The sequence below is a fragment of the Sceloporus undulatus genome, chromosome 2 (genome assembly GCF_019175285.1).
Source record: "Sceloporus undulatus isolate JIND9_A2432 ecotype Alabama chromosome 2, SceUnd_v1.1, whole genome shotgun sequence".
Classification (NCBI taxonomy): domain Eukaryota; kingdom Metazoa; phylum Chordata; class Lepidosauria; order Squamata; family Phrynosomatidae; genus Sceloporus; species Sceloporus undulatus.
In genome coordinates, this window is record NC_056523.1 from 159,763,003 (window position 1) to 159,907,181 (window position 144,179).

Sequence of the window (144,179 nt, forward strand, 5' to 3'; positions counted from 1 at the left end):
TCTTCATGCATCATCCCTACCTTTGGAGGGGTGTCTAGTCCAGCATATCTGGAAAAAGATCACCAAGTTAGGGGGAGCCTATTCTTATTCTATTTTGCTTATTTTCCTTCTGAAAGTGAGATTCTTGTTGGCTTGTGAAGGAGGAGGAAATAAAGTTTATTTGCTTCTTCTACCTCACCTTTCCACTAAAAATCATTTTCAGAGTGGCTTCTTCTGATGACTTTTAGGGGACACTCTGCATCATATACCAATAATTTTCTATTGGAGAGTCCAATCCATGGTCCCTCAAGGCCTGATATGTGCCTTCAGTTATATTCCCCCCATTTAATATTCCTTTATGTAAGCCTGTTTCTTTCAGTCTTCAGATCACATTCAAGTTTTCCCTTAGTTCTTTGCATAAACAAAAATCAGCATTCAGGATGTTATCACAGAATGTTTTTCAGTGTGACAAAAGCTAGAAGAATGTGATCAGTTAACTACCACAACAAAGTTACTGTAGGTGAGTTTGAGATCTTTTGTCACACCACTCTGTGATTCGGCAGATAGCAAGCTCCATCACTGGAATTAACATGTTTACATCATCCATACAGGATTCATGGATTATATACATCTGGTGTCCCATCTCCCCCAGACATTGTACATACATTTTGCTAAAAAGAAAATCAGTGCCTTCACAAAAATGGGATTAGATCAATTCAAGAAGCATAGACTAACTAAGAGTTACTAGCCTTAGTCTTGAGAGCCATTATAGTGTAGTAATTTGAGCGCTGGACTATGACTCTGGAGAATAGAGTTCAAATTCTCACTTGGTTATGGAAATACACTAGGTAACCTTGGACAAGTCACACTCTTCAGCCTCAGAGGAAGGCAATGGCAAACCCTCTCTGAACAAAACTTGCAAAGAAAACCCCATGATAGGTTCACCTTAGGGTTGTCATAAATTGGAAATGACTTGGATGTTCACAGCAACAACAAAGAAGTCATAGTATTTAAATAGAACATCCAAGTTCAGAGAGCAGTGTATCCCTGAATATTATTTGCTTGCTGAGGGAACAAACTATTTGTTTAAATCAGTTACAAGAATATACTGCCTTTTTTCAATTAGATGCAGGATAGTTGTATTATCCATGGATTCAACCATCCATGGTTTCAACTGCCCACAGTTTAAAAACATTATATATATTCCAACCTTAATTTTACCATTTTATATAAGAGACTACACCGTTGTATTTAATGGGACGAGCAGCCACAGATGTTGGTATCCATTGGAAGTCCTGGAACCAAATCCCAGCGGATACCAAGGGCTCTCCTCCTCTACATTTTGTCCCTGTAAAAGCTGTGAGGTAGATTTGCAGTGTGAGAGAGTGACTATTTCAAGGTTGTCCAGTTAATCTCCTGCTCAGTGGGGCATGAACTTGTCTAACACTCTGATCTGTGCATCCCAATGACTCCTGAATAACTCAATTGGCCTATTGCCTTAGTGTCCTGATTGTGGGCTCCTTGGAAGCAACTGGATGATCATTCCTGAAAACAAGGTGCTAATGCCTCCTTGGTCTGATTCTGCTGGGCTCTTCTCATAGTCTTAGAATAGAATTGCAATTGCATGTTTTGCTATGCTATGATTAACACACAGGTTTAAACAGAGGCACACAAACTTTATATGTAGTGTACAATGTCAGAAGCCCATGTGAGATTCACTCTACTTGTCCTTGGATTAGGACTGGGTTCAAATCCACACTGAGCCACAATGATAATTCTCTAAGCCTCTATCTGCCTGAGTTACCTCAAAGGGCTGTTGTATGAGGGGAGCCACACTGGAGAAGGCTGCTCTGGAGGAGGAAAGACTATAGGCCAGATGGGAATATGCCATGAACCATATCCAGTCCAAATGTGGGAACTGTTCTCCACTCCTAAAGATTGAATGTACACCCTCCATTGTATTCCTCTGGAAGCAAACTATCATTTTAATTGTAAAGATTTTTCTGATATTTCTCTGTCAGCCATTATGGTAGTGATGCTATCATCCCCTGCCACTCTGGCTATCAACCCTCCACACTTTTCTACTTTGATGCTTATTTTTCATTTCTAGAATTCTAAGAACAAAACATTAGTAGCCTGACACATTACCATCCTTCCTTCCCTCCACTCTCAAATGTCCCTATGTCACAGCAGAAAGAGCCTTTGATTCGAGGCGGGGGGGGGGGGGGGAACAAGGTGTTTCCCATCTTCTGAGAAAGATGGCTCAATTAAGATTTTGGGGTTGTACAGCCACCCCTTTCTGCTCCCAGGGGAAGCTGCAGCAGCCAAACCACACAGCGTCCCTCTGCACCTAAAAGAACCTGGAAAAAGCGGGTTCTTTTAGGAGCACATGCCTGATGACATGAGTGTGCCATTGGCGCACTGTGGCGCATCAGTGACACAAGTGCAGCACAGTGACATACAGATGCTGTGCAGCACTTTTGTACTGGGCCTTAGTCTGGGCTTTTGGCAGAGTTTGTGAGTGGAAGGACTGAGACTAGATTTAGTAAAGTAAGGTAATTAGATAGTATGAAAGTTTCACAGCCAAAAAGTTTACATTTAAAGGTAAATTCAAACACACACACACACACATATACACAAACACACACTTAAGCAGTGTCTAAACCCTGGCTAACTACAGAAAAATCTGAAGGAGAGGAGCAGTTCTTCAGAGCCTGCATTCACCATCTTGAGAGAGGAGGAAGAAGGGACGGGGATTGGGGAGAGGTAGGAGAAGTGTTTTATGTGCTTGCAAACACACCTGGAAGGTTTTATAATCACGTGGTGTGGTTACATAGCTACATCACCACCATGGGTGACTGAATCAGTGGGGAGACTTCTAGAGAATGCATGCATAGGGTTAAAAGCATACAGAAACCCTTACTGTCTAAAGCCCCATTGCTCTAATAGCAAATGGGCAAAAGGGGTTAAGGAGAATGCTTGGTTGGGAAGCATTTTCCAACAAAAACACCTTGATCAGCTGGGGTGTATTGTGCTGGAAAACTCTGGAGCCTAGGTTTTGAGTGAACAGTTTGCCCAGCTCTGTAATCTGTGCCAATCACAGGATAAGTACCTGCTAATCAGGGATGAGGATTCAGGGCCATGCTGCACCATCAGCTCTTAGGGGGATAGGATGGCAGCAAAGAGGCAACCCTTTTTAAAATTTAAAATTCATCTGCCTGTTGAATATTTAACACCTAGCCATCCACCCTCCCACTGCCATCATTCATCTTCACTCCATTCCCATGAAGGAAACCTGCCTTGCATCTTCCTCTACCTTTGTCTAACCTGCTGGCCTCTGCTTAGCTCCATATCTGGAATAGAAAGCTATAATTCTTCTCTCCTGCCCCCACCTTCACCTCCCCTCCCCCCCCATTTCAGTCACTTAACATAAAATAAAATAAGCCCCCTTACTTGCCCACAAGAAAAGCAAAAACCCAGAAGTCCTGGCTCCCAGCTGGCCTTCTTTAACCGCTCTTCTCTTTCTCCATGACCCCACTGTCTTTTTGCATTCCCATCACTTCCCTAAGAGTGCTGTGATGCTGATGACTCCTGCCAGCTAAGCGGGATCAGGACTTTTAGAAGGATGCCTCCAACTAGATTTTGTTTTGGTTCCCAGCTCTCTTGCTCAAAGCATAATGTGCAGAGTGGAGGGCATCCAAAGGGAGAGGTTTTTCTCACCTGTCAATGTCATTGTTAGGCTGCCAACTGCAATTGTTTGATTCTGAGAAAGGATACACAAAAGCAGCAACAGGTTTAGGGCTGTCTGGGCAGCTCTGGTAGCACTTTCTACTTTGCCCCCATTTTATCCAAGACCAGGAATTCATGGAGCTCATGAGACACGAAGATCCAAATTGTAGGTTAAGATCAGAAGCATTTACATTCCTGTCTTTAAAAAAAGAAAATAAAAGAGAGTTGTAGCTTGTTCCAAGAAATGCTATATCCTCGACTGTTCCTATCCAAGGATAGGCAGCCATCACATCAGAGCCCAGAGTAGAGTGAGAGAAGAGAAAAGCAGCAAGATTATTCTGACACCTCTGCTGAGAAACACTCCTCAGCTTTCCACACTCCTTAGCTTTCATTGTACCAGGAGGCATTCATTCAGTCTGTCTGAACTGCTTCCATCTCAGCTGTCCAGCTCAAAGAAAGAACTGTAAGTTTTAAGAACTGATGGCTGAGTATGTATTTTTCCTCCCTTTCCCCTCTGCATCTTTCTTTTGAAATGTTATGCCTGAGGGCAGGGACTCTCTTATTACTTATCTTGTTCAGTTGCTCTGGGAGTTACTTTGTTTGGGTTTTAAAAGCTGAGTAAAAATAGGACTGACCACCCCCTGAGGTGGGGTGAATACCTCAACACACAAAGACCAGGATAGATGGTGAATCGCATCCCTGATTCTGCAACCTGCCCCATGAGGCATTAGGGAATTGCTTTGGAGACTTGCGCTGCCTGCTTTCCTAGAGTAGCTAGTATGACCCCTCAGAGTAGTTGCCTGGATGATGACTCTATCTGAGGTGTCCCTTCATAACCAGAGATCAGGTGGGTAGTTTTACCAGAGAACCTGCCCTGGCCATACCTTAGTTTGAAGGAACATTTAAAAATAAGACAGAGGATTTATTCTCTGGAGAATCAGCCAGGCCCCAATACTCTGGCTTTCCTTAGTCCTTGCTCGCAGTGAGGCATTTAGTTAGGGAGGGAGGGAGGGAGACCTTAGGTAGGGCCTTCTTTAGAAAACCTGTCAGTTCCAATCATTTAATCAAATTCCTAAGAAGGATTCTGGAGAAAGGTAGACACTCTTGAGAGAAGTCTGAGGGCTACTTTCTTAGACTAAAGTTTTGGGGGCAGCAATGAGAAGCAAAGAGAGAAAAGCAATGGCACTGATGGGATGCGGAGAAGACATGGGGACTGATGCTGTGCATTGCTGCTGGATAAAAATTCTTTAAGCAAAGTAATAACTGCAAACAAGAAGTGCAGCCCATTTAGGGCACAACCTGAGGCAGGATGCACTCTGTGTGTGTGTGTGTGCGCGTGTGTGTGTAAGTAAGTAAGTAAATAAAAAAATAAATAGTAAGTAAGTGTATGAATGAATATATAGGTTTCCTCTCCCTTATTCCAAATACTTTGGGACCAAAGGTGTTTTGGGTTTTGGATATTTTATTTATTTATTTAAAAATACCTGTATTTATGCATACGTCCATAATGAGAGACCTTGGAGAAGGGACCCAAGTCTAAACACAAAATTCATTTTTATTTCACATACACCTTACACACATAGCCTGAAGGTTATTTTATAAAATATTGTAAATAACTTTGTGTATGGAACACAAAGTTACATTGAACAATCAGAAAGCAAAGTACATTGAACCAATAGAAAGCAAAGGTATCACTGTCTTAGCCACTCATGAAAAAGTTTTGGTTTTTGGAGGATTTTGGATTTTGGAATTCTGGATAAGAGAGACTCAACCAGTACTGAGAAACATAGCCATGGTGCCATGAAATAGGAGCAGCAATTACCATCAATGCCAAATCAGAACCTGCACCTTTGTGAGGAAGGAAGACCAATTGTTGTTCGCATATGCTAGCCTTTGACAAACTGAAAGTCAGGTTGCAGTTTGATGCTTTCAAAGTAAATTCCCATCCTCTGGAGAAGGGGAAGCAACATTTTCCCTCCCCATAATCAGCCTTGGGGTGTCAGTGTTGGTTACTGGTGGGGTTTTTTTTAAAAAAATACTAATACTAATAATAATAATGAAATATTAAAATCTCCCAATCCACCTCTAGGCTGAAGCAAAATTATCTCAATTTGCATGGGGTTGGGAGACAGGCGGTTGAGTCAACAGCCCACAAGGAGATTGGGCTGATTAATTATGAATTAGGACAAATTGGCGGCCTGCTACTCACTAATCTATGTAAATAAGGACGATAATACCATGAGTGCCTGTGCAAACAGGAGCTTGCTACGGAGAGATCCCTGCAGTGATGGGTCAGGGGAGACTTTGTGGCGCTATTAATTTTTATGGGGTGTCAGCATGAAATTTACATGGGCAATGAGGTACCAGTCTCCCATGGGCTGCTCTGCTTAAACTAATGCTGGATGCATCCTTTGGTGAATTCTTCTCCCCAAAAGTGGGTAGGTGATGAATGTTTTGCAGGGGGCAAAGGAGAGTGACTGGGAAATTGAATAATAGACAGAGTGTCCCTCCTGTTTGCCTGTCCGTCTACGTAGTCATCTCAAAATATAAAACCAACAATGCTTGTCTTTTATTATTAATGCAAGCATCTAGCATTCTGGGATACTTCTCTCTCTCTCTCTCTCTCTCTCTCTCTCTGTGTGTGTGTGTGTGTAATGTTTACACCCAGTGCTTAAATTATGGAATGAAAAGAAGGGGAATCTTGAATTAACGCCCCCCCATCCTAAAAATTCTAGGAAAATAATGGGCGAAAAACACAACAAAAAACAACTTTCTAAGAACATTACCCAAGGAGGCTATGAAGAAAGGTGAGCTCCACTCCTGTAATTTTAGAACCATGTGTGATGAATCAGATGTTGCATTATAACAGTGCTTCTCATCCCAGGGACCTGCAACTTTTTTCTCCTAATGTGCCAGGGACTGGTACCATACTTGTGCCCATTGGCTACAACTGGTTTTTGGTTGGTTGTTTCTTTTTGAAAAATCACCCTGGACTGGAAGCCAAGAGCCTATGGAGCAGCATTGCTCCATGGACAACTAGCCTGAGTAGCACAGCTTTACAGAATAGATATATCTCTAGAAGAGGACGTACATTATGTTTTAAAGAAAATACAATACAAAAAAAAAAAAAAAAAAAAAGAAAGAAAGAAAGAAAGAAAGAAATAAATAAATAAGGGGAACCAAAATAACAAATGCAAATAACAAAGATGCATACTGTGAAATAAATTTCTGAAATACTTCTTTTGTTTAATATTTTCAAAGGGGAATCCTCTCATGCTTACACAATACTTTTCTACAATAGACTGGTCCATCAGTCTATTTTGAAAACTCTTTGACATCAAATTCCAGTATACATTTCAATTCAGAGTTGGGTTTTGAAAAGTCAGAACAGGAAAGAGCCTATCAAGGTCCTTCTGCATTCTGCATTATTCAGTTTGGGCTAAAAAACCAAAACCAAAACCCCTAATCACCAGTGCCCAAAACTGACACCTCAAATGAGTTTATTGTAAATGTCTGATATCTGAGTATCTCACAGCCAGTTCACAAGTTAGGAAAGTTCATAGATTGGGGGAAGAGAACCAGTGGGTCCCCAGATGTTGTTGGACTCCCATTAGCTCCAGAAAGCATGGCCACTGATCATGGAAGCTGCTCTCAAACAGTAAGTGGACAGCTTCCTTTCTCCATCCCTAAACTAGATAGAAGGTACTTCTATATAGGAACTGACATAAAAACCCCATGTAGCTCATGGCAAGCCTATTACCTAGGGATTCCATAATGCTTTGAAGCGTTTCTATTGTCTTCCCATTCCAACTCCAGCAACATCATTTCTGTGTTGCATCTGTGGACATGGTGAGGCTAGAAATCTCAGTTTATTTCTGATTCTGATGCAGATGCTGCCACCTGGTGTTTGAGAGTCTTTGTTAGGATAAGAGCGTCCCCTGGCTTTAATTTGGAAGAAAATAAAACAGATTAACAGCCGTTAAATAGTCTAAACTAAAAACACAGATCCTATCTGATCTGAGCAGGGTCACAACTGGTTAGTTCATGGATGGGAGACCACTCAGGTGCTGCAGGCTGTGACAAAACCACCTCTGAATGTTCCTTGCCTAAGAAAATCCTATGAAATGTATGGGGTCACCATGTTGACAGACAACTTGAATGCACATGCACACACACAAGACTGCACTGCTCTGTACTTGTATTACTATTTTAAGAGTGAGATTGATTTCTTATTGAGGTGTCATTACATACTATGTATTATCTTCATCTGGAGAGATACTATTTTTGGTGTAACCTTTTATAATTCTAACTGTACTTTTTACAGGACTAAAGTTACTAATAAATTTTAATCATCATCATCATCATCATCATCATGGGTTTTTAAACAGGCAGGATGGTCATTTGTCAGGAGTACTTTGATTGTATATTCCTGCATGGCAGGGAGTTGGATTTGTTGGCCCTTGAGGTCTCTTCCAACTCTTTGATTCTTTGAGTCTTTAATAACAACACTGACAGTGGTGGTGGTGGTAATGATAATGGCAGATCATTGCAAACCTCTGGTGTGGTAAATGAGGACCTGAGAGGGAGACAACAGTCAGATGAGTGTTTCATAAAGTAACCAACAGTTTGTAAGCCAGGGCTTAGAAAAGTCATTTCAAAGAATCCTCCAACCGCTATCGCCATGAAGGCTAGGGGATTCTGGGAACTGTAATCCAAAAACAACCTTTTCAAACTCTGGTTTAAATTGAGTTTGCCAGTGCTTTGTTCCAGAACCTGCAGTTCAGCCCTTAAACATGTGGTGCACCCATAAGAACAGCCCAGTTCGATCACCCCTAAGATCCATCAAACTCACTGCTGAAGTGGCAGATTCCAATGGAACAGGAGTAGTATTTGTTAGAAAAAGCTGAGGAAAGCCTTTTGAAACTGCAAGTTCAAGGTACTCCAGGAGTCTTGTGGTGACAATTCCCAGCAGAGCTAGTTCTAAGATGTAGGGTTGCTTCAACTGGAGAAAAAAATGCTAGTAAGTTATACAGATCATAAACCTCCATGATCAGATATATGGTAGTCTTAGGACCAACTGACCTATGTTCAACTGCTGTTCACATGGAACCTTTCTCCATGCTCTAGATTTGGGTGTCTCAACCCGACTCCCTTTTGATTGGCCTTTGGAATGGCGCTCACTTATAATAGCATACACAACGCTTGGAAAAATTACTATTTTGGACTGTATTTTCCATGGTGGCCAGGGAATTCTAGGAATTATAGTCCAGTAAGTAACTTGACCAGATTCTTGAGTATACCTCTGAGATTGCAATCCTGTGTAAACTTACTTGAGAGTAAGTTCCAGTCAAATAGGTAGTTTGTTCCTACAAACTAAAATATAACTGCTGGATTCTAGCATAAAATATCAAGCTATATCAGAGAGGGGAATCACACAGACCTCCAGATGTTGGACTGCAACTCCCAACATTCCTTGCCTATGGCTAGACTTTAGATTCTAGAGGATTGTATGATTTCCATATCGTAGATGATTATCACCCGTGTCTCCTTTTCTGAATTTTTGGAGGCTTCTGAATCAGCCACTGGTTATTGAATTACACATGCTGAAAGAGACGGATTGTCAGGTTATTTCAGGGGAGGAACTAGATCAAAATGGATGCCTAACAGAAGAATAGCTTTATTATCAAGATCAGACTGAACACAGGCCCACCTATAGTCCAAATGGGAGCATAACAGTGCAACTCCTCATCACACCCAAGGAAACAGTGCTTATGTTCTGACAGCTGCTGTATCACCAGACTCAGAAGAAAAGTACTGTATTACTGTTCCATTTTCTCCATGTAGCTTCCTCCTAAGGACTTAAGGAAGCCTTTGAGTAGTCCAGTCTTCCTCAACTTGGTGCTTTCCATATGGGTTGAACTGACTTTCTCACTGTTCCTGGTCATCATAATCAATAAGCTGGTTGGGATCTGTTAGGAATTGCAGTCCAAAACATCTGAAAGGGCACCAGGTGGGGGAAAGCTGGTGTAGGCTTTGAAAATATTGTCCTCTGCTCAATGGACTGGATGAAGGTAAACAAACTGAAACTTGCTCCAGACAAGAGGTGCTTCTGGTCAGTCATAAGGCAGATCAGGGAATAAGGACTTTGCCTGTATTGGGTGAGATTATACTCCCCCTGAAATCTCAGGTCTGTAGTCTGGGTGTTACTCTTGGACTCAACTCTGAGCCTGATGTCCAGGTTTCAGCAGTGGCCAGGAGTACACTTGCACAGCTAAAACTAGTGTGCCAGTTGTACCTGTTCCTTGGGATGTCAGATCTGGCTATGGTGACACATGCCTTGATTATATCCTGTTTGGACTACTGTAAAATACTGTACATGGGGCTGCCTTTGGAAACTGTTCAGAAATTTTGGTGGGTCCAATATGCTGTGGCCAGAATGCTGATTGGGACCAGTTATACTATCCCCATACAATCCTTCCCACACACTCAGGTCATCTGGGAGGAACTTACTACAGCCAAAGAAAACCAAGCTGGTGGCAACTTCCCAGAGGACCTTTTCAGCTCCGAAAATGTGGAACGACCTACCAGAGATCATCTGCCAAATTACATCTTTAGAGGCCTTTAAAAAGGCGATAAAGATGGATCTCTTCTGGCAAGCCTTCCCAGACTAACCTCCAAAATGAGAACCTAAACTGCTCACCTACCCACTGTCTCTTCCTATGGCCACTCCTGTAAATATTTTTCCGTGCTCCTAATTTTAGCTGCATTCTCTATGCAACTGGGTGTAATGTGTGATACTGCTACTGTTATTATATAGTTTTTAAATGTTATATTGGACTGTTGTTACCCGCCTAGATCCCCGAAAGGGAAAGACGGGGTATAAATAAATAAATAAATAAATAAATATTATTAGGAGCAGGTGTTAGACATGATAGGCCTTGTTTATCCTATGAAGAATGGGTCAAGGAAAGTTCTCCCATGCAGTGACATGGTACAGGAGGTGGAGGAATGGCATTCCAGTGTTAAGAGATAAGATGTTAGTCCATCCTGGCACCTGGAGATTGGATAAACAGCTTGCTTAGTTGTCATGGGAACCTTCCCCCCTTTCCTTGGGCCCTACCTATATAGGGTAGATGATACTGTGTGTGTGTCTAGAAGCTTGTAGAAGAAGACAACACACAAAGGATCTTTGCCCTTCAGACAAGCTTGTAGACCCTGCATGAACAAGGTGTGTGTGTACTTCATCATGATATGCAGCTGGGCAAAGATGCTGTGTGTCTGGCTTCTTTCCTTTTGATATGTTAACTTGTTTGAAGCTACGATGTGCCTGTTTGGCTTATCTTTCTTTTATTTTATTTGCATTTAATTGTGTGTATGTTAACTTGCTTGTGCTTGAGACTGGAGTGTGATTTATGTACCTATATTTTCCTCTTTCCTATCTCATCTACTTAAAGAAAATAACCTTTCTCGAGACCAGGACTGAGTGGTCATTTCACCAGCCTTATACACCTGAACCCACACAGCAAACTCAAGCCAGAGTTGGGCTGTGAGTGTTACACCATATTAAAACCACATCCCTGACTACTGGTTTGTTTCTGGACACAATTCGAAGGGCTAGTCATCACCTATAAAGCCCTATATGGCTTAAGTCCAGATGATCTGAAAGACTATATCTCCCCATATGAACCTGCCATAACCCCAAGATCTTCAGAGGAGTACTATCTCTTGGTTCTACCACTATCATAGGCTTACTTGGTGAGGACATGAGAGAGTCTTCTCAGTGGCTGCTCTCACCCTCTGGAACTCCCTTCCATGGGAAGCCAGGCTAGCCTCCTCCCTGCTTTCCTTCCCCTGGCAGGCAAAGACATTGTTGCTCAAGCAGGCTTTTACTATCTAATCTCTCTCAGGGTAGCTTCTTATTATTGGGGTGTGTGCTGTGTTTATTTTTATTTTTTAACTTTTTTATTTTTTAAAACATAATGTTATATTATTTTAAATGAAATTATGTTAATTGTTTTAAAATTTATATGGGTATGTTTTTAACCAATTTTATCAGGGAGCAGCCTTGGATCCCACTCCAGAAGAAAGGCAGCATATAAAATAAATAAGTGAATAAATAAAATTATTTCTGCCCTGGAGTAATGAAGTACTTACTTTTTTAAAAATTGCAATTCATCACGAGGCAGCAGCTTTAAAATTAAGGTAAGTGTTGAGTGTAGAGTGGTAGAAGCACCAATGACAATATCAGTCTGATCGATGCAAACATAATCTGAAAGGCACAAGAAAACTCTGACACCGAACTATTACTGTTTGTTTCTCCTCCATACAGTTTATTTATTTCAAGGATTTAGCTCCTGTCTTTTTCCTGCGATGGGATTCAGAGTGCTTCTACACAACCACTACATTTCTAGCACTGTCAGGAACATGGGATGTGTGCCATGTTGCCCTTTCCCCTCTCCTCCCCCCTCCTCCTGACTCATGTCCTGTGCCCAATCCCATTGCACTCCCCCCACTCTCCCTAGAGGGAGGTAAAGTCCAAGCAAGCTATCCCCAGGAGATCAAAGGTTTTCTGAGTTGCCATTAACAGCCCGGATGAGATTGCTGACACTTCTGTGCTGGGAGTGATCTTAAAAGGTATGTGACTATGGTTCTGGAAAGGCTGTTTATTGGCACATGGGAAGCAAATTTGCACCAAGCTGGACCCCTGGCCCATTTGTACTACTCTTGCTTGTAGTCACAGTGCAGGTTAAAGGCCTTCCAAACATCACCAGTCCTGTTTCTGTCTCTGAACTGTGCTGAATGCTTGCACTTGGTGCTGTTCAGATTCCTCCTGTTAGTCCACTAAATAGTAAGCTGAGTTGACCTTGGTTCAGCATATGAGAGGTTTGGAGAGTTCGGGGAATGTATAGCACTGTCGCTAAGAAATACCTTATCTTGAAGGTAAGCCCTAGCAAGGCATTGAGGCAAACCTCCCCCAACACAACCGGTGGTTGCCAGGAAAATCAAATTGGTATTGTGGGCACCTGCTAGTTCAGAGCTGGATAACTTAGGAGGGGTAGGAGCAAAATGTGTGTCCCTAGCTTTTGTTGGTATCCACCCTGGTCCTGAAAGCAGCAAAAACACTGCAAAAATACAAGAAACCAAAACCGGAAGTGACTGGATTGGCACTTCCAGTGTTGATCTTGGGAGGAGGTCAGACTCTTCCTCCCTCTACAACTGTCAGAATGCAAAACCATGGCTCATTCCCCCCCATCTAATTATATATAAGCTCATTTTCTTAGGTTGCTTTGGTTGGGTGGGGTATATGTGGTAGGCCACAAAGAAAGCCTTGGAGGTTGCATGCAGCACTTTGTCCAGCCCTGTGCTTAGTACTATACAAGTATTGTAAGCATTTGAAAGCCAGGAAAGTGTTGGAAGTGGCTTGCACCAAGGAGTATGTTTCTACAGAGGGAAAAGGTGTCCTCCTCTTGTTTCAGTGGCCTCTTTCTTGCTTGGATCAATATTTTCAGGATGACTTCATATCCTCCTCTTCTTCTCAGGCATTTAGCTAGTCATAGCATCCTAACCATATCTCTCTGCCTTCAGGTGTTTTTCCTATAATAAAACATATTTCCTTTTATTTAAGATGGTCTTCAACACCTATTTCCTTACATAACCAGCAGAAAGGAAGTGAGAAAGAATTACTGGCAGGATTGGTACAAAGCCAGTCCCCCTGGAAGGTGGGTGTGGCATGTTGGCATCATCCATCGCCCAACCTGACCTAATGGCCTGGCACCTTCATAGGCCCAGTTTATGCTTTGCAAGTGTTGCTACCTTTCCCTGTTTCTTCTTTCGCAGGGTTCTTGGCAGTCAGCAAAATGTGCTGCAGCAAAAGACACCATCTGCAGTGAGAGAGTGCCTGGTGGGTGATGGCCAAGCGACTTCTGGTGGCTGTTGCCCTGTGGGCTCTGGGAGGCCCTGCTGGATTCCATCATCTTTACCTGGGCCGTGATAACCATGCACTCTTGTGGATGCTGACTTTGGGGGGGCTTTGGCATTGGGTGGCTCTGGGAGCTGTGGCTGCTGCCTGGTTGGGTCACACAGGCCAACTGTCCCATGGAACAGCACTGTGATGATCCCCCACATTTCAGCCCTGTGCGCTTCCTTGGCCAAGCCGTAGTGGGGATCTACTTTGGGTTAGTGGCCCTTGTTGGCCTCTCAACTCTACCTGGCTTTTACTTTCTGGCTCTGCCTCTGGCTGTGGGCCTTGGAGTTCACCTGGTATCTACAGTGGGTGACCAAGCCTCTGATCTTCAGGCTACACTATTGGCTGCTTTCATAACTGCACCCATCTTCTATGGCCGTCCTGTGGCTATCTTGCCCATCACTCTTACCACAAGTGTGACAGCCCAGCGGCACAGACACTACAAAGCCAGCAGAGATACCCGTGAGAAGCTTAGTGCTCGGTTGTACCGATTGGGCCTGGCCTACTTGGCTTTCACGACACCCTTGGCCTATTGTGCCTTCTACAACACAGCAGTTACTGCCACCTACATAGCCAACGGTGTTGGAGCTATGCTGGATTGGCTCAGTGTGTTTCCATCACTGAGTGGCACTCTGGAGTCAGTGCTTCTCCTACCATATCATGCATGGAAGTTGATGGGTTTCAGTGGTGGCTCCTTCCAGGATTGGGAGAAAGTTTTTGCATTCGTACAGTCTTTCCAGAGCGAGAGGCAGCAGATGGCTTATAAGGTACGCAACACTACCATACTACTCGGCTTAGTATTCTTTGTGTGAAGCCTACTTTATAGCAAACCCTCCAACTTCGCAGGAATGGTCCTTGTTAATCCTCTGTCGTCCCAAATTTTTCAGCTCTTTAAAAGTCTCCCAGTTTCTCTCTCCTTTTCCCACTTTCTCTCTTTGTCCCCAGCTTACATCCCTTGCTTCAGATTGGGTTCCAAGTGCAAAAGTAGTTTGCATCAAGTAACTCAGCAGCAGGGATAGGATATCAAGGGGTGGAATGCTAATGCCACCATCAGAAGTTGTTCACCCTGGTTCAAAAGGCTTTCCAGAAAAGTTGTATTTTGAGGAAGGATTTAAGGATTTAACAGAGGCCTCACAATAAGGTTGATTTGATTTAAAGGAAATGAAATTTAAATTAAATTGATTAAAAACATGATTTAAACTGCTTCTCTGAAGGACTCAATTTTAGTGATTAAATCATAGTTTATGCCACTAGTGAGGTAGATTATGTTTAATCATCATTTTCAGTATAACTGCATTATCGTTTGACACAACCTTATTATTCAGAGAGGTAGGCTGACATTAAGCAATTATTCTGAATTGTATCCAAGTTAATTTTCAATTCATAAAAATGGGATCCCTTGCATTTATATCTAGACTTCTTATTCATTTCAAGTCCATTTCTTCAAATTCTCTGCTCATTGTTCTTATGTCTATGTGTTGCAAGAGCGGAGTGGTTGACCTCATGTACACAATTGGCTAAATAGGACTGAGCAGTTTATCTCCCATTTCCATAAAATGTTGTTACATATTTATAGATTATAATTAGAGGCTTTATAATTAGAATCTCTTTTGAGATTGACCTACAGTCTTTTAAAATAGACATCGTAAGAAAATTATGGAATTGAATTTTAAAACTGGTTCTTATTTTTATTTACACTTTTTATTTCTATCAACCTGGTTGCATGGAGGTGTTCTAACAGGCAGTTTGAAGTATAACAGACACCAGTAAAGAACGTGATGAGCAGGACAAGACAGCTGCAAAAAATGAGAGATGTTGAGGGTGTTTTATCCTCACAACAAACCTAGGATGGGACGAATTCTTGAGTAAAACATGGGATTCCCTTTCTCATGCCTTCTTCATGAGGCAGAGGGAGGAACTCTCAGAAGGCACCTGAAAACTGGAAAGCAGGAAGAAGATGCTTAATTCAGGGGAGAACAACTTGTGATATTCAGATGTGTTGCACCACAATTCTGTCACTCCTAGCCAGCATAGCCAGATGAGAGGCATGATGGGAGATGCAGCCCGATGACATCTAAAAGACCACAAGTTGTCCACTCCATCAAAATTCATTCCTGCCTGCCAGTTCTCCCACACCAATGTTAATCACCCCAGCCATTTGAAATCATCTTCCTCTAGCCCGCCTCCAAAACTGGAAAATATTTTTTTCTAGAAATCCAGGCTTGCAATCATTGATAGGGAAGAATCTGGGATGTACCAAAACTCTTGCTAAAGCTCCTTTTACACAGTTAGTCTCAAAGGTGGTTACATGATCCCTTTGCACAGTGCTCTTCTAACTAACTCAAGTTAGTTAGTTCATACCAAATTCGAAGATATAGTAGCTGTGGAGGGCTAGGAATAGGCAGGAGCTGGCCTTGTGCAGATTGTTGGCCTTTATATAGCCAAACAACAGATGAGCAATAGTGCTAGTCAAATATCACAAAATGTTAACTGGCAACACTGGCGGGTTACAAACGCCCATAAAGTACGCGCTCCGTGCGTACTAGGGTTAGGAAGGGCCGTATTAGGGTTAGGAAGGGTCTTACCTTCCTGACGGCCCTTCCTCCCAGTACGTGCGGAGCGCGGACTTCTTTGCGGCGTCCATCCACATGGGCGCCGCCATTTTGACGTATTGGACGCTGTGCGTCCAGACGTGTCGTGGCGGAAGTGACATCGCGAGGGCGCACTCCACCCCTCGCGGCGCCACTTCCGCGTTCCGAAAAGGAGCGGCATTTCGCCACTCCTTTTTTGCTGCGCGGGGAAGCCTCGCGGTCTGGCCGCTGGGGCTTCCCTACGCAGCGAATGGCGGCGGCGGGAAAACAGCCCCTTGAGGGCCGTTTGTAACCCGCCACTGTTTTGTAAAACATATATATTATACCTGATTGCCTAAGACAGGTCACATAATACACAGAAACCTGTTGTTGTGTACCTTCAAGTCATTTCTGACTTATGGCTACCCTAAGGCGACCGTTTTTCTTGGCAAAATTTGTTCAGAGAGGGCTTGCTTTTGCCTTCCTCTGAGGCTGTGTTTGTGTGATTTGCCCAAGGTCAGCCAGTGGATTTCTATGGCTGAACGGGAATTTGAATCCTGGTCTCTGGAATTATAGTCCTGTGCTCAAACTACTACATCACACTGGCTCTTACTCATACAACAATAGCTCAGTATAAAGGCAGAGTGTAAAGATATTTCCTGAATTATAAACATACATCATTTAATATTGAAGTTAGGGTTATCCATGCCAGCATTTTCCCTATTTCTATGTATGTGAAAGCTGGACAGTGAAGAAAGCCGATAGGACAAAAATCAACTCATTTGAAATGTGATGCTGGAGAAGAGTTCTGTGAATACTGGACTTCTAAAAAGACCAATAAATGGGTCCAAGAGCAAATCAAGCCTAGAAGCCAAGATGAGTAAACTGAGGCTGTCATACTTTGACCATGTCATGAGAAGACATGACTCACTAATAAAGGCAATCATGCTTAGTGAGGTAGAAGGCAACAGGAAAAGAGGAAGACTGCTTTCCAGGTGGATAGACTCAAAGAGGCCAAGGCCCTTATTCTGCACGACCTGAGTAGGGCTGTTGATGACAGGGTGACTTGGATGTCTCACATAAGGTTGCCATAAGTTGAAGTTGATTTGACAGCAGTTACCAACAACATAAATGCTATCAAGTACAAATAAAAGGAAGACTCAGCACAATAGCAAACACTGTACTGTATCATATAAATAATTGGGGGGGGGGGAGAGAACATAACCAATACATCTATACTGTGGACTGTATGCCTTTACACTGTCTAGTCAATGTCCAGTCATGTACACTACAGTATCTTGTTATATATGTATTTTATATCATTGTGCATTCTGATCAGCATTTGCCTGCATGCAAAATGCCTTTATGCTTGCATAATCCCCTCATGCCAAATGATCTCATAAATCAGATGGAAGAGAGATCTGCTGGTTTGATTACTTTGGCAGCTGGGATCAGCCAGCCAAAGAGCCAAAAAAGGGACCGGGGAAGGAGCAGCACAAGGAAGGTTGGATCTAGTAATGCTAGATCCAAACATTTCCTAGGCAGGGACACAGCCACTATTTCAGCACAAATTTAGGCCTACATCAAGGTAGTCCTCACTAATTTCCAACATCCTTAGGTTAAGTGGGGTTTGGATTCAATACATCTTCAGTTGGTCTCAGCACAGCCATCCCTGTCAGCTATCTAGGTAAGGCCTTAGTTTAAAAGTCCTTCCCTTTCCACAGAGAACACTGTAAACTGTTGTTGTGATAAGTGGGGTGGGGGGCACTAAGATCTTTAACAGTGAATTCTTAGCACTTTCACCAAATTACAATTGCAAGGATTCTTTGAGTGAAACCTTGTTCGTTAAAGGCTGCATCCGCAGTGCAGAAATAATCCAATTTGACCCCACTTTAACTATAATAGCTCAATGTTATGGAATTCTGGAAAGCCTAGTCTTTTGAGACATTTCACCTTCTCTATCTGAGAGCTCTAGCGCCACAACAAATTACAGTTCCCAGAATTCCATAGCACTGAGCCATGACAGTTAAAATTGTGCCAAACTGGATTATTTCTGTAGTGTGGATGCAGCCTAATATAAGACTGTAGCATAATGTGCCCCAAAACTAATACTTTATTAACTGTACAAGCCAATGGCAACAAGGCAACATTAAAAAAAGCAAAAACAATATAGAATCAAGATGTTTTTTTTAAAAAATATCTAGCATGTGACTGTAAGACCTAAAATCTAACTAGAGAAATAAACATAATACATGAGGGGGGGAAAAGAATGAATAACCTAATTAAAAATATATTTTGTTTTAGCAGCTTCTAAAAAGAAAGGTTCCCACAGTTGCCACCCACCTGGTGATTTTGTTGCCTTGGAATCACTGAGTAAGTCATTTTAAATATAATAGATGCCAAGGATCAGGTAATTTAAAGTTAGAACTAACTATTCAGAACAAAGAGTAACCAAAAAGTTCAAAGCACAAATAAGAAAAGAGAAGTAAACTATCTGAATAATTGTCTGTCATACTAGCTTTGCCAGTACCCATCTACTTCCTGTTTAGGATCTTAATAGTACAAAGGTACTCCAAAGTAGTAAGTGTGTAGGATCAAAGCATTAGTTATTGCCTGAAACCCTTAACCAGAGAATGTCGTCTTAAAGGCCAGAACATGAAAACTAAAAAGAAAGCAAAAACTACATGGAAAAAACTGTCCATTTATTATTTTAAAGTTGAAACCAAAGCCTTTAGGACCTGAGAAGGCTGACAAGAAAGGGTCTTTGATGCTTTTGGAACTGGGAGGATTAAAAGGAGGAGACCTGGGCTGTGCAGAATGCAAGAGAAAAGAGAGAAGTGAGTGAATAAACATTTGCCTTCCCCAAAATTCTATGGAACTGCAGATGCCCAGCGTAACTAAACACTGTACCTCATTTACAATAAGGATTAGGAATGTGTTAGCCTCTAGTCTAGATGTTGGTGGACTGCAACTCTCATCATCCTCTTCTGTTGTCTGTGTTGTCTGGGGCTTATGGGAGTTAGTTTTACCTGTTCCCCACTCCTTGTCTACAGAAAACATTCAGGGGTAGCTGTGTTGGCCATTTAACAAATCCAAACAAAAACCCATCAGTGATACTTTTATTGGCCAATCAAAATGCACAATATACTTGTTGCAAGTTTTTGAAGCTCCTTGGGCTTCTTCAGCAGGCAAGATGTTACCAGACAGGAGAGAGAGAGAGAGAAAAAACAATTGGAGATGTTAGTCAGATGCCTGCATGTTGTTTCAGTCCTTAGTAAACATGGTATGATGGGGGGGGGGATATCTTTTGCAAGCAGGCACCTCCTCCTTCTGGCCCTGTGGCAATAGGGAGTTTTTCAAAGTCCAGAAAATTTAAAGTCTATTTGCATTTCAACAGGGACCCCTCTTTTGTAATCCAATATGTCTCCATTCCAATGAGGTCACAGGCCTCTTTTTAGGTTAAGAACAATTGATTCCTCAAGAAGTCTCCATGTTTTTGCATCAGTAATGTTTTGATGATGAGATACTCAGAACTTGGAAACGTTTGGTTTCAGACTACCACTCTCAGAATCTCCAGAAAAAATCAAAACAAAATAAAACCCTTTCCAAGGCCTAGGTACATAGGACTCTCAGCTTAAACAACTCATCTAGACAGTTGTGCGTACTGCATACCCCTCACCCCTGCCTGCCTGACTGCGGCATCATTGGGTCCACTGCCATGTCTACAAGATCTTTGAGAACATCCTTTCCATCTCATATCTCTGACAGGGTGTGTTTCTGCCACATCCCCTCCTTCTTCTTTCTTTTAGGTCTTAGGCATTCATGATGATGCTACACCTGAAGAAATCAACAAGAGCTACCGGGAGCTGGTGAAGCTTTGGCATCCAGATCACAATCGACACCGGGTTGTAGAGGCGGAGAGACGTTTTATTGAAGTGCAGGCTGCCTATGAGCTCCTCATGGAGATAAGGAAACGTAAAACTAAATGACTGGAACTCTATTGTCCTAATATATTTAGGGACCAAAGCATAACTTTTGAAGCTGTCATATTTTGAGTGCAAGTACTGTACTGGCTGGAGGATTTAGGGAACTGTAGACCAATAAAGTAAATGTCCATGTCTGGTAGATGGAGGATACACATGCTATAACAGACCATTCCATTTGTCCATATGCTAAATGGCCAATAGAATCTCCCACTGTTTTTCAGGCTTTCTGGTTCTCTGCTTATCAAGGACGCAGTAATTTAAAGAGAACAAGGCCTTCTGGTTCACTTTCTCTGCAAGTCTTATAACACATGAGTCTTCTCTTTGTCTTTCTCTTCAGGTTGACACAGGAAAATAATGAGCATTGTCAATCTTTGTTTTTTCTGTACAAGGTAGGGACTACCTTTATTAAATAAGCAAATTGTTAAAACTGGGCCGGTGGGTATTATCTACGTGTATTTTTATTTCAGAAACCTGTACGGTGGGTTCTTGGTATTTGCTGGGGTTTGGATCTAGGACTCTCCCATGGATACCAAAATCCATGGATACTCAAGTCACATTAAATACAATGGCATAGTAAAATGATGCCCCTTATATAAAATGACAAAATCAAGATTTCCTGTTTGAAAGGTACCTTTTTTTCCCAAATATTACAAGCCGTGGATGTTTGAATCCATGGATTAAAAAAATTTGTGGATATGAAGGGCTGACTGTAAAAGAGGAACTAGACAATTGTCACTATTGATTTATTAAGATAACTATTTCAGCTGTATTTGTAAGCCACCTTGAGCAATTTTATACTGAAAAAGCCAAATGCAAATTTCTTAAATAAATAAGCAGTTATTCTTGGAGTTGTGGTTTAATATGCAGTTTGATGAGAAAACATGACTCATTGGGAAAGCCAATAATGCTGGCAAGGGTTGAAGGCAATAGGAAAAGTGGAAGACTGTACAGTATTACAGATAAATTGGCTCAATAAAAAACGCTACAGCCCTGAGTCTGCAAGACCTGAAGCCACATTGTTAATAACAGGACTTCTTGAAGGTCTCTCATTCATAGGGTTGTCATAAGTTGGAGCTGACTTGATAGCGTAACATAACAATGTCAATGCAGTGTGTTGCTGTGCAAACTTAATGCAAAGTAAGTCTCACTGAATCTAGTGGCAAAGGGATCTTGTAGCACCTTTGAGACTAACTGTGTGAGAGAAGGCCCTTTATAATCAGATTATATGAATAGCCACAGAAATGTAAAAATTGTGGGTATGGTGATCAGGTGACTAGTTCAGTTTTAACTATGGTCATTGAGGGACAAAGAGGAAAGGTGCTGCCTCCTTCTAAATAACTGTGAATAGGATTGCAGTTTGAATATTCTTACTAAAACCACTCGTTCTATACGTTATCTTTGGATATGTCTCTTTGTGTGTGTTTTAAGCCTTTTAACAATGGCAATAAAATATACCCCAGAATGTGTCTCATAGATCACCATAATTAAATCTATTATTTCTAGTTTCCTTCTTTCCCATAAACATATTGAATTTCCCCCAACATAAGGAAACTACACATTTCTACGCTATGTTTTATAGCATCGTCTTAGCAGATGTCTGTCTCCAGCTAAAGAAGGGAACCTTTCCTTCCGGCTGGCTGGCTTCTCTGAAAAACCTGAATTATTATTTGTCCCAGACATTAGTGGGCCCTCAGCATGTGTCTGTGAGGGTCCCAATCCTGGTGCAAACCTTCCAGTCTGGCTCTGCCTGCTCATGCTATCAAGTGTTGTCTCACATGGCAGCTTCCCATGTGCACCATGGAGCTAAGCCAACAGTTGTCCCATATCGATAAAACCATGGCAAAACAACCATGAGGAAAAGAGGGAGATTTTGTGTAATTGGTACAGTATCTCTTTTTGCTTCGATGATGCATAGGACTGCTAGGGGAGACATGGATGATTGGTACAGCTAGCAAGACTAGCAAGGGATTCCATTGAACCCCTATCAAATGTCCCTCTGACCCCAATTCTGATTCTTGGAGTGCATTGGGGTGTTGCCACTCTGCAGAATTAAAGCAGCTTGACACCACTTTAACTGCCATGACTATGTTCTACAGAATCCTGAGATTTTTAGTTTGGTGAGGCACCAGAGTTAATAGACCAGGCTGAAGGTACCTCATCAAGCTACAAATCCCAGGATCCTGTAGGATAGTCTTGACGGTTAAAGTGGTGTCAAACTGCTTTAATTCTGCAGTGAGGCTACACCCTTGGTAATATTTTTTTTGGGGGGGGGGGGGGGAATACAGAGATGCATTTTCTGGGGAGACACACAGCTGGATTTTTGTATTTGCATGTAAAATATATGCAAAGCCATCTGGGCCCACCAGACGTCGCTATCAAGCTGCAGAAACAGAGAAGAAAAGGAATGAATGGGTCTTCTGTTTTCAACAAAATCTCCTGGGTAAAGAAAGATGATCCCAAGCAGAAGCTTGCAGACAGAAAAACCATGTCGAGGAATACAGTATATATTTCAGAAAAGCAGCAGCCGAGTAAGTCCTGGGGGCAAAAATGAACATAAGATCTTGGTGTGTTGGACTCAGATCCAGGCCATATTGCACCCAATACAGGAAAAAAATAATCTCATGCAAACCTTCTGAGTTAAGACTGGGATTAAACAAAGGTCACTCACAGAACCTGTTTAGATTGTCACAGTTTATATTTGGAAATGACAATATACTCCTAGGAAGATAAAGTCTTGGTTATGCCGCGAGTCAGTGTAGTAATGTTTGAGTGTTAGACTATGACTCTGGAGACCAGGGTTCGATTCCCTGCTCAGTTGTGAAACTCACTGGGCAAGTCACACTCTCTCAGCCTCGCTGGAAGGCAATGGCAAATCTCTTTTGAGCAAATCCTGCCAAGAAAACCCCATTACAGGGTTGCCATAAGTCAGAAACTACTTGAAGGCACACGACTACCACCACCATCACCACCACCACAAGATGCCATGAAAGCTTTTGCCTAATTATTTAATAATAAGTCTGGAAAGGGATCCTGTAGCACCTTTGAGACTAACTTGAAAGGGAGCTTTCCTAACTTGAGCCTACATGCATGCATCTGAAGAAGTACGCAAAGGTCCCAAACACACTACAGAAACAATCCACTTTGAGACTGCTTTAACTGCCCTGACTCAATGCTAGTGAATCCTGGGAACTGTAGTTTCTTGTGGCACCAGAGCTATCTCTGACAGAGAAGGCTAAACGTCTCGCAAAACTACAGTTTCCAGAATTCCCTAGCATTAAGCCAGGGCAGTTAAAGCAGTGTCAAACTGAATTATTTCTGCAGTGTGTTTTGGACCCATGTCTACAAAAACTCACGCTCCCAGCTTCTCTCTTTCAGTTAGTCACAAAGGTGCTACAGACTAATTTTCCAGAGTAACATGGCTAATAATCAGGGCATTTGAGTCTGGGAAACTAGGACATGAGGAGGAGGAGGAGGGACACCTTTTTTAAAGAAGAGGTATGAAGCTCTGCCTATTTGTCCAGTGCTGAGAAGCCTCTAGCAGCTGGAGAAAAGATTTGAACATGCCACTCTGGAGGCCAGGGTTCAAATCCCTGCTTGGCCATGTAAGCCCACTGGGTGACCTTGGGCAAGTCACACTCTCTCAGCTTCAGAGAAAGACAAGCACAAACCTCCTCTGAACAAAGCTGGCCAAGGAAACCAACCATCGGTTCGCCAGAGGGTCTCCATAAGTCAGAAATGAAGGCACACAACAACAGCCCTGTACCTCAGTGGTCCCCAAACTGTGCCCTTGAAGAGACTTTGGACTTCAGCTCCCAGAAGCCTCAGCCATGCTGGCCAATAGTCTGGGAAGTCCAAAGTCCCTTAAAGAGCACTGCTATGCCTAAAGGTTTTTCCATAAACAAGGCTAGCAACCCTGTGGCTGTTGTTCTTGTCGCCACTGTACTCTTCCACGTCATTGTTGACTTGTGGCAACCCTAAGGGTAAGCTTATCATGGGGGGCTTTCTTGGCAAGTTTCTTCAGAGGGCTGTTGCTATTTCCCTCCTCTGAGGCTGAGAGAGTGTGGCTCGCCTAAGGTCATCCCATGGGTTTTTATGCCTCACAGAGTCATAGTCCAACTCTCAAACCGCTACGCCAGGCTGGCTCTCACAACAGCCCTATGGAGAAGAGAACCCTAAAGCTCGGCTGGGGTCTTCGATCCTGCTCTCGGCTGTTTCCGGAAACACTTCGTGTATCTTCCCTTCTCATTCACCAGAAAGCTGAGGCGGGGGGGGGAGAGAGAGAAAGAATTTGCGAGCGACTGTTCCTCGGCGCCTCATTATTGGCCTCCCGCAGTCTCTGGCCCCTCTCCGCGCCTCCTGATTGGGTCGACCCTCCCCTCACAACGTCGGCGATTGGTCCTCCGTGGGCGAAAATTTTGTTTCGTTTCATCTGATTGGCCACTTGTAACGACGAGGCGGATTGGGTTAGCCGCCGCAAACAGCGACAGCTGGTGGCTAAAGAAGAGAAGAGAAGAGAAAAAGAGAGGAGGAGGCGGGAACTCGTTGCTCCCTCGCTCCTATTGGCTAAACCAGAGGCCGTTCCTATTGGCTGGAGCAGGAAGGGCTGCCTCCTCACGATTGGCTGCGGCGCTCGTGCACCCTTCGGTGCCTTTTCTTCTTCTCTTTCTCGCTCTCGCGCTCGCGCCTTAGTGGGCGGGGCTCTCTTCTCCGGAGCTTATTGCGGCGGCGGCGGCGGCGGCTTGAGGTAAAAAGGGGCGATAGCGGTTGTGGGGAGCCTAAGGGGCGGTTGGTAGCGGAGAGGAAGCCTTTCGGGGGCAGAAACCGGGAGGAGGAGGAGGAGGGAGGGTTGTTGTGAGGGAGGAGGGAGCGGGGAGCGGGGAGCGGGTGGAGAACGGCCCTCTTTTCCCTCTGTGTCTCATCTCGTCTGAACTCGGTTACACGTGAACCAAAGGGGGCTTCAGCCTCTGCCTCGAGAGGGGTGTCTGGGGTCCATTTTCTACTCTCTCTCTCTCACACACAACGCTTTTGGCCGTGGAAGGAGTGCACTGCCCCCTCCTCCTCCTCCGGGATCCAAGGCCCTACAGCTGAACGTGAAGGAAACAAAAATTAATGGCCGCAGAGGATCCGCGCAGTTCTACTGATGAAGACATGGAAACAGAATCACAGAACAGTTGGAAGAGCCCCCAAGGGCCCCTTCTGCCATGCAGGGACTCTCAGTCAAAGCACCCCCTCCGACAAAACCCCATCCAGACTCTGCTTAAGGACCTCCAGGAAAGGAGAGTCGGACAGCCCTGACTGTCAGGAAGTTCCTCCTAATCCTGAGCTGGGATCTCTTTTCCTGGAGCTACCCTCCATTATTCATTCCTGTTCTCTGGAGCAGCAGAAAACAAGCTTGCTCCATCCTCATTGTGACACCCCTTCAAATACCTAAACAGGGCCATCGTGTCACCTGTTAACCGTCTCAAGAAGGTTGAAAGGCTTTTCATATTTAGTAGTTGAGGATATCTCCATATTTGGGCTCCGTCAGGATGGCGACTGTAGGCAAGAAGTCTGAAGAGGACAAAGACAGCTTGGAGGACGGTGTGTGTGTGTGTGTTGTGTGTGTTGCTGAAGCCTCTTGCCTACATGCCCACCCGCCTAGTGACCTCCAAACCAAAGCTTTCAGCTTTTTGCTGTGTCTTGCATTTTTCTTGAATACTCTCCATTTTGTGGTGGCTTGTCCTCCTTTGTGGTTATGACATGTGGTCACCCTGGTTGTGGCTCCTTTGGCTCCATCCTTGGCTGCTATTGAAGCTGCATTATTATTATTATTATTATTATTATTAATGGTATTTATACCCCGCCCTTCAGCCCTAAAGGCTATCAGAGCGGCTTACAATTATTATTTTTAATTAGACTGTATCCTGCATTGGAAATGGCCTTCTCTCAGAGAGGAATGGATGCAATTTTCCCCTTTGAAATCTACCAGCAGCGCATAGAGTGCAGAAGTGGAGTACATCACTTATTGACTATCTTAACTGCTGCCAAGTGGACTTACAGAAACCCTATGGCTGAGATACCTCCAAGTTGCCCTGTCCTCAGCTACCAGGGTCAGGTCTTGCATGCAGACTCAAGGCCATGGCCTCCCAGACTGAATCTGTCCATCCACTGTTTGGTTTTCCTCTTTGTCTATTCCCCTCCATTTTACCAAGCATTGTCATCTCTTCTTTCATGGTATGCCCAATGTACGACAGCCTCAGTCTAGTCTTCTTGGTTTCTAGGGAGAGTTTAGGCTTCATTTGCTCTGGGACCCATTTATTTGTCTTTTAGGAGTCCACAGTATTTACAGAACTCTTCTCCAGCACCACATTTCAAATGAGTTGCTTTTCTTCCTGTCAGCTTTCTTTACTGTCCAACTTTCACAGCCATACATAAAGATGTGGAATACTATGGTGGACCATTCTAACTGTAGTATTCAGCAATCTTTTTTATTTTTCAGCATCTTGCCTAATTCCTTTATAGCTACCATTCCTAGTATTTTTCTGATTTCCAGCCTATAGGTCCAAAACACACTGCAGAAATACTCCAGTTTAAGGCTGCTTTAACTGCTCTGGCTCAGTGCTAGGGAATCCTGTGAATTGTAATTTTGTGAGACATTTAGCCTTCTCTGTCAGAGAGCTCTGGTGCCACAAGAAACTACAGTTCCTAGGATTTCCTAGCACTGGGCAAAGGCAGTTAAAGTGGACTCAAAATGGATTACTTCTGCAGTGTGTTTTGGACCTGTAGTCTCCTCTTTGATTAATGACTGAGCCTAAATATGCAAAATCTTGAACCATTTTTATGTCTTCATCAGCTACTTTAAATTATGTAGATCATCTATTGTCATTATTTTTGTTTTCTCAATGTTCAGCTGTAAACCTGCCTTGCGGGGCCTGACTTCTTTCAATAATCTTTTGATTTCTTTGCTATTTTCTGCTAGTACTGTGGTCTTCTCTGCGTATCTTAGATTGTTCATGTTCCTTTCTCCAATTTTCATGCCTCCTTCTTCTAAGTCTAATCTTGCTTTACGTGTGATATTTTCAGCATAAAAATTAAACAGATAGGGTGGTACAGTGCAGCCTTGCATGACTTCCTTGCCAGATAGAAACCATTCTGTTTCTTCCTATGCTGTCCTAACAGTGGCCAATTAACTTGAGTACATGCTATGCAGCAGGACAATCAATTGTTGTGGGACACCCATTTCTTTAAGAGTGATGCATAATTTTTAGTGATGTGTACAGTCATATGTTTTGCAGTAATCTATAAAGCACAGGACGATTTTCTTTTCCTTAGTATGTTCTATTATCCAGCATATATTTGCTATATCTTCTCTAATGCCTCTTTCTTTCCTGAACCTCCAGCTTAGACATCTGGCATTTCCCACTCCATGTACGATGAGAGTCTTTGCTGTAGAGTTTTGATCATCACTTTGCTTGCATAGGAGATTAATGCAGTGGTCCTGTGATTATACTAATTCCTGTTACCCCCTTTCTTGGTTTTTGAACAAGGAAAGAAAGCAGAAAATGGAGCTGTAGTGGAGCTGGAGAGTACCTTTCTCTGTACCTTACCATATAATTTCTTAGTGCTTGAGTTCTCTTTCCACGGGAGATGGTCATAGAAGCTGCACCAGTGTACTGGAATAAACTTCCAGAAGAGCTTCGTACGACCCCCACATTGGACGCCTTCAAAAAGGCTTTAAAGACCTACCTCTTCCGATTAGCATTTCCTTCGGGCTCCTCATAGAGACTGTCTCCCCTGATACGAACGATTAACCACAATTGATAGATTCCTTCCCTGTTTTATTGTTTGCATGTTTTATCGATGTTCGATTGGTTTTTATTGATATATACATTGAGATGCTGCTTTTATGATGTAAAAGTTTTAAATGATTCTGTGAACTGCTTTGATCGCTTCGGAAGAGCGGTATATAAATAAAGCATATTATTATTATATTATCTTTTGTGTAGCTGGAAATATCAGATTGACAAAAGACAGGCTTTTACAACTGTCTCCTGCTGGAAGAGAACTGAAGTGCTATGATGTCATGCAGTAAGGCATAGAAAGCCACTACTCTCTGGTTCCATTTCTGTTTCTTTCTTTCTCATGTGATAAGGCTCTTGGAGATTGGACTATATTCATAGTGTTCCCAGTCTGTGGGCCATTGTTTTGTTTTCCAGAGTAGAGTAGAGTAGATTCTGTATTTGTAGCTTGGAGAAGCTCTATTTGTATGTCATCTGTTCTCCCAAGCTCCCATGAGTGCAGCTTCCACTTCACTTTCTAAAGTTGGAGCTTTGTCTCTTTTCTTTTCTTTTACATTAATTTATTTCATTTATCTTCATATAGTTCTTCCTCAAATGAAGCAGTCATCCTTTCATTTCTTTTATAGAGTTCTTCTGTGTATTGTTTCCATTGTGTTTTTTTTTAATTTCTGTTTGATCATGCAATGCATTCCTTTAATGTTTGTAAAACATCCCCACTCTTGGTTCAAATTTTCCTTTGATTGCTCAGAATTTATTGAAAAGTCTTTTGTTCTTTCTTTTTTGTTGTCAGCTTTTGTTTCATTGCGTGGATTATAGTAGTTCTTATTTCTATGCACAAGTTGTTGAACATTTGTATTCAGGTTTCTGGTTCTGTTTTGTCCCCTTTTACTTTTGCTTCTCGTCTATCCTTGACTGCTTGAAGAGTTTCATCTGTCATACAGGCCTGTTACAGACAGCCAAAATAAAGCTGCTTCGATTCACAGTGGAGGTATGGTGTTTCAATGATGCATGTGTCCTAAGAGTCCAGAAGTTGCACCAAAGCCATGTTCCACTCCTAGGACTGGAGTGTGGCTTTGGTGTGGCTTCTGGACTCTTAGGACGCATGCATCATTGAAACACCATACCTCCACTGTGACTCGAAGCAGCTTTATTTTGGCTGTCTATAACAGGCCACTGTGAGGCTTATCTTTCTTTTTGACTACAGGTAGTATCTTTATGCTTTCCTCCCTGACAGTGTTCCTGGCTTCAATCCAGAGTTCTTCTGGCTCCTGGTCAGTTAAGCTTAATAGTGCATCTCTGTTTTTCACTTTAAATTCTTCAGTGATATTCTTCAGGTTGTATTTCGGTATGATGGTTCATTTAATATTCTTCTTTAGCTTTACTCTACCTTTGCTATTAGTTGTTCATGGTCTCTGCCACAATCTGCTCCCTTCCTTGTTTTTGCGATGAGTATAGAGTTTCTCCATCCGCTTTCATTTATTTATCCTGTTGAATTTCTATGTTGACCTAATGACCTAATGCTGGTCATTAGGTGATCTCCATGTATGCAGTTGCTCCTTGCGCTGCATGAAGAGTGTGTTTGTGGTGAACAAACTGTTGACCTCATGAAATTCATTCATTTCTTGATCCCAGGCCAAATCCAACACTGTTTCCTAGTTTAACAAGAAGTCCTGTTTTGTTGTGTGACCCAATTTCCTCCTGGACTCCAGCACAAAAGCTGTCATTTTCTACTTCATTTGCCTCTGTGATTGGACCATAAACTTATAAACACATTAGTCTGCTTAGAATTGCAAAAACTCAATTATTATGCTACACCTTTAAAGTGCTGCATAAATAATACTCAAATCTGGGATTCTAACTTTCAAATATAGTTGACCATCTCAATATATTAGAAACTAAAGAATTTTGATATGAATTCACTGAGTTTTAATACATATGCTTGTATTTCTAAAGCATGTATATTTTGTGACAAACATCCTGGACCTCATGGGTATTTGCTATCTGTAGTAAACCTAGTATCTTATGTGTGTTTGAAAATAATTGTAAGTTTTAAATAATGCACCTTGTAGAGAACTTTGTATATGTGATCAACAAGATTAAAATAGCTTGGTAAGGGACTCTTATACTCAAAAGCCAATTAGCCAGATGCTGCTACATAGTTTAGATGTTGTTAAAGCTTAGAAGAGAAGAAACTCTTCCTTTGTTTGAAATCAAGAATGAAAAAACAATTCTTACAGATAATAGACTTGTTGTCTAGACTACAGGGTGTAGATAGTGATGGCAGGAATATTGCTTGTAGATTTAGTAGGAAATCTAGACAATTGTTGGTACTTGTGTGCCTTTTAACTAACAGTAGAAACACATCCAAATATAAATTTGCCTTAGACACTTTTATAAAACTGTTTCAGATCTATTGGTAAAATAATTAATTATTGAGGACCTAAAACCAATGACTGACAAATCTTACTTCATGTTGAGGATACTGACTTTTCACTTAATCATAACAAAGGTGTTTTTCCCAAAGAAAGACAAGTCACTAAATGCTTCAAATGAGGCCCTTTTTGAACTAATATGGTTGGTAGGGTAGCAGCATATTGAGATAATCAGGTAAGTTTTATTTATTGTAAGGTAAGGCACTAAATCCCATGAGATCTTGGAAGCAAAGTTGGGCCTGCCCTGGTTGGTACTTGAATGGGAGACTGCCAATGAATACCAGGTACTGTAGGCTATATTTTGGAGAAAGGAACTGGTAAAACCACCTGAGTATACCTTGCCTAAAGAAATCCTGTGAAATCCATGGGGTCACCATAAGTCAACAAGTGACTTAAGGGCACATATACACGTACCCACAAGGTAAGAATAAACATAGTTTAAGGTTGGAGCTATTTTTGCTAATCAGATTTTGTCGAGAAGGGAGTAGCCCCCAAAATCTGTCTTTTCTTAATTGGCATTGAAATCATCTGGCTGGTTGGTGGGCTTATCTTCATAGGAGTGTGAAGGAGTGTGGACTTCATAGGAGTGTGAAGAAACAACATGCAGTTGTCCATTTCTGTTTGGTTCCCTGCATTTGGTACAGTTATATCCTGCTCTTTAATCAATTGGTTATATGACAGTGGTATAGTTGATACAGTTGTATCCTGCTCTTTCACCAATTGGTTATATGACAGTAACATGTATATAATATCCTGCAGATATATATGACACCATACTTTGGAAAAGCATAATAAAGCTTTCCCTCTTAAACATGCTGCTTTGTTTTTGTGGAAATAATTTGAAATGTTACTTAAAGATTACTAAAAGATAATATAATCCTATATATTCAAGAAGCCCAAAACACTGCTCATTCATAAACATGGTAAATTGTTTCATCTTTAAACTTTAAGTACGTATTGTAACTGTAGACTGAGTTGATGTGAGGACCAACAAGACAGACTGATATACTGTAGCAAGGAAAGGATATTAAGGAAGGTAGCTAAACATGTTTACTGTTGTCCTTTATTAAATCAATGGAACTTCAAAGACTATTTTATATGCTGCCCTTCTCTCAAATTGGACCCAAGGCGGCTCACAAGAAATCCAAATAATATTTATATTTTGCACAACAGACTAAATATTTTGTGGGTTTAGGCCAACCATAGTAATATGTTTTGCATGTTAAGCTCTGCAAAGTTCAAGTTATATGTTTTAAATGTAGCAACCTAGTGTATTCTACATCTCATGTCTTACCTGTCATTGTTAATTAGTGATTCAGGTTAGTTAGACAGGTAAAAGAGAACAACTGCAAAGTGGAACATAGTAGCCATTTTATAGTCATTTAGATGGTTTTTCTCAATTGTAAGTTCCAGTTTATAAATTGTGAGCTAGAATTTTGGAAGATAAAAAATTCTTCCAAAAGTTGAGCATGCCACTCCATCAGTACTATGTTTTCTATTGCATTATATTATCAAATACTTGAGAAGCTCACAATTTTAAGATAAGCTTCACATTACAGTAGTTGTGTGATGACAAACTTTTGGTCTCCAGCTGATTTGAAATCAAACATCCTCAGTCTGTTACTGTTGACTGTGCTGGGTAGGGCTGCTGAAAGTTTCAGGTGAACACAGCTGAAGTGCAAAAGATTCCCTAGTTTAATATATCCTATCCATTGAAAATATTTTTATGTTCTTAGAAACATCTTATGTTTCATCTGTGAATTAGTTATAAATATTCTCTATGTTAAAGCCTTTATACAGCGCGCCCGTGCCATATGCGGACTCAAGGTCACGTGGACAGCAAGTCCCAGAAGAATAAATGGTTCATGCACCATGCTGTGCTGCACATGGGGGCATGCCCCCATTAAAACAAACAGGGCTTGAGCTTATGCGTTTTTTGCCATACAAAAATGGATCTGCTGCATATAGGAGGGCCACTGTACTTCAAACGTTATTTTTACAGAATGCACTAACACTGATTTTGAAATTGCAAGCTGTCATCATGCAGGGCAAAGTCTGTTTGTTACTTTATTAAGTATCTAGATAGCTTTTTCTTGACCCTGTGTTTTGCATTTCTCTTTAAGCAACATGAATTGCCTTCAGATGTTAAAAAAACAAGCTTTTAAGGAATGCTCTTGCACAGAGATTGCAGTATCTGCCATACTAGTACATTAAATTTCTCTCTTATATGTATTTGCAGGTTCTGAGAAACAATAAACACGAATGACTACTTCCTGACCAAAGATAGATGCTAATTGGAAAGATCTACTGTGATTTGCAGTTGGATTAGTAGGACTTTTTGACAATTGTTGCCTTTGGAGCTGGCAAGTTGCTGTCTCCAAGCAGATATCTACCATTTCCTGCCTTGATGCAAAACAGTACTTGAATTGCATCTGCCATTCTCTGGTATTTGTGGAAACGGATTCTTTGCTGTGTAACATACTAAATACAGACAAACTATTATGTCTAAGAAGCAAAACCATAAAGGTAAGATTTAACATGCATAGTGATCAGATAGCAAGAACTGAGTTATTGGTCAACACCAAATATGGAGCTTCGTTTGAGGGATTTTCATTAGTGGTTAAAAAGATTGGGTTAAGGATTGTCAAACTGTCTCCTTAAGTGTGTGTGTGCGTGTGTGCGTGTGTGCGCGTATAAAGAGAGCTCTTATTCAAGTCTCCTTAAATATAATATTACATTTCTAATATCATGCCACATAATGTTAGGATCTGGGGGTGGGGAGAACTGTCATGGTGGTGGTGTTAGGAATGAAAGGAAACAAGGATCATGACAAACATGAATATTGTTTCATGGCTATCAATACTAACTATTGATAGTAACTTCCAAAGGTAGTAGCTTGGCATTTAGCTACCTGGCCGACTTGAGAGATGCACATAATTGTTTGCCAGTCAGAGGAAAGCTGGTGTATGCCCACCTCTCTTGGAAGTTCTAAATTGCTCTGAGCCACTGCTTCTTCACCTTTGGTATCCCAACAAAGGTTTTGAGTCCTTGTGTACAGGATCTTGGACAATGAGAGCATTTCTATTAAAGGTGTATTAAAGGGCCTTCTTGGGGCAGAATTCAGTGTTACATTAAGTGTGTCGCTGTTGTTGAAAGTGTTAGGTGCCTATAAATCTTCCCTCTGAGACATGTAAACTTTACCTGCTTCTTGATTTGCTGTGTTCTTCATTTTCTTATCCTTCAATAGCAGTGGCCAGTAAAGAATAGAGAAATGAACAACATGATGATTTGAGGACACAAGCAATTTTTACTACATATCTTGCAATAGGAGGTGCTAACATGGAGCTGCCATTTCCACTGGCTGCTTGATCTTTAATGTAAAGCGTACTGTATTTTTGTCTTTACTGTTCATGGCTGTTGTGCCTTTTTAGGTTTTAAAAAAATCACAAATCATTTATAAAAAGCATTCTGTATACTACATCTTAAGCTAAATGTTTTTGTTTAGTTAGTTATATGTGCTGTTAGTACTAGCATCCTTTAATAATTTTAGATTCTGAAACAATTTAAAGTAGGGGATGCCCCTTTCAGGGATGGTGGAGGGTTTTACACTCACCCCTTAAAATTTTTATCTTATAAATAGGTAGACAGACAGACAGGTAGATAAAAATGGTCTTGGCATTTTTGCCATACTTTTAGTCTCAATTTAGGTCAGCTAGTTCCTAGTTAGAGAAGCTCTTGGATAAAATTGCCCTAAATGATGTAGAGAGGCATTTTATCACTAAATAAATAATTGTGGGTGCTGTTGGGCCCTGGGGGCCACATGTGGTCCATAGCTTGATTTAAAGAGTGACTGAGACACTGATGGCACAAACATCTATCTCAACCAAAATTAAAAAAAACTAAAACAGAATACAAGAGTTCAAAGACATAGCCATGTTAGTCTGGAAAATCACCATGCAAAGAAATCTTGTAGTATCTTTGAGACTAACTGAAATAAAGAAGCTGCTAGCATGAGCTTTCATAGACTAGAGTGTACTTCCTCAGTTGCTCCATTCCATGCATCTGAGGAAGCAGATACAAGTCTACAAAAATGCATGCTACTGGCTTCTTTTTTCAGTTAGTCTCAAGAATACAAGAGGTAACTGATAACTAATTAGATTTAATATGAAGAAGCAGTGGGGAAGAGAAGGTTAAGAGGTGACATGATGGCCATGTTTAAATATTTGAAAGGATATCATAAGGAAGAAGGAGCAAGCTTGTTTTCTGCTGCTCCAGAGAGTAGGACAATGGATTCAAACTAGAGGTTCCATCTAAACATTTGGACGAACATCCTGATGGTAAGTGCTGTTCAACCATGAAGTATACTGTCTCAGAATGTGGTGGAGTTTCCTCCTTTGAAAGTTTTTAAACAGAGCTGGATGGCCATCTGTTGTGAGTGCTTTAATTGTGTCTTCCTGCATGGGAGTGGCTGGGACTAGATGACCCTTGTGGTCTCTTGCAACTGTGCTTCTGTGCTTCTATGATATGTAACAGAAAGGTAAAGGTCTGACTGATCAGGAAAAGAGTAAGTGTTTTGTCCCAAGAGCAATGCTATGGACTTTGGGTGTAGTAAGGCCTCTGGCTCTCGGGAACACAGCCAGAACAAAAGACTTGTCCACAAATTTCTTAAGTTTCAAAAGCTTTACTGATTATAAACACAAACATGAAACTGATCTCTTTTTTCTTACTAGTCCTTCCTAAATACCTTGCTCTCTCTTCTTGGTGGATTCTATCTTTCTTCTTCTGAAGACTATCTTTCTTCTTCTGTGGACTTATCTTTTTGTCAAAGGAAAATACTCTCTCCAGGTCTGACTTGGCTGAAATCTTACTACACACTGAAACTAACTAGAGGGAGACAGTAAGAGACCCTGGGATTTCCCACAATTCTTGTCTTTCTTAAAGCTATAGATCTGTATTTCCCCTCTTAAACTAATACATAGAAAACCTAATATAACCTTAACTAAATATATGTCTCAAGAGCATCAAAGATGCTCTGGAGGCATGACAGTAAGCATACAAGTGCACAAGGCTCAGTTTTCCCCACATAAACTAAATGCAAAGTTTGGCATAATGGTTATGGCTTGTTAAGAAACCAGCACGTTAGAGATTTCATTTTGGATTTAATTCTACACAAAACACAGGTGATTTCCTGCTGATAAGAGGAGCCAAACAGGACCAGCCAAGCAATCTTTCCCACTCAGCTCTGAAGAATGGTGCCTTGTCATTATGTCTGAACTAGACATAATGTCTGAAAATGAACAGGAGGATTAAAAAATGGTTAACCAGGGTCCAAACTGATCTCTGTTTGGAAAGTTGCTGCTCTTGCCATGTCTGTCAGCAGAACAAGGATGAAAAAATCCTCCTGAGAGTATTCGGTGAACTTAGGTACACTGCCAAGAAGATTCTGTCCCAAATAATTGTTATGAACCTGCTAGTATATGAACTAGTCTAAGAAAGACCTTTAAGTATAAACAGGTTAGTATGAGATAAAGCATCCTGGTCCAGATCATTTAAGCAGGTTTATGGGTTAAAACCAACATCATCAAGGAGCAAAGTTGTATATTCCTGCTTTGTACATCAGGTTTTGACAGTTAGATGGGATAAGTGGAAAATATGAAGTAACTTGGACAGAGCTAATTCTTAATCTGAGACAGTTATTGCAGACTTGCCTATCAAGATAATTTTTTGTCCTTTTCTTGACAGTTTCTGCAGGGGCAGAGTGTTTCCTGTGTAATGTTTCCTCATTGTAAAACATGGGTCATTGTAGAATTTACAACTTTAAAATGTACACCAGAGCTTTTTGTGCAGTCAGTTCTATGTTCTGTCACCTGGAATTGAAGCTAACTTTTCTTTTTCTTTTTGGTCCACAACAGAGGTGGAAATTGTGCAACCCTCTAAATGTTTTTGGACTGCAGTTCTCAATATCTCTAACCATTAGCTATGATGGCTAGCAATGCAGAGAATTGCAGTTCTGTAACATTATCTACAGGCTTATTCTGGTTCATGAGCTTTGTTGTCTAACAGGTCTTCCTTAAAGTCTTTGGATTATTATGAGTAATGTGCTGATAGAGGAATTCTTCATTTATAACAAGCCTAGGATATGATGCAATTAAAACTTCAATTATGTTGTCCCATAAACATAAATATATGTACCAGTACAGTTTCTGCTACTGTCACCACACCAAAATGGATGCATTTGTCCTCAGTATGAGAAATACTGTTAGAGCTGAGATTACTGAATTGGCTGGGCAGCCCTTATTTCCAGCTGCTAAATTGTTAAATTCTATTCATCCTGCAGGGGATCTGGCAGATGGGGGGACAGTTTGTGGTTCTCTGTCCCAGAGCAGGCACTTGGTTCCAGGCTACCTTGTTTTTACAGTGTACTAAAATACAGTACTTAGCTCTGGAAGTTGTAATGTCTGGAAACTGGATGGATGGATCAAGCATTTATTCTTCAGTGGAATGAATTTTTAAGCTATTAGCTTACTGGAACTATTCTGTATTTTCTAATTGCATTTGTTTGTACCTAAACAAATGACTTATTTTAAAGTTTTGTATATAGGAAACATTTACGTTAGAAAGTTACTAAGTGATAAGTACATAATAAAATACAAACACACCTCCTCTCATATGAGCCTGCCAGAAATTTGAGATCTTCAGAGGAGGCCCTCATACATTTCCCAGTACCTCAGGGAGTTAGGCTGCTGGGTACATGTAACAGGGCTTTCTTTGTAGCAGCATCTCGACCATGGAACTCCCTGTCCAAGGAAGTTAGTCTGGCCCCATTTCTTTTAAGCTTCCAGTGAGCAGCCAAAATAGGGCTGTTCCATGTTTGAAATTGCTTTTTTAACTGTTTCAAAACTGGATTCTAGGGTTGTTTTTAGACAGCTTTTAAAGAGTGTTTGAATGTTTTTAAAATATGTAGTTATTGTTTTTATTTGTTATGTCACTTTGGGAGCCCTTGAAGGCTGGGAAGTGATACAGAAACATAATAAATAAACAGTATGACAATAGAGATAAAAGCAAAATACAGACACCTTATTTAACAAAACCTCTGACAGTGAAGTACGTTTTTACAGTGACTACCCAGCCTCTCTTTTGCCTTATCATTCTTTAACTGTAGGTTTCTTGCAGTATCAGCACTGGAAATATGGTGAATGAAGAGAAGCAAAACAGACTTTTGGTGTTGGGTTGCAGCAGTATGCTTGCAGTAAACAATGCAATAAAGCTTGTTCTGAGAAAGAATGCGATTTTAGCCTATCCTGTAGCTGTGTATGCCTGCTTCCAACAGGCAGTGAAATTGTAGCTACCTCCAGAATCTCACATGTGAACAGCAAAACATAGAGAAAAGGGGAGAATAGATAAACCTGCATCACCAGCATGCTAAAATGGTGCAGATCTGTAAGTTTGGCTACTAAAATTACTAGTATAAGAAAAGTGAAGCCTGGTGAAAAAGAGCCATCCTTGCATGTGTTTTGGAGGAAGCCTTCAAGTGGTCTCTAATTGTATCTCTTTACTTCTGCAAGGTGTACCTGACCTAGTTATTTCATTTTACTTGTCCAGATTTGTTGCAATGTTTAACTGTTCTTCTTTCTGGGATTAAGGAACCTATCCCAATTCTTTCCATGTTATTTCTGCTCCTGGTACCAAATAGTCTGTTAAAGAGGGAATGTCCAGCAATACATATACCTTGTTATCTGAAGCATACCTGTATTTCTTGGGGAAATTATTGAAACTAGTACGTACTTTTTCTGTAGATGCTTGAAATTCAAAAGTTTGGTACCTTTTCCCTTTGGACTGGGAGGGAGCTCAAGCAAGTGGACACTTTATTTTGAACCACCATGGACTAGGTCTTTGTTTTCTCTTGATGAGTACAGGTGTTATGCTATCTTTTAATGAACTTGGGCCAGTAAAATATACTGTATATACTCATGTATAAGTTTAGAAATTTTAGTCAAATAATTGACCAAAACAACTTGGGTCGACTTATCCATGGGTAAGTACTATACTTTAACTCTTATATATATATTAAAAAGAATCATCCCCTTTCCCTGAATATAGTAATAAAAGGCGAGAGCTTAGTCCATCCTGGAAGCACAAAAAAAAAGCATGGATCCCTTCCCTCACACCTATCCAGCCTTTAGGATGAGCACAAACAATTATGCTGCCAGAATTTTCTACGTTGTTTGGCATCATACTTTACATCCTTTGTCACATGCCCCTAAGTTTTACCCTCAACTTATCCACAGGTCATATCAAAATCCATAATTTTGGCCCCAAAACCTGCCCTCGATTTATACATGAGGTTGACTTATAGTCAAGTATATACAGTAGACAAGCAGTTCAGTTTCCCCTGCAAAGTTGCAATATGCTGGTGATAAGCCATTTCAGTTACCAGTCTTGATGGAATGTTTTGTACCAGTTGCAACTTCAACCTTAAGAACAGTTCCACAGAAAGAGCATTTCAACATTACCAATGTGTGGGCAGCAGTGGGCAGGCAATCCTCATCCAGAAACAGCTGAAGCTGGTAAAAATATGTGTCTCCAGTGTGAACACTGGATCAAAGAGTAAGTTTTTTTCAAAGGGAATGCAACCTCTTACTGAGAAGCAACTGATCCATTTCCTAGACACATGAACCCATCATCCACAGAGCTCTGCTCTTGCCAGAATTCTGACTCAGTTTATTGCCCTTTCATCTGGTCTAATAAATATCTAGATAAAAGTCAAACATTTATGCAGCTTCACGTCACTCAGACATTACAAAGAAATAGAGGTGGGTCTAATCAAAAGTACTCATGACATTTCGCTCCCAGTCACCACAATACCCCTCTCAGTGACTTTAAATAGTTGGTGCATTTTGCTAACCTGACTGTCACTGTGTGCTCTTACTTATGCTTTGGCCACTTTGGAGCTTGATTTCCAACACCTGCTCTCTAGCTGTTGTACAGTATGATTCACTATTCATAGCTGCTTGAAATATCACAGTGTCTGCAATGCTCTAGAGGGCACCTAGAAGCAAGTGTGTCAACAGGCCTTTTCATCTTTCAATTCTAGAGCAAAAACAGGGCCTCGGTAGAATAACCAGCTGTATCCATAAGAAATTCACTGGCACATTCAGGAATCCTTCAGGTCTTATTTGTCTCTAACTTGTGGAAAGTCAGGGCTTAACTTTTCTAATTATTAGCAATTGACAATATGTATGTATAAAGAAGTAATATGGGTAGACCATGGTACTGGATTTCCTCATACTTTTAGCTATTTCTTTTGTGATCACCTCCCTAAAGGAGAATGGTCATTTCCTGAGTGACACTCATTCTGGCTGAAGGTCTAGAAAAAGTTTTTTAGGATTCTTGTATAAGTGTTTTAATGGGGCCAGCCTGATATAATGGATTGAGTGTGGATTAGGACCCCAGGAGACATGGATTTGAGCCCAGTTTAGCCATGGAAACCCACTTGATGACTTGTGCAAGTCACATGCTCTCAGCCTCAGAGAAGGTCGTGGCAGACCTCTGAATAAATCGTGATAAGGGTCCTGTTGGTCAGAGTCAACTTGAAGGCAGCATAACATCAACAACAGTGAAATGTTTGTAGACATCATCTCTGTTTAAGGCTGATCCAGTCCAACATTGTTAGGTCCTCAGATAGCCCTTCTTCAGATTTCTGACTGGCACTGATACCTGTAGCCAGAACTGGATTCATATTCCCTGCCTCTCCTAAATTCTGATAAGAGAATAGGTCATTTTGGATATCGCAGTAACATATAAACTCTGGGAAGCTTAGTTCCATGGTTGCAAGCAGTGTGCATACCTTTGCTTCCTGTTTTGTTTATTGTGTCATCTGAATGCAAGTGTTTTTTCTTCTCTGCTTTGTTTCTCTGAGAACAATCACTAGTTTATTTTTCTGGTACATTGAAAGAGAAACAAGCCACAATAAATGGATGACACAGTGAACAAACTTTTAGCTACTATTACAGCAGGCAGAAGTAAGTGAAAATCATGGACCTGTATGCTGCTCTTAATTTATAAACCAGGGTTTCCAGACTTACGTTTCATGACTTCAGCAAGTATATTTAATCCTGCTTCTACTTTTTTCCTAGGGAAGAGGAAAAAGTACTGTTTGAAACAAAATACTGTATGTAGTTTTGTGGCTACAGGGACCATTCCAGCTTAGTTCATGCGAAGAAGGAAATGTTGAGGAGTGCTTCAAATGTTACACATTTGATACACAGCCATTACTTCTGTGTAGGAAGTAGCAAACACCCTATGTATGACGATTTCTTTTTATTTCTTGATATTCATCCATGTTGGGAAGCTATAATCAGCCTGGGCTTAATAGTGGGATTTACTCTTCTACACTTACACCGAATAAAAACCAGTTTTCATTGGAAAATATCATTAACTTAGTCTTGTTCAAGATGTACAAGTCACATCATTTCTAAGTACAAACCAGCAAAAAGAGCTGACTTCCTGGCAGCTTGGGGTGTGGTGTATGCATGATGCACGCCCCCTAGATGGCAGGAACATGCTGTGAAGCTGTCCCAAGCAACAACATGGCATCAGTGTTTCGGCGCCATAACATTTAGATGCTGCACGCCACCGAAACCTGTAAAAACCACAGCAGCAGAAGCGTCTCTACCCCAGCACAAAAGGAGCAGCTTTCTGCCATTACTTTTTGTGCTGGGAAAATGCCAGGTTGGGGGTGTGGTGTGCGGTTGCTGCAACCCCAACCCAGCACTCAAAGGGGTGGCATTAAGCTGCCCCTTTACCGCTATCTGATTTCAGCCTGACTGAAAGAAAGAAGCATGAGCTTTTGTAGACTTGAGAGTACTTCCTCAGATGCATGCATGTTTTTAGTGTTTTAGGAACAGAATTTATCACTACAGTCTCTTTCTAAAGGTTTTAGGTGTCTTGAGTTTAATCTATGCTCCTGCTATCTAAAATTTGTATATTCATACAACTCTCAAAAAAAAGGTTTGTTTTTCTTGAGAGGAACTGGGGGGGGAAATTTAATTAAAATACCATCTACCCAACTCTTCAAGCTCCAGTAAATACTCTTTGAATTGCATTGTTGTTCTGTCCAAAAGAAAGTTACCTGTGGGATCTTTTACCATATTTTACCAAATTGTGAGGATGATCAATTTATGATATTTGTAGGATTGTCAGTCTTGGGCCTGTTACAGACTGCCAAAATAAAGCTGCTTCGGGTCTCTTTGGAGGTATGCTATTTAAATGATGCATGGGTCCTAAGAGTCGGGAGGTCGCGCCAAAGCCACACTCCATTGCTAAGCACTGGAGTGCAGCATAGTTAACAACCAGCTTTTCAAATATAATGAACAGGAATTTTGGCTCTTTGTTTTCTTCTTCCTGTAATAGACCATGCAATACATGTTAGAATACTTTTGTATATCTTTAAAAATAGAATGCAAGTGGGTTGCATGATACTTCCATTAATTCCAGTAGGGCTGCAGTTATTGATTTAGATGCCTGGAAGGCAGAATAAGCATGCTGTTAAATCTTTTGGTGCATGTTTAATATTGCTTTGTTGAACATTAAATGCAGCGTGATGCAATTTCTCATATCTGAGCATTAGTTGAATGTGCGTATGCCTTTATCTCACAAACTGAGTATTTTTTATGTAATTTTAATTTTTTTATTTATTTTGAATGGAACATTTAAAATTATGTGTGGCCTTTAATGCAGACTGCAGTTCTAATCAAGAAGCAAGTTTTGTCAAACTTTATGAAATAATAACATTCAAAATCTGCAAAAAGGTGATATCTTTATGGGACCAGCTAAAAATGCACAGAATACACCATACAAACTTTCAAAGCTCCATTGGCTTTTTCATTAGGCAAAGTTGTTAAAAACTATACAGGAGAAGAAAGAACAATGACAGTATTAAACTCACAGGCTTACATATTGTTAAGATGTTGTTTTTGTTGTTGTCAGTTAAAATGGTCAGGAGGGATATCCACTGGGTCACCATGAGCCGGAGTCGACTTGAAGGCAGTTAGCAACAACAAATACGTAAAACACACCAAATGCAGTCTCAATTTTTTTAAAAAACAAAAACATTTCCCCTTTGTTGGAGGTAGACACTTCAAAGAGTTAAGTCTCAATCCCTTGACTACTACTTTAGGATTCCCCTGTTGCTGTTAAAATGTGCTATCCTCAGGTCCAGGAAACATACCTCTGGATATGTTGCTTGGTGGTAGTAAGTCATTAAACCAAATTTATTCCCTTATGCTATCAACAATCATTTTTGAAAAAGATGTTGAATTCATCACAGATCTTGCACTTTATGATTCAGTAATGATCATTAGACAACTGAATTTTCTGGAGTAGTATTGTATACAGCTATCTCTTAATCTAGCAACCACTTATTAAGGAATACTAATTGACAACAGTTTAGAAGTTAAATTCAAAACTGCTAAATCTTTGATTGGCTAATCTTTTAATATGGGCTCAAAGATAATAAATAGTTCAAGCAATCTCATTGCATTAGGTCTATTGTAATATATTAAATAATGTTTTGGACATTGATTGGAGAGAGCTTGGCTCAAATCCTGGCTGAGCTTGTTTGATGGCCCAGGGCAAAAGTGCATAAGGAGGACTTCGCTAAATCAGACCAAAAGCCTATCTCCTGCATTCTGTCTCCACAATGCCCAGCCAGTTGCTTATTGGTAGTCCACAAGTATAATATGAGAGAATTGACATTATTTGTATTCCCCATCAACTGGTGTCTTGAGTGTTCTGGAAGAGATATATAGGCATATCCTCCATGAATTTATCTTATCTTTTAAATAATGGGCATTGACTCATCATTTTATAACTGATTCTGTAGTTTAAGAGTACACTGGGAAAAGAAGTTCTTTTTTTGGTCTCTTTTGAATTTCTGAGCTTTCAGCTTCAGTGGATGATTCCAGAGGTCATAAAAGAGGGAGAAGAACTTTATTCTTACCGCTTCCACACTATGTATATTTTGTAAGTTTCTTTCATTTCTCTCCTTCCTTTCCTTTTTTCCCAAGATAGAGATGTGCAAATGTTACGTTTTCTTCAAAGGCAAGTTGATTTTGTCCCCTGGAGAAAATTGGTTATCTTTTCCTACACCTTTTCTAGTACTACAGTATACTTGTTCAGATGTGGTAACTGAAACTGTATATGGTATTCCAGATCTAGTTGCATCATGATGTAAGAGCAATATGATACTAGCAGCTTCGGGGTTTTTTCCTTATTATTCTAGTTATTCTTAGCTTAGAATTTGCCTGTTTCACAGCAGGCATACACAGAATTAGCATTTTCATTAGTCACTACCAGGTCAGATCCCATCAGTGTATGTGTAAAATTAGGATTCCCCCAACATAACAGTTGCCTACAATCTTATTTGTCATTTTAGTTCCCATTTTCCCAATTTGAAAGAATCCCTTTGAAGCTCTTTCCAATTTATTTTGTTCTAATACCCCAAAATTTGGTGTTGTGAGAAAAAATACCCTAAGAAAAGGTGAAGTGGTTATCTGATGTGAAAGTTGTAAGGATTAAAAAAAACTTAACGCCTACCAGCTGCCCTGTGTGCACTGGCGAAAGAACAATATGTAAATGAAGTCATAAAATCCACAGGATTCTGCCACATTAGAAGGCCTTGCAGCTGTGTCAAAAATACATGTGATTTCTATTCAGCTTGATTTGTCCTTTGTTAACTAGTTAAGAGTTCATAGTCCTTTTGAAGTCTGGCTCTGCATGGCTGTAGCAAAGAGGCAGCATTTTCTTACCCTAACTAATGATAGAATTATCACAATAGTGTATTTCTTCCATTTGAAACAGTAGGACACATTTAATGCATGCAACCCAGCAATCTATGAATGATAGTTTTCACATTTACAGATGGTAGCTAATTGCATTTCTAGCTGTTGGAATTATTACATATTTAAACTAAACAGGTGTGAATGAAAAAACATCTGGAACTTAGGTTTAAGAAGAATTAACTTAGACACTGTCTGTACAGATAATCCTCAAGAGAGTACAGATAATCTCTGTGGGTCTGAATGTAGCTCATCTGTTTAAGAGTTTAATCTGACATGTGGCTTTTTGAGAAGTTTTATATGAAACTAATAGACAACTGTATTGTTGTGCTTCTACCATGCAAATTCAAAGCACTTCTCTTACTGGCCACGTGGGAGACTGTCTAATGTAGGAGTTGGATGCATTCATGTTGGGCTCTGTTGTCCAGCAGTGTTGATCTTGGAAACAATTATATTAGGAATTGCCTTGTAGTAATTGCAGATGCCTGCCCAGTATAAGCAGATTTCATAGTTGTTGTGCTACCAGCATTGGCGACCTTTTAACCTCATAAGGAGAGACTCTGAATTCCATGATGTGTCCAGTTTATAATGGCTTACAAATGATGTACAGATAATTCTACAGTAACAAGCCCTCTCTTCAGCCACCATCTTGAAGGAGAGAAAGGCAGGCTAGCTCCACCAGGCCTGCCTGGAAGAAGACAATCCCTCCCTTCAGCCACCATCTTGAGGTGGAGAGAGGCAGGCGAGCTCCAAGAAGCCAAGTCCTCCCTCCAGTCCATCTGCCTTGGTCCAGGCCTCGGAGGTTGAGAAGAACTGCTGGACCTCATCCTCTTCCCCACCACCACTCCCTTCTCCTTTTGTGTCGTGTCTTTTTGGATTGTAAGCCTGAGGGCAGGGAACCGTCTAATTTAAAAAGATTGTATGTACAGCGCTGTGTAAATTTACAGTGCTAAATAAATAAATAAATAAATATAATAGCCTCATTTGCCTGGATGTTAGACTTATAAATACTGGAAACTAAATATTTATGATTGCTTGCTGTTGAAAAATCCTGTTGTGTGATAAGGACATATCACGGCATACTAAATGTTGCCTCTTCAGTTTTTCATAATTTTAGTTATATTCTTCACCATATGTTGAAGTAGTTTCTTTAAAATGAAAGGTCCACTTCAAAATCACATGCTCCCTCTTCCTGTCAAGGTAGGGCATATTCTTTCAGACTGTATTTTTCTGAGAGAATTGGCATCCTGAACTAGCAGTAACAAATCTGCATATGCTAAATCCCTTAAAGAACTGCTGGTTTAGTTCCCCTTGATTTTGATGAAATGTTTTCCTTTCAAGAAAAGGAGTCTGTAGTAAAAATGAAGAACTTCAGAAATCACAATGACAAGTAAATGTAATGGTAACTTCATCACTAAAAATAATGGGAAAGTTTAAGATACCTATCAAACAACTTTTTTACATAAGATCCCTGTGCTTGTCACTGGACTTTTCTTAGTGGTAGTGGTCAAATAGACATAAAACACCCATTCCCCTAAAATGGATTGTGGGAGGGAGTGTATGTGAGGGAAGAGAGACTAAGAGGCTGAAAAGACAGCCTGTTTGAGCCCACTTGGGGCTGGGTTGGAGACGTGGCGTTTAGATGTACCACGCCCCCAAGCAGGATAGGAGCTGGACTGGCAATACATGTCAGCTGGCTTCTCTCCCGCTTGGGGGCGTGGTGCTTAGACACCATTTTCCCCAGAGCCGGCTTCTGCCAAGGAAAAACAACTCTTTGGGGGAAGGGGTGGCTTTTTTCCACCCGAAAAAGGAGCGGATCTTATCTGCTCCTTTTTTGGTTGGAATCTGGCAGGATTGCGGCCAGGTATCTATTTGCCCTGGCCCCGATCCTGCCTAAAAGGCTGTCTGTATCCCCCCCCCCTTTGATTCGATTTATAGGCATGAAATTTCATCAGATACATTTTCTGATCTCTGGGCTGCATCTGCACTGCAGAAATATTCCAGTTTGACACCACTTTAACTGTTCAGTGCTAGGGAATCTTGGGAATTGTAGTTGGTTGTGGCACCAGAACTCTCTGACACAGAGAGGCAATTTAAAATGGTTGAGCCAATGCAAACGGTCCTTTCAAATGCCACCTTATCTAAAAATACAGATCCCAAAACATCTGCCCTGGTGGCGCAGTGGTTAAATGCCTGTACTGCAGCCACTCACTCAAGACCACAAGGTTGCGAGTTCAAGACCAGCAAAAGGGCCCAAGCTCGACCCAGGCTTGCATCCTTCTGAGGTCGCTAAAATGAGTACCCAGACTGTTGAGGGCTAATTAGCTTACTTGCAAATTAGCTTACTTGCTGTTCACCGCTATGATCTTTGGAATAGCGGTATATAAATAAAACACATTATTATTATTATTATTATTATTATTATTATTATATTGTATTGTGGTTTGTTGCTCTTAGTGCACTATAATATGTGTGTGTGTGTGTGGCATTGTTGTATTATTATGTTTTGAGTATTTTGAAATGGCCCTCGGGCTATTCAATAAACTTGTTTATGTCTCTGACACAAAAGGCTAAATGTCTCATAAAACTACACATTCCAGAATTCCATAACACTGAGCCATGGCAATTAAAATGGTGTCAGACTGCAATATTTCTGCAGTGTGGATGCAGTCCTGGTTATCAAAGTCTCTGCTTCTGCTTTGTTATGTTCGCCATCATCAGTTATCATGGACTTCTAAAAATGAAGGTGTACTTGGATTAAAATAAGCTTCACTACCCTTTCACATGTCAGTATATTTCTTGATTTGGGGGGGCGAAACAGATGACCCCGATGGGGTGGCTTGGAGCCACCCCATTTAAGCTGGATTGGGGCTGTGGCAAACAGACGTGTGGCCCCAGTCCTTCCAGCTCCTGCCCCAAATAGGAGAGGAAAAAATCCACATCTTTGCCTCTGGAGCCAGCTTTTTGCCAGAACTGGGGCCTGTGTCATCTAAATGCCACGACTCCAAGCCAGCTTGAAGCCAGCTGAAATTGCCAGTTTGTTTCGATCTTTAGTGTGAGTGTTTCCAGACATAGCCCAGATTCTTTCAGTGCCCACTAAAAGAAGAAATGCATCTTGCTCTTGCATTGGAGAGTTCAGTTTGTAACTGAGGACTTGCTTGTCCTCATTCAGTGCACAGACATTAGAATAATATGGTACTGAATGTAGTTTTTAGATATGATTTGGAGAATAGTATACGAACACCTTGTCTTAAAGATTTTATTCATCATGCTAAAATAAAACATTCAATAATCGGTTTTTTTTCTTTTTTCAATTTTTCAGAAAAATAAACCAAAAAAGGCTTCAGGGGGAAAAAATGGAAAAACTTCAATTTCCCCCCGAATTTTTCCGTTTTTTAACCAAGCCTTCCCATCTCTAGCCAAAAGATATGCCAACCCTTTTTATTTGTTTCTGCCACTCACATCTTTCTTTTCCTCTGCACCTGGTAGACTGCTGTGGAAGGGATAGATTGCTCTTGAAGAGATCTGAACAGACACTGGCAGAGGGTTTTTGTAATTATGGCAAGTATGTGACTGAAGCCTTATGTAGACCAGTTCTAACTCTGATTTTAGAGCAAAATCAACCTTAGAGCTCCTGATGGAAGAACATTTAGGCCTGTTACAGACTGCCAAAATAAAGCTGCTTCGGGTCTCTTTGGATGTATGCTGTTTAAATGATACGTGCATCCTAAGAATCCGGAAGCCGCACCAAAGCTGCACTTCAGTGCTTAGGAATGGAGTGTGGCTTTGGCGTAACCTCCGGACTCTTAGGACCCATGCATCATTTAAATAGCATACCTCCAAAGAGACCCGAAGCAGCTTTAATTTGGCAGTCTGTAACAGGCCTAAAGTATTTCTGTCTGTTAGCCCAGGTACACTTTGTGACTATCAGAGCCTTCTATCAAGTCCAACTAGTATGGCAGCTACAATTATTACTGAATAGGGATAGCCTGTTCACAATGGCTCATTTATAAACTCAGAGCTAGATTTCTGTAATCCAGGTTTTGTGGTGTTTTGCTTGAGGTTGATCCAGAAACTGCAGCTACTAAAGAGAATGAACAATTAGTTAGCTGAGCTTGCATCAAGCATATTACACCTGTTGCTCAAAGTACTATTCTGGCAGCCAGTATATTGTGTTCATGGTGACACTGTTGAATATGAGGCCTGAAACCAGTAGTTTTCGCACATTGGTTCCTCATATGTTGGACTATTAAGTCCCAGTCAGAATAGCCAGTGGTCAAGAATTCTAGGAGTTGAAGCCCCAAACATCTGGAGGGCCAAAGCTTGGGAACCACTGCCCTAAACAACTTGGGATGAAGTTACCTATGGAAGTGTTTGTCACATGTCAACAAGCCTATTTATTGTACAAATTGGGTTTTCCTGGTGGTCCTATCTACACATATACATCTGATGGGAACTGGAGGAGGTGGATATGGGGAAATATTTTTTCGCTGTGGAAACCCACACACAAACGTTTGGAATTCTCTCCTCACTGCAGTACAGCAGTCACCTACCATGAAGGTGTTGATTGCCTATTTTAAAACATTTGCTGATTTTAATAACTAGCAGAAATTATTTGTTTATTGTTTTTGTATTTTAATTTGATTGTTTTAATTCTGCACCCTGCCTTGTTAATCCTTCTTCACTAAATGCATTTGCTAAATTATTATAAAATGTATTTTACAAATAATTACACTTCTATTTCATATTTATTTATGTATTTGTTGCATAAACATAACAGTGATTGAAAGCATTTGGGAAAGAGTTACCTCTATGAATTTGTTCTCATTTTTCTTTTGGTTGTCTCTGTTAACCCATATTTTTTTAATGTGCTTTAGATTGCATGGGTGGTCTTTTTGAAAGTACATTTAAGTAAGAAATGTTGCTTGTTATAAATCAAAATATACCGTTGTCAGAACTGAAAGCTGTGCAACTGGAGAATTTTTAAATTATTTAATCTTTTGCAATAGGGAACTTGCTTTTTAAAAACAGAGCAGCTTTAGAACTATATTAACGTAATTCACCACAGCTGAAATTTCAAAGAACTGTTATGAAATGTCTGAAAGTATGAAACGAAACTTTTGCTTGAGAATTCATATGCCTTGTCTTACTATTGCTGTGCCTCCAAGCTCATGACAGAATGTGTGTAACTAGTTCCAGTGGGAAGACATTAGTCATAAATTCATTGGCTTCATATTAGAACTATTTAGCAATTCCATGGAAAACTGCTGCTAGCTGCCTTGAGTAGTAATCATTAAAATAAATGTTTTTAAGGTTTGTGTTGTTGTGTGGTGAATGGTGTGTTGTTGCTGCTACTCCTGCTGTTGTGTGCCTTCAAATCATGGGGTTTTCTTGGTAAGATTTGTTGAGGGGTGAGTTTCCTTTGCCTTCCTCTGAGGCTGAGAAATCTCCAATGTCACCCAGTGAGTTTCCATGGATGAATGAGGATTTGAACCCTGGTCTCCAGAGTCATGGTCGAGTACTCAGACCACTTTCCCACACTGGTGCACATGCATTAGTTCTGCTAAAAGGCCCTCCCTCCATCTTAATGTCTACCATCTTGGCTCTGGAGGGAGAAAATGAGAGGCAGGCACAGCTGTACCATGCCTACCCCCAGAGGAAGTTGAAAGGCCCTCCTTTCATCTTAATTGCTACCATCCTGGGCTTGGAGGGAGAGGAGAGGCAGAGAGAGCTCCACCATGCCTAGCCTCAGAGGAAGTTGAAAGGGCCCTCCCTACCTTAACTGCTACCACCCTGGGCTTGGAGGGAAAGAAAAACTGGCAGTATCTGCTGGACTTGATCTCCTTCCCCACTGCCATTCTCTTCTCCTTTTGTGTCATGTCTTTTTAGATTGTAAATCTGAGGGCAGGGAACTGTCAAATTAAAAATCTGTAAACCGCTGTTAGAGACTTTGTGGCTGAAGAGCAGGGTATAAATACTCTAAAGCAAATTAAAAAAATACCTATAGCCTGAATTGTGAAAGAAGATGGGAGGGAGATGTCAAAATCTTAAACATTAAAATGCACAATCTTGCTGTGCCTCTGGATAGGAAAGTGTGTGATGCCATCACCACTGATAACTCAAGTGAATTTGTTGAATGAGTGGCTTGACACATTGCAGACTGAATATTACACAGTGTCTGCAACTTACATGGGAAAAGTTGGACCATTAAAACCACAGTCACACAGTGTCAGACAACCAAATAGTCTTGGCTTTCTGTGGCACATAGGCAGAGTGAAGGCACTTCTCTTGTGCAGTGTGGCATATATATTATGAGCTGATATGGTGACTGGATTAGTTTCCTAGCATTTGGAGTGCTTGTTTAATGGGTGTGTATGTGCCTTCAAGTCACCTGTTGATTTATGGTGACCCCATGAATTTCATAGGGTTTTCATAAGCAAATAATACTCAGAGGTGGCTTTAACAGTTTCTTCCCTTGAAAGATTAAGATTATTTAGAAATATGTTGTTTCCTATGTGGTTTAGACAAGCCCACAAATGGCAACCATATCCATGTGGGAAGCAGTCTTTCAGCTTCAGAGTGTCTCCAAGTTTCAGTATCTTGAAATGAAACACCGACACCTGAATTCTCTTTGGTAGGTAGCAGCCATCAATGGTGGCTAGCTGTATACCCAGTTAGAATTTTGTGGATTTTCCACAATAGATTTCATATGAAGTTAGACCAAGATGGGGAACTAGGGACCCATGCAAACAAACAAGGACTGTGAGACTACCCTGGCTGCTGTTTTTAATAGGAGGCTTTTCTCAGTCCCAATTCTTGCTCTGTATGAGCGCTTGTGTAAATGGGGCATATCTGTGACTTTCTTCCTGCTGTATAAGCTGTCCCTTTAGAGACTTCTTGCCACGGAGTTTCTTAGAGATGTGTGACCATCCCACATTCTGAAGTAAGATCAGAAATATTTCTTTCGTTTATGAACAGATCTACTGAGAAGACTGAAGGTAAAGTGCAATGGAAGGAAGGTTGAACATAGTTTAACATGAATCAGAAAAATGTTAAAAGAAAAGTCCATAACATCTGGTCTTCCTTTCTTTCAAGAGTTTGTCAGATAATTCTGTTAATAATTCTAACTACATAAGCAAGAAAATGAGAATAAGCATGCTATAGTGGTTTGAGCATTGGACTATCATTCTGGATATCAGGTTTTGATTCCCCACTTGGCTGTGGAAACCCACTGGGTGAACTTGAGCAAGTCTTATCCCCCCAAAAAACATGATAGGTTCACCTTAGGGCCATCATAAGTTGGAAATGACTTGAAGTCACACAATAACAAAAAAGATGGCTTGAAAATGCTGTATGGAAGGATGCTCTGAGGACATGAGGGCAGACTAGATAGTCAAGTGGAACTCTGTAATTTTGCTGATTGGGTGCTAGAATGTGGAATCTATAGATTTTTTTAAAAAATGAAAAATCCATAGTAACATAGAGCAAGCTACTGAAAAGAGGTGCAGATCTGTCCACATTTAACCTGAATTTTTAAAAAATCAGTTTACTTCAGTGAGATGAACTCTGTGACTCACTCTGTACAGATTTAGGGTGCCAAATACACATTTTTAAAAAGATAATCTAGTTTAATGCTGGTATGTTTTTGGCCCTGTTCATGTCTTGGATTACTGCTGCTCTAATCACATTACCATTGGACCTGCTATCTGGGGGTTCTGAAAATTGAAGTCCAAACAAAGGGAGGACCAAAATACCTCTTATCTAAACTAGATTTTTAAAAATTTATGGTAGGCACTCTAATTCTATAGAAATTCAAATGTGTTCATGTACTCGCTCACAGACACACACAGAGAGAGTTAAATACCAGGTCTTGAGGAAAGCATCACTTTCTGTTGCCACTTTGAAGGGAAAACAGAGAGAGAAACAGCTATTTGAGGGGATGGGGATTGTACCGTATATGCCCGTGCCTTCAGTTTGCCTGCTGAATTATGGCGATCCTATGAATTTAAATGGTTTTATTAGGCAAAGAAGCCTCAGAGTGGTTTTGTGAGTTCCTTCCTCTGAAATGTAGCCTACAGCACCTGGTATTTATTGACAGTCTCCCATCCAAGTACTAATCAGGGCTGATTCTGCTTAGCTTCCAAGATTAGACAGGATCTGATACCTTTAGGACATTTAGATCAGTAGGGAATTAGGGAGGGACCTTTTTTCCTGTTCACATGAGAAAATTTGGGGAGCTTTTGGTATAATTTTTGATGGAAAATATCCCTAAATTCTATTTTTTTAAAAAATTGGTAGCCTATTGCTGTGGGTTGGGAAGACTGGCTTTGGGATTGAAAAAGTGGGGTTCAGGGCAATGCCAGTTTAGAAATCTGTGTAGGAACTGAAAAAATATTCCAAGTTTTAATCCCAGTATTGTAGGCTATTCTTACTCAAACACTTTAAAACTGCTTGGGTTTTGAAAAAATATCTTAAGCAACCTCAATACAATAAAATATACCAATTAACATAGGAAACATGCAGTCACATGATTAATAGATACTGATTGCTGTTGATACCAAACTACTAGTTGTAATTCTGCTGTTTCTTGGACAGTTCCTCTGTAGTTCTTTGTCACTTTCTCTGTTTTTGGATTAAAAACTGTAGTCAGTCTTTTGCCCTTGTTTCTGCTAAATTGATGGATTACAGTATCTTTTCTCCAGAGAAGAGAGAGGGGGGTGGGGAGAACAGTTTTAGATAGCATTTCAATGTTGAATTAAGCACTGGCTGGCTGAAGTTTAAAGATGTTTGGAATTCCTTCTAGTCACTTTTCAGGAACCATTCTTCAGAAACATTTCTCTCTAGCCATTTTAAATCTGTATAAGGATTTATCTCTTTTATATTTAAATTGTTAGATGTCACTTGCTATTGTTTTTCTTTTAAAGTATAAACTGAATGATAATAGCTACTCTTAAAGAAACCATAAGGTACATAGGATGAACACTTAGAGGTGCTTTAAAATAATTTCTTAACCTCCTGTGTAAAATGAAGAAAATTGTAGTTACCTGGCTCTGTGTTAGCATATTTTAGAAGCTAAGGATCACTTCGTGCTTGATATGATCAATGTTTTTCCCATTTTCATTTTTTGTGTATTTGCAGTGGACACCATGATGTTAAATGGTAAGAACTTGTATCTATAAACACACAGGACTCGGCAACATGCCTGAGATTTGGAGGTGTAGTTGGCTTTGGCTCTCCAGTATATTTATATATAGAAGTGAGTCTCATTGCACGCCACAGTGATAGCAGCGTAGATAATTTGGGAAAATTAAGAACAACACTGGTGTACCCTCTAAGAAAACACAGCTGGTTGCACAACTATATTTTATGCTAGTTTAATGCTCTGCAGGGTTCCTCCACTTTAGGCAGCAGATGGGAATTGCTAGTTTGAATTTTTCATTGAAACAGAATAGATCTCCCATGTGTAGAACACCAGAATGTTGGAGAGAAATGTTCAGCTTGGTTTCTTCCTGAGATGCTGCTTTTCTGCAAGGAAATTATGTTATCTGAAGGATGTCATATTGAAGATGGTTGTAGCTTGTTGTATGCTGCTACAGAGACCAGGACATGAAGCAGTGGATTCAAACTACAGGAAAAGAGATTCCACATAAAAATTAGGAAGAACTTCCTGACAGTAAGAATAGTTCAGCAGTGGAATATGCTGCCTCAGTGTGGTGGAATCTCCTTCTTGGGTTTGTTTGTTTTTTTAAAACAGAGGCTGGATGGTCATCTGTCAGGACAGCTTTGATTGTATTTTCCTGCATGGCAGGGGGTTGGACTGGATGTCCCTTGTGGTCTCTTCCAACTCTGTGTTTCTAATGCGAGTAGCAGGTAAACTGCTGAACTAGGGGGAAACTGCCACAACCTTTTGATGTCCAAGTGGGCAGGGAGAGGAAATAATAGAGATGACAGGTAACAGTCAATACTTCTGTCTTGACATTCTGGGGGCAGCAAGGCCAAGAAGCTCAAAACTTAAGCAATAAACTTTCAGAGTGTTGCTATACAAAGGGACAAAAAAGTATAGAGAAGCAACTGAGGAACTACACAAGAACTAGCCATGTATATCAATAATTCTGAGCATTCCTAAAATGTCTTTGAAAATGCCAGCTGAAAATTTTGTATTTAAAGATTACTGAGCCATCATAAATTTAAATTCCTCTCATTGTAGTAATTGGCAACACAGATCCGTCAATCTAAGAGAATCTACTACAGTGAAAAAGTAATTTCTGGAAAGACATGAAACATGATATTCATCAAAAAATGTTTGCATCAGATAGACAGCACTACAAAATTTGTTGTTATTAGCTGTCCTTGAGTCGACTTTGACTCATGGCAACCCTGTGAATGATACATCTCCAGGTCTCCCTGTCCTCCACTGCTCTGCTCTTTTCCTGCAGTCATGCCTGTGTCCTCCCTAATTGAGTTTAAATATCTGGTGTGCAGTCTGTCTCTCCTTCTTCTGCCCTCAGTCTTTCCCAATATTATTGTCTTTTCCAATGAGTCATGCCTTCTCATGATGTGGCTAAAGTACGACAGCCTCAATGTAATCATCTTGGCCTCCAGGGATATTTCCAGCCTGATTAGGACCCATTTATTTGTTTTTCTGGCTGTCCTCAGTATCCTCAGCACTCATCTCTAACACCACACTACAGAACCAGTACACTTTAAAATATTCATTGGGACTTATCCTTGTCAGGAGCTAAATTTCCAGCATAAATTAGTGACACATGGATCCACCTCTTTGATCAGTATTGGAATACCTTTATCCCACTGTCGCTTTTGATACTCTGTTTTTAACTGTTAAGTGCTTATTTTATCGCTGTGTTTTGCATCTGTACTTTTATACTAGGTTGTAATCCCGCTTTGGTCCACCTGGGAGAGGCAAGAAAATACAAATAAAAAAATATATATTTTTTTAATGAACTTGCTCTTGTGGGAACTATTTTGTTTTCAATAGGTCTCATTTTGCTCTCACCCAGATCTATACCATAAATCATTAAGATCAACAGCTTAAGCCTGCGGGCAGGGAACCATCTATTATTCCCTCTGTTGTAAACCACTCAGATTCCCAGTGATTGGGTGGTATATAAATAAATCCTATTATTATTATTATTATTATTATTATTTACAGAACTTGAATCTTATATCTCAATCTTTATATCTAAAGTTGCTCGTTTTCCCCATTTTTGGTGAAAACAATCAAGAAATAATTTCCAGTCTTCCAAATATTTATCAGTCATTTCACATTCAAGACTTCTTGAAGCTTATCCAGTTCCATTAGATCCAGTAGTTTAAATGACCAGTCTTCAAAGGGTCAGGATGTCTTCTTTCTTCCAAAACTTTGCTTAGGTTATCCTCGCAGCTGATAGCATATAAAACATAATTTTGCCATATTTTTATCCCTATTTACATCCCACATATTTAGCAAAAATAATTCTGGCTTAAATTCAGTATTAACTTTTACAATTTTCTTTATTTCGTGGTGTATCTGTTTCCAAAATTGGACCGCTTTTTCACATGTCCACCACATGTGAAAAAGAGTACCCTCACATTTGGTGCATTTCCAACAACTGCTATTATAATTTTTAAACATTTCACATAATTTTTGTGGCATAAGATGCCATTTAAAAACATTTTGTAGTAGCTTTCCCTTATGTTCTTGTATAACTCAGCCTTTTTTTCCATGTCAGTTCCCACTGTTATAATTCTAAATTATTGCCAAAATTTTGAGACCATTTAATCATGTTCTCTTTTATAAGTTCTTCCTCTAGAGAGATTTCTAATAAACAATTGTATAATCTGGATAACGGACGCTCTTTATTGCATAACAGTTCCATCTCCAATTTGGTTCCACTGTTTTTGTCCGTGGTGTGTCTTTTAACTGTCTATACAGAAACCAACTGCAGTTGATATCTTGTTCTCTTAATTCTTCCAGAGTTTTCAAATTTAAGACATCTCCCCAAAAAATAAAGTATATCTTTATAACTTAACCACTCACCAGCAACTTTCTGACTGATACTAAAAAGAACCTCATGTGGTGAGGTCCATAACGGAATTTTAAAGCAGATTCCTTTTTCTGTATTTATGCCAGATTCTTATTAACGACTTGCATATGTAATGATTTTTAAAATCTTGATTAGCTTTTTCTTTGTTTTAAAATAAATAAACATGTCAGCCAAATCTCTGTTCCCCAACAACAGTTTTCAAATTGTCATTGTGACCTTTATTTACAACAGGGTTGAAGGCCACTTTCAGTGCCATAGCTTTTTCCTTTTTTCCTGCCTCACTTTGAATTGAGCTAGGAATAGACTCATTCTTTACACAAGAAGGTTTCAGTGTCCCTCTCCCACACATTTTCATGCTGTTCAGGACCCAGCATACAGTGGACCCTTGCCTTACACGGGGGATCTGTTCTGGACCCCCCGCGTCAGAGGAATTTCGCCTATGCTCAAGCCCCATTCACTTGAATGGGGCTCATGAGTGCGTGGTGCAGCAGCGCATCATTCATTTGAATAGGACACGCCGCCCCTTGTGCCCTGTGTTCTCCCACGCGGCTTGAGCGCATACGCTCAAAGCTGCGTATAACACGGGCACACTGTATGTGCTTTCAAGTTATCTGTTTCATAGAGTTTCTTAGGCAAGGAATTCTCGGAGGTGGTTTTGCTAGTCCCTTTCTCTGAAATATACCCTACAGCACCTGGTATTCCTTGGCAGTAGTAACCAGAACTGTTTGACAGTGAAACACACTCCCTCTTTCCTTGGAGGGCCTTAAACAGTGGTTGGATGGCCATCGGTCAGGGATGCTTTGATTGTGAGTTCCTGTATGGCAGGGGGATGGACTGGATGGCCTTTGTAGTCTCTTCCAACTCTATGATTCTATAGGTCTGCTTAGCTTCCAAGATCAGATGGGATATGATTCCTTTAGGCCAGGCCTACACAACATATGGCCTGGGTGCTGCATGCGGCCTGCCAAAGCATTTTGGATGGCCCATGGGGATGTGGAATGACTTCAAGACTCTTTCAATGCTCAGCCCTTTCCTGAGGAGAGGTTCATGTGTGGGAGGAGGAGATCAGGCAAATGCTTCCCCTGCTAGGCTCCTCCACTGCTTAGCTTTTTCTCGTGAAGAAGGCCAGGTGGTGGTGGAGCAGGACAGGCAAATGCTTGCCCTGCAATGCTCTGCTGCCACCCCCCTTTCTCCTGAGGAGAAAGCCAGGTGGTGGTGGAGGAAAAGGGCTCCTACAATACTCGCCCTACAAGGCTGCTCCTCCGCCCAGCTTTCTCCTGAAAAGGCCAGACAGTAGACAAGAAAGAAGGCAAATGCTCACCCCTCAAGTTTACTCCCTCTCTTGGGCTTCTCCCGAGGAGAAGTCTGGGTGGAAGAGGAGGACAGGCAAAGCTCTTCTGCAACTTGGCTTTCTCCTGAGGAGAGGGCTGGGCAGAGGAGGAAGAAAATTGAATTATTATTAATCAATTCCAATTAATATTATTAATCAATATTAATTAATTAGTATTTAGTTAAAACCTATCTGCAGCTCGAAGACATTTAGCCTATTTTAATTTTGGCCCCTACCTACTGCAAAGTTGTGCAGGCCTGCTTTAGGCTATTTAGGTTTGTAAGCAACCCAATGTCATATTGATATCTAATTTGACCCTTGGGATCTGTGCTTAGGTAATGACATGGAATGGTCAGTATAAACTATGAGTTCAATGCACTTATTTTCTTGCACAACCTTTCAATACTATTGATATGACAGTTGAGTGGGACATGACCTGTGACCAGGATCCAAGGTATTCTTGTAAGACCACTGATTGCAATATACATTCTAAAGGTGATTCTTTTTGTCATGTTTCTGGGTTTTGTTTTTTTTATTCTGAAACAGCCATTCTCTTGCTCTTTGAAATTGGAAGGCAATAGTTACTGTTGAACTAAATGTCTTGTTGAGACTATTGTTCCACAAAATAATTTAAAGTTGCTACAAGTTCCCTTTGCATACTGATCCAGACTAACATAGCTATTTCTTTGGAAAATGTTTTATGATTGGATTGAATATCAGTACGAGATAATAGTAAATTGGTTTGGGAAGCTGCATCTGAACTCTTTACTGTGTGAGATCATTGCTTTAGATGCCTCCTTAAATCTGTTTGTGCCGTAATATGTGTATACTGGCATATAACCCTTTTAGTAGAACTGTTAATATGCAATTATGCTGTGCAGTATGGACATTAAAATAAAATAAGCAATATTTTCCCAAGAAAGACAGCTGTGATGACTGGTATGTTTCTGTTATATCAACTATATAAATACTTAGTTTTGTGAAGTCAAAGGCTTTCATGGCCAGCATCCATAGTTTTTTGTGGGTTTTTTGGGCTATGTGGCCATGTTCTAGAGGAGTTTCTTCCTGACATTTCGCCAGAATCTCTGGCTGGCATCTTCAGAAATTCTTGTTTGCACACTGCATTTGGTGGTCCCTATGTAGACTTGTCCGCAGCTGCATGGTATGCAGTAAACTCCTCTTCACAGATGGTAGACCGGGCAAAACGCATCTGCGAACCCCACTTCTTGGAAGATGAACTGAAGCACCTAGACCGAGCTCTACAGGCTAATGGTTATTCCAGCTCAGACATCGGAAAGGCTGCCAGGCCCAGAAAAACCCAGAGGAAGGAAGACAAACAACCACCCAAAGGGAAGGTATTTTTACCATACATCAAAGGAGTCACTGAAAGAATAGGGAAACTGGTGAGGAAACACAACCTTCAAATGGTTTACAAACCGACTAAGAAAATCCAGCAAATGCTTTGCTCAGCCAAGGACCAGAAAGACCCTCTCACAGCCGCAGGAGTTTACTGCATACCATGCAGCTGCGGACAAGTCTACATAGGGACCACCAAATGCAGTGTGCAAACAGGAATCAAGGAACACGAGAGACACTGCAGACTGGGTCAGCCAGAAAAATCAGCAGTAGCAAAACATGTTACAAACCATCCTGGGCATAAAATGAAAACATTGAAATTCTGGACCATGCCAACAACTACCATGTCAGGATGTGCAGGGAAGCCATTGAAATCCACAAACACCTGGACAATTTCAACAGGAAAGAGGAAACCCTTAAAGTAAACAAGGTTTGGCTACCAGTCCTGAAAAATAGCAACTCAACAAATGCAAATAAGAAATCTCCCAGGGTCAGGGGTTTCCCAGCAGACAATGAGCACTAATCAAGCAGACACTAATCCTTTTGCATACCCTCCCACCCTGAGGCCTGCCATTAGCAACAGAACAATACACATGCAAATCACTCCTTCCTTCCCAGGTCACACAGTATATATATACCCACTCCTTTCCAGGCAAGCATTCTCTGAAGATGCCAGCCACAGATGCTGGCAAAACATCAGGTAGAAACTCCTTTAGAACATGGCCACATAGCCCAAAAAAACCCACAAAAAAATACATAGTTTTGTTTTGTCTGAGGCATAGTGGAGCAGTTTGTTTTGTGGTTGCAACTTGTATGTATTTTTATCCCCATGTGAAGGGAAGAAAGGTGTGTGAAGCAATTAAGGTTGTTAATACAGTCTCTGCAATCAGTTACATCAAATCAAAGGAAGAACTGCAATGTTCTCTGTGTGCTCTCTCTCTTAAGGTACAAATGAGGTTCTTAACTTGTTATTTAAGACCATACTGATCATATTATGAATGCATGCTTGATACTGAGGCTTTGGAACAGTGCTTTCTCCTGTAAAAACAAAGATTGTCATATAATTATTTCCTCTTTTCTAACTGCTTTTTCTAGACAAAGGAAGGGGGAAATTCTAGATTATTCTTGGGAAGCACAAAGTTTCATGTCAGCATTAGGTAATAAATAACGGGCCCTACATGGTTTGAACACATAAATGCAAGGATCAGTATAACATCTATTACATTAAAGGAAGACACATTAATCAATTTGTGAATTAATCTTGAGAGACAGAGACAGATGTAGCATTTTTATTATCTGGATTGAGGCAAGATACAGAAATTGTGCAAATTATATTGAACAGGAAAGGAGAAAAAATATTGGTTAGGCTTCCAGAGATGTACTTTGGAACAAGATCTAATCTTGGTGTTTTATGTTGTGTACCTGTTCTGCAGATATAAGAAAATATGTCAGAACAGATGATAGTTGAATTCCAGAGCTGCTTTTCAAAACTGTTGGGTCCCGGATTTATGATGGAATCCTCATAACTTTAATTAAAAGCATGGCAGGGACACTGGGCATGTTTCACATCTTCCCAATACAAAAAACAACACAAACAAAAAAACCCCCCATATTTGTGGCTTTCTCTTTGTAGGCTACAATTCAGACATTATGCTGCATGAATGAGTTACTTTAGCAACAAATTTTTCATGTAATGTTAAAACAACAGAAAAACATTAGGAAATGATGAGCACCTTTAGCAGTGGTTTATTTTCTCTCTTTCAATAATAATAATAATAATATCCCAAACTTCCCAAATCCACCCTTCCACAATAAAATACAATTAAATATTAAACTATTGTTAAAACATAGCAGAGGCAGCTCCGAACAGTAATGGATTCTTGATGGAAGTAATAGAAAATTACTAGGATATTAACCTGAGAAATTAATCTGGGAAGGTCTGTCGAAAGAGATACACCTTTTAAAAGTGATAGACATTGGAAAGAGAGACAATTTCTTAAAGGATTTTTTTTTAAAAAAAATTAAGTTCAGCATTCTCAGACCTGCTAATATAAAAATGTATTAGGTAGTACAACAGAGCAATCAATGTGGTTTAAAAATCATGTTAAACAGCAGATCTATTATGTGTTTTAATGTAGGAAATTCAAATCAAATGGATAAATAAAAAGGTGTTAATTTACTTAGCACTGAGAGTGCACTACATCTCAACACAAGGCAAGCTTCCTTGGGGAAAGCATTCCAAAGCCAGAATTGTTTCGTCCCGGGAGCCTTTCTTTGGGAGGGGGCAGAAAAAGGCTTCTGGGATATATTTTACTAGTTGGGCAGGATAATATAGAAATAGGTGGCCCTTTGGGTCTCAAGGCATTGAGGGTTTTAAAGATTCACAGTATCACTTTTAATTGCGGTGGCAGGTGCCGGCATCAATATTATCAAACGAGCAAAGCCTTTCGGTCTACCCAGACCTATGTAGTAGCTGGGTCATAGATTTTGAATTTACTGAAGTTTCTGAACAATCTTCAGGGATAACTCCATGTACCTCATATCGCAGGAGTCCTGGTGAGATGTTACAAAATATAGATTATTCTAGTGAAAGATAGTCATGTTTCCTTGGTGTTGTGATCTTTCGGTGTTCTCATTCTCTCTGTGTGTATTATGTGGTTATTATGAGTAGGCTAACAAAGCAGAATGTCAGCAATCTGCTAGAGGACTTGCAAAACTGACTAGGTCAAAGTAGAAAGAGATTGGGGATGTCCCTTGATAAAGCAGTGCCAGACACTTTTGACCTCCTCAGTCTGGGCTTCCTGTTCATTCAGCTTGGTGTGACTTTCAGATGTATCTGGCCACAAGTAGGTGTTTGCTTCTATGTTGCTGCTATATCCTGAGCTCAGCCCAGTTGCTGTACTGATCTGGGTTAAGTTCAGGGAACATTGGTAGCATCTGTGTTGCACCAGATCTTTAATACTGATAGTTATTTGTTGCTAATAATTTTGTCCAACTTTGTCATGTTTGCTCTGAAAATAGAGGTAGGCACTCACAGCTACATTTGTAAGTGTGCACATAGAACAGTGATAAATATTAGTCTTGGGGAGATTTTGGTATATCTGAGCTCTGGATTTCAGAAATGTTCCATTGTGAGTACTTTCAAGGCAAGCTTCAATTTGGAGTTTGCTGTATTGTTAGGGCTATATGTTTTCAGGTTCTGCCTGAAGGCAGTGTGTACAAATGCAGATCAAACTACTGGACTGTCTCCCTCTTTCCTGGGCTGTGCCCACATACAGTTGTCTTTGGGGATGAGTTCTGCCAGTGTAATTGTCAACCTCCTTTTTATGATTTTTTTTTCACAGCTCACTAAATCTCTAGAATTAGTCTGTGACCTTAATTTTTATCTTGTTGGTGCTTCCCATTCTGAACAATTCATCCTCTCTCTCTTTCTCTCTCTCCTTCAGATTCATCAGGATTTATTTTTGATGTACAGTCCAATACTGTGATGGCCCAAGGAGGTACATTTGAGAACATGAAGGAGAAGGCAAGTAATTCAACCAGTTTAAAATGATACATTGCCACTTGAAAGTTACAAGGCACTTACAAGTGCTATAAGCAGGAACATACTTTCTGTCTGTCTCCCCTCAGGCGTTTTCGCCACCTCCCACCCTGGCAAATGACTCGGACCATACTTGAAACATTAACAGACTTTTGTTTTTAAACACCTTTTAAAAATTGTTTGGAGGCAGAGTTTGCTGGTTAAAATCTGTACATTTGGCAGTATCTTGAGACATAATACAGTCTTTACAGCTGCAGCTCAAGCCAGAAGAACCCAGGTGGCTTGTCTGCTGTTGTGGCCTCATGTTGCTTCCAGCTATAGTATCAGTAGACATGTTTGCTGCTTTGGGATGGGCTTTAGAAAACATTGCCAGAGAAAACATTAGTGGACTGTTCCAAGAGCAAAAACGAAACTGACATTAGCTAAGAGAACAGAAACTTAATTTGTTTCCTGCCTTTGGAAGTAAGAGAAAATATTTGACTTGGAAATAAGTGGTTAATATGTGACCTGTATGTCTCATTTTTCTAGATCAGTGCTGTAAGAGCAATAGTTCCCAACCGAAGCAACAATGAAATTATCCTGGTGCTGCAGCACTTTGATAACTGTGTAGATCGAACAGTGCAGGCTTTCATGGAAGGTGAGTTCTTTAGTAACAAAGTACTGGTTGAAATACTAGTTGACAACATTTAAAACCCAACATTTGTGACCTAAAAGGTAATGTGAAGCAGGCAGAATTTCTCACACATGCATTACTTCTATTCTCAGTTCAAAGATAGAGCCATGTTAGTCTGGAAAATCAGTATGCAAAGGGATCTTGTAGCACCTTTGAGTCTCAAACGTGCTACAGGATCCCTTTGCATTCTATTCTCGATGTAACCTCTGAAGGTATGAATTGTTTACTTTTTAATGTTGCTTGGGGTGTCTTATACAACTTAGATTTGTCAAAGATTGTGAAATAGCTTTTTGGGAGAGGGGGTTAGTGTGCAGTATAGCCTTGAAAAAAAAATCTAAGGACTGAGGATTGTGGGTTTTTTTTTTGTTTGGTTTTTTTACTAAGAGCTTTCACTCTCTGATCATTTGATTTTATCCATGAGGGGTACATATGTGACATGTTTTATGATAGAAATAACAGAAAATTCACAACCATCCATTTACCATGATCAAAGCAGGAAACATACTTCAGATAGATACATCATGGCATCCAAACATGTATAATGGTTGCAAATCAAGTGTCAGTGCATTTTTTGCACATGAGTATTTTCATTTTTGCACGTGATTATTTTCCCTACAAAGGTTATGTTTGTATCAGAAATGTGTGAAATGGCTTAAAGTTGACTCTTTCTACTTTTTTATGGATAAACCCCACAATCCTACCAGTAAGCAAAATCAGCCTGCTTAGGCAAACTATGTAGTAGCCCAGAAATAATGATTTAGCTGCTCAAAATCTGGTAGACCTTTGTTCCAATGTAATTCCTCTAGAAATATCCATTTCCCTTAATTTTTCATCATCATCATCATCATCATCATCATCATCATCATCATCATTTACATTTCTTCTTCGTGGTCTCTGCGAATCATACAAATGGGTTTTACTGTGCCTGCGCAGTGCTGCTCAGAACCTACTTGAATCACTGGGCAAAGTTTACTTTGCAACATATAGAAACTTCTTGGCGGTAACTCCGCCCACCCGTTATAAGGCCCCTGCCTTCCCGCTCTTTTCCTTTTTTCCGCCGTGCTAGCTGCTTGAAGGAACTTCGCTCGCTTTACTAGCTCTTTGGAATCACTACTCCTCTTGACCTCGGACCGTTTTTGACCACTCTTTGTCTCCCGCCCCTGGTAACTTCGGACTTTTGGACTGTTGACCTCGCTTTGGATTTTCCTCTGGCTATTGACGACTTCGGAAAAATGCCTGCACCCTTCAAGAAGTGCGACGTTTGGGGAGGCAAGGTGCCCGTCCAGGACCCGCATTCCTCCTGCCTGCTGTGCCTCGGTAAAGACCACGATGCCAAGGCTTGCCCGCTCTGCAAGTCCCTCTCAGCGCAAGCCCGGAAAAACCGTGAGTCCCGGCTCACCTCTGCTATCGCCCTGGGCAAGGTACAGGAGGGAGGTCCCCGCTCGTCATCTGTCCTGCCTTCCGCGCCGCCCGCTTCATCCTCCAGGGCCAGCTTGTCCAGTGTGACATCTGTCAGGGCCAGTGTGTCCAGCGTGGTGTCTGTCCTGGCTGGGACAGTGGCTCCCACCACCTCCGATGTGGCCCGTGGCTCGAAACCGCCCAGCGCCACCGACAAACCCTCCAAGCGCCCCCATAAGTCATCGGGGACTGAGGGTCTCGAGCTGAAACCAAAATCTGGAAGGAAACTGGAGGGCTCGCACGCCAGGGAACGGACGGAGACGGAGGTCCGGCTCGCTTTGCCTTCGTCCTCCAAGGCGTCCAAGGCATCTCGACACACCTCCAAGCCAAGGGAGCCGGCTTCGCCTTCGGGAGCGACGGGTGCCCAGCCCCTTGACAGGGCTCAGTCTCCAAAGCTCTCCTCGTCGGGAGCCGTCGCCGTCCTCCTGGACCTCCCGGAGCACCCCTTCTTCCCGCCGGAGGAGACCCCGAGATCAGGAAAGAAGAGGCACCACAAGGAGGCTGAACGGGATCCCGCGCCCAAGAAGTCCAAACGGCCAAAGGAACACGCCGGGACGGACTTGCCCTCCAAGGCTAAAGACAAGAAGCGCTCCCCTTCGAAGAAGGCTCGCGCTCCTACAGTCCTCTCCATCCCGGAACCCACTCCTGAGGTACAGCCGGTCCCGGTACCGGACACACCGGCACAACCCACCATGAACTTCGTCCACGAGGTGGAAGACGCCACCCCCTGCTCCCCTCGTGGGGTACGGCCTCCGCTTTTTCCTCACTCCAAGGATGAGGACGACAGCGACGAGGTCCGTAGACAGGAAGCCCCGGACCTGTTCTTTGACTCCGAGACGGGCCGTTATTTTATGTCCGTCCCGAGGGATGTGGCCTTCAAAGAGTTCACCAGGCTCAACCCTCGCCCTGCTGACCCGCGGGAGGGCACGTCTACCCGGTCGATCCCGAGTGTCTCGGTTGTGGAAAAGCCTCCATCCTCACCCCGCCGGCGCTCTCAAACCTCGACAGTCCCAATCCCAGTCCGCCCGAGATCCCAGGTCAGGGTCCCAGACATACCCCTGACTTCGGACACGGACTCCGAGGACGAGCCCCTGCCTCCATCTGACGTCCCCTCAGACGACGACGACCTCTTGGTGTCTGCTTCCCCTCAGAGGATGCACCACCCAGAGCCTTCGTCCCCATCCGACGACGTGCGTTCTTTCAGCGAGCACGTCGTCAAGATGGCCAGGGCTCTTGATATCAAGCTCTCCTTCCCGGAGGACGATGCCCGCGACCCGGTGGAACGTCGAGTGCACGGACGGGTGCCCACACCACCTTGCATCCCCCTGCTTCCGTCCTTGGAGACCATAGTCCGGAGGTCCTGGGACTCCCCGGCCTCCCTGTCCGGCTCGTCCCGCAAGGTCGAGTCCCTCTACAGGGTCGCCCCGGCAAGCTGCGTCTGGTTGTCAGACCACCCCAAGCCGAATTCGGCGATTGTAGAAGGAGCCCAGCACAGCTTTGTCCCGAAGCAGGTGACCTCCCCAGTCGACCGGGAGGCTAAGAAGGTTGATGGCCTGGCCAAGAAGGCCTACTCGGCAGTGGCCCTTGAGGTGAAGGCCATCAATTACAACGCCTGCATGGGGGCCTACATACAGACTCTCATGGAGCGGATCTCTCCCCTCATACCGGACATCCCAGATGAGATCCAGAGACAGCTGGTCGAGGTCAGGGACGAGGCCCACTCCATCGGGAGTTGGCTCATCACCGCCTCCAGGAATATGGCTGACTGTGCGGGAAGGGCCATGTCGGCATCGATGGCACTCCGGCGACACGCCTGGTTGAGGGCCTCGGACCTCAACCCCAGCGTCAAGGCGGCCATCGAGGACATGCCGCTCGATGGGACCGGGCTTTTCCATGCCGAAACCGACGACCGCCTGAACAGGAAGTTCAGGATGAAGGCGGCGGCGAAGAAGCATGGGATGTCCTCCAGATCCGTCTCGCCGTTCCGGAAGCGACAGCGCCCGTGGCAGCCACAAGGTCAGTCGCAGGGGACCTTCCCTCAAGATCGGCAGTCTCAGCAACAGGGCTCCCAGAGGCGCCGTTACCCCTCGCAGTCTTCCTCCTCCTCTGGCTGTCGTAATTTCCCGCCTCGGTACCGCTAGTCCCATCGGCAGGACACCGACCAGGGGAAGAAGAGAGCCTGAAGGGACGCAGTGCGCTTCGTCTCCCCTTCGTCCCTCTTCTTTTTGGACATTCTGAGGCCCTTTGTTAACACCTGGGCCTCGATAACATCGGACTCGTGGGTCCTCAACATCATCCGTAGGGGATATGCCCTCGAGTTCCAAGAGCTCCCTCCAACCGGAGTCTTCATGTCCACTCTCCCCTCGGACACCCTTCTCGACGAAGTGCGCACCTTGCTTAAAAAGGGGGCAATCTCCCCTTTGCCACCCGACCAATGCTCTAGGGTCTTTTTCTCCAGGTACTTCACGGTACCGAAGGCCGACGGGGGCATCAGGCCCATCCTGGACTTAAGACAATTGAATTTGTTCCTTGAGTACCATCGCTTTCGAATGGTAACCCTGGCTTCCATTCTACCTCTGCTCCATCAGGGCCTGTGGTTCGCAACCGTCGACCTGAAGGACGCCTACTTCCACATCGGGATCCGGGAGCCCCACCGAAGATTCCTCGCCTTCGCCGTCGGCTCCACCTCGTACCACTACAACGTGCTCCCTTTCGGCTTGGCCACGGCACCGAGGGTCTTCACAAAGTGCATGGCACCGGTGGTGGCATACCTTCATCAGAAGGGCTTCATGGTCTTCCCGTACCTGGACGACTGGCTGTTTGCCGCTGAATCCCAGCAAGAACTGCAGGAGGCAGTCTCATTCGCCTTGCACCTCTTGGACTCCCTCGGTCTGGTCATCATCCGGGAAAAGTCCCACTTCACACCGACCAGGCAGGTCAAGTTCATCGGGGCCATCCTCGACTCCGAAAGATGCTCTGCCTTTCTCCCTCCAGACCGTTTCCAGGCCTTGACGGCGTCGCTCAGGCCTTGCATCTCCCACAGAAAGGTGAGGGCCAGAGATGTTCAAGTCGCCCTGGGCCACATGGCATCGACGACGTTTGTCACGCCTTGGTCAAAACTTCGTCTTCGACGGCTGCAGTCTTGGTTCCTCTCGGTCTTTTCCCCGATGGAGGACCCCCCGTCCAAGTGGCTCACGGTACCGAGACCTGTAGCTGCTTCCCTGAGATGGTGGTTGGACTGCCGCAACGTGTGCACCGGGATGCCTTTCCATCAGCCTCAGTCCCAACTGACTCTGACAACGGATGCTTCCCTGGAGGGATGGGGCGCCCATCTACTCGACCTGGTCGTCAAGGACAGGTGGTCTGCCTAGGACAAGCTCCTCCACATCAACGCTCTGGAGATGCTGGCAGTGGAAAAGGCACTGAGGGCGTTCGAATCCGCTGTTGCAGACAAGGTGGTCCTCCTGAGGACGGACAACACCACAGTGATGTACTACATCAACAAACAAGCAGGCACCAGATCCAAGACGCTGCTCGACCTTACTCTCCGCATTTGGGACTGGTGCATCCAGAGACGTGTCCTCCTCCAGGCGATTCATCTTCCCGAAGAGGACAACGAGTTGGCAGATCGCCTCAGCAGATCTCCGTCGGTGTGCCACGAATGGAGGCTCCATCCCGAGACGGTCAGCGACCTCTTCGACCGGTGGGGAACTCCCCGGATCGACCTCTTCGCGACCAGATGGAACAGCCACTGTCCCCAGTTCTGCTCCAGGAAGCGAATGGACGGATCCCTCGGAGACGCATTCGCCTTCCTCTGTACGGGAGAGCTCCTCTACGCCTTCCCTCCGTTCCCTCTCATCATCAGGGTGGTGTCCAAGGTGACAACGGACCGGTCGCATGCGATCCTGATCACCCCGTGGTGGCCAAGACAACTTTGGTTCGCATCCCTTCTCCACCTCTCCAGGAGATGCTTCCTCCGCCTCGATCCCCGCCTGGACCTGCTGTCGATCCAGGACGGACGGATTCTCCACCCGGACATCGACAACCTGCCGCTGGTAGCCTGGAGGATACAGCCTTGACCGCCCTGCCGGAGGCAGTGAGGACGGTGATCCTGGCTGCAAGGAAACCTTCCACCCAGCGGTCCTACGCCCTGAAATGGAGGAGGTTTAGCCTCTTCCTTGATCGAAAGGGCTTGTCTCCTGCTCAGGTGTCCACTCCAGTGGTGCTGGAGTTTTTGATGGCGCTTTTGGATGAGGGGTTGTGCCTTGCATCCATCAAGTGCTATTTGTCTGCCATTTGTGCCAAGTACCAATTCGGGGGGAGGGCTTCCTTTTTCAGGGATCCCTTGGTGAAGGGGTTCCTTAAGGGATGTGCCAACTTGTATCCTCTTGTGTTGGTACCAGCGCCGGCTTGGAGGCGGTACTGTCCGCACTCCAATCCAAGCCCTTTGAACCGATGGCCACAGCGGACTTGAGACTGTTGACTTGGAAAACCGCTTTTCTTGTGGCCATCACCTCTGCCCGGCGTGCGGGCGAACTCTATGCCTTACGGAGGGACCAGCCCTTCCTGAGGTTTCACAAGGACAAGGTGGTCCTCCGGACAGACATTATTTTCTTGCCAAAGGTTGTGTCTGCTTTCCACATGTGCCAGGACATTGTGTTGCCTACTCTCGCATCCAACCCGACTTCGGATGCGGAGCGAAGCCTACACTCTCTTGATTTCAGGAGAGCTCTGGCTTTTTATTTGGACAGAACTGCTGCCTCCAGTCGCTCTGAAAGACTTTTCCAATGCTACTCGGAGCCTGTGTCTGCGCAGAGGTTTTCCAAATGGGTGGCCGGTACCATCCACCTCTGCTATGAACTGTTGGGCAAACCTCTCCCTGGCAGGGTTCGGTCCCATTCTACAAGGGCAATGTCAGCATCCTCTGCATTCCTGTCGGGAATTCCCTTGGAGGATGTCTGCAAGGCTGCTGTGTGGTCCCAACCGCTGACTTTTATTAAGCATTATAGGTTGGATACCAGAGCCATCCGAGACGCAGCTTTCGGGAGGGCTGTGTTGGTTTCAGGGTTGCATTGATTGCACTACTGATGGTTTGTGGTTTCAGCATTTATGTACATAATGCCACTGGTTTACATTCTGTTGAATGTTGATTTGCACAGTTTCAATGGGACTGGTCTTGCATGACCCTTGGTTCCCTTCTCAGGTTTAGCAATGTTATTGCTATGTTTGGTCTGTGCATGAACAAAAAACCTGACTCCTTTATGGTTCAAGGTGTTTATTGTTGCAATAAATATACCTTTGGTTTACCATGGCACTGATCCTGAGCAGTCGGGCCCGACCCCGACCATCCTGTCTACTGAGACACATCTGATCCAACTGGGAGACACTTCCCAGATTGTCTGGATCTATACTGACACCGAGATACTAACCTTCCTACTTTGACACCACACACGTCTGTCTATGGAGGGGCCAATAGTCTAAGGGCTTGAACCCCTCCTCCCCGATGGGATTGAGCCAATCTCAGAACCAAGGTGGATGAGTTCGCTCGGATGGATGTCAAACTTTCTGTACAGGAAGGCCTCCTTCACCATTATCCCGACTTGGTCTTTGATTACAATACCGGCAGGTACCTGCTACCAGTGGATGCCAACAACCTCTGTCAGAACCTCTGAATGCAAATGGTTTATCTCCCACCCTGACTCGTATCGTGACAAAGGCTCAGGTTATCAGGGCTTCCACTCTGACCCTTCCTCCAGTGCCCCCCCCCCAAAAAAATCTGGAAAATGGCCAAATGGCTGATAAGACCAGCTCAGTTCCCAAACAAACGACCGACTGGCAGAGCCAGTGCAAAGCAACCAAGTCTTTGAGTCTAAGTGCAGAATCACAAGAGGTATTACAAAAAGTGTTGTCAAGAAGTCCGAAGTCCAGGGTATTAGGTAGGCAGGTTGATAAGGCAGTCCAAAGGTCAAGGGTTCCAGAAAGTCAAGATGGGTCAGCATTCCAAGAAGCAAGGTTTCAGTCCAAAGAGCAACAGGAGACAGAGTACTTTTCCCAAGAAAGCCAGATAATCACTGGCAACTAGACAAACATCCTACATGCTGCATGGGTTCAGGTGTATTTGATTACCCACACATTTCTGACATAGCCTCCGCGACCTACAAAGGCATTCCCTTTCAGCTCTCACTGACTGAAGGTAGGCACACTCCCTTGACTCTCTTCTATGTCCACAGCCTCTGCCACAGGGAGACTTTGCTGAGCCTCCTGAGATGTCACAGGCTCTACTGGAGCAGGCACAACAGAGCTAGGGCTGGACTCAGGCTCCACAGCTGCAGAGTCAAGTCCCAGAGACTCAGGCTCATCCTCTGAGTCCTCCTCGAGGCTGGGCATGACACACACACACACACACACACACCCGCCGAGAGTCTCTGTATGACAGACCCTTACTGGCAACCCCAGAGCACTCTCCAGCTCTGGATGCTCTTAGAGGGCATCACACTTTCCAACACCAGAGTTGGATTTGGAGAAGTCCCCTACTCCACAACACCTGGCCAAGCTGAATCCCACATCTCCTACAGACTGCGTCAGGTCCTGTTCGGATTGCATCATTCGGATGGCTAATGTGCTTGAACTCGAGGTCTCCCATACCAATGATGACGCAGTGGACGCCATTGAACATAGGATCCATGGCTTGGTACCGGCGCCACTTTCATTTGGGTATCTTTCTTCATTGGAGAAGATTGCCAGAAGGTCTTGGACCACCCCAGCCACCATCTCTTCTACTTCGATTTGTATTGCATTGCCCCATCAGGTCCCAATTGGCTTTTTGAGCACCCAAAGCCAAATTCTGCCATCATGGAAGGGTCGCAGCAAGCCTTCACACCGAGAACATCTTCATCTCTGGTGGACAAAGAGAGCAAGAAAATAGATGGCCTTGCTAAGAAATTCTACGCATCAGCAGTGTTGGACCTCAAGGTTGTCAACTACACAGCCTGTATGGGAACATACATCCAGCATCTCATGGAGCATGTGGAGCCCTTGATTGTCAAGATGCCAGATGACAAGAAGACGCTGGCTTCGGCTATCCATTCCAAGGCCCATTCCATTGGGACCCAACAAATTATATCAGCACGCCACTCGACAGATTGTGTGTCGAGGATCCTTTTGGGCTCAGTGGCTATCTGTAGATAGGTTCTGAGATGGGGAAGCGCACTTCTCTTTGTGGATAGGCTGAGGCCCTACCTTAACACCTGGACCTCGATCACATACAACTTGTGGGTCTTGGACATTGTCTGTAGGGGTTATTCCCTCAAGTTCAAAGAGCTCCCTGCCACTGGAGCTGTCCTCCCTACCACCCTCTCAGGCTCTACTTGACAAAGTGAGCATTTTATTGCAGAAGGGTGTTATTGAGCTGGTAGATCCCGCTCGAGCCTGTTACTGTTTCTTTTCCCGATACTTTACTGTCCCTAAGAGGGATTCTGGCCTTAGGCCCATTTTGGACTTGCAGCATTTGAACACCTTTATTGTATACCACCGGTTTCGTATGGTAACCCTTGCCTCTATTCTGCCATTCTTGCAGAAGGGACATTGGTTCACAACCCTCTATTTCCACAAGGGATCCAAAGAGATCACAGGAGGTTCCTCGCCTTCGTCATCGGGACTGAGTTCTTCCAGTACAGAGTCCTTCCATTCAGGCTGTCCATGGCACTGAGGGTCTTCACCAAGGGCATGGCTCCAGTTGTGGCCTACCTCCACCAACGTGGGATCACGGTCTTCCCATACTTGGACGACTGGCTCTTCACTGCCCCTTCCCAAGAAAAACTCAGCCAAGACTTACAGTTTGCTTTGTCTCTCATAGAGTCTCTCGATCTCACAATCAACAGAGAGAAGTCCAACCTGACCCCATCCAAACAAATCAGGTTCATCGGTTCAGTTCTTGATTCCAAGCTGTCTGTGGCCTTTCTACCTCCAGACAGATTTCAAGCTCTCATTACCTTTGGTCATTACCTTTAAAGCCCTCCATGGCTTGGGCCCAACCTACTTAAGGGATCGCCTCCTTCCATATAATCCGCCCCGCACCCTCAGATCCTCTGGGAGGAATTTGTTGCAGTCCACAAAGACCAGAAGACTTTTTCTGCGATCACTCCCACTTTATGGAATGGCCTGCCGGACGAGATCCATCAAATTACCAACCTAGAGAGCTTCAAGAAAGCTGTCAAGACGGATCTCTTCCAGCAAGCCTTCCCAGAATAGAACCCGGCCATGTAACGCTCCCCCCACAGACATATATAAGCAAAGATTTTGCCCACCGTTATTTTATTATTGTATTATTGTTTTTAGATTTTATCGTTTGTAATTTTAATGGATAGAATTGTTTAATCCTTTTTTAATGGGGGGAATTGTATATATTGTATTTTTTAAAGGTTGTACGCTGCTTTGATTGTGGTAACAAAAAGCGGGATATAAATTAAAGTTTTATTATAAGCTCTCCCCCATGCGGTCCACAACTGCCTCTCCTACAGAAGAATCGAGGCATGGACTGTCCAGATAGCTGTGAGTCACATGGTCTCAACAACCTATGTCACCCCGTGGGTGAGACTTCATCTCAGACCCTTTCAGCCCTAGTATCTCTCTGTCTTCGACCCTGTGTACGACTCTTCATCCAAATGGCTCACAATTCCAAGACCCATGGCCAAGGTATTACTCTGGAGGCTCAACCCAGCAACAACTGTGTCGGGATGCCCTTTACACCTTCACAGCTGCAGAAGCATCCCTCGAAGGATGGGCTGCTCACACTTTTTCAAGGACTGTCAAGGACAAGTGGTCCATTTCAGAAGGACAATGCCACATCAATGCCCTTGAGATTCTGGCAGTAGAGAAAGCTCTGTGGGCATTCCAATCACTTCTCTCGGACAAAGTAGTACTCCTTCTGATGAACAACAACACTGTCAGGAACAAAGTCCCGAACGTTGCTTGAGATCATGCTTCGAATCTGGGACTGGTGCATCCAGAACAGGATCCTCCTTTAGTCCATCTACCTCCCTGGGGAGGAGAACGAACTGAAGGACAACAACACTGTCATGTATTACCTCAACAAACAAGGAGGAACAAAGTCCTGAATGTTGCTCGTGATCACGCTTCGAATCTGGGACTGGTGCATCCAGAACAAGATTCTCCTTTAGTCCATCCACCTACCTGAAGAGGAGGACGAACTGGCAGACTGGCTCAGCAGGTCTTCCAACCAATGCCACGAGTGGCGCCTCCATCCCAAGACGGCCACCTACCTCTTTCATGTTTGGGGCGAGCTGATGATTGACCTGTTTGCCTCTCCCCAAAACACTCCTTGTACAAGTTTTGTTCTTGAACCTGAACACCAGGTTCTCAAGGAGATGCCTTCCAGTTTGAGTGGTCAGAAGGGATGGTTTACGCCGTTCCCACTTATCACAAAGGTCATGGCAAAGATGACATCGGACCAGTCCAATGCCCTACTCATCATGCCGTAGTGGCCAAGGCAACCATGGTTCGCTCCCCTTCTGCATCTATCCCGAAGGGAATATCTCAGGCTCGAGTTCTGTCCTGACCTCCTGTCCATACACAAATGTCGTATTCTGAACCCAGACATCGAGACCCTTCCCCTGGTGCCTTTGAGAATCCGTCCCTAGAGACTCTGCCTGACTCGGTATGGATGGTCATCCTGGCTGCTCAGAAGCCCTCAACCCAGAGGTCCTACCAGTTCAAGTGGAACAAGTTCTTGGACTTTCTCTAGAACAGGGACCTCTCTCCATCCTGTGCTTCAGTCCTGATAGTCTTAGAGTTCTTGATGACTCTGGCTGACTTGGGACTGTGCCTCACATCCATTAAATGCTACCTATCTGCCATTTGTTCACCTTACCAGTTCAAAGGCAGACCTTCCCTTTTCAAGGATTCTTTGATGAAGAGATTCCTTAGAGTTCAACAATCTTCACCCTCCTTCATCGGTACTGACACCGGCATGGAGCCTCAATCTCGTGCTTTCCTGTTTGTCAGCCAAGCCCTTTGAACCCATGGCCCCTATGGACTTGGAGATTGCTGACCTGCAAAACAATTTTCCTTGTGGCTATCACCTCTGCTCACCATGCGAGCGAGCTTTGTGCCTTGCGGATGGTCCAGCCTTACCTTCAGTTTCACAAGGTCAAAGTGGTCCTCCTTACCAACATTACCTTCCTTCCGAAGGTGGTGTCGGCTTTCCATGTCAACTAGGACATTGTGTTGCTAACTTTGGCCCCAAACCAAACCACCAGTATCGAGCGCCAGCTCCACACCCTGGATGTTCAGAGGGCGCTGGCTTTTTACCTAGACAGTACTTCGGGTTTGAGGCACTCTGAGAGACTTTTTGTGTGCTACTCGGAGGCCAAGAAGGGACTACCTGTGATTGCTCAGAGATTTTCGAAATGGGTGGCTCGTACCATCCATCTGTGTTATGTTAGAACTCCCTACTCAGATTCAGAACCACTCAGCTAGGGTCTTAGCGACCTCCTCCGCCTTTCTGACAGGGGTGCCTTTGGAGGATGCCTACAAAGCTGCTGTCTGGTCCCAGCCATTGACTTTCATCAAACATTACAGGCTGGATACCAGGGCCAGATAGAATGCAGCTTTTGAGAGGGCAGTGTTACTGTCAGGTTTTGCAGTTAAATGCATTTGCTGCATTACATGTTCTGTATGCTGCTGAAACTAAGCAAGTTTACACTGACATTTGCTTTGTTGTTATTATATATCTTTAAAACCTAGAAATGACATTTTCAAATGCATTGCGTGTTATATATGCTTTGACACTAAAGAAATGTCTTTGACAGTTGCACTTTAAGTTCAAGAATTTATTGTTGTTAAATACAACTTGTTTGAACTTTACATGTGTCATGACACTTCCTCCTCCACTGACTGAAGCTTGTCAGTCTAACCCATTTGTGTGATTCACAGAGACCACAAAGAAGGAGGACAGGTTGCTTACCTGTAACTGTATTTCCTCGAGTGGTCATCTGCGAATTCATACAAATCCCACCCATCCTCCCCTCAGTCGTGTCCTGCTCAGTGCTAATTCTCTTTGTCGCTGCTATGCGGCAAACTTTATGAAACTCAGGAAAGAGCGAGAACGCTAGGGGTTTTATAAGGGTGGGCGGAGCTACCATCAAAAAGCTGCAAACTAAGTTTTGCCCAGTGATTCCAGAAGTTTCCAAGCTTTACAGCACAGGCACAGATATAACCCATTTGTGTAAATTCGCAAATGACCACTCAAAGAAATACTATAACAGGTAAGCAACCTGTCCATTTCTGCAGTGTGCTTTGGACCTTGGTTTTCCTAGCTTCTGCTCTTCCTTGTGACATCTATTATCTTCTCTTTTTTTGTTCAAGTTTCCTAAATAATTATGGCCTGTTACAGACAGGCCAAAATAAAGCTGCTTCGAGTCACTTTGGAGGTATGGTATTTCAATGATGCATGCGTCCTAACAGTCCAAAAGCTGCACCAAAGCCACACTCCAGTTCTAAGGACTGGAGTGCAGCTTTGGTGCGGCTTTTCGACTCTTAGGACGCATGCATCATTGAAATACCATACCTCCAAAGTGACTCAAAGCAGCTTTATTTTGGCCTGTCTGTAACAAGCCTATGAACCATTTTTATTTCTGCTTATAATGTATTTATTTTTTTACAGGCAGTGCCAGTGCAGTATTGAAAGAATGGACAGTAACAGGCAAGAAAAAGGTAGGTTGTTGTTTGGATGTGAACTAGCTTTGGAAGGGTACACTTATGTGCTTAGATGACATTGATTTAGGATGCTGCTTATCTTATGGTTTCCAGATGGTACATTGTCAGCTGACATGCAGGTGTAGACATCTATAAATGTAATATAAGTTTGCTTCCCCCTTGTAAATGTATTATTCCCTTCCCCAACCATTTTAGCCCCCTGTGTACACCCTCCATGTATTTCTTGATCTGGTCTTTTCAAAACCTATTTCTACTACAGTGGTCCCTTGCCTTACGCGGGAGATCCGTTCCGGACCCTGCCACATAAGGCAAGTTCCACCTATGCTCAAGCCCCATTGAAAATAATGGGGCTCGTGCACACAGCATGCGCACCATACAGGAAATGGTGCAGGGCTTTCAGCATAAGCTGAAAGCCATGTAAAAGTCGGGCACATGGTACAAAGTGTTAGGCCTACATGCAGCTATACCAGCTGAATTGATCCAGAGACTTTGCCCTCCCTGGACACTGACATTAGCTTTCTTATTTTCTTCACCTCTGCTTTTGCCCTCTCCTTGCCCATTTTTGCCCAGTCTCCATTCTAATGGCAAGCTTAGGGCCTCATGGCCCATTCCTTAGAAGCAATTTCACCCTTTGTTGCCAGATGCCCTATGTACAGTATAGTTAGCCATGACTTGAACATAGGTCTTGAGTCTGAATTTACAAATGTTTCACTGCTTACTTTGAGACAGTTTTGTCAGTTGCCTGGAAGTAGGTTACTTTATATTTGTGCAAATCACTGGATTTTATTAAACTAACAATCTACAAAAATAGGCTGCTTGTTTCATATCAGTATATAAACTGCATTGTTCTTTACCCTTGCAGTTCCCTACCATATATACCTTTCCCCGAGTTTTCTTTCTCTCCTCTCATCCATATGGATCACTATCTGCTTTGGCTCCCCTTTCCTAGTCTTTCTCCCTGCCACTCTCTCTTTAGCATTCTCCTTTTGCAAAGCCCCCTTCCTGGGCTTCATATACTGTTCCTTATCTAAGTTTTTATACTGGTGAGTTCCTCTCTACATCCGAATAACTCTGTAATCTATCTTGGTCTATATGTGTCATGTTGACAGTTTAGCCAATGATTCCCAGAAGTTTTATCACCATTGCTACTGGAAAGTCCCCAGTTGTATTATAGTATAGATCAGGGGTAGGCAACCTGCAGCCCGCGGGCCGGATGCGGCCCGGCAAGGCCTTGGGACCGGCCCCCGTCTGGTCTTGCCGCCGATTGCCGCCGGAGCCTTTGGCCTATCAGGAGGAGGCGGGCAAGGGGGGCAATTGTCTATAGAAGCCTCCGAAACATGCATTTATATTAACATTTTTTTTTAAATCAGCAAATTTTTTTGCGTGTCCTCCACTTTTTATATAAAAAGTGTCCTCCATTTCAAAATTTTGTCCTACATTTGTCCCGGTTTATTTATTTAATTAATTTTTACAAAAATTATTTAATTATTTAATTTTTGGCTTCGGCCCCCCAGTTGTCTGAGGGACAGCAACCCGGCCCCCAGCTCAAAAAGCTTGCCTACCCCTGGTATAGATAATCTTGTCTCTAAAGCACACAACATAATGGGTACATCTTCTCAGTGAACTGAGAAGCCATTCATATAAATTAATAGAAAATTTCTTATTCTTCTTTGTGATCTCTGTGAATCACACAATTGGGTATTTCTATGCCTGCATAAAGCATATTGGGAACCTTCTGGAATTGCTAGGCAATTTTTGGTGGTAGCTCTACTTGTCTCTTATTACACTGTAGGCATTACCTCAGTTCCTTTTTGTCCACTCTGTTAGCAGCATCCAGGAACCCTCGCTCTGAATTTTTTTATTTTATTTCAAATCATTTGGATTTCTTGACTGGACTGTTTAACTACTTATTTTTCTGTTTTATCCCTTTGATTGAAAGTCGATCCTGGTTGACAATGATTTGGCAATGGTGACCACTTCCACCTCATTTAAGAAGTATTGTTAGTGTGGGGCAAAACTCTCTGGCTGGAACAGCTTCTCCCATTGCCTTCTTTGCTTGGGAAAAGGACCCAACGTGGTGTCAGGGATGATGGGAGTTGTAGCTCTTCACCTCTGGCTTTAACTCACCACCTTGTTATGCAGCGGAGCTGACCAGCTTTAGTCAGTGGTTAATGCTTTTCTTCCAAAGCAGCAGAGTTTCAGAGAATAGGCTGAAGACCCTGACAAACTCTCCAAGCCTTCTCACTCTTCTTCCTCAGAAGTCTTCAAACTTCTCCAGTATCCTGCTGGCTCTTGTATCTTCACTCAAGACACCAGACAACTCAGTAGTCTTATATAAAAGATCTACTTTATTCTACTATATACAAATACTATATGCCCTACAAATCACAATCTCTACAATCTCTCCAAAACACTACAACTATCCACAACTATCCAAACTACTCCAATCTACTCCACAAAATACATTGGCAATCATAGCAATTATTATAGCCATTGTTAAACACCACCCACTTAGTCAGTTTCCACCCAGTGGGCACATACATTCATTTTGATTGGTTCACATAGTTCAACCCATACTTGACAATTTCATCATCTCACCTTGTACACTTAATGAATCTCAGGTGTTTCCAATTGTACACTCTATAATTCTGTCCTTGGCATGCAAGCCTTCTAAATTACATTAACTTTTACCTGTGTGGCTTCTTAATTGATTTTGCTTAGTCATAGTGACTTTCACATACAGTGCTCCCTCGGGTTACGAAATTAATTCGTTCCGCGGCTAATTTCGTAACCCGAAAAACCTTCGTAACCCGAATTGCCATAGGCGCTAATGGGAAAAAAAGCCGCGGCTCTGCCGCGGCTCCATTTAAAACAGCGCCGGCGTTTTTTCGTAACCCGAAAAAACGTTCGTAACCCGAAACAATAAATCCCTATGGGATTTATTCGTATCCCGAAAAATTCGTAAGCTGGGTAATTCGTATCCCGAGGTACCACTGTACATGTTTTATTTCTTCTACTGTATGTCCCATGTTGCATTTTCTTTAACACGTGGATACTTGTGTCCATTGTAAAACTTTTATGCTGCAAGTACATAAAACCAGGAGTCTAGACTAGTAGGTTCAGTGTAATCAGCATCTTCTTCTTCTGCCATACTGAGGAAAATGTCTCCATCACATAAGACTGATTGTCCACAAATCTACCTCTATTGAATCATCATTGGATTCATCATGACTTGTTTGAACAAGCCAAATTTTGTGATCGTAGAGGCATCACAATCCAAACCTACTCCTTGATCTTCTTCTTGCCCACCTGACAAGTAGGGATGGAAACTCAGTGGGATGGTGAAAAAGTTTTTTTTGGCCTCCCTATTGCAAACTGTGCAGCCTCTATAGGGACCTATCAGCAGAATCTATGGGAGAGGATGTTGCCATTGCTGGACAAGTTACCTGACAAGGAGAGATTTATTCAGTGTGTTACAAAGTGCAGCACATTAGTTAGTGGGTCAGCAAATAAACTGCCTGCCATGTGGCTGACTGTGCATTGAAGGTCTTGGCCAGGTCTGTGGCTTTGTGAAGATATGCTTGGTTGCATTCCTCAGGCATCTCCACACAGGCTAGATCTGTACTTGAGGACACACCTTTCGTTGATTCCAACCTCTTCAATAAAGAGACAGATGAGAAACTTGAATTCACACAAACTATAAGGACAACAGTGAAGAAGTAAGGCATGCCTATGAATGACAGAGGCACTCCTAGATCATGTTACAGATGGCAAAGACCTGCATACAGTCAGAGACATTTCTTTACTCCTCCCTTTTCAAGGAGGCAAAGGCCTGTAACAGACTGCCAAAATAAAGCTGCTTTGAGTCTCTTTGGAGGTATGCTATTTAAATGATGCATGGGTCCTAAGAATCCGGAAGTTGCACCAAAGCTGCACTCCGGTGCTTAGGAATGGAGTGTGGCTTTGGCGCAACCTCTGGACTCTTAGGATCCATGCATCATTTAAATAGCATACCTCCAAAGAGACTCGAAGCAGCTTTATTTTGGCAGTCTGTAACAGGCCAAAGATATCCTTCCCAGTCTTCATCATCATCTGGAAAAAGACAGCCTTTCTCATCAGAATTGCTTTCCTTAAGGAAAGAAGCATCTTTGATTCCTCCATACTGAATTTCCTTGACTCCCCTGCACCCTTTGGTGACAGACTGACATGATTTGTCAAGACTTGGGCCGTGATTACCACTGATTTGTGGGTTCTCAATATCATCTATAGGAGATAGGCCATCAAATTTGAGGAAGATCCTCCTACTGGAACTTAACATATCACACTCCTTCCAAGGCCCTACTCAGAGAAGTACAGTCGCGCCTCGCCATACGCTGCCTTTTTATAGGTGGCTTTGAGCATAGGCGCTCAAAGCCGCCGGCATGCGCAGGGCGGAAGGGGCGGCGCGTCCCATTCAATTGAATGGGTGCGCGCGCCCGCGCCGCCGCGCACGAGCCCCATTGTTTCCAAGCATAGGCAGAATTTGCCTTACGCGAAGGGATCCGGAACAGATCCCCTGTGTAAGGCGAGGACCCACTGTATGTTTTCTCTTAGCCAGGGGTGCCATCAAGCTTATTCCAGTGTGACTTATTCAGCACAATTTTTTTCTCCTGATACTTTATTGTGTTGAAAAAGGATGGAGGACTTTGACTGATATTGGACCTTCATTGTTTGAATCTGTGCATTGATCACAGATGTTTTTGTATGGTAACACTGACACTCATCCTTCCCCTGTTGCAAAGGAGTGATTGGTTCACTACTCTGGACCTCAAAGACATCTATTTTCATATTGGAATTCAACCTTCCCACAGGCAATTGGTGTGGGATGACAGCTGTTTCAGTTTTGCATCCTTCCCTTTGGTCTGTTGACGACACCCAGATTCTTCACATACATGGCAGTAGGAGCTACTTCCCTTTGCCAACAAGGAATTGCTTTCCTTATGTGGACAACTGGCTATTAGCAGCAAATTCCAGGAAAGACTTGATTCGACATGTCAACGAAATTCTGTCCTTTCTGAACTCTTTGGGTCTGATTGTCAAGAGAGAAAAATCCAACTTACCTCACAGGAAGTATGGTTCATTGTTGCCATGCTGGGTTTGAAATGAAGGATTGCATACCTTCCTCAAGACAGATTTCTGGTACAAGCTGTTATCATGCAAATATTCCAGAAGGACTACCATCAAGTCTCTCCAGGTTCTTTTACAACATATGGCTTCGACCGCCACTATTACCGTATTACCATTTCCATCATGGTTCCTTTTGACATTCGATCTACTCACGGATCTCCCTTTTAAAAGGCTCACTATTCCCCGCTCCATCTGAAGAACCCTGGACCGGTTGCTCAATCCCATGAATGTCTGTGTGGAGATGCCATTCCTCTCAATGCAATCTCAGTTGTCACTGACGACAAACATTTCCATGAAAGGGTGGAGTGCCCATTCCTAAGGTCTCACCATCAAGAGAAAGTAGACTGCCACAGAGGTGAATTTTCACATCAATGCTCTGAAGATGTTGACAGTAGAGAAGGTGCTCAGAGCCTTCGAATCCCTTCTTCAAAACAGAACGGTTTTACTGGTCACGGACAACACAACTGTAATGTTTTATTTGAACAAACAAGGTGGCACAAAGTCTCAGCTTCTACTTGACAATTCGAATCTGGAGATGGTGCATCCTCAGAGGCATTTTCTTCAGGCAGTTCACCTGCATGAGAAAGAGAACACCTTGTGGGTGAACTCAGCTGCTTGTCAGATTCATGCCATAAATGGATGCTCCATCCCGATGTCTTTCAAATGCTGTTTCAGCAGTGGGGCTTTCCAACAATTGATCTTTTCACGTCAAATAAACAGGCAATGCCCACAGTTCTGCTCCAGGAGTCAGAACCACAGCTTTGAAGCAATGCTTCTTTTTCAAATGGACAGCGAAGATGCCTTTCCACCCTTCCCTCTAATTACCCAAGTGGTGGCAAAGTTACAGATTGATGGGAAGAGTGCCATCCTGATCACCCAGTGATGGCCATGACAACTGTGGTTTGCCACTCTCCTACATCTAGCCCATAAAGAGTATCTTCACTTGCCTCTCTATCCAGATTCCCTCACTCTTCACGAAGGACGAGTTCAACATTCAGATTTGGAGACCGTACATCTGGTTGCATGGAGGATTCGATCTTGAGGTATTTGCCTGAATCTTTGTGTGAGGTCATTCTAGCTGCCCATAAGCCTTTGATGCAGAAGTTTTATCAATTTGAGTGGAGTAAGTTTCAGAAGTCTTTGATTGAAAACAGTTATCTCCATCTAAAATTGAGCTAGCACACGTCCTAGATTTCCTTATGTCATTGGCAGATGCAGATTTATCCTTATCTTCCTTAAAGTATTACCTTGCCACCATTTGCCCACACTTCCAGTTTGAGAATCATTCATCATTTTTAAGCATCCTTTGATTAAGTAGTTTCTTAATCTTCAGTAATCTTCATCTTCATGCATCGGTACCTACACTGGCATGGAGCCTCAAACTAGTCCTCTTATAATTATCCAGAAAACCTTTCAAACCCTTAGTAAGAACAGCCTTACAACTGCTTACCATGAAAACTGCATTTTTGGTTGCTGTCACGTCTACCAAACAGGCTGGTGAACTGTGTGCTGTTCATGTGGACCAGCCTTATCTTTGTTTCCATAAGGATAAAGTTGTTTTTCTGCTGGACATCACCTTTTTTGTCTAAGATGGTTGTATCTTTTCACATGAACCAGGGCATTATTACCTACCTTTGTACCAAACCCAACTCCCTGTATGAAATGCACTGTGCATTTTCTTGATGTTTGGAGAACATTGGTGTTCTATGTGGACAGAGCTTCGAATTCACATCAAACTAACAAACTATTTGTATGTTGCTCGAATTCACAGTTAGGACAACCCATTACTTCTCAGAGGTTCTCAAAATGGGTGGTTTCTACAATACATCTTGCGTATGGAAAGATTCCCCTCTGCTTGAATTTGAGCACATTCTACCAGGGCAATAGTAGCTTCATCTGTTTTTCTTAGTGGAGTACCCTTGGAAAAGATTTGCAAAGCTGCTTTCTGGTCCCAACCTTTGATGTTTATCATTCAGTATAGGTTGGAAATCAGGTCTTATGATGATGCAGCTTTTGAGAGGGGAGTGTTGATGTCAGATGTTCATTAAGTGTATACCTGCCAATTTTATAGGTTTGTTCTTGTTAATAAAAATTGTTATGGTTCATCAATACGATTTTCCCTCCACCTGTCACAGTTAGCTTGTTAGTCCCAATTATGTGATACATAGAGACAACAAAGAAGGAGGACAGGTTGCTTACCTGTAATAATAATAAGAAAAATTTATTTATATCCCGTCTCTCTGTGGAACACAACTGGGGCGGCTTACAGTTAAAATAATACAGTTCCATATCCCGATATTCCACCTCCTTAAAATAGCAATTAAACAGTACAGTTAAAATATTCCTTAAAACATACCTCCGGCGGGCTTACCCCTCTCTACCTGATTAAGATGCTACTCTTATCTGCGATGATGATTCTCTGTAAATAACCACTGATGTATTTATTGAATTGATTGCTGGATTTTATGACTGTATTGTATGTTTTGATCAGGTTGTAACCCCGCCTCGATCCGTAGGGGCAATATAAATAAAAAAAATTATTATATTATTATTTTTATAAAAGAAAACAATCAATCAACAATGGCTATAGCATGGTTCTGGAGAGTAGTAGGTTCAGATGTTCAGATTCTTTAGTGGCCAGTTATCTATGCAGGGAAGGCCTGCTGGAAAAGATCTGTCTTGACAGCTTTTTAAAAGATGTTTAAGGTGGTAATATGACGGATATTCTCTGGCAGGCCGTTCCATAATCTGAGAGCGGTTGCCGAAAAGGTCCTCTGGGCAGTTGTAGACAGTCTGGTTTTTATAGGTTGTAACAAATTCCTCCCAGAGGACCTGAGTGCACAGGGTAGATTGTACGGCAGGAGGCAGTCCTGAAAATAGGTTGGACCCAAGCCATTTAGGGCTTTAAAGGCCATAATCAACACCTTGTACTGCCCGGAAACTAATAGGAAGCCAGTGGAGTGATTTTAGAACAGGTGTTATATGTTCACTCCTGGCTGTGCCAGAGACCAACCTCGCTGCCATGTTCTGTACTTATTGAAGCTTCTGAACTAAGCACAAGGGTAGCCCCATATAGAGTGCATTACAGAAATAGAGTCGTGAGGTTACCAGCGCATGTTCCACAGTTTCTAGGTCCCCTAACTTCTAGTAAAGGACACCACTGCCATATCAGCCGAAGCTGATAAAAGGTGCTCCTGACTGTTGCATTCACCTGATTCGTCATGCGAAGCAACGGATCTAAGGAGTATCCCCAGACTGCGAACACAGTCCTTTGAGGAGAGTGTTGCTGGAATATAGAGTCACAAGGAAAATGTACAATGTGGGTTTTAATAGTAACCAGGCATTAAAGGGTTACTGTGAGCCATAATGATTAGGCATTTAAACAGGAAGTGCCATCAAAAAGATAGTCAACAAGTGTTGTAAAGTACTGTAGGATGCTGCCAGTCTGAAAAGTCACTCAGGAGGGTGGCTGGATCCTTTGTGGCACCAGAGGGAGCCTTCGCTAGAGTAGTGATGAGCATTTTAAGTGGGTTGTTACTAGTGTGGATGGTGAATGGTGTCCAGGGACGTAGCCAGGATTTTAAGAAGGGGGGGGGGTCCAGACTAAGTGCCGCCATTATAATGGGGCTTGGGTGCGGCAGCACAGCAGCACACACCATTCATTTTTTTCTAATGGAAGGGGGGTCCGGACCCCAAGGACCCCCCCTTGGCTACGTCCCCGTGGTGTCGATGTATATATTGTTGTACACAGTGGAACTTCTTGTAAAAATAAAAGCCTCATCTGAGAGAAGTTTACAGTGTCTCTTTGCTCATTAAGACAGGGAGAGGTGTTTCTCCAGCTCACAAGCTGCTGATTACAGTCACGAAGGTGGAAAATCTGGTGCCAAACGTTGACGTGTTGCCTCACATGCTCCGCAATATCAAAAGTGTTTTAACAAGTGTGACCCCATCTAGGACGAGTGGTTGTATCACAATGCCTGGGTTAGGGGCCCTCACTGGAAGTACCTCTGTGTTGTCTGGATTCAGTTTTAATCTGTTTTTCCTCATCCAGTCCATTACTGCTTTAAGACATTCATTGAGAGGCGAGACGCTACCTGAAGTTATAGCTGTAGACCAAAACATGGAGAAATATATTTGGGGGTGTTTCATCAGCATACTGGTAACACCCCGCCCCATGTCTCCGGATGATCTCTCTCAGTGGCTTCATATATATATTAAATAGCATTGGAGACAGGATGGCACCCTGAGGGATGCTACAATTATGCTCCTTTTTTTGATGAGCAACTGTCGCCAAGCATCACCCTTTGGAATCTGCCTGAGAGGAAGGAACAGAACCATTGCAATGCAATGCCTCCAATTCCTAACCCTCTCAGGCATTCCATGAGGATGTCATGATTTCTGTAACGCGTTCTACATGGGGCAACCCTTGTACCAAACCCGGAAGCTTCAATTAGTGCAGAATATGGCAGCTAGGTTAGTCACTGGATGCTCCAGGACTAGCCACATAACACCTATTCTGCAAGATCTTCATTGGCTGCCCATTCGCTTCCGAGCCCAATACAAGGTGTTGGTTATTACCTATAAAGCCCTAAATGGCTTGGGCCCGGGGTACTTGGAGGACCGCCTCTCCCCATATAATCCGCCCCGCGCTCTCAGATCGGCCGGGAAGCAGTTGTTGAGAGTTCCTGATATGAAGTACACCGTGACTGCACAGAGGGCATTTTCCAGCTCAGCCCCGCAGCTTTGGAACTCTCTTCCCGGCGAGCTCCGCTCGGTTACCTCCCTTGACCTGTTCAAGAAAAAGCTGAAGACCTACCTCTTCCAACAGGCTTTCCCCCTAGGTGTTGTGATATCTGCTCTCTCCCCGTTACACTAGCACTTTTAAGCTAGTTATTGTTGTGGTTTTTAATGTTTGTAATTTTTATCTTGTTTTTAAAAAATTGATGTATTTGTTATGAGATTTTATAATGTAGATACTGTTGTAAATTGTACATTGTTTAATAATAATAATAATAATAATAATAATAATAATAATAATAATATTGTTTAGTACCCTTGTTGTAACCTGCTCTGATCTCCTTGGAAGAGCGGGCTATAAATAAATAAACAGTAAATAAACAGTATTGTGTCGAAAGCCGCTGAGAGGTCCAGTAGCACCAACAAGGTCACACTACCCCCTGTTGATGCTCCAGCAAAGGTCATCAGCCAAGGCAACCATGGCAGTCTCAACTCCATAGCTTGTCTTAAAGCCAGTTTGAAATGGATCCAGATAATCGGTGTCCTCCAAGACAGCTTGGAGCTGACGAGCAACAGCCCTTTTGATCACTTTGTTTTAAAATGGTAGATAGGAGACTGGCCTATAGTTGGATATGTCTAGGGGGTCCAGGAAATTTTTTTTTCAGAAGCGGCCTAACCGTCACTTCGTTCAGACAAGATGGAACACTATCTTCCCTAAGGGATGCATTGATGACGTCTCTCAAAAAACATCTGTAATTGTAGTTCTTCAGGTTGTCGTCTGTGAATTCACACAAGCCCACCCATCCTCTCCACATGTTGTATCCTGCACCTGTTACCTATAGATGCTGCAAAGCAGCATCCTTTGGAACTGAGGTAAATGAGCAGGAATGGCTAGGGTCTAATAAGAGATGGGTGGAGCTACCACCACAAATCTGCCTAGTGATTCCAGAATGTTCTGAATATACTTCACGTAGGTGCAGGAATACCCACTTGTGAATTCACAGATGACTATTTGAATAACTACAGTTACAGGTTAGTAACGTGTCCTTATTGATAGGAGAAATGTAATAGAAATACCAAGAATTCACTTGGAATAGGCAGGAGATCCTGTAGTAACTTCCATACCTTCTTATGTAGACAAGAATGGGATTCTAGCCAATGGTATGTGTACTCCAGATGTTTGAAAAAAATCTTATCTGCATTAATGTTACTTAATTTCTGTGCAAAGAATAACTGGCATTTGTGTCCTGTATCAAATAAAGTATGATACAAATAAAGTATGATTAATCCTGCTGCTTCTAATCATGATGAAAGGTTTAAGAAAACAGGGGAAGTAGAAAAGCCTTACCTTCTAACCACTAGAAAGCTTATTGAATCAAGCCTCTGGCTTTCAAGATTTTATAAGGCATTTGCCACACATTGTCAAGCATATCTTTGCTGGTATAGGGGCTAGACTCAGGTAACTTTGATTTCCAGAGAGCTTGGTCCCATGGTGAGTAACACTTTGGCCTGAAGGCTATTGGTATTTCTGGCTAGAGTAGACCTATCTAAATAGTGTTTGAATTGAGGCCAGTCTGTGTTTCTTTTCTTTTTTTCCTTTCTACAGAGTCATGGAATATACCCTTATCTTAGGAGAAGCCAGTCCTTCACATTAACTGATAGTGGAGAGTACAGTGCGCCCACGTTATACGTGGGCATGCTATATGTGGAAAGCTGCGAGGGAGTATGCGGGGTGCAAGGGACAGCGCATCTCATTCAGATGAATGGGGCACATCCCGTCACATGCATGAGTCCGATTCACTAGAATGGGGCTTCAGCAAGCACGGTATTTGGCATATGCGGGGGGGGGGGGTCCAGAACGGATCCCCCGCGTAAGCCAAGGGCGCACTGTAATATGATTATTGCTCCCCAGCAACACAGACTTTCCCTGTGAATTGTTTCTGTGCAGAACATACTTCATGTTTATTAATCCCAGTCTTCTGGTTCTAATTGTTAAATAAATCCCACTTTTAAGGGATCATTGCCAAGAACCTGACTAATAAAGAATTCAATTCTCTCATGTTAAAGCACTTAGAATGATCTTGTTTTACTTCAGGAATGCAGCTTTGCTTTTTTTCCCCTTCCCTTTTTCTTTTTCCTTGGTGTGGTTGGGTATATTAATCCCCAGAACAAAAAAAAGAAAACCAAGCCAAAGCCTTCTGCAGAATCAAGTGCCAGCCTTCGTGACCCTAGCAAGCCAACATCTGCTGAAGAGGAACAGTCTGCAGCTTCATTGGAGAAGGGTGGAATCAATGGTTACCATGTCAATGGCTCGGCCAATGACACAGAGTCTGTGGACTCACTCAGCGAAGGCTTGGATACACTTTCCATAGATGCCAGAGAGTTGGAAGAAAGTGAACCTGTTATGCCTGAGGTGCCTGATGTAGCAGGTAAGTTCTCTGTCAGTTTGTTTCAAAGAAGCGGAAAAGCTGTGTAAGTGTACAAAGAAAACAGGAGGGCCTTGTACTCTCCCTTCTGCTGATATGCCTCCCAGCACAATGATTAGTTTTTTAAGTTAAGATTTGCTTTGTGCTGTTTTGGCGGCTTTGACAGAAAGGAGGTCAAGTAGTTCTTTTCAGATAACTATGAAACCATTACAGGTTCCCAAAAAGAGGGCTAGGAAATGGGAATAGGGACCAACTGAAGATGCAGATGCCTAGGTTTTGTACTACGCTAGAAAGTGCATAGATTAGATTTGCAATAACTGTTCAGGGATGGATACTAAGTTCTATCTAGGTGGGTATTCACAGTAAGCTTTACTGTTTCATGTTCTTTTATAGAGGAAAAGCTGTGTTAAAACTTTAGTAAAAATTTTTAAGTAACCTCATCTACATAGTTTCAGTCTGTTATGCTCTGTCATTTTGACTTACAATTTTTGAATTAGAAACTCTTCTTTCTCTCCTCAGCAACACTTGAGTTTAAAAATGCAATAACAGACTTCAGTCCAAAGTCTGCCACTATGCGGTCTTCACAGAATACCCAGTCTCCTAGAGTCCAGCCTGAATTGCGGAGCCCTGGCAAGCCACTCTCCAGGCCTGTGTCAAGCAGCCAGTCGTCTGCTCCTTCATCTCTGACAATACTAGATGAAGTCCCTGTGTCCTCTGGAAACAAAAAGCTAGGTAAACCTGGAGTGATCTGTGGCTGCTACACAATTCTGATGGTTATTTCCTAATTTCAGGGAGCAGATCCTGAATGGTTACAAAATGAGAGTAATGCCAAATTACACTTGTCAGGCTAGTAATTTTCAGTGTGTATCTCTTATTTTCTGTTGAGTCATTGTGGTATAGTGGATTTTACTGTGTTTGAATCTGTTTAGACATATCTTACTGGGAAACTGCACCAAGTCAGTCTCTGGATGCCACAGATGAACAGTCCACTTACAGCAGGTTATTCTCTGCATACCAGCATATGCAACAGGACATCTAAAGCTTTAAATTTTAAATGTCTATTTTTTTTGGTTGAGATGCAGAGGGTTAGAAAGGGTGTACAGCTGGAGATGTATTCTGTTTCTCTTTTTCATGACCAGCGAATGAGGCAGTGCAGTATAACAGTAATTGATCCATTTTGACATATACCACTGATATTCCTATCCTCTGTTTACCACTTTACATCCTTGCATTACAAGGATTTTGATCTTCCTGAAAAGGACTCGAAGATGGCTGTCAATCCCTTCTCTCCCCCAACCCCCGCCAAGGGCTGGTAAATTCCTGTGCTGCCTTTAATATCAAGCTCAAACAGTTTTATGCTGGTCCAGAAAGACCTGACCTCCAGGGAAGACTGCATGTCAAAGTGCTTGGCAGCCACCTAAATCTGGTGGTTTATCATTTGGCTCTTCTGATAAACAAATCAAATTGCTGGGTAAATGTCTCTCTCCTATTCTAGTTGAGTTCCAGCTTGGTTTCTATTAGGGCTGCAGAGAATTCTTGTAAGATACAGAAAGTATTGAGTAAACTGAAGATTAATTTGTAGAACACATTAGGCAGACAGTCAGCTGAAATTGAATTTAATTGGATTGCTTAGTGGTGGGAATTTTATGGGCTGTTCACTTGAAATTTCACATCTCTGTTGAGCAAGCTGTGGGTGACACCCTGGCTTTCCTCCTGCTGATACAGAATTGAAATGAGAATTGAAATACTTTAATGAATTAATATTCTTATCAAGAAGGTGCTCATGGATTTAGAGTGTATATTCCCCCACATATTTCATTATACATCTTACCACAAAGTTTTTAAAGTGTTTGTACTCTTTTGCTTTCTCAGTGTGAGCTTGTCCTTGAACCAGAGAAAGAGACCCAGTGGCTAATGAGAAGAGACAATGCTTGCAGTTTCTTTCTTAGTCTCTATACTCATCTCTGCCTGTCAGGAAGAAAGACCTCCAAGACCCTGTTTCTAAACATGATCATTATCTGTAACTTTGAGGAGACTGGAATATCCGGCTCCTGGTGGCAGTGGTTCACCTTCTTGCTATAACAAGGGCTGTAACAAGCATCTGGCATTTCCACTTTGCAAGGGGTGCACACTTCAACAATTCTCAGTGATGGAAATAAGCATGGAGACATGCTCTGTTGGTGATGAAAGGCAGAGAGTCTAACCTTGCAACTGGCAACTAAGCCTCACAACTTTTTTTTTCTAAAAGAACTTGCTCTTGTACTGATTTGAGTTTACTAGAAAGATACATTGTCAGAATTAACTTCGACAAATATTTGTTTGGAAAGAGATAGCAGGTTTTATTTTATCTACACGCAAATAGTCTTCAGTTTTGGTGATTTGTATGAACCCTAGAAAGACTAGGGTTATATTTTGCTTTTACATCTATGTTTTTGTTTCAGGTTCCAATATTGAAAAATCAGTGAAAGACCTTCAGCGCTGCACTGTTTCTCTGGCTCGATATCGTGTTGTTGTTAAAGAAGAAATGGATGCCTCTATTAAGAAAATGAAGCAGGCCTTTGCAGAGCTTCAGAGCTGGTAGGCTAGCATCCAAGGAGAGTGAAGTGTTCAAATAAGAGTAACTTTAAGGTGTTTGGGTAAAAGTATAGAATTTTAGCTTACTGATTTTTCTCATTTTTTTTCCATACAATGTGAGTGGTTACCCCAGGCCTTGTGGAATCATATGGTCAGACACTTCTTTTTATTAATTAACGTCCCCTGGAAATGCTCAAAAGGACCTTATTGGCAATAAATGAATGAAAGTGTCAGATGATTAGTTTGTCACATGGTAGCTGGGATCCTCCTGTGAAGAACATAGCTGCAGGATGCAAATCCTAGCTATTTGACTCTGCAAGATTCATATGAATGGTTTTGTCTTAATCACAGTGGTTGTCATGCATCATAATAATAATAATAAATAAAAGCTTTATTTATATACCGCCCTTCGAAACATCAGGGCGGTGAACAACAATAAATATAACAATACAATACAGCGTAATAAAAACAATACAATTAGAACAATAAAAACACTTATACCAGATCACCAACTGCTAACAGAGGGGGGGGGAGGGCATTCAGGGAGAAAAATCAGGGGTAGGCCTGCTTGAAAAAGAACGTTTTCAACCCCTTCTTAAATTGGGCCAGGGAGGTTGCTGAGTGGAGCTCAATGGGCAGCGAGTTCCAGAGGGTAGGGGCCGAAGTGGAAAAGGCCCTCCTGGTGGTGTTGACTAATCTAGCCTCCGGAACTCTTAATAGGTGCTGCCCGGTGGATCTGAGTGTGTGGGGCGGATTGTACAGAGAGAGGCGGTCCTTTAAGTACCCTGGGCCCAAGCCATTTAGGGTTTTATAGGTTATAACCAACACCTTGTATTGCGCCCGGAAGCGAATAGGCAGCCAATGTAAGTCTTTTAAGACCGGTGTTATGTGGCTGGTCCTAGATGTATTAGTGACCAGTCTTGCCGCCATATTCTGCACCAATTGCAGCTTCCGCTTATGGTACAAGGGTTGCCCCATGTAGAGCGCATTGCAGAAATCCAACCGAGAGGTTACCAGAGCGTGTACTACTGTTTCAAGGTCCCTCCAGTCCAGGTAGGGGCGCAGCTGGCGTATCAGCCGAAGCTGATAACAGGTGCTCCTGACTGTCGCATCCACCTGAGACGTAAGGTGGAGCGACGAGTCAAGGAGCACCCCCAGACTGCGTACTGAGTCCTTCACAGGAAGCGTGATCCTGTTCAGGACAGGTGGAACCACCTCCGTCCCTGGGCCAGGAGAAACTATCACGAGCACTTCCGTTTTCTCTGGATTCAGACTGAGTCTGTTTTCCCTCATCCAGCCCATTACCGACTCCAGACAGGCCACGAGAGGAGAGATGCCATCCCTGGTCACTGCATCAGTCGGAGACATAGAGAAAATTATTTGGGTGTCATCAGCGTACTGATAACCCCGCACCCCATGTCTCCGGATGATCTCTCCCAGCGGTTTCATGTAAATGTTAAAAAGCATGGGAGACAGAAGGCTCCTTGAGGGACCCCAGATGTTAAGGGCCTCCTGTCGGAGCACACGTCTCCCAGCTGCACCATCTGGAACCTCCCAGAGAGGTAGGACCGGAACCACTGGAGCGCAGTGCCCCCGATTCCCACCTCTGCCAGGCGCTCCAGAAGGATACCATGGTCTATGGTATCGAAAGCCGCTGAGATGTCTAAGAGCACCAACAGGGACACGCTTCCCCTGTCGATGCCCAGACGGAGGTCATCGACCAAGGCGACCATGGCGGTCTCAACCCCATAGCCCGCCCGCCCGAAAGCCGGTTTGAAATGGGTCTAGATAATCTGTTTCATCCAGGATCGATTGAAGCTGGATCGCAACCGCCCTCTCGATCACCTTACCCAAAAATGGCAATATCGATACTGGCTGGTAATTGCTATGCATCAGGGGGTCAAGGGAGGGCTTTTTTAATAAAGGTCTTACAGTGGCCAATTTTAGGTTCGATGGAAATTGCCCATCCCTGAGAGATGTATTGATGATCCGGTGCAACATTGAACTTACAACCAGTCCCCCCTGAGCCGCTAGCCATGAGGGACAGGGATCGAGAGAGCAGGTCGTCTTCCTAACACTTCCAAGGATCCTGTCCACATCCTCAGTACTTACAGACTCAAAGTGATCCAGTTTAACCAAGTCCACGGAGGCTCTGGGCACCTCTACTCTGGTTTCTGCTCTACTACTGGCATCTAGACCTTCGCTTATCTGAGAGATTTTATCCACGAAGAAGTTGTTAAATTGGTCACAGCAGGCCTTAGAAGGTTCAAGGATCTGGTTCGGGGCAGGAGGGAGCTGAGTTAGCTCCCTCACAACCCTGAACAACTCTGCCGGACGCGACTCCGCGGGCGCGACACGAGCACCATAGAACGAATTCTTAGCTGCATGTATCGCCTCTCCATAGTCCTTCAAAAGATGGTCTAGGAGAGTCTGGTCGGATAAGCGCTGGTGTTTCCGCCAGCGGTGCTCTAGCCATCTCAGAACCTGCTTCCTTGCCCGGAGATCTTCCGTATACCACGGCTTACTTTTGGAAGCAGGTCTGAGAGGGCGCTTGGGAGCGATACTGTGTATAGCCCTGGAGAGATTAGTATCCCAGATGTTAGTCAGGGCATCAACAGAGTCGCCGTCGGTTCCAACCGTATACCCCTCTAGGGCTTCTTGGAACCTTTTGGGTTCCATCAGCCGTCGAGGGTGGACCATTTTAATAGTTCCGCCACCCCCAGGGAGCCACTATACTAGGCATGCCTTGAATGCCCACAGCCGCAAGGAAAATCCCCTCTTTGGGTGAAGGCTGTTGCTCAGTGGGAAGCACACATGCTATTCTGGCAGAAGATCCCTGACTATAGCAGACTGAGATTCAACAGCAATAATCCTCACCACGGCCAGGAATTTGTGTGTATATTTTAACTGTCCAGATGGGTAACATCATATTGGCCCCTCTACCGTCACAAAGATACAAGATAAGCAGTGGACAAGGATGCATGTTTGTAGTAGCCTGTTGCTTAACCATGAGTTTAAAATTTCAGATACTTTGAGTAGTCATGGTTCAGTGAACTACTCTGAAGTTAATCAGAAATCAGATAAAATAATTTTTAAAAAGCATAGAATTTTCTTAGTCGTTAGCCAAACAACACTTTTCATTTTCAAAATTTGAGCTTATTGGGGTGCCTGGAGGTGTAGTTTTAATGCAGCCCTCTCCAAATCTTACTTATTTGATAGTACTGCTTATTAAACAGTGGCTCATTGCTGTGCTGTTGCCAAACAAATGTCTGATAATATAGCCAAAATTATGTTCACCTTACTTAAATCCTTGGTTCTGCTGTATTACCTTGAATTACTTCTATTAACATAACTGTGAGATGGCTAATGGAAACAAGGTTTGATTCAGGTCTGCTTGCATATTGGCTGTATCTCCAAGAACACATGCAAGGGCAATTTGAGATGCTGATTTTTAAGGCTACTCCTTGTTAACTGGATTTTGCTTATAGTACAGTAGCTCAGTATTAATTATTTGCATAACTTCTTTCCATCATTGCATCCGTGCAGCTATAAATCCTGCAAAATGAAAGGTCTAGTTTTGCTAGCTTAGAAATATTTCTTCCTGTATCAGTTGGTGCTTTGATCTTTGACTGATACTTGCGTCATGTTCAGAAAAGGTTAAAGACCTAAGTGTGGTTGAACAGCCTTGCCCAGATAAGTCTGCCTATGTCCCAGTTGTTATGAGAAGGGGTGAGGGCAGAAACCAGGAAGCATAGTTCCGTGACACAGGGATATGCAGTGCCTGTTTGGAAGTCAGCCAGTGGAACCTCCTTCAATAAATGCCAGGTGAAGAAGGTTCCTGCAGTGAGCCTTTGTACACAGGATTGATAAAACACTGAGCCTGTGGTCATGTTGACTCAATATTAAAGCCACCATGACTTGCTCTCAGAAAAGTGGGGCAGTTGCTGCTTTGTAAATAGCTTTTAGTCAGCTGTTGAAAGAAGAATAGACTTCTGACTTTTGATTCCAGAAGGAGTTGCATTTAGTTCAGTTTTTCAAACCAAAATTGGGCATTTTTTAATGTATTATTATTTTGTGGCTTAATTATTAGCTATAAACTACATTGAGTAACTCACAACAGATACACAAGATAAAAACCTTATATAAGATTTATTTATCTTTAAATGTATTTTAAATATTTGTATTGTGCATGAAGCTGCAGTGCAATAACCTACTGTATGTTTAATCCCCATATCTGTATATATAGGGAGCCCTTGAGTCATGACAAAGCAAGGCTGATGTCCTCCCAAGGGTTATATAGTGCAGAAGCAAAAAGTTAGTGACCCATCTGTCCCTTAATAGCAATTAGAACTGTACAAATAGGCTAGCAACAGAGAAAAATTACGCCCCATCCGTTCCCAGCCTTAGTATCATTTACCAGCCTGAAACTGAAAAGTGAATGCAAAAAATGTCCAACAAGGTCACTAATACAAATTAATTCTTTGACGCCACTGAACAGCTGTTAGCATTTGGCTGTGGTGCTAACAAGAACTGTAAAACCTATCTGTCTGGAAACAGAGGCCCAGATCACTGCAACCTAGATTTTGTGGAACTGTGGAGATACCTTTCTTTGTAAAAGATTGACATATCTACTGCTCTTTTGAAATGCCCACCACATATAATCAATGCTGCTTGTTCTGAATGTTTCCTGTTTTCCAGATTTTGAGTTTTTTCACATTGTCAGGAGTCACAGATTTTAAAATATATAAATAACTGAGAAAACTAGAGGGGATCTGAAATATTCAAAGGTTTGGGATGTTGTAGAATGGGTGGTAAGGGCTTGGGAGGCATAACAATTGTCATAAGATTGTTGTTGTGTCCTTCCAAGTAGTTTCCACCTAATGGTTGGAAATGAAATAAATAAAATTATGACAACTCTAAGGTGACTGTATCACAGAACCTTCTGGGTATGGCCGTTATCACACGGGAGGAATGTCTCCAAATTTCGAAAGAAAAGAAAGTAGGGCCAATTTGAAAATGAACACTGTTACGCGAAGGGTTATCAAACGCACAGAAGAACACAGTGCCCATCCCAAAGCCAAAGTAGGGTGAATGCAAAAAAATTATCATATGAATATGTACCCTTCATAGTCTAGAATTCGAATTAGCATCCCTGCACATGCGCAGTGAGAGCAGAATCGGATCATGACCTTTTTAAACTTCTGGCAGGGCTTACATCCGGTTCCCATGGTTTTGCTTTGTTTCACATTATTTGTTCATTCGTTACCCTTTATTTTATGTTATTAGACAATACACATTACTTGTTCTTTCATTACCCCTTATTTCACGTTATTTAGGCAATTCATGTTATTTGTTCATTCATTATTCTTTATTTCATGTTATTTAGGCAATTCATCAATTCAAAATCAGTCCAAAGCAACCTTGTACTTGGCTTGAGCATTGGACTATGACTAGAAGGCAGTGATCAACTGCCACTGGGTGACCTGGTGCAAGTCACACTCTCTCAGCCTTCTCAGAAAATGGCAATGGCAAAACCCATCTGAATAAACCTGCCAAGAAACCCCAAAAAGCACGATGGGGGTCTCCAGATGGTTGTGTGTGTGTGACTGTGTTTGTGCCTTTAAGTCTCCAGCTTTGGGGGGGAGGTGGGGGAAGAGAAGGAGTTCCTTTCATTTAAGCGAGCTTTGCTGCAGCCAGATTGTAGGGGGGCTGGGTCCTCCCTGGTTCTAACCTGGCCCATTGAGAGTCCCATTGAAGACAATGGTGCTGCCTCGCCATGAATCGAAAGAGGGGAAAGGGGAGGGGAAGCTGTGCAGGAACCAGAGCTGGCGATTAAGGCTACATCCACACTGGAGAAATAACCCAGTTTGGCACCGCTTTAACTCTTTGTGCCTCAAGGCTATGGAATTCTGGGAGTTGGAGTTTGTTGTGAGTCCAGAGCGATGCCCCTGAGGGGAAGAAAACAAACCCCCATTCCCCAGGCTTCCCTACTCCATCCTCCACCAAATGAGGAGGAATGAGGAAGAAGAACCCTTTGGGCTAATCAAAAGAGGGAGAGTTTTCTCTCTTTTTGAAGCCCCTGGCCCCGAAGGAAGGAAGGAAGGAAGGAAGGAAGGAAGGCAGGCAGGCAAAAAGGTCCCTGATGGCACAAGGGGCCAGGAGCAGGGCAAACCCCAAGCCCACCGTTTTGGGCAGAGAGAGAGCGCTTGCAGGGCGCCTAATGGAGAGCCTTCCCCCCCCCCTTCATTCTTTCCTGTCAAAAACAGCTGATTCTCCTCCCAGCTGCTGGGGAAGACCTAGGAGCCCCAGAAGCCAAAACAAAACGGATGATCATGGGAATTGATGCCGGGGGGGGGGGGGACATCAGGGCCAAAACAGATGTGCATATCACACCAAACAACACTGAATTGAATGCTAAGTAGCCTGGGAATAGTGACTTCTCTAGTTCAATGAATTTACTTAATTTTGGATTGCTGTGGAATTGGGTTTGGAGTGCGTTCGGAATGCCAGTGAATGCCTGTGATAACCTTTCGCACAATAACATGAATACCCATGATTGCGTTCGGGATGACACTGAATTATACTTCCAATTTCTTTCGTGTGATAACGACCAGTGTGACTCACCCAAGGCCACCCAGTGGGTTTCTATGACAGAAAATCGAACCCTGGTCTCCAGAATCATAACCACAACACCACATTTGCTCTCCGTCATAAAATGACTGTAACTGTAAATAATGAAATTATGGTGTCCAGTAAACATTGCCATATGGTAAATAAATGCTGAATCAGGTAAACGTTTAGTCTCATTTAGCAGGGTTCCTTACATTCTTATAATGTCCTTGATGGTAGAAAGCCCTGTGGAAGGAAGAATTGTGTTATTCAAAAAGTCTTTCTAAACATAGCACTGCTCTAAAGTCCTCCAAAGCCAAGGGTTGCAAGCCTTCATTGTATTCATACAGAGTAGTGGTTTGTTCCAGTTGGCAGCTAGTTGTTAAAGGACTGCAAAGTATTCCAATGTATATTAGAACCTTGGAGACTATCTTTAAATTTATTTTGTGATTTAAGGCGAGTAAAAATGCCTGGAAGGATATTGTACCTTCTCCTTAAAGCTGTCAGAGTTTCCTCTGCTTTTTAAAAAGAGCTTATCTATGTACGGTTCTATAAGGCATTCCAATCAATGGAAAAAGAAGAGGATTAAGATTATCTCTAAATTACATCCATTGGTCTTTGGCTGGAAAATCAGCTATCTCTGTGCCAGACACAGTGTTGTTAGGCTATAGGAGACCGGTGCATGTGTTCTCTTCAAAGTGCCATCTCAGATTACTTGAGCAACATTGTGTTGTGTGTAGAAATTAAAATAACTTGGTGAGTTGTAGATAATTTTGAAGATTCAGAACTTAAAACCCTCACTGTCAAGGTGCTTCTGGCTTCTAGAAAAGAAGGAACTAAGTCCCGTTTAGGGTTTCTGTTTATACAAGAGAGAGAAGCTGTGCCAAAAATTGGAAAGGTTTTTGGCTTCCTGCTGCCATCTGTTGGTTCAGTTTTTCCACAAAGTCTTAGAAATCCCTAAACAATGCAGAGTTGTGTTCTTGCTCTTGTTCACTTCCCAAAGTTTGATTAGTAGCTGGCTATCCTTTTGTCAGTTCAGCTCAGTTCAGTTATTTATTAATGTTTAGAACAAAGGCCATTCACATACAAATGTCAAATTACAATACAACATATAAGAACAGCATAATAAAAGTACATACAGCATAAAATAAATTGCATAGCAATCATGCATATAAAGCATTTAAAATTCAATTCAGTTAAACAGACAAAATATGAACACTAATACTGTAATTAAATTAGAACATCCCCAGATCAATATATCCCCAACAGCAATATCAGCAATATATCTTACCTGAGTTTTCATTGGTGCTTGGGCAAAAAGAGAAACCTTGCGAGTTACCCTAGAGTTAGTTTCAGTTAGGAAATAAAAATCTTTCCTGAAACAGTGTTAGAATCTAAATAAGGCAGAATAGATCCCAGAAATTTGGGTGTAGGTTCAGAGTATAATGAAGAAGAAAACAAATAATGAGGCAGATCCTCAGTTTCTGGGTTCCCACAAATACACAGGCAGAGGGCCAAAGGGGTGTGCGACTATCTGCCATTGATCATAGCTGTAGGTATGATCTGGAAACGAAAGGCTGTAAAAGCTTGCCTGGGTTTTGGGCAGGTGAACTTTGTCAAATAGATAGCCCTTTGATGATCAAGCTTATAGAATCTATACCTTCTAGAAAATTTAGAATTATTAATAGCTTGTCTGTTATCTTTCTTATTTTCCTTAGCCTCATGGATCGAGAAGTAGCCCTCCTAGGTGAAATGGACAAAGTGAAAGCAGAAGCAAGTAAGACTCCAATTTTACTAAGCACCTTTTTACTGCAACCAGCTTCTTTTTGAAATGAACCAAGTGAAACTAAAAGGCAGATCTTAAGTTTTCATATCATGTCACTACCAAATCAAGAACTATATATGTACATAGGGAGGCCAAATCTATATTCTTTTTAATGGGGAGAGGGAGCCATGCCCATACTTCATGCCAAAATGGCATTATAAATGAATTATGTCTCCCCCTGCCCCCGACCTTTGGAGACAGAGTGAACTGTGTCTGTGGCCAGCAGGCCAAATGATGCCTGTATTTCCCCCCTATATACAGATAGCAGCTTGTGTTGGGCAAGTTTAATTAAGAAAACAATGCAGGCATAAGAGTTTCACCCCACTCCGGCTCTATGAACACAAGCCAAAAGAAATTACTGGACACAACTGGTTTCATAGGGATGAATATGTTAAGTCAGAGATCCTGTTCACAGATCTCTTATGTCATCTCTGGCTTAATACTGAGACATGTTAATCCATGAAGTCAGAACAGTTTGAGCATTTTGTGTGTCTCCTCCACAAATACTGAACTCCCTCCACCCTAAAGATTTTCTAAGATTCACTGCTGAGCATGTTTTGAAAGCACTGCAAAATGTGAGCTAGTTTTGTGGGTCTAGTTAAAAGGTTACATTTCTAGCCTTTGATTTAAATGAGTTCAATATTTATTTCATTTTACATTTTAGTGGAAATTCTAAGTAGTCGACAAAAGAAGGCTGAGTCATTAAAGAAGCTTACTGATGTAGCAGTCCGAATGTCAGAAGAGCAGTTGGTGGAGCTTAGAGCTGACATAAAGGTGAACCTTGGATTGGTGTGGTCTGTGTGCTGTTTATTCTGTTACTAGTCATCTCTTTTGGACTAGCAAAGAGGCAGACGTCAGATCAAATTTGAGTCTGAACTAGTATTCATGATGTACAGTCCTGTTCTATATGAGATTAATTGATTACTTTTATATTTTTGATGATGATGATTTTTTTAAAAATTAAATCAACAAACCATGTCTACAATAATCAAACTGTATTAGAGGTATACCTCAATTAACAAAGTAGATGTGGTCCTGCACATTACTACTTTGGCAGAAATTTTGGTACCAGAGGCAGAAATAACATAAAAGGAATTAAAAAGAGCACTTCAACACGTTTAAGCAATTTTTTTATCCAAAACTAACAATATTCTCATGCAAAATGAAAACAGTCTGATTAGGTAAGCCTTACATGAATAGACAAAGACAGAATTTCTAGAGATCACTTGAAGGCTTCTTCCAAAATGTATTCAGAGATGACTTTTTCTTTCTTCAATTTCTACTTTTATTATGATTTCCATTTTATTGGCCAAACTTACAGATTTAGGGTTTCTTTAACATACTGGGTGTAGTTGGCAAGACAGGTTTATCTGCTCTTCCCTTTGCCTCTGAGTTGATAATTCATTCGTGCTCAGTAAGGGATTGTAGAGGCAGCTGCTATTTACCTTACCTATTGTACATAGCGACAGTAGGATTGGCTGGAGCTGAATCCCATACTTTTCCAGCTCATGTTTTTATTACATTATTTTCTTACAAACTGCTGCAATCAGACACTAAAGGTCTGTGTTTCTCCAGCTATCGTTCACCATCTATCCAATGTTGCTAAAACTTTCTTCTAGACAGAAGAAGAGGGAAAGGGGGTCATTAGAAAGACTTTGTAAAGACTAGCTTCCTTGTCAGAGGCTTTGTTAATTGAAATATGTCTGTAATTTTGAGAAAAAAGATTTCAAACATTTCACCTCTTTTCCCCTTAAATTGGCTGCTTGAACTGCAAAAAAGGTCAGCCTTCTATGTAACTAACTGGTTCGAACCATGCAGAAGAACATTCAGTTTCTCCCCCAAAAAGAGGATAAATAATGTTCTTTAGAACTGGAATACATTCAGTGTTCCAGTAAGTAGTGGGTCATATCTTCCACTTCAGTTACACAACATATACACATTTGATTTTTGATTCTGGAAAGCCCTGGAATCTTCATTGTTACATCACTGTGCCCATCTGCTTATTGGGAAGTACAGATATTTTTCTAATTGATTTTTTTTTAATTTTGCTCTTCATCTGTAATAGAACTTGTATTTGACAAGGCTAATATGTAGGCCTGGACACACCCAAGCTCTCCACACTAACACCATATTTGATAACTCTTTAGAAAAGGTAAACTGCCAGGGTCTTTTCCCATTTTACCCAGCTTACATAATTAATTATCTGACATGTATCAACTCTGAAACAACTTGTTATTTCAAATTCACATCCATTTATATGAGCTGGAGCAGACTGTTGATACTCCCAGTAATGAAAGTAAAAAAAACCCAAAAAGTTCTGAACCATTTCAGTATTCTAATTATTGGTGAAGTCCCAAATTTCTTCACCAACAGACAACAGCATTGGCTTAGGAAATGTCAAAATTGGATGTAATGAACCTGGGTAACTATAATTTAGATGCCTGTTTAAAGTTTGGGCTCAAGCAGTTGTTTTCAGCTCGTTTCTTTATATCTGAGGACTCTTTAAGACTCTGTAAGGAGAAAAAATTCCTAAATGTGTAAAATAACTCACCTGACCTATTTTATTTATCCTTTAAAAGTGACTTGTGTTGTTCTTTTCTTGCCAACGATTACAGCTTTTAATTTTGTGCTACTGATTACTTATTATTCTCCTGACAGTATGCACCAAATCTTCTCAATCTGTGCAAACCTACCTGCATGGTAGATAACAAGATCATATTGTCTATACATAAATGATAATTTACTCTTCTATCCTAAACCTTTGGCATATGAAATTCTTGATTTCAAACTTCTATAAATATATCATTAATGTAGTACTTAAAAAGAAATAGAGCTAAAATACAGCTTTGCCGCACCTCTTTATCTGTGGTTATTTGGTTTGTCATGGCATGATTTACACATTCTTCTATTTTTGCAACATAGAAGAGTTGTGCCTGGATAGCAGAGTCCATGCTTTGCATAAATCCTAGGCATGAGCCCTAACATTATCAGCTGGAATGTCTTTTCCTGAGTCATAGAAAGCAGGCTTGACATGGCAGGCAGGGTTGAATGTAGTAGGCTACATGGGGGTAGGGCAGGTGTCACCCTACAAATACTTCTAGACCAGGGGTTGGCAGCCCGCGGGCCGCATCCGGCCCAGCGAGGCCTCGGGACCGGCCCCAGCATGGACCTGCCGCTGATTGCCGCAGGTGCGGGGCCTTTGGCCTCACATGCGAGCGGCCTTTGACCCCGCCAAAGGCCCCGCGCCTGCAGCAATCGGCGGCAGGATCGTGATGGGGCTGGTCCCGAGGCCTCGCTGGGGAAGGCCTCTTGCGCGGGGCCAAGAGGCCTCATCTCCAGCCCCGGCCTCGATTGGAAGGCTTTGGCCGCAGAGGCTCTCACCTCCTCCCGCCTTTGGAGAAGGTAACCTTGCCTCCGGGTCTGCAGCCACAACAGGCGCGAGTGCTTTGTGTGCAAAACGCCAAAGCAAGGGGAGGAGGAAGAAGATGGAGTCCTTGGGTTTCCTAGAAGAGGCTTAGGCTGCATCCACACTGGGGGAATAACCCGGTTTGATACCACTTTCACTGCCATGGCTGTGGGGTTCTGGGAAGTGTAGAGAGATGGAGTCCTTGGGTATAGAAGAGTCTTAGGAAGCATCCACACTGGGGGAATAACCCAGTTGGATACCAGAAGTTTGATACACTTTTCAGAATTCCATAGCATTCAGCCATGGCAGTGAAAGTGGTGCCAAACCGGGTTATTTCTCCGGTGCAGATGCAGGTTAGGTCTTGCATGGAGCTTGTTGTTTTTGTTGTTGTTGTTGTGTGCCTTCAAGTTGTTTCTGACTTATGGTGAGCCTTTCCTGGGGTTTTGTTGGCAAGGTTGGCGCAGAGGGGGTTTGTCATTGCCTGAGGCTGAGAGTGTGTGACTTGCCCGAAGTCACTCAGTGGGTTTCCATGGCTGACCTGGGAATCAATCCCGGATCTCCAGAATCAGCGGGCAAGGAGGAGCAAGCGGCAGGCAAGGGGGGGGGGGGGGCAATTGTCTATAGAAGCCTCAGAAACATGCATTTATATTAACATTTTTTTAAAAATCGGCAAATTTTTTCCCCGCGTGTCCTCCATTTGAAAATGTTGTCCTACATTTGTCCTGGTTTATTTATTTATTTAATTTTTTAAAAATAATTTAATTATTATTTTTGGGGGGTTCGCCCCCCCAAGTTGTCTGAGGGACAGCAACCTGGACCCCGGCTCAAAAAGGTAGCCTACCCCTGTTCTAGACTATGACTTCGAGCAGGCTTAGCCCATGTAGCCAGTGGAGAGGGATTTTAGGAGATGCAGTCAAATAACAGAGGGCTACAGTCTTCCCAGCCTGGGCTGGTTGAAGCATTGGTTTCTGCATGTTGCTTTTATACACATGAGCAATGTGCTGTAAAAGTCAGGAAGTTTTTGCATTACTCTGGGGTTATTGCCGGTTGAACTCTAGAAAACAGAAGTCTATTATCACTCAACCAATATCTCTGCTTTTACTTCTACACAGATATGTCATATCACGGTTTGAGATTTTAGCTCTTTTCCTCTTTGTATTCAGTTTACAACAGGATTTAGGCTGTAGTATGCAGATCATAAAAACAAGATACATAAAATCATTTCATTTGCATAAACTAACTCAAGTACTAAACTCAAATACTAAATATTCAAGCAATATTTGTCCTTGTAGTTTTTTGTAGGACATGTTAAAAGGAAATGGTGTACAGTACTTGCAAATTCTTCTTTGTGGGCTCTCTGCCTCACACAAATGGATCTCACATCTTTGCAGATCCAACCACGGAATATTCCAGAGCTGAGTAGCTTTTTGGTGATTTGATTCATCAGACACTGAGTAGTACCGACTCCATCTTCTTCACTTGTATGCCCTCCAAGGCCTTGCTTAAATGTTGCACCTCGTGTGACAGAAAAAATCCTCATGCAGACATTAATGATTGCCTCTTTTGCCTCAGCAAAGGACACCTCATCAGTCCCTGCTCCATTTGCCAGGAATTTATGAAACAAGTCCTCAAAAACTGATTTTCCTGTCTCCAGACTTATCTCTGGAAACAATCATTAAAGGCAGCGGCAGCAAAGAACCACATGCTTCACACCACATCTGTGTCAATTTGTAAACACTGCTTGGTTCTTTCAGTCATTCAGCAGTCCCTTTGCCTCTTCAATGGTTGAAACATCTTGAGATGCACTGGAGATTATAACCTCATTGACTCCTGGTTGCTCATCTTCTCATTTGAACAAGTCTCCAAAGTCCCACAAGTGGCCAGCTGCTGACACTACAGTCTTGGCAAAAAAGAAGGAGAAAAAGACAGATAAAAATCCGCCTTCAGACTACTGGGTCCCTCAGCAGGTGTCCTCATTCGTAATGAAAACCAAGACGCCACTTACATTCATCCAGTTTGGCTTCTCTGATTATGATTCCGGAGAGAGCCCCAACCAAGGACCAGTTAGTTTCAGATGTGCCTCAAGCGGCATGCTCCCAATCCAATCAACCCACAACCAAGCAGTACATTCAGCAGTCACAACTGCCAAGTCATCATCCTTCTCCACATCATCCAACTCCACCACTGCAATGAGGTTCCCTGCTCAATCCAGTGAGGCTAGATGCTGACCACAAGCATGCCTTGACTCCACAACTCCTGATCTCGAATAAGGTCTCGATACTGAGCTCAACAGTCACAATAGGGTTCAACCTGATAATGCTCTTGATCCCACCTGGGTCAGCCCCAGTCAGCTCTAGATCTTGCTCATGTTGGTCTTGATCCCGACCCTGGCACTATAGGTCTCGGTCCTGTTCCAATATGTCGTATTACCAGCACTATCCAGCCCGGTGGACATTGATCAAATCTGATATATCCACTGCTTATTACTACTCTGCTTGGCATGATTTGCCTAGAGATTACTTGCCATATGCAATATATTCTCACCCCTATTGGTACTCCTCAGGGCTATGCCAGCTATTCTCACCACTGCTGATGCTCTCCCATCTCTTTTTCCAACTCCAGTTCTCTAAGAGCCGAGCAAGAATGGTGCCTAGGTAGGACACCACATGGCTTTATGTAGGACTAATGACCAATCAGGGGCCAGGAAAAGGAGGAGGCACCATCTCCCTGAACCAATCAGCTGCACCCGGGAGACCGTGGCGGCTAATCCTCTGGTAGCCCAACTGGGCCTACCAGGCCCCTGCAGAAGCAGTCCCCGCCCCCCCCTCCCCCCCGGCAGCAACCAGACCGAGGCAGCCCCATTTGCTGCGTAGGGAAGTCACCAATGAAAACCAAAACACAGGGTTGGAAGAAAGGCCACAAATTTATTCAACCAAACAGAACAGGGGTAGGGTTGGCCCCAAAGCATAAGGTCCAGATCTGACATCAATCAGTTGGTTGGTCGATGAACCGAATTGCTTGGTCACGGCCAAGCTTTGGGATGACATAGGGGCAACGAAAACACCCTCTCAAGACATGCAACCAGTTGATCTCATGTTTGCGGTTGAGCTCCTAGTCACTGGGACATGTTGAATTGATGAGGCCCCTGCAGTGGCCACACTGCATGCCCTCAGTGCTCCCGGGTGCCAAAGGACTCCAGATCTAGTGCTTCACAGCCCTGGAAACCACCCACCAAATCTATGCAACTGCCACAGAAGGCTGTTCCAAGCAGGAACGCCTTCCACCAACCCTACAAAAACAAACTTAGAATTCTGAACAAGAGTCCATATGTGGGCAAACATAGCCAGCAAAGGCTCCAGATTTCCACATGCCCAGTCTCTTTATATATTCAACTGGCATACCGCATTCCGTTGCCAAGGTCGGTCAATCAACCCCTGGTTGGTCGACGAACTGAATTGCTTGGTCATGGCTAAGCTTTGGGATGACATAGGGGCAACAAAAACGCCCTCTCAAGACATGCAACCGGTCAATCGCATGTTCGCAGTTGAGCCCCTAGTCACTGGGAGATGAACTCCTCAACACCAAAGTGGAAGCTGCACTCAACACTCCTGGTCTTGTTCCCATCACCGTGACTCAACGAGGCTTGGCAATGACAGTTGTGCCCAGGATACATCCTTGCACACTGCTTGACCTACCTCCAGTTCCTACAGTAATCTCAACCCAGACAAAACCTGTTGCTATAGTGGATGAGAGCAGAAACTCACCTTATTCATCCTCCTGCCAATGAGGGCAGTCATCCAGACATCTCCAAATGTTCCCACTCTCCTTCCTCATCTTTTTGCTGCTGACTCTTCTGCCACCCACCATCACCTTCACAACTGGGAATGCATCTACCAAGATTCCTGGGCCCTCACTATCATCCACCTGGGCTGTACCATAGGATTTATATGCCCCGCTCCATTGGGAATATTGCAGTACACACCACCATCTGCCATACTTGAACAGGAGGCCCTCTGAAGCACCCACAAATTAAGATACCATCATGTCATTCCTTCTTCACCTGAAGGACCAAGGTCTTGCTGTCTCAACTCTTTAAGTCTACCTGGTGGCTATAATAGCACACCACCCAGCTTTGCACCAGTCCACTTCTCTGTTTCACAACACTCTACTATTCAAGCTTTCCCAGAGGTCACTCTCATCTGGACCAACCAGTGCAGGACCCAACTCCCACTTGGTCGCTGTCCCTGATCCTCTTATAGCTGATATCCAAGCCTTTGAACCCACGGTCACCATTGACATATGACTTCTAACCCTAAAGACACCCTTCATTACATGGTTACATTTGCCAAGTATGCAGGAGAGCTCTGCGCCCTCTGCTGCACCCCTCCATATACCACTTTCCATAAGGACAAAGTTGTTCTCCATATTGATCCAACCTTTCTCCTGAAGATGGTTTCTCCATTCCACTTTAATCTGAATATGGTCCCCCCCCACTCCCCCGGTGTTCTACGAGAACCCTAGAAGGTTCTCAAGAAACCTTGAGAAAGTTTAATGCTGCCTGGATGTCATAGAGCACTGGCCTTCTATGTTCATCACACAGGAGCTACTAGGCAGTCTTATCTTTTTGTTTGATATGGGGCCCTTCAATGTGGTCTTCCTATATCTCCCCAGTGACTGTCCAAATGGATCTCCTATCAACCAGCAAATAAACCTCAGCCCCTGCCATTGCAGTTATTTTCCTCTGCATAACTCAAGGGTATTTCTCTTCCTGAGGTCTTCAGAGCTGCAACCTGGTCTCAACCTATGACATTTATCAAACATTACCCTCTTGACTGTAGTGCCAGGGAGGACACTCAGTTTGGACAGTCAGTGCTGTAATCTGTACTCAGATGACCTACCCCACCTCCTTGGTAAACTAGCTAATCACTCATTTGTGTGAGGCACAAAACCATGAAGAAGGAGGACAGGTTGCTTACCTGTAATTTTAGTTCTTCAAGTGATTATCTGTGCCCTCACACAAACCCATCCACCTCCTTTTTTTTTCTTGCAGACCTGCTTTCTTTACTACTGATTTTGGAACTGAGGGGAGTAACTTCTTGGCTCTGTTTATAGGATGCCCTGGAGAGGGCAGGATTACTGCCAAAAAGCTACTCAGTTCTAGAACGTTCCATGCTTGCATCTGCATAGGTGCAAAACCCATGTGTGTGAGGGCACAGATGACCACTCTAAGAATTACAGGTAAGCAACCTGTCCATTCAGTATAGACAAATAGCCCCCCTTTTCATTTTCTTTTCACATTTATTCTTACTCCCATTTTAAAAAATAAAGAATAATTTGATTATTTGACTACAGTTCCTGTTGCAAAGGATCAACCCCTTTGTGACTTGAAGGGTTGCCCTTTTCGTCAAAGCAGCTACCCTGAGGAAGCAAGAAGTAGAAAAAGGATTGGCCTGGTCTTTTCTCACACAGAGGAACTGAATGACCTTTTTATGATTATTTGTTTTAATTGTATATAACTTCTGGTATTTCATTATTTTAACTGTTTGATTGCTTTTGCCATTTTGAAATGGTCTAGAGATTTATTCAAGTAAAGAATACTTTGACTTTGACTACAGAGAAGCAAACGTGTTTGGTTTACACCAGTTGTTCTCCAACAGTGGGGCAGGACCGGGGGGGGGGGGGGCACAATAATTGCTCAAGAGGGTTGTGAGAGTTAGAGTCCCTGATTCTCCCGCCCACCCACCCCCTCCGGACACCAGTTCCTCCTCCTATTCTTCTCAAACCTTTCCTGTCCTGGAGGGAGAGGACAAAGGCAAGGAGAATGTTTGGAGTAGCTGCTTCTGCCTGAGGGAGGAAAAGAGTGGGGAAGCTCACTAGATTGTGGCCTCTGGGGGCTCCTCCTGAGCCACCACTGCTTCTTTCCCCCACCCATCCTGTCATTGCTCCAGTTCTCTCACACATCCTTGATATCTCTCTTGGTGTGTGAGTAACACACTAATTCTCACACACGCTCAATAATGCTCTTTTTCTGACACTCTGATACGTGTGTTCACACACATTCTCCGACACAAATTCTCCCCCCCTCTTTTTCACACACACACACACACACACACACACACACCATCTGTTATTTCATACTTACATATTCACTTGTGTATACTCATGAGAATCAATGTTTCTTTGTGACTGTGTGTGAGAGTAAATGAATGTGTCTGTGAGTGAAAGAAAGAATGAAAGCATGACTGTGTACGTATCTGTGAGCACTAGCTTATGTGAGTGTGGCTGTGTGAGACAGAATGTGTAAAATTTATGCATGTTGAGTATTGAATTTATTTCAGTAATGTTCTAATTTGAAAGATGTTATTTCCTTATCAAATGTTAAAATATTATTATTAATGAATGTGTGAATGAAAATGCCCACAGTAAACAAACAAAATATTTTTATTCATATACGGGGGGGGGGGAGTGTGGCATCTGCATGTAGATGTAAAGGGAGTCACAAGGGTAAAAAGTTTGGGAACCACTAGGTTACACTGTATGAATGTGCAGCTCTGATTAATACTCCCTATTCTCACCACCAGAGGGCAGAATAAAGTTGTGCAAAAGTTCTAAATTAAATCCCTTTGAGCTGAAAAATGTAACCCTTTGTAACTATCCTTCTACCAGCAAATCCCATGTTTGACCATGCTTATTTTTCATCTGCTGTAATTTGTGACTGGTGGCATCTAAATTGCTGCTTAAGCAGACTTACTCAGATTGGGGGTTTAAAAAAAATAAAAACAAGGGAATCTAATCTAAGTGCTAATTTTTCGGCAGAGTCAAGGGACATTCTTCTGTCAGTTTGGTTGATGTCAAATCTGTACTTTAGCATCTTATCTCAAACCCTGAATTTTCTTAGCATGAAACTATCTGGATCCTTAACATGCCACTATTTATTTCTCCTATTCAGCACTTTGTTAGTGAGCGCAAATACGATGAGGATCTTGGACGGGTGGCTCGCTTCACTTGTGACCTAGATGCACTAAAAAGGAGCATTGAATCATTTGGACAAGGTGAATCAATGAATGATATGGGAAACAGTAAATTATATGGGAAACCCATGCAAGGCATAATAAAAGTCACATTCATAGAATGATAAAATTGGATTGAGAAAAATGTCTGCCACAGATAGAATATCCACCATAAGTCATTTCCAGTGTATGTGTAGGTTTTCTCAGTAAACCTCAGCTGAAAAGGCCCTGCTCAGAATCCTGTCTTCTTAGGTGTAGAGCAAGGCCATCTGCCTACAGTTGCCTTGTGAGGCTTGTCGTAGCCTAGCATGGTAAGATTTGTAGGGAAAAAATGGAAGACCTGTGTGCATAACTGCACTTGTATTAGAATTCAAAGATATAGCCGTGTTAGTCTGTGGAATCAGTATGTAGAGAGATCTTATAGCACCTTTGACATGAACTGAAAGAAAGAAACTGGCAGCATGGGCTTTCGTAGACTTAAGTCTATTTCCTCAGATGCATTTGGTAGCTTGATAGGACTTTGATCCTTGAGTGTGTATAGTAGGTATTACTTACCTTTTAGACTTGCCTGCTTTTTAGGGCCCCAGTTGTTTTACTAGTGAATTGAAACCTGCAAAGAAAAGTGCTAAAAATATCTCCCCTTTAGGAAATTAGGTCCTGCCAGCCAGCCACTTCTTATCCTTGTGCAAAGCAGGGCATTCCATTCTGTCTCCCTTCCTCTCTGTTTTTCTTTTCTACAATCTGCATACTGAACATGTTCATTCTTCTGTGTAATTTTTTGTTGTTATGGGGAGGGGCTGATTCAGGATTTCTGCCAGTTACATTACAAAATGTTACCTGTACTACTTACAGACTTGCTTGTGTTCTTATTACAGTTTCTCATCCAAAGAACAGTTACTCAACCAGGTCACGATGTAGTTCCATTACTTCCACTTCTGTACCCATATCAAATGAATCCCCTCCTATGGCATGTGTCTCTGCCTCTGCACCGGGCCTTGTAGTGACCAATAAGAAACCACCATCCCCAGCAGAAACCCCTGGAAATGCAACAAGCCGTCCATATCAACCCTACCGTGAGGTAATAACCTGCCGCTGCCACCTATAGTGGAGTGTGCATGAGAATTGACTATATGTATGCATGCAAGTATATTTAATTACTCTTGCTTACAGAACCACCTATAGAACGTCCACTTGGCACATGCACTTGTCAGCATTACTTATAGAAAAAGAGCAATAGTTATGCAACTAGAACAGTGATGGCGAACCTATGGCACGCGTGCCAGAGGTGGCACTCAGAGCCCTCTCTGTGGGCACACATACTGTAGCCCAAGCACAGAGTTTGTTACTAGAAAGCCAGAGGGACGTGGCACTTTGCAATAAATAAGTGGGGTCTGGGTTGCAGTTTGGGAACTCGGTCTGTAAAAGGTTCACCATCACTGAACTAGAAGATGCATCCAAGTGTGTCTGCATACTGCTGTTTTAGTAGCTGGGTGGTAGTGGGGGGACTTATGAGATACTGTTGCAATAAAAACCTGACAAGATATTTTTATTCTATTGATACAATTTTAGTGATAGAATTGCATTGGTGTTTGTGGGTTCTAGCTCTATACCAGCCAGCTACAGTAGATATAGCTCACAGTGATTGCCCCCTTTTTCCATTCCAGGGGTTCCAAGGTAATAAAAGACCTGGTCAAGGTTACAGGCCCCAAGGACAACGCCAAAATGGGCCTTCACACCCGAGTTCAAACCGATACAGAAGTGGGCCTTGGTACCAGTCCAACTCCAGGTACCGGCCACCTCCTGGAAATACAAACAACCTCAGCCAGACATACTCCACAGGGACCAATGGAACTGGTACTGGGTCTGAACCAAGTCCACTCACCTCGTCTACACAGGCATGCTTGGCCCCCCTCAGCAAAGAAGCCAAGGCCCTGCCACAGCGGAAACCTAGATCTAGCCAATCTGAAGTGACCAGTTCTTGAGGACCATGAAATCTGCCACCTTCAAAACTGGATAACAGGATTGTAAGAAACACCTAGCTAGATATATTAAGAAAGGAAAGTTTACACTCACTGTCCCTGTGCCACCTCTCTTCCCCAGTCATTCCGTTCCAGGAAAGCAGCTTCCTAGTGCTTCTCCTGCCCTTGCTTCCTGCCAGCCATGTGACACGGGTCAGGCTTTAGTGGAAAATGCACACATGCTGTCCAGGCATGGCCTTGAGAAACCACACTGTGGCCATCTCCTTTGCACTCTGTGGCTTCTCTTATTCTGGTGCTATCTTTAATTGATGGCAGGCTTGTAGTCTAAAAGGGAAAAAGGAGGGGAGAAGTCTTCCAATATTCCCATCCCTAAAGCTTCTGCTCCTCCCCCAATGCTGCTAGCCAGGCCTTACTCTGAACAGCAAAGCTATTCATGCTGGCAATGAAAACCAATTGCTGTGATTTGTGAGACCAAACTGAAAAATCCAGATGGGAGGAGCCATAGGAAACTGCTGGGATTATTACTTTCTTTTTTATCTAAATACTGCTCTGGGAACACTGGGTTTATGTCTCTTCCATCAAGGATGAGAGGGGCCCAGTCCTGAGAGAAGCCACATTCTACCTGAATCTAATATGAAATTTAGATGTTCCCTACTTTTAATTTTAGTGAGGATGGGAGGTTCCATTTGTTCCATCTCCCAGCTGCAATCCTGCCATCTGATCCTAAACTAATTTCTAGAAATTTAATTAGCAGTGCTAATCTTAGATAATTGCAAGTAAACAAAAATTGCTACAGTCTTCTCTACCTTGTATAAATAAAAACAACATACATGTTTAAAAGTTTTGATCCTTTGTGCATTATTTCGTTCTTACTAGTGAGGATTTGTGGGAAATGGATTCATGGAGATGTGTGTTCATTGAGAGGTGGACTAAATAAATTCATTCAAGTTACTTTATGTCAGATGAACAAAATGTACTAGTTAACTGTCTAGCAAACAAAGATTGAATTTCGTGTTTACTAGGTGGAACGGATTATCTTTTATAAGCAGGTTCTTAAATTGGTGCAACTGTGACGGATAAATTAGATGGGAAAGTTATTGGGATGTCCCATGGTAACAAAACAAATAAGATACTGGGCTTGGGTTCAAAGTTGTGGCATTTAGTCCAGGGGACAGAGAAAAAGAAGCCATTAGAAAGCTGCTATTCCCTAAGCAATAATGTGCATTTATATAGCACTTAGGGTGTTCAAAGCACATAATCTCATAATTTGTACAATGATGTAATATATTATCCTGCATATTCAGATAAGTGACTCAAGTGAAAAGATGGTAACCGGCCGAGACATCATTTTGAGCCACAGTAAAATTTGAGTTCCAGCCAGCAGAGTCAATAATAGAGTGATGTTGGAGATCAGAGTCTAGTTCAGAGAGATGAACTAGGCACAGACCCACAAATGTTTAGTTACTACTCATATAAAACCAGCTGAGTACATAAGTACTAAATTAGTACTAGTTTTTGTAGGGCTGGAATTAAAATTAGTAGTGTAATTGTAAGTGTACAGAAGGGGGCTGGGATTTTTAACACCACCACAGAAGTAGTCCAAATCACACCATGTGTGCATTTAGCTTGAAAGAGTTACCAAGAAGTAAATATATCAAAATTACCACAGCTTGTTTAAAACTTGTGCATAAAGCACAGTACAGCCCCATATCCATAAGACTAGTACCCACATTTTCACATACAGGTCCCAAATATGTTCCTCTTAAGCATTTTCTAGGCCCTTCAGCATGATCTGTGGTATGCTCCAGCAGAAGTTCACCATAAGTCACACTTCGTTCTTGTGTGCCTTCAAGTTGTTTCCAACCAAGGCAAATCTGTCATGGGGTTTTCTGGCCAGTTTCCTCAGATGGGGTTTGCCATTGCTATCCTCTGAGATGGAGAGAGTGTGATTTGCCCTAGGTCACCCAGTAAGTTTACAGCTAGTAAGGATGGAATCCTGATCCCAGAGTCAGTCTAGCGCTCAAGCCACTACACAGCTGAGAGACTAGCAATAACTAGAGAGGTGTTCTCTAGGAATTTCCGTTCATTTCAGGAGGTTTGCTTATTATCCAGAGTTTTTGTGTTTCCACAGTAACTCGGAAATGTATCTCCACTGATACAGGGGTTGTAGGCACTAAAATTTCTCAAGTCTGCCTGTGAACTTTGGAGTTGAAGACACATCATCAAACAGCGTTAATAGGTGTTCAGTGCAAAAGGGAGATGTAGCATTCTCTGGCAAGCCCAAATGCGACCCTCCCCAGATAGCATGTTTCCAAGATTGAGGTGTGGGGAATCCTGCTGGCAGACCAGAGGATTGCGACCCCCTCAGGGTGACAAGCTTTTCCATAATTAGATAGATTAACCCATGTTGATTCGGCGGAGCCAGTTTACCATCTGCTCCTTGCTAATGGAATCCCTAAGTACATACTGGTCACTAATCCGCGCAAATTTGCTTTTGGGACAAACAATGGGATAATGTAAACATGATGTCAATAAAAGTTTCAGCCAAGACCTGGCTGTAAAGTTTTGCACCCCCATTCCTGTCTCTGCATCTCATGCCGCGACAGGAGATAAATGCACATGGAAGAAGTGCAGGTAATAATAAAACAAGTGGTGGCAAAATGTATTTCTTTTTTGCACTGATGAGAGAGGATGGAATATGTTAAATTCCTCCCTTGAAGTTGACTGAGACCCCTCATATCAGTTTAGAAAACAGATATGGGTTGGCTTTGAAGAAAACACTGATAAAGATTTTTTTTGGCTCAAACTGTTTTTGATCTCAAATGAAGTTGCTGAGAGAGGTGAAATATATTTGCATCCTGCAGTCCTGAGCAGGAAGTAGGTGTTTGAATACTGTTGCCCCTAAACAATGGTTCTCTGCACCTCCTAGGGGATTTTCCATGGCCAAACAAGTAGTAGTTTCTTTTATATTAATACCACGTGCAGAGGATGCAAACTTTCTTTCAATTTCAACAGGGAAGTAGCTTGTCTCATATAAAAAGATTCAGTGGAAATTTAAAAAATCTGCTCTGTGCATGGATCTTGCCTTTGTGTATGCAAAGATTTACTGAACATGGGTAATAAAGGAAAGACAGCAGTTGAATTTTAGTTCTGAAACTTTTTGCACATCCTCCATCCTTCAGAGTATTTATTTTTACTATGCAGCAAGTACTAATGCAATCTCTGCCCCACATAATGTGGATAGTTAATTGTAACACACAAACACACAGGAAATGTTAAAAAGCTCACATCTAAGCCACTGAGGCTTAGGTGCTCTTAACATATCAATGGGAGGGGCACATATAAGTCTTACATACATGTCCTAGGCTATTGGGCACGGCAGAAAATAATTCAGTTTAACACCACTTAACTGCCATGGCTCAATGCTAGTGGATTCTGAGAACTATAGTTTGAGACATTTAGCTTCCTCTGCCAGAGCGCTCTGGTCCCAACAAACTACAATTCCGACAGAATCCATAGCATTGAGCCATGGCAGTAAAAGCGGGATCAAACTGGATTTTTTTAATTTTTATTTATTGTTTTATTTTGCGCAGTGCAGGATTCTATTTATTCACTTAAGGGACTCAAGATAGACATGTGGATTCAGGCTACAGTTCTGCAACTCCTAAAAGAATCTACCTGACAAAGGTAAAACCAGACTGGAAAAAGAGAAAAGTTATCCTTCAATATACATCGATACTTCTTCGTCTTCACCTCCCAAAAAGAAAAAAATGAAGAGCACCACTCTTGTCAGTGCTGTTATATGGCTTGGCATCACACTGGTGTCACACCACACCACTGACGTTCTCCCATGCACACACCATACAGAATCCTTAGTAATATTTTTGTGTATTAATTTACTCATAAATCATAATTCTCATATATCACTAATATAATGATAATATTGTGACATAACAGCTAGCAAATTTAAATTAAGCTTTAATTGCAATATCATACAAACAGCCTAACCATAGAAACAGTTTACATAGTTTCGTGTAGTTAAAGGTAAAATATTGGTATGAGGTAATATTTATAATAAAAAAGTTACAAAAACCCACCAAGATCTCAGCTAGAATTAGCTGCAACACAGCTGCTTATGCTGCATCGTTTATTGGTATCAGCCAAAAATATGCTGAGATGTACCTCCTAGAAGAAGAGACCAGGGTCAATGGTGTGGAACAATTAATGTTTTTAATTATTATTATTATTATTTATTATTATTAATTATTATTAAAACAGTATAAATTTAAAAAAATTATACAACACTCAATCTTTACCACACAATACAACCAAACCAATAACACAATATATAACAACATCATTTACATTCATAAACAAACACTGACATTTGTTACTTCCTTGACTACTTTAGAATTATTGGACTTCTACAAAGTGGGGTAAAGGCCATCTGACATTGAAATAATAGTCGATCTCACAATTAAGTGAAGAGTGTTGTGTGTGTGGTTTGTTTGTTTCTTCTGGAATTGATTATTATGCTGAATACCTCTTTGTAACTGCTTTAATAGCAAGTTCAAAGAACAGCCATGTTAGACTTTAATATATGAGATCTTGTAGCCCTTAAAACTAACTGAAAGAGTTGGCAGCATGAGTTTTCCTAGACTTGTCTACTTTTCAGATGCTTTTGGTCAAACCAAATGCACTGAGGAATAGACTATCTAGGAAAACTCATGCTCCAACTTCTTTCTTTCATTTAGTCTCAAAGGTGCTACAAGATCTCTCTGCATACCACTTCTAATAGTACAGAGTTACTCGGTAACACTCTATTTCCCCCCATTTTTGGGATAAGTATTCTAACACAATTTTCCAATCTCTAAATATTTATGGAAAGTTTATTTTGTAGGTTCTAAGTCAATTATCCACTCTCGGTAACATCTAGTAATTTTACCAATCATCTTCCATTGAAGGTATTTATTCTTGGATAAATCATGTTTTAAAAGGTACAGGTAGGGAAATTTGGTATTAAGCAAGTGGCTTCATAGCTGTCTTGTTTTGGGTAGCATGGAAGGCAGCAAATTTTAGTCCTCCAACTGTATCTTCCTGTCCTTTTACTCTGTGAAAAAGGAGAAACACTCATGGGATTTGCTTGCTGCCTCTGGTGGCAAAATAACCACCGTTAAACAGTGCATCTTGCCAGAGAAAAAAGAGGAGTATAGGGGCTTGCCTCCAGCAGCAAATTGTCTTGGACCAGACATGGGCCCAACATATCTTCCCTTGCTGGTGTTATACAAACCTTAGCATGTCGCTTCACAAGAGTGGAGGTTGGAGCTGAGGAGTAAACAATGAGAAGCACTGGATGATGTCATGCTCTCTCCATTCCTCATTCAACAACTTTTAATGAGCACCTGCTCATTGGAACCATCCACTGTTGTCAGCCAGCTGCCTGTAAACACTACCATTGCTTATTCTTCCTCACCTCTAAATCACAAGTAGGAACCTATAGTCCCTCAAATTTTGATGGACTCTATTCCCATTATCCTTCTCTGTGTGGCCGGGTAGTTAGGACTGATTAAATTTAAAGTCCATCAAATGCTCTGCCAACTAAGTCATAGCAAGGCTAAGGAGATGATTCCTCTGATCTTGTAGTCCCCGGTACTACTGGTGGGGTAAACAATGACATTAGCGTGTCAAGATGGAATGGGCAAATAGGAATCAAACTCTCTATGGGGAACAACCAGCTGGTGCTGGCACTCCATAGGTGTGGGGGGAACACATGGCAGGATGGTAAAGGGTGGTAATGGTGCTCCAAGATGAAGGAGGGAGGCAAAGACTCACAGTTTTTTAAGTGAAGCAAGGTTAACCAGGGTAGGCAACCCTTTTGACCGCGGGGGCCGGTTGCTGTCCCTCAGACAACGGGGGGCCAACCCAAAAATAAATTAAAATGTTTTTTTTAAAAATAAATGATAAATAAACCGGGACAAATGTGACGACAAATTTTCAAATGGAGGGCACTTTTAAATAAAAAATGGAGGACAACGTGAAAAAATTTTGCTGATTTTTTAAAAAATGTTAAGAGTAATGCATGTTTCTGAGGCTTCTATAGACAATGCCCCCCCATGCCCTCTCCGCAAGACCAAAGACTCCGGCGGCAATTGCCGGGGCTGGGCGCAGTCCCAAGGCCTCGCCAGGCCGCATCCGCCCGCGGGCCGCAGATTGCCTACCCCTGGTCTAAAACACATATTCCTGCAGATTAGCCAAAGCAGAGGGGGGTTGCTAGAGTGGGAAATGGGTCCATGGACCTCATGGTCCTAATTTCTGATGGATGGAGGTCATGGCCAGGAGCTGCATACTAGGACCTAGAGGAAGAGTGCTGATGAGGAAGCTGAAGAAGGACTCAGGCAAGTCCCAGATGAAAAAACAGCCTGCAGCTCTCCCTACTGAAGCTTGAGCCAGCTCACCGTAGAAGTGCAGCTTCAGCGGGCAGGATAAATGCAAACGCTGATGAGGCTGAAGATACAGCTGGGTTCCTAAGCCTACAATCAAGAGGAGGGAAAAGCAGATACAGCAAAGATGGCTGCGAGCCAAGCAGCAATAGGGAAGTTCCAATTAGGACCAGCTGGTGTCAAGCCATTGACGAGCTGTGCCTGCCTAAGACTAGTGCTGGAAGCAACTTGGCCTGTTTCCAGGTCAGCATTTCTGTCTGTCCTTGAGGCCTGTTTTTCAAACTCTTGAAATTAATATCTTGGATTATGTTGACCTTCATTCTTGTTGCCTCCTCCTCAACATGACAAGGATGCTTCTAATTGCTGGAAATTTAGAATCATAGAATCGAGAATTAGAAGAGACCACAAGGGCCATCCAGTCCAACCCCCTGCCATGCAGGAACTCTCAAGCAAGCCCTCCCAGCCAGATTGTAGGTGTTTGGTAGGATAAGGGGGAGGCTAGAGTTGGTTTTGCCGGGGCCCACCCTCTGGTGTGTCTGTGTCTGCTCTTCTGAGCAAATAGTATTGCATTGTCCCTTTTGATAGGCTGTATACCTAAGCTCACCCCATGCATGGTGAAGGAGAGAGGTGCCATGGGTCAATCTCTTAGTAGACCAACAAAGCCCACTGTGAGCTTGTTCCCACTAGGAAAACCCCGCGTTCTGAATCGATTTCATTAGGCAGCGGCCCATTAGATCGGTTTAAATCTAGAACAGTTCTAGACCAACCGGAATCGTTCCCACTAGAAATCGAATCCAGAAGCGGGTTAAAATTTAAATCCGTGTTTTCCTCATTTAATGCGTGTTAAAAAAACACTAGGGTCCTACCTGTTGTTTTTCCCTTGATTTGTTAGGAACCGGAGTATTTAGATGAGAACGATAGCAATTGTGAATCGGGCTAGAAGGATGGATGAGGACTGCGATGGGGCTTATTGGGAGTTGCCTCTTTCTGTCCCCTCCGTCGTGCTGACGCTCATTTTTGCTTCCCTCACCCCTTTGTCCGCTGTGGTCTTCAATAGAGATAAAAGGATTATTTTATTTTTTAATTTTAATGGTACAGGGCCTTAATCTCTTCAGCGCTTTAAGCCGCCTGAAGTCCCGGCTGCTCAAGCACCTAGTGCACTGCAAAGGACATCAAGCTTCTCCCAGGTGATTGCAACCTCCCCTCTTGTGGGGAGAGGCCCATTATCTAACGGAGGAGAGGCAGGAAGGGAAGGCCCTCTCAAGAGGCATTCCCTGCCCGCTGGGGCTCTGATCTCGCCCAGCCAGGGAAGGGAAGGCTCCTCGCGAGGAGGCACTCGATCTCGCCCGCAGGGAAGGGCTCTGATCAATGGGGGGGGGGGAGAGAGCCTTTCTCCCTTCCTTTCTCAATGGAATCTGCCTTCTCCTCCAACCCTGGAAAGAGAATCTTGTGGAAGAGTGCTCCGCTCCTCGCTTTTTCCAGCAGCCGTCCTTCAGTTGATCTCTGTGGGCTCTCTGAAGAATTCTGCCTGGCTGTCTTGGGAGACATGAAGCAGGATGCTGACTCGCCCTGGAAACACTATCCCATAGTTCCCTCTGGAGAGAGCTTTTGGTTTCCTACAAAATTCGCATTGCCAGCATCCTCTCATTGATCTCTGTGGGCTCTCTGAAGGGTGTCTGCCTGGCTGTCTTAGGAGACATGAAGCGGGAATGCGCCCTGGAAAACCTATCCCATAGTTCCTCTGAGAGAGCTTTTGGTTTCCCTACTAATTCGCTTGCCGCAGCCCTCCTCTCATTGATCTCTGTGGGCTCTCTGAAGGGTGTCTGCCTGGCGTCTTAGGAGACGAAGCAGGGAGCGTGCCCTGGAAACCATCCCATATTGCCCGGAAAGAGCTTGGGTTTCCACTAAATTCGAATCAGGCATGCCAGCACCTCCTTCATTGATCTCTGTGGGCTCTCTGAAGGGGTTCTGCCTGGCTGTCTTAGGAGACAGAAGCGGGGATGCTGCCCTGGAAAACCTACCCATGTTCCTCTGGAGAGAGCTTTGGTTTCCTTTAAATTCGCATTGCAGCAGCCTCCTCATTGATCTCTGTGGGCTCTCTGAAGGGTTCCTGCCTGGCTCTTAGGAGACATGAAGCAGGGATGCTCCCTGGAAAACCTATCCTATTTCCTCTGGAAAGAGCTTGGGTCCTCTAATTCGAATTGCCAGCAGCCTCCTCATTGATCTCTGTGGGCTCCGGAAGGGGTTCTGCCTGGCTGTTAGGAGACATAAGCGGGAATGCTGCCCTGGAAAACCTATCCCATAGTTCCTCTGAGAGAGCTTTGGTTTCCTACTAAATTCCATTGCCAGCAGCCTCCTTCATTGATCTCTGTGGGCTCTCTGAAGGGGTTCTGCCTGGCTGTCTTAGGAGACATGAGCAGGGATATGCCCTGGAAAACCATTCCCATAGTCCCTGGAAAGAGCTTGGGTTTCCACTAAATTCGCATTGCCAGCACTCCTTCATTGACTCTGTGGGCTCTCTGAAGGGTTCTGCCTGCGGTCTTAGAGACATGAAGCAGGGATACGGCCCGGAAACCAATCCCAAGTTCCTCTGGAAAGAGCTTGGGTTTCCTACGAAATTCGCATTGCCAGCAGCCTCCTCATGTGATCTCGGTGGGCTCTCGAAGGGGTTCGCCGGGCGGTCTTAGGAGACATGAAGCGGGGATGCTGCCCTGGAAAACCTATCCCATAGTTCCTCTGGAGAGAGCTTTGGTTTCCTATTAAATTCGCATTGCCAGCAGCCTCCTTCATTGATCTCTGTGGGCTCTCTGAAGGGGTTCTGCCTGGCTGTCTTGAGAGACATGAAGCGGATACTGCCCTGAAAACCAATCCCATGAGTTCCTCTGGAAGAGCTTGGGTTTCTACTAAATTCGCATTGCCAGCAGCCTCCTTCATTGATCTCTGTGGGCTCTCTGAAGGGGTTTGCCTGGCTGTCTTAGGGAGACTGAAGCAGGATCTGCCCTGAAAACCATCCCATAGTTCCTCTGGAAAGAGCTTGGTTTCCTACTAAATCGCATTGCCAGCAGCCTCTTCATTGATCTCTGTGGGCTCTCTGAAGGGTTCTGCCTGGCTGTCTTAGAGAATGAAGCGGGGATCTGCCCTGGAAACCTATCCCATAGTTCCCTGGAAAGAGCTTGGGTTTCCTACTAAATTCGGAGGGAAATGTATATAAGGCAGACAGCGCTTATGAGGTTTGATCGTTAAGCGCCTTGATTGGTCCATTTAAAAAAAAAAACTGCCAAAAATAAATCGAATCAGAACCGGTCACAGAGATGGAAACGATGTCACAGATAAATCGATTCCGATTAATGCGGGTTAACGTTACGTCATTCTGACGTAGTATTGATTACAACTCCAAATAAGGTATGGAGAGAAGAATCGCTTTATTTTAAACAACGATTTCATGCCAAGTGAGAACGCTTACTGAACGCTTGCAGGTAAAAAATCCAAATAAAAAAGCAGATGGAACGATGAATAAAGCGATTCTGAAGTGGGATAACAACTGTGTTATTTAATTCGATTTTATTAAAAACGTTTATTTTAAATTCTTATCAAATCCTAAGTGGGAACAAGCTCTGTGAGTTCTTTTACTGTAGCTGCAATACTGCATTGTGGAGTCAAGAGGTGTAGACTCTGTTCTTGTTGTCTCCTTCCCATCTAAAATTACTCCTGTTACTGGTGCCAAGAGAATCCCAAAATGTGTGTCTTGCTTTGAGAAGACTGCACTTCCTTCTTTCTGTGGAGTAAATTATGTTTCCTCAGCTGAAAGGAGATAGATTGCTATGCACACACAAACGCACACCACTGTCAGTTCTAGCTCAGTAGTGCCCATATTAAGAGTAGGATAGGGCTGTGTGACTGTACTTCTTTGAGGTCACAGAATGCTGGGCTAATGAAGGGAGGAGGCATAATATTTGGAGGGGGGGTGGAGAGAAAAAATGGTGATTGAGGGGTTGGTGCTGGGAGCAGAGAAGCAGCCCTTGAAGAGACCTGAGGGAGAGAAGTGAGTTTGAAGATGGAGCCCTTTGGTTTACTTTTGCTTTGCTTGATTGCTTGTTGTTGTGCTCATTATTCAGCTAATTACTTGCACTGAATGAATGGGATAAAAAGAAATCTTTTTCAAATTTTCCCAAAAAGATTGTCAATCTGCCTCTGCTTGCCCATACCAATTGGGTGTCATTCCAATTGCATAGCTAATCTCTCATTATAAGATGTAAAGAACAGTACTCTGACATTCATATTTTTATGCCTTTTTTCCCTTTCATTCTCTTATTTTTCCTGACTCTTTTTTTTCCCTGTTCTAGGGTTGAGGAGGGATGAAAATAAATGGAGAGGTGGGGTGGAGGAGTGCTCTTTTGAAAGGAAAATATATTTTCAGTCTTGGATGTGCACATAAATGAAACTCTTGCTAGGCCTGGTTCTTTTTCCTCTTCTTTCCTCCTCCTCTTTTGAGCTTTAAAAGTTCTGACATTTTTATGCTTAAATAACTCTGGGTTCCTAAAACTTCACACTTGCCTTTAGGCAATTCAAGAGGCTGTTGCTAAGATTTTTAAAAAATGTTAGTAAGTAACCTAGTTCAAGGGTTGATGACTAACCACTCTATATGTAGACTGGGAAGGTGTCTATAGTGATTCAGAACCCCAATTGTACAGGATTCTGCATTACATGGAAACCTCCACATGGGCCATCTTCCCTCTTGCAGAGGTCCACAAGACCTTCCAGGTGTAGAACCATATCTCCAAACACGTCACAGACGAAAACCATGGCACAGATTAAAATCTTGGCCATCATGTGGCCAAGCAATTTTGAAATGTGGTCAAGGTGGCAAATGTTATTAATGAGGAAGAACAAAAAAGTGAGGAGATGCTGCAGCAGTTTGCTTTTGCCTGAGCCTACTGGGAAGGACAAGAGTCCATCTCCTCCTTTCCCCTCGAGTGAATGGAGTGGGGACTACTTGTGCACTGTGAACTGTTTGCAGCAAATAAGGTAAGCTGACAAAGGGGTAAATTGGGAAGAAGGGAAGGAAACTGGGATATTTCAAAAGCAGCTGAAAAAGTGGAATGACAGAGACTTAATTGGGATTATCCCTGTCAAACTGGGAGAGTTGAAGTATGCTGTTTCATATGCAATGTTGCAGGAAGGGATATATGGTACAGTCTCATTCCTGCTTATGTGCTGAATATCCTGCTTAAAGAGCTTAGAAAAATTAGTTTTTGATTCCACCTCCCAGAATCCCTTGTCCAGTAGGTCCAACTCAACCTAGGATAGCCAAATGGAAATGAAGACTCCTGTATATCTGGTTCTGCCTGGAATTAATTAAGGCTAAATTTAAGAGCCAGGTTTCATTTTCAACAGTGGTTTTCTTGGGTAGGGACAGAATTCACTAGCAGAGCATCTGCTTTGCATACATAAGGTCACAAGTTCAATCTTGGGCATGTCCAGACAGGGCGGTTGTCTGGCACCCTCAAGAGCACCTGGGAGTCAGCATTGATAGATCAATGGCTGGATGGATCAACAGGACTGACTTCAATTAAGGCAACATCCTATGTAACAGCGGAAGGCAATTAAATAGGTTACCACTTAACTAAAATATGGGGCATGTCAACTGGGGGATTCTAGCAGTTTTCCAGGCTCTGTGGTTGAGAGGTCATAATCTATAAACCATTTATTGTTTTTTTAATAAAAACAATATGGTACACTTCAAGGATTGATAGATGTCGTGGCAGCCGCTTTCATAGAATACAGTGCCCACTTCATCAGAGAAGATGACATGTGCTATCCTCAGGTAATATTTCATGTCTCTGATGAAGTGGGCTCTTTATTTCACAGAAATCCATACTTTAAAAAATGCTTAAATAAAGTGTCACAGGGGCCTCTGTTGTTTTTATTGAAGCAGTCAAGTTAGAGCTATCCCTCCAGGAGCTCTTGTTCATAGTTTTCTAGCAACTGTAGCTTCTCCTCTCTCACCCCTACCCCTCTCGCAGCCCTTTCCTCTGCAATTTCTCCTCCCTCCTATTCTTACCTACCAAAACAACTCAACATCTTCTTTTTCTGTTAGTCTGTGCCTTGAATGGGAGGCTGCTATTCCAGTCTGGAAAGGCATAAGAGAAGCCCACATCAATTGAGGGACAGACTAAAAAATCAGATGAAGCTATCTATGTGATTTCTCCAAGCTCTCTGGCATCACCAGGCAGACAGTTATAAAATCAGACAGGAGAGGAGAACTTACAAAGTCAGAGGCTGCTACCACACTGCAGAATTCATGCAGTTTGACACTGCTTTAACTGTTGTGGCTCATCCCATGGAATCCTGGGGTTTGTAGTTTGTTGTGACACCAGAGCTTTCTGACAGAGTAGGCTAAATATCTCACAAAATTACAACTTCCAGAATTCCATAGCATTGAATGATGGCAGTTAAAGTGGTATAAACTGCATTAATTCTGTAGTAACGATGCACCCAGAATCACATATCTGCATTTTGTTTTAGGTGTTTGCTTAAGGTGGTTTTGAGGGATGGTAGAATCATAAATATTACCATTGGAAAAGACCACAAGGACCAGATAGGCCAACCCCTGTCATGTAGTAATACACAACTAAAGCACTCTTGAAAGAAGCTCATCCAGTCTCTACTTAAAAACCTTCAAAGTTGGAGAGTCCACCATTCCACTGCCAAACGGATTTTACAATAAATAAGTTATTTCCAATGTTGAAGCTAAATTTCTGTTCCATGGAAAGGGGGGGGGGGGGGAGTTTGCATTATGTTCTGCATGACATTTTCTTCAAGTATTTAAAGATGGCCATCACATCTCTCTGTCTTTTCTTTTCCGAGATAAACATACCCAGCTCCCTAAATCATCCCTGATAAGTCATCATTTCCAGACCTTTGAACATCTTGGTCACCCCTTTTTCAACATATTCCAGCTTGTCGATATTCCTCTTGAACTATGGAGCCCAGAACTGGATACAGTATTCTAGGTGAGGTCTGACCAAAGCAGAAGCAATCCCCTTGATTGGGAGACTATACCCCTTTTGATGCAATCCACAATTGCATTGATTTTTTTTTTTAAATGCTGCATCACACCATGGACCCCTGGATTGGCATCCCTAAATGCCTGTGAAGCATTAGACCAAACCCTTTAATGTCTGTGAGTCAAATGGGAATAAAGGAAGTAAAATAAGTGCTTCTCTCCCCTCCGTTGGCAGCAACAGAGGACCTCCTTTTGAGACCCTGTGTTTCTATTGCTGGGGCAGTTTATATACCAGATGCAGATTTGTAACTCTGACATCAGCCATCTTCTTCTCTGGAATGATTTTATATTTTAAATCATCATTGCCTGATGGAGAGGCCAGGAGGCGTCAAAAATCTGGTGTGATGGATTTTTGTGCCTTTGGGTTAGCCTAATAAAGCCATCCCAACAATGTGTATTTTGGATGTTGTTTTATGGTCAACACAGTTACCCATGCTTTTTGAATTTAATCTTTGTGAAGGTGCCCATTGTGTCCAATCTACTCCACTGACCTCTTGTGCCCTTTTCTGGATATCATTTGCAAAAGTAGAGGCCATGCCTCAGTAGCAGGAAGCTTCCATCAAGCAACTCTTTGAGCAGTAAATTAATTTCACCCCTTGTTTTACCAGGAGGAAGTGTTATTTTTAACATTAGTTTCAGGTTGACATCTTTTAAATCATACTCCTACTCCTACTGAAAAAAAGGAAAAAAGAAAATGAAGAACAGCACCAAACAGACCAAGCTGACATCCTTTCTTTAACCTCTCAAGTACTCTAACAATGTAGGAGAAGCAAACAGGGAAGGGAAAGGCATATCTTTGCCTCAGGCAAAAAAGGGATACAGGGGGAAAACTGCATTTCAAAAGCTAAAGTTACTACAACCCGAGATACAGGCACAGGATCTTCTTTTTGTTATCTCAATTTTTTGCTTTTTACCTCTCTCACTTGGGGTGCCTCTACACCTTAGAAAGAATGCAGTTTGACACCACATTAACTGCTGTGGCTCCAACCTACAGAATGCTGAGATTTGTAGTTTTGTGAGCACCAGTCTCTTTGGAAAAGAAGGCTAAAGACTAAGGTCTTTAAAACTACAAATGCCAGATTCTATAGTATGGATCTTTAGCACTTAAAGTGGTGTCAGCTGCATTATTTCTATAGTGCACCTTTGATCGGGGAGGGAGATTTTCTTTTGGTTGGAAATAAGTTTCCGTATGCCAATGTAAGTTTTCTTTCCCTTGCTTATAGGCCACAGGACAGGAGAGAAAAGAAACCATTTTTGCCTTGTAATCATTGCCTTTCAAAAAAAAAAACATGCTACCATAGTCACTGAGCCGTGGGAAATGGAATTGTTAGCATGTAACCCATAGCCAGTTGGCTCTGAAACTTGGATCCTAGAGAGACCACCTCATCTCTCTCTGTGGAAGAGGCAGCTTGTGTAATGTCTGCATCTCCTTTTCCTCTAGAGAGTCATCAGCTCATCAAATTCAAATTGAGCAGACAAGGAGAAAAAAATCTTTTGTGTCTAACATCTACATTTTCTTTTGCCTTGGTTCATAAAACAGCCAGAGTTCTGTATTCCCCTCATGTTCACCAGCTACTTAGAGCAAGGGTGGGCAATTTTCATTCATGATGTACGCTCATTGCCCCCATCCAGACCCACAGGTGTGGAAACATAATACCAGATCACTATGTTGCTTAATTTTCCACTACTGCCATAGCTACACAGAGAGACAGAGACATACGCAAAGCAATTTTCCTTTAAAACACAACTCTTTTCAATCTTATGTCTACTCTTATCAATATAAATTTCTCTTCACCTAGTCCAGTGAATTTCTAGGAGTATGAGCTGCATGAGGTTGAAGTAAAAGTGGGATAACTTTTGGAGGAGAATGAGGGAGATTCAGAGGCAGCAGATGTGGGTCCCAGTGAAGACTCCAAAGGCTGAGGTGAACTATGGAGTACCTTCATGTGCAAGGTAAGACTTAATAGTTCCTGGATTTGAGCATAAACTTTATACATAGCCGAATGAGATTCAGCCTCATGTATCACCAATTAAAGAGGGAATCTCATTTGAGAAAACCTGGGCATGAGATCGTGAAAAGCCAGTGCCAACCAGTATAAGCACTTACTGGTCAAGGTAAACCAAATGCTGCTGCTATTAGTAGTAGTAGTAACTACTTTTGTTATTAATTTCTATCCTGCCTTTTTCCCAGAGTGGGACTCAAAGTGGCTTACAACGATTTTTTTAAAATTGCTAAAAATCCAGAAGATATAAAAACACAATTAAACAATAAAAATTATTAAATCAACGTTAACACATACATAATTAAAATATCTACATACACCAGCACGACAATTAGCAATATCCCATCCATTGTTTAAGATGGGCCTTATATAATCACCCTTCAAATGCCTGTCAGAATAAAAAGTCTTTGTCTGTGAAAAGAAAGGACACCCCTTAAGGCAGTTCCACATGTGGTGTCTGTTGCTGAACCACTGCAAAGATTACCAGAGACCTAGCCAAGAAGCAACAATCCTTGGTTTACCTTGCTACTGAGTCCAAATTTGCTTAGGCATACCTGACCCTGAGAGGAAGGGGACCAGCTCTTCTGCTTTATGCTGAGTTTGAATACCAGCATAGCAGTAGGGAGGTGATAAGCCCTGCTCTACACTTGAGCAGGAGCAGTGAGGGTTCATCCCAGTTGCAACCAGCTAAGCCTTGAAGACTCGGAATACAGTAGGAAGCCTAGTGGGAAGAGTATTTTCAGCATGAGGAAAAGCTCCTGCCATTCTCTCATGCTTCTGAGGTCAACCTAGTTTCTGGAGAGTCCATACACTTTTCCCACCAGAGCAAAAAGGGCATTTCCAGTGGCAAGCTGGTGAGTGGATTTGTGAATCGTTAGTTTTTTGTGGTTTTTTCGGGCTATGTGGCCATGTTCTAGAAGAGTTTCTTTCTGAAGGATTTATGAATCCTTGGACATGTCAGTCTTCAGACCCAATCCTATGAGCTGCTATGTTAGTTGAGTAGCCCTCGCAGAGTTGCCACAACTGGCCTATCAGCCAGTTTCACCAACATATTTCAGTCCATTCTACAATTTGTTATGTGTGAGAGTGTTTTTTAAAGTTCACATAATGACAGCGTCCCTGGGAGTGCTGAGTCAGTGGGTGGTGTGCCTCCTTCCCCATCCCACCCCTGTGTTCTAGCAAATTTTCTCAGACACCTTCCCATCTCTCTCATTTAAGCCTGTCACTCCCACTAAAGTTTACTGATGCAAGAAAGATTGAGGTGGGGGGGCGGCTGTTGGGTTGTCATGTTGCTACGCTGACACTGGAGAGAGATTAAGTCCGGAGGTGAACCCACAAGGAGGCAAAGCAGCGGATGGAGGGTGAGCAATGCTTTGTGTTGACATTAATAGTTGGAGTGAGGACAGCATCATGTGTTGATCAAGATGAAACTCCAAATTAAAACATTTGTGGTACAGAATTAATGTAAGATAACTTCTACTCCTGTGCCTTTATTAAAGTGGGGACAGAGGTGTCACTTTGGGTGTGGGGGGTTCAGACTGCACCAGGTTACACCCTAAGGTGGGGGGGGGGTGACACCACTGGTCCACAAACATCTGCCTTCTGGCAGAAATGAGCTGTGGCATTCACTTGTATCTTTTAAAATGCAGAAGAGATGGTGTGAGTAGAGCAAGGCTCAGTGGGAAGAGAGAGGAGAGGCCCCATTTTTAAAAGATAATTAATTTTTAATTAAAATTTTGATTAAAATTTTAAAAATACATTCTTTTTAAAATTTATTTTAAAATATCACATCCTACCAAATTTTCACTTTAACCATATGAAACGATATACATGTAAATACATTTAGGCTGCGTGTATAAGATTTTATGGTATAATTTTAATTCTGCTAGTTGTTTATGTCACAACTATTGCCTCTATGTTAAGTGATACATATGGGAATCATGATTTATAAGTACTGTAATACTAGTGCATAAAAACACTCCTCAGGATTCTGTATGGTGTGGCATGGGAGGAGGTAAATGGGGGGGAGGCACCTGTTACAGCAGCAGGTGACACCAACCCTAGTGACGCCACTGGGTGGGGAATATCTAGTCCTACAAGATATATTTCAATCACAACTTCTGTCTGGTCTAACCATTATAGCCAGTGGTCAGGATGATAGTTGGGTCAATGCATGTCCCCTGCTCCTGGCCTATGCCTTTTAATAAATGGCTGTATTACCTGTGGCCCCTGAGTTCAAACACAATCCCCTGGTTATTTTTACTAGACTGTCAGGAGCTTAACAAACTGTTTTTGCCTTCTGCCTTCAGAAAGTGGCATTACTCATATGTCAAATGCCTGGCAGGCTCAATACGTGCCAGCCTGGTGTAGCGGTTTAAGCATAGAGCTACGATTCTGTAGATCAGGGTTCAATTCCCTGGTCAGCCATGGAAATCCACTGAGTGATCTTGGGTGAGTTACACACCCTCAGCCCCAGAAAACCTTGTGATAAGTAGCCTCAGGGTTGCTGTAAGTAGGAAGCGACTTGAAAACATATAGCAGTGGGGTTTCTAGTTGAGAATTCAGGCCATGAGTTTTCCAAATCAAAATCTAAGATCCAGAGATGGCCCCTGGTGATGTCATTAAGAGTTATGCATTAAATAGCAAACCAGAGTTACTTACTCCAGCTTATAATTCAAATACACACAGAAAGAGCTGTTTCTAGAATAAAGTGAAATGAGGGGAGTACATTCCTTTACACTTATTTAGGAGCATTTAATCTAGCCTACTTGGTTCTAGCCAGGAGGTTGATGCAAAGCAGAACAGAGGGTACGCCCTGGCACCTCAAGGACTGGGAAAGAAGGAGGAAACTAAATAAATACATGGACTTCTTGGCTAGTCTTCGCAAGTTTCTGCAACAAATAAGCCTTGCAAATTGTAGCAGGCTGGTGCTCTGCTAGCTGAGCTGGAGAGCCCTATCTATCCCTTTCTCTTGCCTGGAGCCGAGTCCATAAAAACTGGAGAATTTGCACCCTTCTGTCCTGTCCAGTATGGCCCCAAAAAAACTTAGGACCAGGTTCTGAAATCTGGTGACCCTTGCCCAGTTGTATCAATTTGGTATAGTGCAGGGATGGAAAATTTCCAGATTGAAGGACACATGTGGTCCACTGGCTACCCTGTCTGGCCTTCAACATCTTTGCTATTCTATCTGGCCAGTGATTGGAAACCAGGTGTTATTTACAACTCAGAAGCCTTCGACTTCACATCAGAAACGGAGCTTTACTTTGCCCTCTGAGAAGAGGATTGTTAAAGTGAGCTTTAGTTGCATTATGGGAAGTTGTTGCACTGGGATGGGCTTCAGGCTAGACAGGCAGAAATGAACTGCACTTCGTATGGTTAATGGGAAATGTCCAAACCAGTAAGACTTACTTTCTATCTTTCACTCTTTGCTTCAGTGGCAGCCAGTGGTTTCCATCCAGATTTTAGTATAAACTTTAAAGAAGAGCTCTAAAGTGGTAACCTTGTGTGGTTCAATACCCTTCTGACATGAAGACTACTCACCAACAACCAATGCTTTTGGCTGCACTTTCTGGCCTTTGCCCTACCTATTGCTGTAATACAGCCCTGGGACAGTCTCCCAATTGGAAATCTGCCCCTGAACCAAAATGGTTCTACACCTTATTTGCTCAAAAATACAAAAATCAAGCAGATAAACATTTCAATGTATGGAGGTAAAATGTCCAGGGGGAGCTTAAAATTGCCAGATTTCTGGCACATATTTTATAGACAGTTATTTGAAGGACTTAACTACCTTTATGAGCCCACAAGAGCTCTAAGATAGTCTTGAGAGGCCCTTCTCACCACACTTAGGCCCAGTACAGACTGGAGCAAAGCGCTGGCCTCAGGCCAAAATTAGGGTTTGGGAGAGTGGAGTGACTGCATGCTCCTGAAACCTAGTGTGCGGTGGCGGTGCCATCATGGCAGCCTCCCGTCCACACAGGGGCCACCATGATGATGCAAGCATGGTGCATCATTCACATGCAGCAAAAAGAACCCACTTTCAGCACGGTTTGGCTGCTGCGGCCTCCTTGAGGAGCAAAAATGGGCAGCTCCAGCCCACCCTATCGGGGCGGTCTGTCAAGCCCCTTAGACACTTATTTAGTGGGAAGAAGGGAGACGGCCTTCCTGGTGGCTTCTCCAAGACTTTGGAACTCCCTTCTCAAATTGGCCAGGATGGCTCTGTCTTTGTTTTCCTTCCATCAGCAGGTAAAAACATTTTTGTGCTGTCAGGTCTTTTAAACTGATGAAGATTGGGCTTTCAAATGCTGTGCAAATCAAATCTCAGGTTTGTCTATAGTACTTACTACATTTTAATGTGTTTAATGTGTGATTGCTTTAACTTTTTAACTTTTTAAATTGTTTAATTGTTTTTAAACTTTATACTTTTTAAATGCTTTTATATTGTTTTTAAATTATACTGTTTGAATTTTTTTTGTGGGTTGTCCGGACTGTGTGGCCGTGTTGTAGAAGAGTTTATTCCTGACAGATTGCTTTTGCATCTGTAACTGGAATCTTCAGAGGATGCTGGCATGGAAGAGAGTGGGGTATACACTAAACTAAGGCATGGGACAGACCACCCGGAAAGGGCGCCCTGCCGGCAGCCTAATTCCCTCTGGAGGGAAGCCGCCAAACCGCACGGCTTCCCTCTGGAGGAAAAAGAACCCAGAAAAAAGGGCTCTTTTAGCACCACAGGGTGGACGTAATGGGTGCGCCAATGGCTTATGTCACAATGGCGGCGCCCGTATGGATGGGATGCCGCTATTATAGCGCCTCTGTGCTAAGGCTAGGGACCGTGCGGTTGCTGTACGGTCACTAACCCTAAATCGGTACCAAAATGGCACATTTGGGCCGTATGTTTAGGCCCTAAAGCAGATTCAACTTCACATTGTACTGTTTTAAATTTGTTGTTAACCGTTTTGAGTTCCTATATTGGGAGAAAGTCGGGGTAAAACTAAATAAAATAACATAATAATAAAACATTAAAATTTTCAAAATATTTTTATTCTTTGTTAACAAAACACATATGGAAAGTTAAATACAACAACCCTGAAATCATGATTGTAGGGTAAGTTGTGCCTATTCTGATGAATTCTGTCCCTGCAACTGCTGCTAAAAGAAGAGTTTGGTGGCAACACTAGACCTTTTTGATAATGATGCAGATTGATCTATCCATATATCAGCTGACCCACTGAAGCTGTCATCAGATCTTTCCTATTCCTAATTCACATTTCCCAGCTGTTCCAGTTAATCCTGTCCTTTCCCACTTTTTTCTGCTGCTTTTAAAAAGTAACACTTTCCCACTCCTCATCCTCGTTTGACTTCAGTTGCTGCAAACTTTGTTAAAATTGCAAAAGTATTTTGCACTCAATTAACTCAGTAGGACTGGGAAAAGTCTTTCCCTTCTCAGTAGGCTCAGGCAAAAGTTAGCTGCTGTGGCCTCTGCTAGTTTGTATGTTGTTCCTCATTTGCCATGCTGGCCACTTACTCGGCTACATGTGTCCTGGTTTTGATCTATGAGATGCTGGAGAGTATGCTATCTATAATTTTTCCTAAAAGAGAGTACATCAAACTGCTTAGTAGATCTCCTGCTGAGATTTTCAGATAGCCACTGTAGCTATGCCTTTAAACAGCCATTTGATGTGCTGCTATTAGAACCGAACCTTTAGTTTTGTGCCATGAAAAGCTTCACCTGCTCACTTCAGTATGACAGACTGCTGATAAAAAGGCACAGCAGCAGATCAGACTGGGTATTTTATCTCGTGAACTGGCAACCATAGTTGCTTGACATCTCATTGCTGTGGCAGTGTTGCTTCCTACTCATATCTGGATGTGATGTGAGAGGCCTTGAAGCAAAAGTGCCTCAGGTGCAAATTGTCTGGAAAATAAGTCCTTTTTCTTAGTTCTCAACACGACATGCTTAAGGACAAAATACAAATTTGAGGAATGGGAGTCTTTAAAGAGACAGGTTTCAATTCTTCATTTAGCAGGAGAGAGCACTGGCATCTATCAGTTGAAAGAGTTGTACCAGTTTCAGATTAGAAAAAGGCAACAGTTTATCTCCTTTCTCCTCTAGTCTTTGTATTTTCACTCACTCTATAGAGATTCCCAAACTCTGGCCTCCCAGGTGTTTTGGACTCTGGCTCCCAGAATCCCAAACCATTGGACAAGATAGCTGAGGCTTCTGGAAGCTGAAGTTCAAAACATCTGGAAGACCAGAGTTTGGAAATCACTTCTGTAAAAGGACACAGTTGGCAGAGAGGGGAGGATAGGATGTTTGCCCTCTGTACATTATATGTTCTGTTAGAACACAAAACTGGGTTAAAGTCAGTAATGCTGCGGCACAAATGCTTGTAATCAAGATCCTGGGCAACTTATTGTTTTTTAGTCTTACCAGTTTGCCTTATGTAAAATGGGTGGTCTGTGATCATCCAAGACCAAGACAACAGCCATTTTGTGAATGGGTCCATCACTTTATGGCAGCTATCTGTCAAGTCAGACTTGAAGGCACACAACGACAACAATACATAGGTCCCATACAGACAGGCCAAAATAAAGCTGCTTCAGGTCACTTTGGAGGTATGCTGTTTCAATGATGCATGCGTATTAAGAGACCGGAAGCCGTGCCAAAGCCATGATCCAGTCCTAAGAACTAGAGCGCAGCTTTGGTGCAGCTTCCGGACTCGTAGGATGCATGCATCATTGAAACAGCATACCTCCAAAGTGACCCAAAGCAGCTTTATTTTGGCCTGTCTGTATGGGGCCATAGAATCATAGAATCATAGAATAATAGAGTTGGAAGAGACCACAAGGGCCATCCAGTCCAACCCCCTGCCATGCAGGAAATCCAAATCAAAGCATCCCCGACAGATGGCCATCCAGCTTCTGTTTAAAGACCTCTAAGGAAGGAGACACCACTACACTCCAAGGAAGGAGTGTGTTCCACTCTTGAACAGCCCTTACTGTCAGGAAGTTCTTCCTAATGTTGAGGTGGAATCTCTTTTCCTGTAGCTTGCATCCATTGTTCCGGGTCCTAATCTCTGGAGCAGCAGAAAACAAGCCTGCTCCCTCCTCAATATGACATCCCTTCAAATATTTGAACAGGGCTATCATATCACCTCTTAACCTTCTCTTCTCCAGGTTAAACATCCCCAGCTCCCTAAGACGTTCCTCGTAGGGCATGGCTTCCAGACCCTTCACCATTTTAGTCGCTCTCTTTTGGACATGCTCTAGTTTCTCCACATCCTTTTTAAATTGTGGTGCTCAGAACTGGCACATATTAAACTGAAGCAGGTTTTTTGAAGTATCTTGAGTTTTCAAGTTCTGAAATGCTGCAGAAGCGAGGAAATAAAAGGCACTGCAGGGCTATATGCTAAGATTACAGACATATACTTGAATATAATGCAAGGAAGGATGGTTAGCAAAATGTAACATCTCATAAGATGTAATTAGTTCTTGGGCATTTATCAAGTCGCAGAGAAATTTTACAAATACCTTTGTCTTGTTCTGATTAAGATAAGGTTAGATCAAAACTCCACTTATTGTGTGCGTGTGCGTGCACACAGTGGAAAGCCAGAGTGGGGTAGTGGTTTGGATACTCAAGACTGCAGAAGACAAAGGTTTGAATTTCTTCTCAACCAAGGAAACCCACTAGATGACCTTGGATAAGTCACTGTCTTTCAGCCTTAGAGGAAAACAATGCCAACGCCTTGTGAACAATTGGTTTACTTTAGTGTGGGAGACCTAAACACCCATTAAATTAGTTTAAAATCTTCACTGCCAAATCACTGCACAATTAGTAGGAAAAACAAAATGTACTAGGAAGATTCTGTGTAGCATATTTCTAAGTTAGCAAATTAAGAAATGCACAGTTTATTCAGTTGTTTTTTTCAAAATCAATCCATATGCTCTTTTCTAAGTCTGTACCTATCTCTCCTAAGTTTTCCTCATGTTTGCTTTTTCTGTCTTCTTTAGACTTGCTCATTGTAAAACCTGGGCCTGGGGCAAGGAAATTTCCTCCACCTTCCCTATTTTTACTTTATTCTGCGAAGTGCTATTGATAGGACCATAGGAATGAATGATAGAAACTCTTGAAGTTCAGGACTTTGTTAGAAGTATCACTTTGGACAATTTGTTTTTTGTGGGTTGCCACCAAGTATACATTTTCTTCTTAGAGTCATCCCTCCATATTGGCTGCTTTGATATTTGTGGATTTGATTATTCACGGATTTGATTAATATGTTCTCTCTAGGACTGTCTAGGTCCTCCAGTGCAACTCTATGGTCAACTTTAACTAAAAGTTGCACTGAAAGACCATTTGTAGCTACTCCAGTGCCATTCTATGGTCAGTGTATGTTGGACATTGACCACAGAGTTGCATTGGAGGACCTAGAGATTCCTACCGAGGTGTCCTCTCAGGTAAAATCATGGTGTTTTTGTTATTTGCAGTTTTTCCATATTCACGGGGGTCCTGTGCCCCTAACCCTAGCGAATATGGAGGGACAACTGTATTTGTTATTTGCTGTTTGCTATCTCTTGCTATAGGGCAGAGTATAAATATTTAATAATAATAATAATAATAATAATAATAATAATAATAATAATAATAATCTGTTGTTGTTATTCTTGTGTGCCTTCAACTCATGACCATAAGGCAACCCTAACATGGGCAATGATTTTTAAACAATATTTTTATTTATACATACACTACAAAACATATATACGTACATATATACACCACATATAGAAGACAACAAAAAACATTTAAAAACAAAAATAAGTACTACTATATACAAATGACTTCCTCTCTCCATCCTTCTCATTTTGTTCACACCTTAAATTTTCTTTCTTTTCATTATTTTACTTATATTTGTATTGTCTATTTCCTTTCAAATCAATCCAGTTATCCAATAATTTGCTTATCAAAACTGTATACATATTCTCAATTGGAAATTATTCTCCAAAAAGATTAATTCTCCAAAAATAAAGCTGTAGTTCTTCCCCAATTACCTTTCTAAAACTGTCAAATTTTCTTATGGGCAATGATGATGGTGGTGGTGGTGATGTCAACATCAAGTTAGGGCAATCCTATGAATGAGAGACCTCCAAGAGGTCATCAGCTGCCCTGCTCAGGTCTTGCAAAACTCAGGGCTGTGGCTTCCTGGCTTGAATCAATCCACCTTTTTCCCTAAAGCCTCCCACTTTACCAAACGTTTTGTGTTCTGTTTTGGAACTTGAGATAAATAATTTAAAAAACCTGATAGCTTTACAGCAGAGAAGAAGATCTCACTCTCTTGTTTGCGCACACATTTTGGTGTCCTCTTGAACAGAGAAGACGCTTTCTCCTGCCACCTCCAATTTCTAAGTATGTTTCTTTTAAGTGTAGGTGGCTTATACACACAAATAGCTTTGTGCCGTTCTCCTGTAAGCACAACAATAATTGTCAGTGCACCAGGCGTTAAATTATGTTTTGTTCATGTGGATAATGAAAGCTCACCAAGGCTCTTAAAATGCCTCAAAATAATCATAGAATTTTCTGTCTCTTCTTTCCAAAATCACTCTTCTTGTGGGTGGAAGGGGTGGAACTATGAAAAGCACCACAGATTATTTTCCCTCCTTAAAAAGGAGGAGGGAAATCTAAAGTAATTACTCTGATGTCATAAGTGCAGGGTATATTCACAAGCCTCAAAAATGCTTTTGAGTTGAAGTAGCATTCACTTTTCTTTTCGCCAGGTATGGTTTGCAATAGCTTGGACTTTTTTTCTAAACAGTTCTAGTATGGAATAATTCTGAATATTTGCTTGAGTTTGTGGGACATATAAGAGAATGCTGCTTTGGTGGACTATGTGGATATATATATATATATATATAAATGTCTTTCTCCCCAAAAAGGGACCCAAGGTGGCTCACAATGTAGAAATGCATTGAAACAAAATTTTAAAAAACAATTAAAATTACCTAACTAAAACATTACAAAGTTAAAATTTAAGACATACAAAAGTTAAAAACATAATCTAAAAATCCAAAACAGCCCCACCCCGCAAATATATTTGTTATTTATTTATTTGATATCAGTCATTAAATAACTAAATGTGACTCTCACTGTTTCTCAAAAAAAAAAACCTTCCTTTCTTTCTGAGATTACAGTTTGCTTTAATTTAATACTCAGTCAGGATAGCTAGTTATAGAATTGAAATTTTTTACATCAACTTTTCCAGGTCTCTTGAGTCAATGTAGCCATCATAGGTGGTAGCCATGGACCTATCTTATCTTCCAGTATTTTGTCTTAGCCCCTTTCATAGCCACCTAGACTTCTGGCAACTTGTGGCAGCAAAGTTCATATATCAATAATGGTGAAGATGCATTTTTCTTTCTCACTCTTTCACCCCCTCCCTTGTCTATCATGAGTTTACTAGCAATTACTTTCATTATGTGGCAGCCTATTCTAATATTATGAGAGAATGAGGAAAATCTATTTCTTTCTTCACATGCATAAACCTTTGTGGAGGGATGAGAAACTTATGGCCCTCCAGATGTTTCTGAAATGCAACTCCTAACAAGCCCCAGGCAGCAGTAGTTAGTGATGAAGGGTGATGGGACTTGTAGTCCAACAATATCTGGAGGACAAATTGCCTAATAACCCCCAAATGTTTTAACCAACTCTTCCAAGGAACCTGCTTCAATTCATGGATCATTTAGATTATCCCTTTCTGCATTTTTTTTTCCAGCTTTAAGAGGGCCTTTCTGATAAGGAATGACTCAGATTGCCAGAGTATTCCAAATGGGACTTTCCACTAAACCAAAGCCATATATATATATTACTATATATATATTACTAGTCATTTTGTATCTTTTTCCTGGTAATTCCTAAAATGGGCTTTGCAATTTTCACAGCTGCTGTATTGTAAGGATTAAGTGATATGGTTAACATATGATTAGAAAATATACACTTTCAATTAATTAAAGAAATCTGTTTGTTGTGGCACATGCTTTTCCTCACTTGTGTTTAGAGTGCTTTCTTCTGTGATTCGTCACTGGAAAATGAGCACTGGCTTTCTGTGCAAGTTTCATTTCTGAGGTATGCTGGAGGGGGGGAAATGTGTTCATCACAGGGCACACCATTATTCTTAACATCTAGTTCAGGAGGGAGAATCATGCTCTGCATAGCTTGTTGGGCTGCAGACCTCAGCATTCCTAATCTTTGGCTATGCTTTTTAGGCATACTGAGAACTGCAATCCAAAAACATAGGGAGAGCCACATTATTTCTACCCTTGGTTGATTTAGGAATAGCAAATCTGTTAGTTTCACTTTCCCATACATTTTAATTTTGTGATATTTGATAAATTCTCAAAAGCAAACTGAAATGAAGTTCTCCACTCCACAACTTGACGTTGTCACTGAACTATGAACAATTTTTGCACTGCACAATTATAGTAGTTTAATACAGTGGGCCCTTGGTATCTGCTGGGATTTGGTTCCAGGAACCCCCATGGATGCTAAAATCTGTGGAGGCTCAAATCCCATTAAAGACAGTGGTGTCCCTCATATAAAATGGCAAAATCAAGGTTTGTTTTTTGGATTATTTTTTTTTTAATATTTTTGAACCATGGTTGGTTGAATCCGTGGATGCACAATCTGGGGATCTGGAGGGCTGACTGTACCACTGCTTCCTATGGAATCCCAAGGGATCTGTAGTTTGCTCAGGGGGACCAAAGGCGCCCCCTGACTGAGAATTCAAAAGGCCCCTCCCCAAACTACAAATCCCAAGACTCCATAGGATGGAACCATTGCAGTCAAAGTAGAATCATAGTGCTGATAGGGTGGTCTTAGGGTCACCATAGGCGAGAAACAACTTGAAGGCACACAAGAAGAAGAAAGTGCTGTAATGGTGTAGTGTGTGTGTGGGGAGGCGGAGAGAACCCCATCTCAATGCAGGGTCCAGGGGACTTCACTGTTGAATCCATTCTGAGAACTGCCTGTTTACTCCCCATTCTTGTTCCCTGTTCTTTAACCAATTTTCAGTTCATGAAAGGGCCTCTTCTTCTTATCCCTTACTGGTTTCAGAGAAATATTTTTTTCTGGATGGTGACTAATTTGAAAGAGGTAGAATCTATTCCACAATGGGATATAAATGCTGGGAATGCTTTTAGCAAGAGCCGAGACATTTATAATGTTATCCCTCCACCTTATTTTTTATTTTATTTTTAAAAAAATAACTCTCTTAGTGTCTGTTTGCTTTAACAGCTGCATGATAAACAGACATTCAACAGACAAAACAACTTACCACACCGTATCTTCTCTTTTAAAAGGCTTCAGAAATGTTTGAATCTATACAGTTAGAATTAAAATGTTTTCTCCTAAACTCTAGTACATTTTTGTGAGCAATAACGTTGGAGCTATAAATACAACTTTTAATTTATATGTTACAGTAGCTTCCTGTTTTTCCTTCAGTCTCTTAAGGTGGCATACATGATTCTCTTCCTCCCTTCTTTAGCCTCACAACAACCCTGTTAGGTATGTCATGAAGAGAGAGGGAGAATAGTTTTTTGTGGGTTTTTCAGGCTATGTGGCCATGTTCTAGAAAAGCTTGTTTTTGACGTTTCGCCAGCATTTGTGGCTGGCATTTTCAGAGCATTCTTCAGAGACTATTAGCATGGAAGCGAGTAGGTATATATATATACTGGTTGGGAGCAGTGATTTCCATATTAATCTGTGTATTGTTCTGTTGTTGAATGGCAAGGCCTCAGGGTGGGAAGATATGCAGAGAGGATTTGTGTCTGTTTAACTAGAGATCCATTGTTTGCTGGGAAAACCCCTGACCCTGGATAGTTTTCATTTGCATTTGCTGGGTCTTGATTTTGGTGTTTTTCAGGACTGGTAGCCAAACTTTGCAAACTTTGCTAACTTCCATGCCAGCATTCTCTGAAGATGCCAGCCACAGATGCTGGCAAAATGTCAGAAACAAACTTTTCTAGAACATGGCCACATAGCCCAAAAACCCACACAAAAGTATGGATGCTGGCTATGAAAGCCTTTGACTTCACAGAGAGGGAGAAATTTGCGTGCTGGTAAAATACAACACAACGTCGTTCTTGGGAGAAGGTTCTGGTTCTGCACGTAAGTAGCCATGGGTTGTGTATTGCTTGCTGGTGTTTCAAGAAAGTTGCTGTGTCTTTTTTCTGAAATGGTGAAGTAGAATGATCAGCCATCTACAAAAGCCTTGATGAATGGGCTTGAATTGCCTTTCATATGTCATGGGGTGGCATGTACACTCTAGAAATAATGCAGTTTTACACAACTTTAAGTGCTGTCGCTCCATCCTATGGAATCTGGGGATTTGTAGTTTTACAGCATCTTTAGCCTCCTCTGCCAAAGAGTGTGGGTGCCTCAAAAAACCAGAGTAAAAGACCATCGGAGCTATTTATGCTTTATCCTACAAATCCCAGAATTCTATAGGATGGAATCATGACAGTTAAAGTGGTGTCACATTGCATTATTTGTACAGTGTAAATGCACTCATGATCTCAGCTCTTTTACTTGCTTCCTAGTTAAGGGTGCTTGAGCACTTACATTTTCAAATGCATCTCTCATATCTTGCTTCAATGATGGATACCCATACTGCTGTGCTGAAAGCCAGGGTCCTAGATATTGTACACCAATTTAAGAGGATACACCAATATGATCTGAGCACCTTTGTGTTGCTCACTCTCTGCCCTTGAATCCTCACACATTTGACTCCACATAGCTTCCTCCCTGCTTTTTCCACCTTCCCATTGTACCCAGACAGCATGTTCGCAGTCCATCCCACACATGCTGTACTCAAGATAAAAGGCTTTGCCTAATAGGTCGGGTGCTCGCCCACACAAAAATGGGAGATGGTTCTGGAAAATCAGGTACACAGTCAGATAACACCCCCGACCTTGTCACTCTACCTTCTTTTGCTGATGGGTAAGATGTAAACTTGCCTTGAAATCTATTACTACTAAAAAAAAATCCTTAGCTGATTTTAGTTCTAGGGGTGGGTGGAGCAGCTCGAATAAACTTAAAGACACTATGAACTGATACAAAACAGAGTGGTGTGAGCAATGGACCAGATCCTGTTCTGAAGCAATGTTAATTATGTATTGATTCTGTTTTTGTGGTGAGACCCAACATGATCTAGTGGTTGAGTGCTGGACTAGGATTCCAGGAGACAAGGGACTGAATCCCTGCACAGACAGTGGATTGCCCCTGGATCACCTTGGACAACTCATATGCTCTCAACCTCAGAGGAAGGTAATGGCAAACCTGCTCTGAACAAATCTTGCCAAGAAAACGTATGATGGATTTGCCTTATGGTCACCCTAAGCCAAAAGTGACTTAAAGGCATACAACAAGAACAGTTCTGAGGATTGCCATCACCAGATCTGTGAGCATCTTTCTATAAAAGCACTATATTTTATAGTGTCTGGGGAATTTATAATTTAATAACATCAGTCTGTAAGTAATGTTTTTTAAAAGAGAAGTGTATATCACCCAAGGGCTATTGCAAGACTACAGTTTGCATCAGCCCTGGCCAGCATAGCCAATGGGGGTAATGTTGGGAGCTGCAGTCCAATATCATCTGGTAGAGCAGAGTTATCTGCCCCTGTCTAATGATTTGTCTGTAAGTCAGCAATCTCTGGTGAACTCTTACAGACCAGAAACTGGTTAAATATTTCAGTTTATGTTGAAATATATCAGCCCCAGAAGTACTGCTATAGCCTACCCAACCTCATTCCTTCTTGGGCTGTTTCCTTGAAAACAGTCTGAATAGGATTTCTACTGATCTGGTAAGGAAGAAGGAGATGACAGGGCCCTAGTTAGTTTGTTCGATGAGTGGAAGAAATTATGCAAATTAAGTTATTCGACGCAGCTCTGTTCAATTTACATATTCGGATATAAAATTTGAATTACCTAGGCAAAGACTTCTCATCCCACTCTCCCATGAAAGCATAAAGCATAAATAGCTCTAATTATTGCTCACAATAATGGTAAGTGGCTTTTCTACAAAGAAGTATCTCTTTCATCTGCAGCGATGGTCAAAGTGTACAAGTTGTTCTGTTTTCAGCTCACCAGTGACAGTTTGTTCCAGCGTGGGCTTTGTACAAAGATCTTAGAAAGTGTTACTCCCCAAGGCATAGAGTTCTCTGGGTTTGCCTCCCTGGGCATCAGGAGCTACTAAGTTCAGCAGTATCACAAGGAACTTGCAGAATGAAAACCCAGACTTGCACATTGCTCTAACATTACTACTGGTTGAATATTCCTTATTCAAAATGCTTGGGACCAGGAGTGTTTTGGATTTTGATTTTATTTTATTTTTTACATTTTGGAATATTGCATATGCATAATGAGATATCATAGAGCTTTATTGCATGAGAAAAGAAAGCCAAAATGGAGCAGGATAGTAGTGACTTTTTCCATGCCTCTCTGCATGTCATCATAGCACTTCTGTTCTCCTTCCTGAGTAGAGTTGCCATAATTCTCTACTATAAACCGGGACAAAGTGTAGGACAAAATTTAGACCAAAATTTAGGACAATTGCAGGATAAAATTTAGCCCCAAATGTAGGACATTTAATGTCCTCTATTTTTCTTAAAGGTCCTACATTTTGGGCTAAATTTTATCCTACAACTGTCCTAAATTTTGGTCTAAATTTTGTCCTACATTTTGTCTCGGTTTATAGTAGAGAATTGTGGCAACCCTATTCCTGAGGGAGATGGGCATAAAAGCATGCTTTTTGCTGAACAGATTTTTCCAATGCTACAAAAGGCATGCTTTTATGACCGTCTCTCTTCAGAAGAGAATGGAAGTCCTATGACAAAATGCTAAGAGACACGGACAAAGCTGAAACTCTCTCACTCCATTTTGGCTTTCTTTTCTCATGCAGTAAAGCTCTATGATATCTCATTATATATATGCCCTTAGAGATGGGACCCAAGTTTAAACATTAAATTCATTTATGCGTTTCTGATACACGTTATACATGTAGCCTGAAGATAATTTTATACACAATAATTTAAATATTTTTTGCATGAAACAAAATTTGCGTACATTGAACCATCAGAAAGGAAAGGTGTCACTATCTCAGCCACCCATGTGAACACTTTTGGAATTTGGAGTACTTTGGAATTCTGGATAAGGGAAACTCAGCCTGTTGTGCCTTTAACAAACACTCCACCTTTCTGTCCTACATTACTCTTATATTTTGACTGCTTTTGCAGTTTTGCAATCTGTTCCGTCTTCCTAGCTGTCAATACAAGATTGGGCACCTGCCAGAGATTGGGAGACCATCTGTGGAACCTAGGAGGGTTCTGCCCTTGCCATGCATCTGCCCACTCATATTCCCACCCTCCAATTTTTTCCCTGCGGTTTCCATTTCTTTTAAACTAAACACCCACCCATCCCTGGAAGTGGAAGGCAACTTCACGTGCACGTGCCCAGCTCAGATACATTTTTATTAAACCAGG

At 42.5% G+C, this 144,179-nt stretch overlaps 2 protein-coding genes across 3 annotated transcripts; both read left to right on the plus strand.

The window, feature by feature from the left end:
* Nucleotides 1–12,225: 12,225 nt before the first annotated feature.
* On the plus strand, nt 12,226–21,076 carry DNAJC22 (DnaJ heat shock protein family (Hsp40) member C22). The gene is given in 5 exon segments (XM_042454836.1): nt 12,226–12,342; nt 13,334–13,427; nt 13,546–13,730; nt 13,732–14,439; nt 20,052–21,076. Coding segments are annotated over 3 exon segments (1,002 nt in total). The 5' UTR covers nt 12,226–12,342; nt 13,334–13,427; nt 13,546–13,616; the 3' UTR covers nt 20,232–21,076.
* Nucleotides 21,077–24,878: 3,802 nt separating this feature from the next.
* SPATS2 (spermatogenesis associated serine rich 2) lies at nt 24,879–112,691 on the plus strand. Of its 2 annotated transcripts, XM_042448890.1 has the most exons (13): nt 24,879–24,972; nt 32,678–32,964; nt 62,453–62,532; nt 63,076–63,184; nt 76,362–76,411; nt 88,485–88,746; nt 89,263–89,475; nt 91,185–91,320; nt 99,645–99,703; nt 100,416–100,525; nt 110,107–110,209; nt 111,043–111,245; nt 111,832–112,691. In XM_042448890.1, exons 2-13 carry the CDS (start codon nt 32,940–32,942, stop codon nt 112,147–112,149), a joined length of 1,668 nt encoding a protein of 555 aa, XP_042304824.1. In that variant the 5' UTR covers nt 24,879–24,972; nt 32,678–32,939; the 3' UTR covers nt 112,150–112,691. The 2 variants fall into 2 exon arrangements, with proteins under 2 accessions (XP_042304824.1, XP_042304825.1); XM_042448891.1 differs by lacking the exons at nt 24,879–24,972; nt 32,678–32,964 and adding an exon at nt 61,797–61,852.
* The last annotated feature ends 31,488 nt before the right edge of the window (nt 112,692–144,179 follow it).

Excerpts from the sequence above, each read along its gene's own strand:
- SPATS2 (XM_042448890.1), top strand. The coding sequence starts at position 32,940 with ATGTCTAAGAAGCAAAACCATAAAG. Across the intron at positions 32,965-62,452 it reads TAAGAAGCAAAACCATAAAG|ATTCATCAGGATTTATTTTT; the intron begins GTAAGATTTAAC and ends TCTCTCCTTCAG. Across the intron at positions 88,747-89,262 it reads TGAGGTGCCTGATGTAGCAG|CAACACTTGAGTTTAAAAAT; the intron begins GTAAGTTCTCTG and ends TTCTCTCCTCAG.